At 50.2% G+C, this 144,179-nt stretch overlaps 1 long non-coding RNA gene across 2 annotated transcripts; it reads right to left on the bottom strand.

Annotated features, from left to right (window-relative positions):
• Window positions 1-40,405: 40,405 nt before the first annotated feature.
• Window positions 40,406-133,866, bottom strand: LOC136793414 (uncharacterized). 2 transcript variants are annotated; one of them, XR_010838639.1, is made up of 4 exons: window positions 133,754-133,866; window positions 45,408-45,584; window positions 44,490-44,551; window positions 40,406-41,422 (listed from the first exon to the last, which is right to left on the bottom strand). It is a non-coding gene; the product is annotated as an uncharacterized lncRNA (long non-coding RNA). The 2 variants fall into 2 exon arrangements; XR_010838640.1 differs by lacking the exon at window positions 44,490-44,551.
• Window positions 133,867-144,179: the final 10,313 nt, after the last annotated feature.

The raw sequence follows: 144,179 nt of genomic DNA, 5'->3' as shown, positions 1-144,179 counted from the left end.
TGAGTTCGGGACACTGTCAGGGCATGACTTAGGAGCAGCAGAAGGGCCTCTGTGGGATCAGCGTCAGGTTCTTCATTAAAGACATTATCAGGGCCTCTGTTAGGGAGAGCCTCAGGGCCCCATTTATGGACAGCATCAAGGCTTACTTTGGGTCAGTTTCAGGACCTTGGTAAGACCTGGGTCAGGATATTAACTCAGGATAGTATCAGGATTTTAGATATTGGCGGCAGCTGGGCTTTAGTTAGAAACAGTGTCAGGGCCTGAGTTAGGACTAGCATTATAGCCTTTGTTAGGTATAGTGTCAGGGACTGAGCTAGGAGTTGTGTCAGGGCCTGAGCTAGGATGAGCCTCCAAGCCTCGGTTTGGGACAGGTTCACAGCCTTGGGAGGAGTTTCCTGAAGTTAATTAGGGACAACATCAGGGATTTAGCATAATAAGAATTAGTTCGTTAGCATAAGAGGAGGCATTCCTACAAGCACCCTGAAAGCCAACACAGGCAAATGCAGAAGTAAACCAGGCAGGCTGGTATAAAGGAATATTCCACAGAAGTTGAGTACATTTTGTTTAAGTTCAGTAAGGGTTTAAACATTATTTTTTTCAGAAAACTCTATTCAGAAGATGAAAGAATTTCATCCTAAAGAATCTCTAGCTAAATTTAACATTAGCAAAAGAGAAGTTTACGTTCAGGTCTAGGGCTAGTGTCAGGTAATGACCTAGGTTTGGAATCAAGCCCTTAGTTACTTAGAGAATCAGGGCCTAATTTAGGATCTGTGCCAGGGCTTCGGGTAGGGACAGTGTCAGAGCCTGGTATAGGGAGCAGGTGAGGGCCTGAGTGAGGTCTAGCCTCAGGCCCCTAGATGCAGACACTGTCAGGGCATGACTTAGGAGCAGCATCAGGCCCTTTGTGGAGTCAGCATTCGGGTCATAGTGAAAGACATGAGCAGGGCTTGAGTGAGTCACAGAATCAAGGCCTCGGTTAAGGAAAGCTTCAGGGCCTGAGTTAGGCACAGCCTCACGTCTTCAGTTAAGGAGAGCGACAGGGCTCTCTTTGGGACAGTGTCAGAACCTTGGATAGAAATGTGTCAGCATATTAGCTCAGGATAGTGTCCGGATTTTAGTTATTGATTGCAGCAGGACCCATGTTAGGGACAGATTCCAGGCCTTAGTGAGAGATAGTGTCAAGACCTTAGTTACTGAGAGCATCAGGGCCTTCTTTAGAAGCAATGTTAGGGCTTCATGTAAAAATCGCATCCCGGACTGGCTTGGGGTGAGCGCCAGGGCCTGAGTGAGGCCTAGCGTCATTCCTGTAGGTGGGGACACTGTCAGGGCGTGACACAGGAGCAGCATCAGTGCCGTTGTTGGATCAGCATTATGGTCTTCGTTAAAGACATGAGCAGGCCTTCTGTTAGGGACAGCGTCACGGCTCTACTTAGCGATATTTTCAGGACCTTAGTAAGAGATGGGTTAGTAAATTAGCTGAGGATAGTGTGAGGACTTTAGATATTGATGGCATCAGGGCCTTAGTTAGGGACAGTGTCAGGCCGTGACTTAGGCCTAACATCCAGGCCTTAGTTAGGGACAGTGTCACGGCGTGGGGACTCAATTCAGGTCCTGACATCGGCACAGCATAAGGGCTTCAGTTAGCATAAGAGGCAGGACATTAGCTAGGGACAGGGTTAGGGTAAAGTCTAGGGATTGTGTCAGCAAATGACCTCGGGACAGTGTCAAGACCTTAGTTACTGAGAACCTGAGGGCTTATTTAGGACCAGCATCAGGGTCGGACTTAGGGCAAGCAAGAGGGCCTGAGTGAGGCCCAGCTTCAGGCCCCTAGCTGGAGACAGTGTCAGGGCATGACGTCGAGGCAGCATCCGGGCCTTTGTTGGGTCAGCATTTGGGTCATAGTAAAGGACATGAGCAGGGCCTGAGTGAGTCAGAGAATCGAGGCCTCCGTTAGGAAAAGCTTCAGGGCCTGAGTTAGGCACAGCCTCAGGTCTTCATTTAAGGACAGCGACAGGCCTTTCTTTGGGACTGTGTCAGGTCCGTGGATAGAAATGTGTCAGGATATTAGCTCAGGATAGTGTCCGGATTTTCATTATTGACTGCAGCACGGCCCAAGTCAGGGACAGATTCTGCGCCTTAGTGAGAGATAGGGTGAAAGTCTTAGTTAGGATCAGTTAGTGCCTTAGTTAGGGAGAGTATTAGGGTTTCAATTAGGATAAGATGCAGGACATTAGCTTGGTACAGAGTCATGTTCCGAGCCAGGGATAGTGTCAGCAAATGACCTGGGTCGGTGTCAAGACCTTCGTTACTTAGAGAATCAGGGCCTAATTTAGGACCTGTGTCAGGGCTTCGGGTAGGGACAGCGTCAGAACCTGACTTAGGGAGAACGTCTAGGCCTGAGTGAGGCCTAGCGTCAGTCCCCCAGCTGGAGACACAGTCAGGGCATGATGTAGGAACAGCATCAGGGTCTTTGTGGGGTCAGCATTCGGGTCATAGTGAAAGACATGAGCAGGGCCTGTGTTAGTCACAGAATCAAGGCCTCAGTTAGGGAAAGCTTCAGGGCCTGAGTTAGGAACAGCCTCGGGTCTTCACTTAAGGACACCGACAGGTTTGGGACAATGTCAGGATCGTGCATAGAAATGTGTCAGGAAATTATCTCAGGACAGTGTCCTTTTTTTAGTTATTGATTGCACTAGGGACCATTAGGGACAGATTCCGGGCGTTCGTGAGACATAGTGTGAAGGCCTTTGTTAGGTTTCGTCAGGGCTTAGTTTGGGAGAGTATTAGGGTTTCATTTAGGATAAGATGCAGGACATTAGCTTGGGACAGAGTCAGGTTCCGGGCCAGGGATAGCGTCAGGAAATGACCCAGGAAAAGCGTGAAGAGACCTTCGTTATTGAGAGCCTCAGGGCCTTACTTAGGACCAGCGTGAGGGCCTAAATCAGGACCACTGCCAGGGCCTCCTATACAGACAGCGTCAGAGCATAAGGAAGGTACAGCCAAAGGGCCTAAGTGAGGCTTATCTTTAGGGCCTGAGTTCGGGACACTGTCAGGGCATGACTTAGGAGCAGCAGAAGGGCCTCTGTGGGATCAGCGTCAGGTTCTTCATTAAAGACATTATCAGGGCCTCTGTTAGGGAGAGCCTCAGGGCCCCATTTATGGACAGCATCAAGGCTTACTTTGGGTCAGTTTCAGGACCTTGGTAAGACCTGGGTCAGGATATTAACTCAGGATAGTATCAGGATTTTAGATATTGGCGGCAGCTGGGCTTTAGTTAGAAACAGTGTCAGGGCCTGAGTTAGGACTAGCATTATAGCCTTTGTTAGGTATAGTGTCAGGGACTGAGCTAGGAGTTGTGTCAGGGCCTGAGCTAGGATGAGCCTCCAAGCCTCGGTTTGGGACAGGTTCACAGCCTTGGGAGGAGTTTCCTGAAGTTAATTAGGGACAACATCAGGGATTTAGCATAATAAGAATTAGTTCGTTAGCATAAGAGGAGGCATTCCTACAAGCACCCTGAAAGCCAACACAGGCAAATGCAGAAGTAAACCAGGCAGGCTGGTATAAAGGAATATTCCACAGAAGTTGAGTACATTTTGTTTAAGTTCAGTAAGGGTTTAAACATTATTTTTTTCAGAAAACTCTATTCAGAAGATGAAAGAATTTCATCCTAAAGAATCTCTAGCTAAATTTAACATTAGCAAAAGAGAAGTTTACGTTCAGGTCTAGGGCTAGTGTCAGGTAATGACCTAGGTTTGGAATCAAGCCCTTAGTTACTTAGAGAATCAGGGCCTAATTTAGGATCTGTGCCAGGGCTTCGGGTAGGGACAGTGTCAGAGCCTGGTATAGGGAGCAGGTGAGGGCCTGAGTGAGGTCTAGCCTCAGGCCCCTAGATGCAGACACTGTCAGGGCATGACTTAGGAGCAGCATCAGGCCCTTTGTGGAGTCAGCATTCGGGTCATAGTGAAAGACATGAGCAGGGCTTGAGTGAGTCACAGAATCAAGGCCTCGGTTAAGGAAAGCTTCAGGGCCTGAGTTAGGCACAGCCTCACGTCTTCAGTTAAGGAGAGCGACAGGGCTCTCTTTGGGACAGTGTCAGAACCTTGGATAGAAATGTGTCAGCATATTAGCTCAGGATAGTGTCCGGATTTTAGTTATTGATTGCAGCAGGACCCATGTTAGGGACAGATTCCAGGCCTTAGTGAGAGATAGTGTCAAGACCTTAGTTACTGAGAGCATCAGGGCCTTCTTTAGAAGCAATGTTAGGGCTTCATGTAAAAATCGCATCCCGGACTGGCTTGGGGTGAGCGCCAGGGCCTGAGTGAGGCCTAGCGTCATTCCTGTAGGTGGGGACACTGTCAGGGCGTGACACAGGAGCAGCATCAGTGCCGTTGTTGGATCAGCATTATGGTCTTCGTTAAAGACATGAGCAGGCCTTCTGTTAGGGACAGCGTCACGGCTCTACTTAGCGATATTTTCAGGACCTTAGTAAGAGATGGGTTAGTAAATTAGCTGAGGATAGTGTGAGGACTTTAGATATTGATGGCATCAGGGCCTTAGTTAGGGACAGTGTCAGGCCGTGACTTAGGCCTAACATCCAGGCCTTAGTTAGGGACAGTGTCACGGCGTGGGGACTCAATTCAGGTCCTGACATCGGCACAGCATAAGGGCTTCAGTTAGCATAAGAGGCAGGACATTAGCTAGGGACAGGGTTAGGGTAAAGTCTAGGGATTGTGTCAGCAAATGACCTCGGGACAGTGTCAAGACCTTAGTTACTGAGAACCTGAGGGCTTATTTAGGACCAGCATCAGGGTCGGACTTAGGGCAAGCAAGAGGGCCTGAGTGAGGCCCAGCTTCAGGCCCCTAGCTGGAGACAGTGTCAGGGCATGACGTCGAGGCAGCATCCGGGCCTTTGTTGGGTCAGCATTTGGGTCATAGTAAAGGACATGAGCAGGGCCTGAGTGAGTCAGAGAATCGAGGCCTCCGTTAGGAAAAGCTTCAGGGCCTGAGTTAGGCACAGCCTCAGGTCTTCATTTAAGGACAGCGACAGGCCTTTCTTTGGGACTGTGTCAGGTCCGTGGATAGAAATGTGTCAGGATATTAGCTCAGGATAGTGTCCGGATTTTCATTATTGACTGCAGCACGGCCCAAGTCAGGGACAGATTCTGCGCCTTAGTGAGAGATAGGGTGAAAGTCTTAGTTAGGATCAGTTAGTGCCTTAGTTAGGGAGAGTATTAGGGTTTCAATTAGGATAAGATGCAGGACATTAGCTTGGTACAGAGTCATGTTCCGAGCCAGGGATAGTGTCAGCAAATGACCTGGGTCGGTGTCAAGACCTTCGTTACTTAGAGAATCAGGGCCTAATTTAGGACCTGTGTCAGGGCTTCGGGTAGGGACAGCGTCAGAACCTGACTTAGGGAGAACGTCTAGGCCTGAGTGAGGCCTAGCGTCAGTCCCCCAGCTGGAGACACAGTCAGGGCATGATGTAGGAACAGCATCAGGGTCTTTGTGGGGTCAGCATTCGGGTCATAGTGAAAGACATGAGCAGGGCCTGTGTTAGTCACAGAATCAAGGCCTCAGTTAGGGAAAGCTTCAGGGCCTGAGTTAGGAACAGCCTCGGGTCTTCACTTAAGGACACCGACAGGTTTGGGACAATGTCAGGATCGTGCATAGAAATGTGTCAGGAAATTATCTCAGGACAGTGTCCTTTTTTTAGTTATTGATTGCACTAGGGACCATTAGGGACAGATTCCGGGCGTTCGTGAGACATAGTGTGAAGGCCTTTGTTAGGTTTCGTCAGGGCTTAGTTTGGGAGAGTATTAGGGTTTCATTTAGGATAAGATGCAGGACATTAGCTTGGGACAGAGTCAGGTTCCGGGCCAGGGATAGCGTCAGGAAATGACCCAGGAAAAGCGTGAAGAGACCTTCGTTATTGAGAGCCTCAGGGCCTTACTTAGGACCAGCGTGAGGGCCTAAATCAGGACCACTGCCAGGGCCTCCTATACAGACAGCGTCAGAGCATAAGGAAGGTACAGCCAAAGGGCCTAAGTGAGGCTTATCTTTAGGGCCTGAGTTCGGGACACTGTCAGGGCATGACTTAGGAGCAGCAGAAGGGCCTCTGTGGGATCAGCGTCAGGTTCTTCATTAAAGACATTATCAGGGCCTCTGTTAGGGAGAGCCTCAGGGCCCCATTTATGGACAGCATCAAGGCTTACTTTGGGTCAGTTTCAGGACCTTGGTAAGACCTGGGTCAGGATATTAACTCAGGATAGTATCAGGATTTTAGATATTGGCGGCAGCTGGGCTTTAGTTAGAAACAGTGTCAGGGCCTGAGTTAGGACTAGCATTATAGCCTTTGTTAGGTATAGTGTCAGGGACTGAGCTAGGAGTTGTGTCAGGGCCTGAGCTAGGATGAGCCTCCAAGCCTCGGTTTGGGACAGGTTCACAGCCTTGGGAGGAGTTTCCTGAAGTTAATTAGGGACAACATCAGGGATTTAGCATAATAAGAATTAGTTCGTTAGCATAAGAGGAGGCATTCCTACAAGCACCCTGAAAGCCAACACAGGCAAATGCAGAAGTAAACCAGGCAGGCTGGTATAAAGGAATATTCCACAGAAGTTGAGTACATTTTGTTTAAGTTCAGTAAGGGTTTAAACATTATTTTTTTCAGAAAACTCTATTCAGAAGATGAAAGAATTTCATCCTAAAGAATCTCTAGCTAAATTTAACATTAGCAAAAGAGAAGTTTACGTTCAGGTCTAGGGCTAGTGTCAGGTAATGACCTAGGTTTGGAATCAAGCCCTTAGTTACTTAGAGAATCAGGGCCTAATTTAGGATCTGTGCCAGGGCTTCGGGTAGGGACAGTGTCAGAGCCTGGTATAGGGAGCAGGTGAGGGCCTGAGTGAGGTCTAGCCTCAGGCCCCTAGATGCAGACACTGTCAGGGCATGACTTAGGAGCAGCATCAGGCCCTTTGTGGAGTCAGCATTCGGGTCATAGTGAAAGACATGAGCAGGGCTTGAGTGAGTCACAGAATCAAGGCCTCGGTTAAGGAAAGCTTCAGGGCCTGAGTTAGGCACAGCCTCACGTCTTCAGTTAAGGAGAGCGACAGGGCTCTCTTTGGGACAGTGTCAGAACCTTGGATAGAAATGTGTCAGCATATTAGCTCAGGATAGTGTCCGGATTTTAGTTATTGATTGCAGCAGGACCCATGTTAGGGACAGATTCCAGGCCTTAGTGAGAGATAGTGTCAAGACCTTAGTTACTGAGAGCATCAGGGCCTTCTTTAGAAGCAATGTTAGGGCTTCATGTAAAAATCGCATCCCGGACTGGCTTGGGGTGAGCGCCAGGGCCTGAGTGAGGCCTAGCGTCATTCCTGTAGGTGGGGACACTGTCAGGGCGTGACACAGGAGCAGCATCAGTGCCGTTGTTGGATCAGCATTATGGTCTTCGTTAAAGACATGAGCAGGCCTTCTGTTAGGGACAGCGTCACGGCTCTACTTAGCGATATTTTCAGGACCTTAGTAAGAGATGGGTTAGTAAATTAGCTGAGGATAGTGTGAGGACTTTAGATATTGATGGCATCAGGGCCTTAGTTAGGGACAGTGTCAGGCCGTGACTTAGGCCTAACATCCAGGCCTTAGTTAGGGACAGTGTCACGGCGTGGGGACTCAATTCAGGTCCTGACATCGGCACAGCATAAGGGCTTCAGTTAGCATAAGAGGCAGGACATTAGCTAGGGACAGGGTTAGGGTAAAGTCTAGGGATTGTGTCAGCAAATGACCTCGGGACAGTGTCAAGACCTTAGTTACTGAGAACCTGAGGGCTTATTTAGGACCAGCATCAGGGTCGGACTTAGGGCAAGCAAGAGGGCCTGAGTGAGGCCCAGCTTCAGGCCCCTAGCTGGAGACAGTGTCAGGGCATGACGTCGAGGCAGCATCCGGGCCTTTGTTGGGTCAGCATTTGGGTCATAGTAAAGGACATGAGCAGGGCCTGAGTGAGTCAGAGAATCGAGGCCTCCGTTAGGAAAAGCTTCAGGGCCTGAGTTAGGCACAGCCTCAGGTCTTCATTTAAGGACAGCGACAGGCCTTTCTTTGGGACTGTGTCAGGTCCGTGGATAGAAATGTGTCAGGATATTAGCTCAGGATAGTGTCCGGATTTTCATTATTGACTGCAGCACGGCCCAAGTCAGGGACAGATTCTGCGCCTTAGTGAGAGATAGGGTGAAAGTCTTAGTTAGGATCAGTTAGTGCCTTAGTTAGGGAGAGTATTAGGGTTTCAATTAGGATAAGATGCAGGACATTAGCTTGGTACAGAGTCATGTTCCGAGCCAGGGATAGTGTCAGCAAATGACCTGGGTCGGTGTCAAGACCTTCGTTACTTAGAGAATCAGGGCCTAATTTAGGACCTGTGTCAGGGCTTCGGGTAGGGACAGCGTCAGAACCTGACTTAGGGAGAACGTCTAGGCCTGAGTGAGGCCTAGCGTCAGTCCCCCAGCTGGAGACACAGTCAGGGCATGATGTAGGAACAGCATCAGGGTCTTTGTGGGGTCAGCATTCGGGTCATAGTGAAAGACATGAGCAGGGCCTGTGTTAGTCACAGAATCAAGGCCTCAGTTAGGGAAAGCTTCAGGGCCTGAGTTAGGAACAGCCTCGGGTCTTCACTTAAGGACACCGACAGGTTTGGGACAATGTCAGGATCGTGCATAGAAATGTGTCAGGAAATTATCTCAGGACAGTGTCCTTTTTTTAGTTATTGATTGCACTAGGGACCATTAGGGACAGATTCCGGGCGTTCGTGAGACATAGTGTGAAGGCCTTTGTTAGGTTTCGTCAGGGCTTAGTTTGGGAGAGTATTAGGGTTTCATTTAGGATAAGATGCAGGACATTAGCTTGGGACAGAGTCAGGTTCCGGGCCAGGGATAGCGTCAGGAAATGACCCAGGAAAAGCGTGAAGAGACCTTCGTTATTGAGAGCCTCAGGGCCTTACTTAGGACCAGCGTGAGGGCCTAAATCAGGACCACTGCCAGGGCCTCCTATACAGACAGCGTCAGAGCATAAGGAAGGTACAGCCAAAGGGCCTAAGTGAGGCTTATCTTTAGGGCCTGAGTTCGGGACACTGTCAGGGCATGACTTAGGAGCAGCAGAAGGGCCTCTGTGGGATCAGCGTCAGGTTCTTCATTAAAGACATTATCAGGGCCTCTGTTAGGGAGAGCCTCAGGGCCCCATTTATGGACAGCATCAAGGCTTACTTTGGGTCAGTTTCAGGACCTTGGTAAGACCTGGGTCAGGATATTAACTCAGGATAGTATCAGGATTTTAGATATTGGCGGCAGCTGGGCTTTAGTTAGAAACAGTGTCAGGGCCTGAGTTAGGACTAGCATTATAGCCTTTGTTAGGTATAGTGTCAGGGACTGAGCTAGGAGTTGTGTCAGGGCCTGAGCTAGGATGAGCCTCCAAGCCTCGGTTTGGGACAGGTTCACAGCCTTGGGAGGAGTTTCCTGAAGTTAATTAGGGACAACATCAGGGATTTAGCATAATAAGAATTAGTTCGTTAGCATAAGAGGAGGCATTCCTACAAGCACCCTGAAAGCCAACACAGGCAAATGCAGAAGTAAACCAGGCAGGCTGGTATAAAGGAATATTCCACAGAAGTTGAGTACATTTTGTTTAAGTTCAGTAAGGGTTTAAACATTATTTTTTTCAGAAAACTCTATTCAGAAGATGAAAGAATTTCATCCTAAAGAATCTCTAGCTAAATTTAACATTAGCAAAAGAGAAGTTTACGTTCAGGTCTAGGGCTAGTGTCAGGTAATGACCTAGGTTTGGAATCAAGCCCTTAGTTACTTAGAGAATCAGGGCCTAATTTAGGATCTGTGCCAGGGCTTCGGGTAGGGACAGTGTCAGAGCCTGGTATAGGGAGCAGGTGAGGGCCTGAGTGAGGTCTAGCCTCAGGCCCCTAGATGCAGACACTGTCAGGGCATGACTTAGGAGCAGCATCAGGCCCTTTGTGGAGTCAGCATTCGGGTCATAGTGAAAGACATGAGCAGGGCTTGAGTGAGTCACAGAATCAAGGCCTCGGTTAAGGAAAGCTTCAGGGCCTGAGTTAGGCACAGCCTCACGTCTTCAGTTAAGGAGAGCGACAGGGCTCTCTTTGGGACAGTGTCAGAACCTTGGATAGAAATGTGTCAGCATATTAGCTCAGGATAGTGTCCGGATTTTAGTTATTGATTGCAGCAGGACCCATGTTAGGGACAGATTCCAGGCCTTAGTGAGAGATAGTGTCAAGACCTTAGTTACTGAGAGCATCAGGGCCTTCTTTAGAAGCAATGTTAGGGCTTCATGTAAAAATCGCATCCCGGACTGGCTTGGGGTGAGCGCCAGGGCCTGAGTGAGGCCTAGCGTCATTCCTGTAGGTGGGGACACTGTCAGGGCGTGACACAGGAGCAGCATCAGTGCCGTTGTTGGATCAGCATTATGGTCTTCGTTAAAGACATGAGCAGGCCTTCTGTTAGGGACAGCGTCACGGCTCTACTTAGCGATATTTTCAGGACCTTAGTAAGAGATGGGTTAGTAAATTAGCTGAGGATAGTGTGAGGACTTTAGATATTGATGGCATCAGGGCCTTAGTTAGGGACAGTGTCAGGCCGTGACTTAGGCCTAACATCCAGGCCTTAGTTAGGGACAGTGTCACGGCGTGGGGACTCAATTCAGGTCCTGACATCGGCACAGCATAAGGGCTTCAGTTAGCATAAGAGGCAGGACATTAGCTAGGGACAGGGTTAGGGTAAAGTCTAGGGATTGTGTCAGCAAATGACCTCGGGACAGTGTCAAGACCTTAGTTACTGAGAACCTGAGGGCTTATTTAGGACCAGCATCAGGGTCGGACTTAGGGCAAGCAAGAGGGCCTGAGTGAGGCCCAGCTTCAGGCCCCTAGCTGGAGACAGTGTCAGGGCATGACGTCGAGGCAGCATCCGGGCCTTTGTTGGGTCAGCATTTGGGTCATAGTAAAGGACATGAGCAGGGCCTGAGTGAGTCAGAGAATCGAGGCCTCCGTTAGGAAAAGCTTCAGGGCCTGAGTTAGGCACAGCCTCAGGTCTTCATTTAAGGACAGCGACAGGCCTTTCTTTGGGACTGTGTCAGGTCCGTGGATAGAAATGTGTCAGGATATTAGCTCAGGATAGTGTCCGGATTTTCATTATTGACTGCAGCACGGCCCAAGTCAGGGACAGATTCTGCGCCTTAGTGAGAGATAGGGTGAAAGTCTTAGTTAGGATCAGTTAGTGCCTTAGTTAGGGAGAGTATTAGGGTTTCAATTAGGATAAGATGCAGGACATTAGCTTGGTACAGAGTCATGTTCCGAGCCAGGGATAGTGTCAGCAAATGACCTGGGTCGGTGTCAAGACCTTCGTTACTTAGAGAATCAGGGCCTAATTTAGGACCTGTGTCAGGGCTTCGGGTAGGGACAGCGTCAGAACCTGACTTAGGGAGAACGTCTAGGCCTGAGTGAGGCCTAGCGTCAGTCCCCCAGCTGGAGACACAGTCAGGGCATGATGTAGGAACAGCATCAGGGTCTTTGTGGGGTCAGCATTCGGGTCATAGTGAAAGACATGAGCAGGGCCTGTGTTAGTCACAGAATCAAGGCCTCAGTTAGGGAAAGCTTCAGGGCCTGAGTTAGGAACAGCCTCGGGTCTTCACTTAAGGACACCGACAGGTTTGGGACAATGTCAGGATCGTGCATAGAAATGTGTCAGGAAATTATCTCAGGACAGTGTCCTTTTTTTAGTTATTGATTGCACTAGGGACCATTAGGGACAGATTCCGGGCGTTCGTGAGACATAGTGTGAAGGCCTTTGTTAGGTTTCGTCAGGGCTTAGTTTGGGAGAGTATTAGGGTTTCATTTAGGATAAGATGCAGGACATTAGCTTGGGACAGAGTCAGGTTCCGGGCCAGGGATAGCGTCAGGAAATGACCCAGGAAAAGCGTGAAGAGACCTTCGTTATTGAGAGCCTCAGGGCCTTACTTAGGACCAGCGTGAGGGCCTAAATCAGGACCACTGCCAGGGCCTCCTATACAGACAGCGTCAGAGCATAAGGAAGGTACAGCCAAAGGGCCTAAGTGAGGCTTATCTTTAGGGCCTGAGTTCGGGACACTGTCAGGGCATGACTTAGGAGCAGCAGAAGGGCCTCTGTGGGATCAGCGTCAGGTTCTTCATTAAAGACATTATCAGGGCCTCTGTTAGGGAGAGCCTCAGGGCCCCATTTATGGACAGCATCAAGGCTTACTTTGGGTCAGTTTCAGGACCTTGGTAAGACCTGGGTCAGGATATTAACTCAGGATAGTATCAGGATTTTAGATATTGGCGGCAGCTGGGCTTTAGTTAGAAACAGTGTCAGGGCCTGAGTTAGGACTAGCATTATAGCCTTTGTTAGGTATAGTGTCAGGGACTGAGCTAGGAGTTGTGTCAGGGCCTGAGCTAGGATGAGCCTCCAAGCCTCGGTTTGGGACAGGTTCACAGCCTTGGGAGGAGTTTCCTGAAGTTAATTAGGGACAACATCAGGGATTTAGCATAATAAGAATTAGTTCGTTAGCATAAGAGGAGGCATTCCTACAAGCACCCTGAAAGCCAACACAGGCAAATGCAGAAGTAAACCAGGCAGGCTGGTATAAAGGAATATTCCACAGAAGTTGAGTACATTTTGTTTAAGTTCAGTAAGGGTTTAAACATTATTTTTTTCAGAAAACTCTATTCAGAAGATGAAAGAATTTCATCCTAAAGAATCTCTAGCTAAATTTAACATTAGCAAAAGAGAAGTTTACGTTCAGGTCTAGGGCTAGTGTCAGGTAATGACCTAGGTTTGGAATCAAGCCCTTAGTTACTTAGAGAATCAGGGCCTAATTTAGGATCTGTGCCAGGGCTTCGGGTAGGGACAGTGTCAGAGCCTGGTATAGGGAGCAGGTGAGGGCCTGAGTGAGGTCTAGCCTCAGGCCCCTAGATGCAGACACTGTCAGGGCATGACTTAGGAGCAGCATCAGGCCCTTTGTGGAGTCAGCATTCGGGTCATAGTGAAAGACATGAGCAGGGCTTGAGTGAGTCACAGAATCAAGGCCTCGGTTAAGGAAAGCTTCAGGGCCTGAGTTAGGCACAGCCTCACGTCTTCAGTTAAGGAGAGCGACAGGGCTCTCTTTGGGACAGTGTCAGAACCTTGGATAGAAATGTGTCAGCATATTAGCTCAGGATAGTGTCCGGATTTTAGTTATTGATTGCAGCAGGACCCATGTTAGGGACAGATTCCAGGCCTTAGTGAGAGATAGTGTCAAGACCTTAGTTACTGAGAGCATCAGGGCCTTCTTTAGAAGCAATGTTAGGGCTTCATGTAAAAATCGCATCCCGGACTGGCTTGGGGTGAGCGCCAGGGCCTGAGTGAGGCCTAGCGTCATTCCTGTAGGTGGGGACACTGTCAGGGCGTGACACAGGAGCAGCATCAGTGCCGTTGTTGGATCAGCATTATGGTCTTCGTTAAAGACATGAGCAGGCCTTCTGTTAGGGACAGCGTCACGGCTCTACTTAGCGATATTTTCAGGACCTTAGTAAGAGATGGGTTAGTAAATTAGCTGAGGATAGTGTGAGGACTTTAGATATTGATGGCATCAGGGCCTTAGTTAGGGACAGTGTCAGGCCGTGACTTAGGCCTAACATCCAGGCCTTAGTTAGGGACAGTGTCACGGCGTGGGGACTCAATTCAGGTCCTGACATCGGCACAGCATAAGGGCTTCAGTTAGCATAAGAGGCAGGACATTAGCTAGGGACAGGGTTAGGGTAAAGTCTAGGGATTGTGTCAGCAAATGACCTCGGGACAGTGTCAAGACCTTAGTTACTGAGAACCTGAGGGCTTATTTAGGACCAGCATCAGGGTCGGACTTAGGGCAAGCAAGAGGGCCTGAGTGAGGCCCAGCTTCAGGCCCCTAGCTGGAGACAGTGTCAGGGCATGACGTCGAGGCAGCATCCGGGCCTTTGTTGGGTCAGCATTTGGGTCATAGTAAAGGACATGAGCAGGGCCTGAGTGAGTCAGAGAATCGAGGCCTCCGTTAGGAAAAGCTTCAGGGCCTGAGTTAGGCACAGCCTCAGGTCTTCATTTAAGGACAGCGACAGGCCTTTCTTTGGGACTGTGTCAGGTCCGTGGATAGAAATGTGTCAGGATATTAGCTCAGGATAGTGTCCGGATTTTCATTATTGACTGCAGCACGGCCCAAGTCAGGGACAGATTCTGCGCCTTAGTGAGAGATAGGGTGAAAGTCTTAGTTAGGATCAGTTAGTGCCTTAGTTAGGGAGAGTATTAGGGTTTCAATTAGGATAAGATGCAGGACATTAGCTTGGTACAGAGTCATGTTCCGAGCCAGGGATAGTGTCAGCAAATGACCTGGGTCGGTGTCAAGACCTTCGTTACTTAGAGAATCAGGGCCTAATTTAGGACCTGTGTCAGGGCTTCGGGTAGGGACAGCGTCAGAACCTGACTTAGGGAGAACGTCTAGGCCTGAGTGAGGCCTAGCGTCAGTCCCCCAGCTGGAGACACTGTCAGGGCATGACTTAGGAGCAGCATCAGGGCCTTTCCATTTAGTTAATATGAGGAATGCTATGGTGAATTAAATTGGGTAATTTGTGAAAGAATGTTGATTATAAACATATTCTTAGGAAGAGGACTTGAACCAGTGCAGATAAAAGTTTCAATTTTACATAATTACCGGGCTCTGCCACCGTAACAAACCCTGCTCTACAGTAGGGTATGTATAAATTAATTGAATGTAGATTATGTCATCATTTAGTTTGAAGACATTGTGTAAAGTAAGCCGTATTGCTCTTGTCCTTTCATACTGGAAGAAATCTGCAATAGACAGAAACCAAGCAGGGTGGCTCCAGTCTGATCTCAGATCATGTGAGACTTTAATCATTGAACAAAGAGACAATTAATAGCAGTTATACCATTGAAATGTCGTGATCCAGCATCAAGGTCAAAAACCATATTGCCGATATGAACTCTAGAATACAATTACACTCTTATCCCTAGTAAAACTTGTTCCATTGATCAGTGTTTGAGAAGAACAGGTGATAAAGAATTTTGACTAGCTGGTCTAAATTGTAATCACTCAGAGGTGATTTTATTCTCTAAAAATAAATGGCGCACGCGCTCAAGGTGCACCAGCTTCAGTAGTTGTGGCACGCAGGCTCAGTAGTTGTGGCCCACTGGGTTAGTTGCTCCGTTGCACGTGGGATCTTCCCAGACTAGGGATCGAACCCGTGTCCCCTGAATTGGCAGGCGCAGTCTTAACCACTGCATCACCAGGGAAGTCCCAGAATCGCCGTCTCCCTTTTAATACACCTTAAGCCCAAAAATCCATGGAAGATTGTTACAGATAATAAGAGAATAAAATATTGTAAGGACTACAACAGAACCATATAGTACACCGTTCATATAGACACATCCCCAGCAGTTACAAAGTATGTTATAAAGGAGGCTGCAATTTTCAAAGAATAACATAAATTATACCCACAAACTCCCAATATTTTCTGAAACGTTGCAATCTGAAACCCTATTGTAGGAAGCAGAACATTCCAGGAGACATTCTACAAATGAAGGACTCTAAACCCTGTGGGTGGATAAGGAATTCTGGAAGGAAGGTATCCTCACTCAAGGAGAGCATGATCCTATACTTTTGTCACATCACATCCCTGTACAATTCTCATTGATCTCGGTCCAGGCATTCCCAGTCCTCTTGAGAGAAATCTATGGGCACATCCTGGGATGTCAGCAGTCCCTGAAATTAAAAGTACACATGACATGTGGCCACGGGAAGAGTTCATAATGTGACCCAAGAAGAAAAGAGCAAATTAAGAGAACTGCTTTTAATTTAGAAGAGTGTCTTCAATCATCCACTAATATATATATATATATATATATATACATACATATATATTTTTTTTCCCAAAGTAACTTTCTCTATTTCTAACTACAAAAAAGAGTATGTCATGTGATCCATAAAACCAGTATAGAGACGATAGTTATCTGGAAAAGAAATGATAAAATGATGGTTTCAACACGGACATATGCATTTTTGAGTGTTTTATTTATATCAAACTGGATAAAATGTGCGTATTTCTCAGACAGAAAACACATGTCGAGGTAGAAATGTACCTTTCAACTATTCATGGGTCCACAAGTACACTGGAGAGAGTGTAAAATTGCAGATTCTGATACAGTAGGGCCGGTGGGCCTGAGTTCTATTTTTTAACAAGCTCATTTTTAACTAGTGATGCCACAGTCTGAGTCATTAACGATAATTGTGAATAGCAGAGACATAATAAGGAAAGGTAAACATTCATAGTTAACTTTGAACTTCAAGTGTGTTATGGATTTCCCACGTTTAATAGGATAGTAAGCACAGCAGCAACCACCATTTGTGAACATTCACTGTAGACCGTGTGTATCTTTCTGACTTTTTGTGTAGGATTGCAGGAAAAAGGCCTGTGCTGCGGCCACAGTGGGCGGGGCCCTCAGGCCGGGCCGCCCCTCCAGGACCCCCGACGGGGCCCTGAGCTCCTGGCGGCTCCTCCCCCGGCGCCCCGCCCCCTCCCAGGAGGCCTCGGGGCAGAACGGCCCCACCCACTGCGCCCGGAACGGAGCCCGCGTTTCCTCAGAGCTGGAGCTCCCGGCTCGGGGTCTCTTCCCTCCGCCGTCACGGAGCTGCCCCGGAGCCCGAGGGGCGGGCGGCCTCACTGACGCTGCCGGCTGCGGAGGGGCCCCGGCGGCCGAAGCCGCGACAGTCGTGGGGACGGCGGGCCGGGTAAGTGGGTCCGGTGCCCGGGCGGCCGCACAAGAGCAGCTTCTGAGGGGAAGGGTTTCGCGGCCACCCGCCGCTGCTGTGCAGAACGAGCGGCCTCGGGGTCTGGTCCCGGGGAACTTCGGCCCCTCCTCTCGGCCCTGCCCTCGGCCTGGCTCGCGGGGCCCGGGGGGCGTGGGGAGAGGGCGGCTGAACGTCCTGAGGGGACACGGGGCGAGGGAGGCGCAGGGTCCGGCCGCAGCGTCAGCGACCCTCCTCCCGACGGCGGGGAAAGCGGCCGAAAGTTCCTCCCGAGTCTCCCTGGCCTCTTATTCAGCCGAGGCCCTGTGCGCCCCTTCCTCCCTGAGCTAAAGCACCTGGGGGAAGGGACAGGGCGGGGGGGCTGGCGCAGTTGATGGGGGACGTGAAAAGGTGATTGTCAGCTAAGGAGAACCTGCTCTCCCAGGTTCTACAGGAATGCAGGGCTTTCCTTATGCGAAGATGCCGGAGTCAGGCTCACGAATTCCTTCCTTTGATATGCACCTCAGCTCTCTGGGGCCTGCATCCTGTAATTGCATATCCTGAGTTCCTCAGGGCCTGCCCGCTCACATTGGAGAGGATGACTGTGGCATCTTTTGTTTACTGAGGTGGCAAGAAATATTCCGTTTCTCACAGGCTTGAGGGGCAGACAGTGAAGAAGCTTCGGAGAGTCTCACTTGGCATGTACTTTGGTTTACATATAGATAATAGTTATTCTTAACTGTGCTAATAGAGACTCTTGAGTACAATCAACTTGTACTACTGCCCTCTATGTATTAATTTCATCAATATCATAAGATAAATGCCTGTAGAATTGACTTAATCCAGTTAAATAGCATAATGATTTTTAAAGGAAACATAATAGAAATATAACAACAAAACCTTTACCACTACAGGCTGGGTCTGGAACAAGGTAAATAAACGTTCCATTGTTAAAATATTGAAAGAGTATTCAATAGAAATATCAAGAAAAATGACAAATAATAAGGGCAGCAGAATGTTGAAATGTTCTATCTTTATCATTAAAGTGGCAGAAAATCATTTATGAGCAGGCACTGGGGCAGAAGATGCCTGATTTTATATCTTTGTCATATTTGTGCAGTTGTTTCAACAAGTAACTTAAAGACAAAATGGAAAAACAAAGAGATTTGTGCCTGAGATCATGTTGATGTGAAACCCGGGATGGCCGCCTTGTGCCAGGTGAGTTAAGTTTACCTCGCAGGTAGAGCCCAGAGCTCCTGAGAAACAAGGGCTGGAATTTTTCTTCTGTGATGAATAGGAGCTGTTGAGTCCCGTTCATTGAGCAAGGAGTAGGTCTTGTCTATTACATATTTGGTTTTTGGAACGGTATCTGTGCTAATTTCAAACTCTTGTTTTATGAAAACCCCCCCTCACCTTTCCCCTGAAGCAGGCATAAGTGTGTTTTCTAAAAGCGTGACTCTGTTCTGTTTTAATTCAGTTCTTTGTAGCCATGTTTACATTCCCTCTATAAGTGATATGTTTTGATAAATTTCTTTTTCTGTGTGACCTTTTTCACTTTGAATTATCGTACCTAAATCCACTCATTATGCTGCTACTAGCCTTATGACATTGATTTCATGGCTGAGTGATAATCCATTGTACATAAGTTTCACAACTTCTGTATCCATTTTTCTCTTTCCTGGGATATGGAACGGGTACCGAAGTCGAGGTTCTTGTAAACAGAGCAGCGCTAAGCTTTGGGGTGCCTGTGTCTTGTTGATTTTTAGTCTTCCCAAGATATACGCCCATGAGTGGAAGTGCCCTATGCTCTGTAGCTCTGTTGTTTAGATGTTTTAGGAAACACCATACACTTTTGTAGAGTGTCTGCGGCAATTTTCATCCCGCCCGTCAGCATAACAAGGTTTCCTGTTCTCCATGGCCTGTCCTGCATTTGTGGTTTTTTACACTTTTTTCAGATGGCCGTTTTGACTGGGGGGAAGTGAGACTTCTTTGTAGTGCTGATTTGCTCTCCCAGCTTGCTTGGTTGGCCAAAACGTGTGTATGCTTTTTTACCTGAATATATTCAGGAAGGAACACATACTCCCTTTTTGGCCAACTGCATCATTGTCCAAGTTCTGCCGCTTTTCATGTGCTTTCAAGGAAACTCCAATCTACCTCTTGAAATCTGTTTCCTGCAATTCTGCCTTGCTTTCAAATCCTCCTCGTTGCCTTACCTCAATGTATTTTTGGATGGTAGTTGTCATTTATCACTGTGCAGGTTTGTGAGTTGCAGTGCCCCTGAGCTCCATGTTTCAACTGCCCTTTTTGTGAGCTGGCCCAGAAAACCACAGCATCGCCTCAGGCCCTATCCTGGTTTCGGGGCGTCAGGCTGAGCCTTTGGTGAATTCTTCTTCGTGATGGGAAATGAGAGTAACATGTGCCCGACCAAACACCTCCAGCGAGTCTCTCATTGGTTCCCCCTTTTCCCGTTCATCCTCGGCACATATTGCAAACTGTTCGAAACAGGAGGTTAAAGGTGCTGATTCTCCAAGTGGGGAGATTGTTAGTAAAGCGGCTGGAATGGTGAACCCGAGCACCAGGAGATGAAAAATGAGGTGCGCTGTCGAAACCTTTCATGATCACACGGTGTATCATCCTCTGGGCTTCCCATGCATCTTTTAGCTGTAGGAAGGTTGCGTTGCACCTGGAGAGTTGGGACCCATGGAATGGGTAGCACACAGTATTACTTTAAAGGGTCTGCATTTGCTCACTCAACCTCACCAATCCTCTCAGTCCCAAGAGTGTCCAACCTTATGTCTCATCCTGCTGTGTGTCTAGGTGTGTTCAATCCATGTTGCATCATAGCCCCTGAGCAAAAGTTATAAGGGTTTTTATGTCTGTCACTGTCTTTTTCTACTATTGTTATATTGGTTACAGCTGATTTTCAACGCTGTTTGTTGCTGTTCTACATCCACTTGATTCACGTAGAAACAGACATCAATAAATTCTTTTTCAGATTCTTAACAGTCGTATAGAATTTTTTCTGGTGACTTGAGTGTGCTGAGTGCAGTTCTTTGAGGTTCCGTGTAGGCCTCGTCTATTATCAATTTGGTATTTGGAACGGTATCTTTGCTAATTTCAACCTCCTGGATAATGCCTCACCCCTCCCCACCTTTCCCCTTTGGCAGCCTTATGTGTGTTTTCTACATATTTGACTATGTTTCTGTTTTGTAATTTGTTTCATGTGTAGCCATTGTTGATTCTACCTTTAAGTTATATCTTACGATATGTGTCTTTTTCTTTCTGACTTATGTTACCTAGAATGATCTTACGTAACTCCTCCTGAGTTGATGCAACTGGCCTTATTTCATTGATTTCCTGGCTGAGTTATATTCCACTCTACATACGTACCACATCTCTTTTATCCATTTTTTCCTTCCAGGTATATTTAGGTTTTATCCAAGTCGAGGCTCTTTTAAACAGAGAGGCGGTAAACGTTGGGGTGCCTGTATCCTGACGATTTTTGTTTTTCCCAAGATATTCGCCCATGAGTGCAAGTGCCCTATGCTCTGTAGCTCATGTGTTTAGATGTGTTAGTAAACACAGTACACTTCTTCAGTGTGCCCGTTGGCAATTTACATTTCCACTATCAGCCTCACAGGGCTCCCTTCACTCCTCGCCCTGTCCTGCATTTCTGGTGTTTACACTTTATGAGGATGGCTCTTCTGACTGATGCGAAGTGTGATACTTTTTGTAGTATTGATTTGCAATGCCCACCTGTTTGGTTGGCTAAAAAGGGTGTATGCCCTTTTCTTGAATATATTCAGGAAAAAAGCATACGCCCTTTTTGGCTAACTGCACCGTTGGCGATGTTCAGCCCCTTTTGTGTGCTTTCATGATGAGTCCTTTTTACCTCTTCAAATCCCTTTCCTGCCATTCTCCCTTGCTTACAATTCCTTTTCGGTGACTTCCCTCAGGACATTTTTTCAATGATAGATATTTTCAACTCTGCAGTTTCGTGAATTTTAGTGATCCTGAGTTCCATTTTTCAACTTGTGTTTTTGGGAACTGGCCACAAAACAGTGGGATTTCCTCAAGCCGTATTCTTTTTCCATGGGCAATCTTAGCCTTTGGTCATTTCGTCTTCCTGATTGGAAATGAGAGTGACATGTGCCTGTCCGAACACCTAGGACTTTTCTCTCATTGTTTCTCATCCTTCCGCTTCATCCTCTGGACAAATTCCAAACTGTGTGCAACAGGAGGTTGAAGGTGCTGACATCCCCAAGTGGGGAGATTGTTAGGAAAGACGCTGGAGGGGTGAACCCGACTCCCTGGAGATGAGGAGATGAGGAGATGAGATGCCTTTTCCAAACTCTTCCCGATCAAATGGTGTACCACCTTCTGGGTGTCAGAGTCATGTTTTAGCTGTAGGAAGGGTCCCGTGCATGGTAAGAGAACACCAGGGATGTTTCCAAATCAGTGTCTCCCTGAACCCTAAACTGGGGAATTTTACGCTATGGCTACACGTGTGTTCATTAAGGGCCTTGGGCAGTAGGCAGAGTCCGAACTTAAGATGATTAAAGTCTTCAGGGTCAGAAGCGCTGACCATGGGCCTCCCTTAGGGTACATTGTATCTGTCATTGATAGATGATGTCAATAAAAATATCTATTCGTTTTCAGATTATTTCCGCTTCTAGGTTATTACAAAATATTGAGTGTAGTTCCCTGTGCTGTACAGTAGTTCTGTGTTGATGATCTATTTTATACATAGCAGTGTGTACGTGTTAATCCCAAACTGTTCATTTATCCCTCCCTGCACCTTTCCCCTTTGGTAATAATAAATTATAAGATTTTATGCTTCTCAGAAATGGGGGAGCTGAAAGAGAGGTATCATTTTCAATGGAAAAGCATTCAAAACTATATTGAAGCTTCAGCCAAGATTATTCGATGTACATCCTTGGAAAGAAATCACTTCATTTCTCTAATGTTGACCTGACAAATAAGACAAACCCCTTCACTGAACTTGCCTATACTAAAGTGATGGAAATATCAAATGGAAGTGTTGGAAACATCTTATTTTACCCGAGCCTTATACACGGCTCTAGGTTAATTACAGTTTGGCTCACACATCTGTTCATTGAAGTTACAATGTTCTCAATTTCTGTCACTGATCCTGCAGAGTGGGCCCCAACAAGGGTCCCCTGCCCCGTGTCATTGGAGCCAAGAGAACGAGACTGAGTTTGGTTCAGAAGCAAAGGAAACTTTAGATTCTGATCAGAGAACGGGGAGAGGTGAGAGCGTGCGCTCCCCAGAGGGCTGTGGGCGGGGCTGCTGTGTGGGGATCCGGGCAGCTTCAGGGGGACGAAGGGGCGGAGTCTCGAGGGCCGGGTTGGCTGGAGCTCAGGCTCCATGTCGCGGAGTCTGCATGCCCCCCCCCCCCCCCCCCCCCCGAGCTGAGGTGTCGGCCCAGCCATTTTGCACCAGGAAATAGGTTCTGAAGTGCCCGGTGTGGGACCTCTGCATGTGGAAACCTAGGAGCAAGTGAAATTAGACAAAGCACAAAGGAATAAACGTTAGACTTTACTTTATTGCCCGGATTTTATTTTTATCTCCCAGGATTTTTTCATGGGCTCTGCCGGTGACAAACCCCTCCTCTGCCTTTTGTCCCATTCCTCATTGTTGGGGCGCTGAGGGTGCAGACCCCGCTTCTGTAACTGCTTCGTGCTGAGTCGGGAGGCCTCATACCCGGGGGGAGGGGCAGAACTTCTCCCCAGCAGCCTCCAGGTGAGGTTGACTGTCCCCAGGGCTCTTCCCGCACTGCTCGTCCGCCTGAGCCCCAGCATTTGAAGTGTTATAGATTCTAATGACCTTTAAGGGTGCAGGGAAGAGATGCGCAGAGACGCTGGGGGGGCCGGTTTTACCCCGCCCACATTTGTTCGGCCACCTTAGGCAGACGGTTTCTGCCAGCCTAGATGCTCTGACCAGTAGTCTGCGCTTTCTTCAATTAGGCCCCTGAATTAACGTACAAAGAGCACCAGGTGTCAGAACTCTGCCTACTCAACTCCCACACAGTCCAGGGCCGGTGGTGATCCAGACCCATGACGGCCACTGAGTCAACGGCCTTTTCAAGTAGCCAGGAGTGCAGCCGGTCTCATCGGCCGCCGCCGTCACCGCGGTGTCTGTAGGCGTTTCTATGGTGACAGCGTTATTTAGGGTTCCCCCGCCAAGCTTATGAGCTCCGCTCTGGGTGCAGTAAGTCCTGCAAGCAGTAGTCTGCTCTTTGGGGGCACGCTCTTGTTGTTTTCTGAGAGAAGATCCACGTCAAGTGATGGTCACACGGGTCATCATGGGGACCCGTTGCCCCCGGTTGTCCCTCTGGAGGTTGGAGTTGGAGGGCTTCCTCACTCGAGGTCAGTGTGCCCACGGAGCGACGCCTGCAACTTCAGGGCATGGTGGGCGGTTAGGATCACCGCGTGCGGTCCTTTCCCCTTAGGAGGGAGCTGGCCTTGCGGGCTGCGGATTCCAGGTTTTTAGATACCCCCAGTATCTTGTCCGGATGGGGCGGCGGGCCAAGCCCTTGGTGACCGTACTTTCTCCTACCTGGAGGGCATTCTTGCATTGTTCCATTTCAAGAGGTCCCAGTTTTTGCACTAATACTCCAAGGGCGATTCACTTTCTACCCGGAATGTAAAGGTCAAAGGGTTTAGCTAAATTAGGGAGGTCCAGGGCAAGGGTCTGAATTAACTGCTCTTTCCATTCTTGAAAGACCGCTTCTGGATTCTATTCGAACAGATCATCATCTTTTCCTTTCAATGTTTCCTATAGAGGCCCAGCTATTAGACTGTAGTTAGGGATCCAGATGCAGCAAACCCCGACCTCCCCAGGAACCCTTAAGCTGTCTTCTAGGTTTAGAAGGGGTAAGGCTGCAAATGACTTCTTCCCTTTCCTGGGATGGGCTTCTCCGACCTTCTGTGAGAATGAAGCCCAGGCAGGTCACCTTAGTCTGTGATATTTGAGCCTTTGTCTTGGACCCCTTCTATCCTTTATTGGCTAGGTAGTTCAGAGGCCTCCTTAGTAGGGCTGGGGATCAGAATGTCGTCTGCATATTGAAGGAGGGTTCCCTTCTCCAGAGGTAGATCTTTGAGGTTTTAGTTAAGTTTCCCCACAGGTGGTGCGGGAAGTTTTGAACCCTTGGGGGAGGACGGCCCAGCAGTACTGTCTTCCTTGTATGTTGAGTCCTGCCAGTCACAAGCCAAAATTTCTGTGACCTCTGGGACTAATGGAATACAGAAGAAAGCATCATGTACGTCTCATACAGAATACTATGTCCTGGGGGATGGTACAATGACCAGCAGGGTGTAGGAATTAGGAACTATTGGATGCATATCCTCAGTGGCTTCACTGACTGTCCCGACATCTTTACCAGTTCCCCAGTAGCCCACGGGGCTCTCGTGGTCAGGCCCCTCGCAGGATATACAGCTCACCTGGGCAGGTACCCAGCAGCCCACGGGGCTCTCGTGGTCAGGCCCCTCCCAGGGTATGGAGCTCACCTGGGCAGGTACCCAGCAGCCCACGGGGCTCTCGTGGTCAGGCCCTTCCCAGGATATGGAGCTCACCTGTGCAGCTACCCAGCAGCCCACGGGGCTCTCGTGGTCAGGCCCCTCCTTGGATACGGAACACCCTTGTGCAGGTACCACGGCAGGGCTGGGCACACAGGAACCGTGCGCATAGCCCTCATTGCAGAGCACCCCCATCTCACCTGTCCCTCAGAGCTGACACAGAGCACCTCAGAGCAGGACTTGAACTAACAAACAGCAGCTCCGACAGGTCTGTGACCCTGGGCTTCACTCTGTGTGGCCTCCCTCCGCCTGGTCTTCCAGAGACTTCCACTGCAGCCGGGGCACCAGGTCTCTGTCTCCACCCACCACCCCTCCTCTCCCTGACTCCTGGGTTCCTCTTATTAGGAGAGGGTCTTCTTGAAGTTGTCTCCCACTCATGGGCCAGATAAAATGGTTAGAAAACAAGCCAGGGCTGCAGCCCCTTGTCTATCCTGACCCTCAGGACCTACACGTGTTCCTTGGAACTGACCGGTGCAGCAAGGTCCATTTTATGCAACTGTGAGCCCCTGAGGGGCGAGGAGTGGCTGACCTGGGCAGTCTGACCCGGCCGGCCAGTCCTCCCCAGGTGTGCCTGGGCTGAGGTCAATATAAACACCGCTCCAGGCAGCAAGAGCCCCTGCAGCTGTGCCTGACGCCATATTCTCTGCCCCATCGGCAGTCTCGGGGCTGGGCTGGTGGGAGGGAGTAGGGCCCACGGCTCTGTGCGTGGCCCGGTGCGAGTGGGGCTCTGGTGGACTTTCTGCAGGAGTTGCCGCGCTGCCACCTGCTAAAGAAGAGGATGTGTCACCCATACCTGCCGCTGGAATTTCTCCCCGGGCAGAGGTGAGGACGGAGAAAAGAGGTGGGGACCGGGACAGGAGGGGTACATTGGGCAGGGAGATGGAAAGCTTCCAGAAGAGCGCCCGGGGCCAGGACCATGCTGGCTGGCCTGCAGGCCCCAAGTCGGCCTCCGTGCTGGTGTGGCTCCATGGCCCTTCCTCTATAATTTCATGTCCTTGCACACATTCAGGTGTTTTACCTGGGAAGGGTGGGAACACTTCAGCAGCAGCTGGCCTGGGGGTCAGCTCACATTTACTCAGGGACGCCTTGACACGGTCCCCCAGCTTTGCAATGAGGACGTTCCTTGCAGAGGGGCTGCTGGCTGCATGAGAGATGATTCCCCACCTCTGACCAACTTCAGAATTGTTTACCACTGGAGCAAGTGTCCTGATAGGGTTTTCCTCTGTGCAACTAGTCGGTTCCTAATTGGCAGCGTGAACGGTGATATCAGAGGTCCTGAATCAGGATGGAAATACTTATCCCCAACTTGTACAGGCAGGCATAAAAACCTGGGGAGGCCGTGTGCAGCTGGCACCCTTAGGGATTGGCTTCCGACTGACCCCTCAACGTTCTGGTGTCCAGCCACTGCTTTAGAATTTCTGGGGCCCAATGCTAACTCTAAGGGTTCTGTAACCCAGCCTCTATTGGTCTTTAATGAGACCCGCACTTCCAGGGTCCCACAGAGCAGGGTCCGTGTGACTGTTCTGTGGCTTCTGTAACCAATGACCACAAGCTGGGTGGTTTAAAACAACAGGAATTCATCCTCCCCCAGTCCTGGAGACCAGACATCTGAGATCAAGGTGTTCCAGGATGGACGTCCCTCCAGAGGCTCCAGGATAGGGCTCTTCCTGCCTTTTCCAGCTTTGGGGGGCTCCAGGCATCCCCAGGCTTGCGGCTGCAGCCCTCCTGTCTCTGCCTTCACGTGGCTTCTCCTCTATGTTTGTGTTTCTCCTCTTTTGTCTCATAAGGACTCTCTCAATTGGATTGGGGGCCACGCTAACCCCAGATGGCCTCACCTCGAGACCCTTAACTACATATACAAAGACGCTTTTCCCAGATATGGTCCGGTTCCTGTGTTCTGGGGGGAACATATTTTGGGACCAGCATTCAACCCATTACCTGTGTATAAAATAACCCTAATTTTAGGAGATTACCAAGGTCCCGTATAGATAGCAACCAGCAGCCATGTGGGTGGGGGTCTGGGGAGAATGAGGACCCTGGAATCACCTGGAAAGGATGAAGTCCTGGCTGCATTAGGTGAGCTCTTCCACCACGGGGCCCGTGGAAACAGCCACTCCACTCTGTCCGTGGAAAGGGACCCAGTGCCGAGTCGAGAAATGGTGATATTGCAAAGCTGGCTCTTCTGGGATGTCATCATCAGTAGCATCATGTAACCAGTAACTACGGGCTTGGAGGAGTCACCCTGTGGCACGTGATGACAGCACTGTCACTTTAGGCTCATCAAGCTTAGAATAGGAATGTTTGAAGGAGAAGAGTTTGGGAGATTGCGAAGCTTGGTTGTTAAGGAAACTGAGCAGGTTTGTCCAGGAAACCTCTCGCTTCCACTGAAGGCAGGGCTGGGAGAGCTGAAATCCAGGGATCTTCTAAAGGGGCTTCTCTGAAGCACCGTCACCTGCGAGGTGGTCTCGGCGTGAGCTGGGGTTTGAGAAACGTGTGATGAGATGAAGCCTGACTTTCTGTGACAGCTGGGGAGGGGTTTGTAAAGCAACTTAGCTTTTAAGGCCAAGTTTGGTGCTGGAACATAGTGTCTCCCAAAACTGGGCTGAAGCTCAAGATGTCTCTGTCCCCTTCCTGTGAGAGTCCAGGGCAGGTGGGTGTCAGTTCCCAGGCTCTGCCCCCACTTTGTTTCTCCTCCCTGCTTCCAGGTGAGTGTTTCAACCAGCGGGGTGGGGTGACCACAGGGACATCGTGCCCTCCGTCCTAGGATGCAGGCTGGCCAAGGCCCTCACCACCTCCACCCCTTCCCCTTGGTAACACGAGACACTGCGCCCCAGCTGTAAGGGGTGGGAAGGCTGGGAGGTGCAGGGTAGCTGTGCACAAGGAAAAGGGAAATGGGTTCCGATGGGCAGCTGTGCGGCTCTGCTGTGAGGGTCGCCCAGACACTAGCGCACAGATTCTGGGTTCTGTGAAGCTTCGATGCTCTGTGGTTCTGGAAATCCTATAGGAGATGGTCCACAGCAGGTGAAGCTAAAGCTCGCAGTGGAGGTGGCGTAGCCAAAGATCTGCAGTTCAGACTAAAGGTGCCGATGTACATGCAGGACAAAACCATCTCAGGTGAATGGACTTCAGGCACGTTTAACATGAATGCAGTCGTGTTAATGCCTAGCATCTTCTATCTTGTGCCTCCTCAGGGACCCCCTCCTCAGTGCCTGGGGCTCCTGTAACTCACGTACAAGGGGATGGAGAGTGGGCTCTGTCCAGTCTGAGCCCTGAGTTACCCTGTGAGTCTGCTCGGGACCACCGTAACAAATACCACAGACCGCGCAGCTTGAATAACAGGCCTATCTCCCAGTGCTGGATGCTGTCGGAGATCAAGGTGTCTGCACGCTGGCTTCTCCTGAGGCCTCTCTCCTTGGTGCTTAGACAGCCATCTTCTCCCCAGGTCCTCACATGGTCTCCCCCTGTGCCTATCTGTGTCCTTATCTCTTCTTGTAGGACATCAATCCTATTGGATTAGGAGCCACCCTAGTGACGTCATTTTTATTTTGATCATCTCTTTAAAAATCCCATCTCCAAATACAGACACATCCTGGGGTCCTGGGGGTTAGGGATTCAGCATGTGGATTTGGGGAGACATGACTGAGCCTATAGCATCCTCCTTAGGAACCAAGTGTGCCTCGGTCCTTCCTTCCCTCAAGTCATACGAGGTGAGCTAATGGCTCAAGGAGCGGCCACTTGTGCAGAGTTTGTGTCCCAGCTGGGGAACCCTTCTCTGCTCTCTTTGATAAGGCAGTGGCAGTGCCAGCCCCCTCCGGAGGTGAGCAGTTCTGGGGTTTCCTGCCGTGTCACCTGGCCCGCTGAGGTGCTCAGTGTCTGGGAATCCAGGAGCCAGCAGCCTAGTGGGGCTGCCGGGGGCTCTCAGGGCCTTGGCAGATGTCTCTCCCGGCAGATACCCTAGCGAAAGTGGGGAAACATTGGGGGATTACAGGAGGGAGAGAGTCACAGTCTCGTTTATGCTTCAGAAAGACCACGTTGGGGTGGGATGTGAGACGCACCGTGGGGCAGGGAGGTTTGTCAGGTCTGATGGAGGAACCAGGCACAAGATCGGGCTTGGGGCTGTGGGCGTAGAGGGGAATTAGTGTGGGAACTGGCCACAGACCGTTGTCAAATATCGGTTTCCCTGTGCACCGAGGCCGAACAGAAATACGGAGACAGGGGTTTTGGAGGAAGAGACAGATGGCTTTATTTTTCTGCCAGGCAGCAGGGAAGACACAGCTGGCTAGCACCTCAAGAACTGGGCACCCCTCTTTGAGAATCAGGGAAGATTTTATATGTGGGGCTTCCGCAGTCCAGGGTAGAGGATAAGGATCAAAGTAGTGAAGGTCTTGCGTTCCTCCTTTCCTTTGCATTATTTTAAAACGGTCACAGCTGGCATCAGGTTGCCCGGTAATTGGGGTCCAGCAGACTGGTAATTGCGTCCGTTTGCCTCTGGTTTATTGGCCAGTGACCTTGTTTCTGAAATGAAAAACTAGGGGGTGATTTGTTATGAGGAGCGTACAGAATCTAAGTGCGTTACATAATAAGGTTAGGGAGTGAGAAGCAGGGGCTGTAACACACACAGTGAGGGGTGATGGGTGCCGAAGGTAAATTCCATAGTGTCGGAGTGAGGTTAGCTTTGTAGAGTACAAATCTAGTTACTACAAATGAATGACAAAGTGAAACAAGGAGTGATGAGCTCTTTCAGGCCAGGTTACGTTTCTTCTCTAGTCTTTTCGCTGTCCCCTTGTTCTCAGGGCAGGGAAACTTCGTTTCTGTTTTAGCTGCAACAAGACTGTGGAGGAGGAGCTGACAGTCACTGGGGCCCAAGGCGAGTGGGAGCCTGGGAGGCCCCAGTGTTACCGAACCGAACGTGGGTCCGCTCGCCCGAGGGCAGCAGAGCCAGTCTACTGACACCGGCGGTGGCGGGGGAAGGTGCAGCCTGAATTGTCAAAGTGCCGATACAAGGAGGCCAGGTGGCCTGTGCTCTAAAACCCCGAGCTCCCTGAAGGATTTCAGCAAAGCAATTTTCAAGGCCAAGTGAAGGAGGGGGGTCGCAGGGTATGTGATCAGCTGGTGCACAATTCTCTGATTGATGGTGAGGTAACGGGCGGTTAACGTTATAAATTCTTAAGCACCAGGAGCTCCGGGGTTACCTGTTCCTGATCATCAAGTAGTTAATTTCTTCCACTTGGTGGTGGAGGAAGCATGCATCAGGCACTGTTATCCAGGTACCTCAGAGAGGAGCTACCGCAGAGGGTGTGGGGGAGGGGTCTGTCCTGGGAAGGCCCCACAGGGTCCTGCTCGGTTACACCTGGTGCCTGGGCTCAGCAACCTGGGAAGGTGGGGCTGCTCCTGGGTGTGGGGAGCTGCAGGATCCCAGTCCTCTGAAACCCTGCTAAGCCCCCAAGGTGAGATGGGTGTGCAGTGACTGGACGGAGGCGTCTGGCCTGGGAGAGGGATCCGGGCTGGAAATGTCCCTGGAATCATCGCAGGGAGGGAGAGGAAAGGCAACGTGGGGGCCGATGGTCACAGCAGACTAATGCAGGTGACTGCGGTGCTGTTGGAAGCAACTCAGAGCCAGAAAGGAGTGGCCGTCAGGGGCTCAGCTCCATTCTCTTGTTCCTTTGTAAAACCACTGTGTCAGAGTTTGAGACGCCGCCAGGAGAGGTCTGGGCCCAGTGCTGCCATGGCTTCATCAAAGGGCCCAGGGGGAACACAGAACCACTGCAGGCCCCGCCCATGTCCTCACTGGGAATGAGTCCCATCGGGGCTCCTGGGCTCACAGACTTCAGGGCACCTCTGTCCTCAGGACTGGTCTTCCTCCTTCCTCTCACCTGCTGGTCAGAGGCCCAGGAACCCCCAACCTGGCTCCACCCGCAGGGCCTGGATTCAGAGGCCCAGGAGCCCCCAACTTGGCTCCACCCCCAGAGCCTGGATTCAGTGTCCCAGGAATCCCCAAACTGTCTCCACCCAGGGCCTAGATTCTGGGACAGCTTAGGGGTAAGCAAGACCCTCACGCTCCTTTATCTGCTTAGGCGTGAGAATGTCTTAAACGCTGCAGTTGACTGATTACGGAGTGCTGAGTGTTTCCAGCAGGTGTGGATGGAAAGATGGGGTGTGAAGTTCCTATGTCTGCAGGGTCTTCCCGGTGTGAAGATCTGTGTGTTCCCCCCGGCCAGTCGGCATCCTCCCAGGAAGCCCAGATCCAGGATTACGAGGGCAGAGGCTCTCCCCTTGCGTACCTGTAACTTCGCACTCCCACAGCAAGGAGCCTGGCTCCCACCATCTGCCATTTATCTATGCACTGCTCCTTTCCACATTACATGTGCAGAGGTTTCAGAATTGTTAGCTACTACACCCTGGAAAGAACTTCATAAAACAAAGCCCACTGTATATATACGGGCCATTTTGCCTTTAGCCTACAGATTCCATTCATTTCCAAAGGTAACTTAAGTCAGCAGCTTTTACCCCATCCCCTACAGTGAGGTGTTTCCATATATTTCTAATACAGTTAGATTCTGTCACATGACGTATTCCATCGTGCAACATCCTACACCCTAAATAACTAAATTTGAGTAGATTATGATTGGCCCCTTGGGCTACACACATCTATGGGCTTAGACAAATGCATAGTGACAGGTATCCATCCTAGAGTATCACATGGACTACTTCAAACCCCCCACCCCATGATCTGCTTATCATCTATGTAGCTTTGCCTTTCCCGGGATGTCATCAATGGGGTCATACTGTGTGCAGCCTGCTCAGGCTGGATTTTTCACTTAGCAGTACACGCTGAAGGTTTATCCATGTCTTTCCATAGGTGGATGGTGCATTCCTTTCTGCTGAGTAGTATTCCACTGCACGTGTATGGGAGGAAAAACAATTTTCCCTCTACTTTTCTAGGTTCTTGGTTGAGGCCCCCCCCCCCCGCCCCTGTAATAAAAGACAGATTACCAGGAGAAAAGCAGAAGTTTAATAACATGTATACCTTCTGAATAGAGGGAGGATACCACGGAAAGCTGAGTCACTCCCTGAAGTGACCAAAACCATCCCCTTCAATACCGTCTTCAGCTAAAAACAGAAAAGATGCTGGGGAAGGGGGGAAGGCCAGTTATGGAAGGTTATCAGGCAAAGCACAGTAAACAAGTGTATGGCTGTGTGCACATTTAAGTCAGGACTTCCCCATTGAAAAGAGTTACTTAAGATTTAATTATCCTTCTATTTTTGGTGCAAAGAGGGACATACCCTTATAAGTGGAGATTTCTCTATTGTAAATGCCCTTCATAAAACGGCAATCTCAGTTTTCTGAGATTTTTTTTAAAATAAATTTATTATTTTATTTTTGGCTTCATTGGGTCTTCGTTGCTGCGTGCAGTCTTTTCTCTGGGTGTTGGCGAGCAGGGGCTTCTCATTGTGGTGGCTTTTCTTGTCACGGAGCACAGGCTCTAGGCATGCAGGCTTCAGTAGTTGTAGCACACGGGCTCAGTAGTTGTGGCTCGCGGGCTCTAGAGCACAGGCTCAGTAGTTGTGGCGCACAGGCTTAGTTGCTCTGCGGCATGTGGGATCTTCCCGGACCGGGCCTCGAACCTGTGTCCCCTGAATCGGCAGGTGGACTCTTACTCACTGAGCCACCAGGGAAGCCCTATTTTTTTTTAAAGCAGACCAATAACCCTTATGCCAGAGAGACATATTTTGAGGTGGCATATTCTACTCGCCTTGACATGGATGTACCGCAATTTGCTTATGCATTCATCTTTTGGAGGATATCCTGATTTCAAGTTTTTAGCCATTATGGAAGTGCTGCTGTGCATAATTGCATCCTTGTTTGCATTTGGACATAGATTTTCAAAGCAGTTGCCTAAATACTGGAAGTATGATTGTTGGATCCCAACGTGAGACTTGTTTAGCTTTGGAAACAACTGCCAAATTGTCTTACAAAGTGGCTGCACAGGCATCCTCCCAGCTATGAGGGAGAGTTCCTTTTGTTCCTCACCCTCTAGCAATTGGTATTGTCATATTTTTGGAGCTTAGCAGTCCCAATTGGTGTGCTATGGTGTCTCATGATTTTAATTTGTAGTTCCCTAATGGTATATGATGTTGAGCTTTTTTCTGTATGACTTTTACTATCTGTAACTTTCTTGGCAGGATGTCTGTTCAGATCACGCTGTTCATGTTCATGCTGGGAGGAGCCCTGTCTCCTCGGGACCTGCTGGGGCTTTGGCTTCAGGAACACGCGGGGCTGAGTCCACGCTGATGGCCGGGCTTCGGTACGAACCGGGGTCAAGTCCACACTAACGGAAACCGGCTCTCCTCAGGACCCGCCGAGGCTTCAGCTCTGGGACACTGGGGGGTCCAGTTCAGGCTGACATGAGCCTGATCTCCTCAGGACCTGCTAGGAGGTGATGCCGCTGAGGGAGAAGGTGAGGAAAAGTGGGGAGAAGGTTCCTGTGCAGGGCTGACCGCTGTGGGTGTCTGTCTCCAGAGGACCCAGGAGAGGAAGGGCTTGATGTGGAAAACTGGGTTTTTGGCCCATTTTGTGTGGGGTGTAGACAGTTGAATGTTGTTCTTTGGCGTGTGGTGTCTGGTTTTCCCAGCACTGTTTATTGAGGGGCCTGTCCTTTCCCTGGTGTATGTTCTTGGCTCCTTTCTTGTGACTTAACTGATCACATACCTGTAGGTTGATTCCTGGGCTCTCTGCTCTATTCCTCTGGTCTGTGTGCCTGTTTTTCTGCCAATGCCACAATTTTTGGGGACTAGCTTCATAATGAAGTGTGAAGTCAGGGAGCGAGATGCCTCCACACTTTCCCCTGCCTCAGGGTCGCTTTGGTTCTTCTGGTTCCTTTGTGGTTCCACACACAACCTAAGATGGTTCGTCCTGTTTCTATGGAAAATGTCATTGGACTTTTGGTAAGGATTGCGTTGAATGTGTACATTAACAGGATCTTAGCTGGAGAAACTGTCAGGGCATGACTTAAGAGCAGCATCAGGGCCTTTGTTGGGTCAACATTATGGTCTCAGTGAAAGATATGATCAGGACCTGAGTTACTAACAACATCAAGGCTTCATTTAGGAAAAGCTTCAGGGCCTGAGTTAGGCACAGCCTCAGGACTTCACTTAAGGACACCGACAGGGCTTTCTTTGGGACAGAGTCAGGAACGTGCATAGAAATGTGGCAGGAAATTATCTCAGGATAGTGTCCAGATTTTAGTTATTGATTTCAACAGGTCCCATGTTAGGGACAGATTCCGGGCCTTAGTGAGAGCGAGTGTGAAGGACTTAGTTAGGGTTAGTCAGGGCTTAGTTAGGGAGACTATTAGGGTTTCAGTTAGGATAAGATGCAGGATATTAGCTTGGGACAGAGTCAGGTTCCGGGCCAGAGATAGCATCAGGAAATGACCCAGGAAAAGCATGAAGCCCTTAGTTATTGAGAGCATCAGGGCCGTACTTAGGACCAGCGTCAGGGCCTAAATCATGACCACTGCCAGGGCTTCATATACAGACAGCGTCAGAGCATAACGAAGTTACAGCCAAAGGGCCTAAGTGAGGCTTATCTTTAGGGCCTGAGTTAGGGACACTGTCAGGGCATGACTTAGGAGTAGCAGAAGGGCCTCTGTGGGATCAGCGTGAGGGTCTTCATTAAAAACATTATCAGGGCCTCTGTTAGGGAGAGCCTCAGGGCCTCATTTTTGGACAGCATCAAGGCTTACTTTGGGTCAGTTTCAGGACCTTGGTAAGACCTGGGTCAAGATATTAACTCAGGATAGTATCAGGACTCTGGATATTGGCGGCAGCTGGGCTTTAGTTAGAAACAGTGTCAGGGCCTGAGTTAGGAATATTATTATGGCCTTTGTTAGGTATAGTGCCAGGGACAGAGCTAGGAGTAGTGTCAGCGTCCGAGTTACGTGTAGTGTCATGGTCTTTGTTAGGGACAGTGTCAGGGCCTGAGTTAGCACGAGTCTCCAGGCCTTAGTTTGGGACAGGTTCACAGCATCGGAAGTAATTTCAGCGCCTTATTTACGGACAGCATCAGGGATGATTCAGTTAGCATAAGAGGAGCCATTCCTGCAAGAACCCTGAAGGCCAACACACAAGAATGTAAAAGTGAACCATACACGCTGCTATGAAGGATTATTCCACAGCAGTTGAGTACACTTTATATAAGGTTAACAAGAGTTTAAAAATTATTGTTTTAAGAAACTGATATTCATATGATGAAAGAATTTCGTCGTAAAGAATCTCTTTCCCTGAACTTGACATTAGCTAAAGTCAAGATTAGATTAAAGTCTAGGGGTAGTGTCAGTTAATGACGTAGTTTTGGTGTCAAGACCTTAGTTACTTAGAGAATCAAGGCCTAATTTAGGACCTGCGTCAAGATTTTCGGTAGGGACAGCGTCAGACCTGATTTATGGAGAACGTCAGGGCCTGAGTGAGGCCTAGCGTCAGCCCCCTAGCTGCAGACACAGTCAGGGCATGACTTAGGAGCAGCATAAACACCTTGGTTGGGTCAGCGAAAGGTGATAGTGAAAGACATGAGCAGGCCTTGAGTGAGTCACAGAATCAAGGCCTCCGTTAGGGAAAGCTTCAGGGCCTGAGTTAGGCACAGCGTCAGGTCTTCACTTAAGGACACCGACAGGTTTGGGACAGTGTCAGGATCATGCATAGAAATGTGTCAGGAAATTATCTCAGGACAGTGTCCGGATTTTAGTTATTGATTGCAACAGGTCCCATGTTAGGGACAGATTCCGGGCTTTAGTGAGAGAAAGTGTCAAGGCCTTTGTTCGGATTAGTCAGGGCTTAGTTAGGGATACTGTTAGGGTTTCATTTAGGATAAGATGCAGGACATTAGCTTGGGACAGAGTCAGGTTCCGGGCCAGGGATAGCGTCAGGAAATGACCCAGGAAAAGCGTGAAGACCTTCGTTATTGAGAGCCTCAGGGCCTTACTTAGGACCAGCGTGAGGGCCTAAATCAGGACCACTGCCAGGGCTTCCTATACAGACAGCATCAGAGCATAACGAAGGTATAGCCAAAGGGCCTAAGTGAGGCTTATCTTTAGGGCCTGAGTTAGGGACACTGTCAGGGCATGACTTAGGAGCTGCAGAAGGGCCTCTGTGGGATCAGCGTCAGGTTCTTCATTAAAGACATTATCAGGGCCTCTGTTAGGGAGAGCCTCAGGGCCTCATTTATGGACAGCATCAAGGCTTACTTTGGGTCAGTTTCAGGACCTTGGTAAGACCTGGGTCAGGATATTAACTCAGGATAGTATCAGGATTTTAGATATTGGCGGCAGCTGGGCTTTAGTTAGAAACAGTATCAGGGCCTGAGTTAGGACTAGCATTATAGCCTTTGTTAGGTATAGTGTCAGGGACTGATCTAGGAGTTGTGTCAGGGCCTTTGCCAGGGACAGTGTCAGGGCCTGAGCTAGGATGAGCCTCCAGGCCTCTGTTTGGGACAGGTTCACAGCCTTGGGAGGAGTTTCCTGAAGTTATTTAGGGACAACATCAGGGATTTAGCATAATAAGAGTTAGTTAGTTAGCATAACGGGAGGCCTTCCTACAAGCACCCTGAAAGCCAACACAGGCCAATGCAGAAGTAAACCAGGCAGGCTGGTATAAAGGAATATTCCACAGAAGTTGAGTACATTTTGTTTAAGTTCAGTAAGAGTTTAAACATTATTTTTTTCAGAAAACTCTATTCAGAAGATGAAAGAATTTCATCCTAAAGAATCTCTTTAGCTAAATTTAACATTAGCAAAAGAGAAGTTTACGTTCAGGTCTAGGGCTAGTGTCAGGTAATGACCTAGGTTTGGAATCAAGCCCTTAGTTACTTAGAGAATCAGGGCCTAATTTAGGACCTGTGCCAGGGCTTCGGGTAGGGACAGTGTCAGAGCCTGATATAGGGAGAAAGTGAGGGCCTGAGTGAGGCCTAGCGTCAGGCCCCTAGATGCAGACACTGCCAGGGCATGACTTAGGAGCAGCATCAGGGCCTTTGTGGAGTCAGCATTCGGGTCATAGTGAAAGACATGAGCAGGGCTTGAGTGAGTCACAGAATCAAGGCCTCGGTTAAGGAAAGCTTGAGGGCCTGAGTTAGGCACAGCCTCACGTCTTCAGTTAAGGACAGCGACAGGGCTCTCTTTGGGACAGTGTCAGAACCTTGGATAGAAATGTGTCAGGATGTAAAAATAGCATCCTGGACTGGCATGGGGTGAGCGACAGGGCCTGAGTGAGGCCTAGCGTCATTTCTGTAGGTGGGGACACTGTCAGGGCGTGACACGGGAGCAGCATCAGTGCCGTTGTTGGATCAGCATTATGGTCTTCGTTAAAGACATGAGCAGGCCTTCTGTTAGGGACAGCGTCACGGCTTACTTAGCGATATTTTCAGGACCTTAGTAAGAGATGGGTTAGTAAATTAGCTGAGGATAGTGTGAGGACTTAAATATTGATGGCATCAGGGCCTTAGTTAGGGAGTGTCAGGCCGTGACTTAGGCCTAACATCCAGGCCTTAGTTAGGGACCGTGTCACGGCGTGGGGACTCAATTCAGGTCCTGACATCGGCACAGCATAAGGGCTTCAGCTAGCATAAGAGGCAGGACATTAGCTAGGGACAGGGTTAGGGTAAAGTCTAGGGATTGTGTCAGCAAATGACCTCGGGATAGTATCAAGACCTTAGTTACTGAGAACCTGAGGGCCTTATTTAGGACCAGCATCAGGGTCGGACTTAGGGCAAGCAACAGGGCCTGAGTGAGGCCCAGCTTCAGGCCCCTAGCTGGAGACAGTGTCAATGACGTCGAAGCAGCATCAGGGCCTTTGTTGGGTCAGCATTCGGGTCATAGTTAGGGACATGAGCAGGGCCTGGGTGAGTCAGAGAATCGAGGCCTCCGTTAGGGAAAGCTTCAGAGCCTGAGTTAGGCACAGCCTCAGGTCTTCATGTAAGGACAGCGACAGGCCTATCTTTGGGACTGTGTCAGCTCCGTGGATAGAAAAGCGTCCGCATATTAGCTCAGGATAGTGTCCGGATTTTAGTTATTGATTGCTGCAGGTCCCATGTTAGGGACAGATTCTGGGCCTTAATGAGAGATAGGGTCAATGCCTTAGTTAGGATTAGCCCGGGCCTTAGTTAGGGAGATTATTAGGGTTTCAATGAGGATAAGATGCAGGACATTAGCTTGGTGCAGAGTCATGTTCCGAGCCAGGGATAGTGTCAGCAAATGACCTGGGTCGGTGTCAAGACCTTAGTTACTTAGAGAATCAGGGCCTAATTTAGGACCTGTGTCAGGGCTTCAGGTAGGGACAGCATCAGAACCTGACTTAGGGAGAACGTCTAGGCCTGAGTGAGGCCTAGTGTCAGCCCCCCAGCTAGAGATACAGTCAGGGCATGACGTAGGAACAGCATCAGGGCCTTTGTGGGGTCAGCATGCGGGTCATAGTGAAAGACATGAGCAGGGCCTGTGTTAGTCACAGAATCAAGGCCTCAGTTAGGGAAAGCTTCAGGGCCTGAGTTAGGCACAGCGTCAGGTCTTCACTTAAGGACACCGACAGGTTTGGGACAGTGTCAGGATCGTGCATAGAAATGTGTCGGGAGATTATCTCAGGACAGTGTCCGGATTTTAGTTATTGATTGCAACAGGTCCCATGTTAGGGACAGATTCCGGGCTTTAGTGAGAGAAAGTGTCAAGGCCTTTGTTCAGATTAGTCAGGGCTTAGTTAGGGATACTGTTAGGGTTTCAATTAGGATAAGATGCAGGACATGAGCTTGGGACAGAGTCAGGTTCCGGGCCAGGGATAGCGTCACGAAATGACCCAGGAAAAGCGTGAAGACCTTCGTTATTGAGAGCCTCAGGGCCTTACTTAGGACCAGCGTGAGGGCCTAAATCAGGACCACTGCCAGGGCTTCCTATACAGACAGCGTCAGAGCATAAGGAAGGTACAGCCAAAGGGCCTAAGTGAGGCTTATCTTTAGGGCCTGAGTTAGGGACACTGTCAGGGCATGACTTAGGAGCAGCAGAAGGGCCTCTGTGGGATCAGCGTCAGGTTCTTCATTAAAGACATTATCAGGGCCTCTGTTAGGGAGAGCCTCGGGGCCTCATTTATGGACAGCTTCAAGGCTTACTTTGGGTCAGTTTCAGGACCTTGGTAAGACCTGGGTCAGGATATTAACTCAGGATAGTATCAGGACTTTAGATATTGGCGGCAGTAGGGTCTTAGTTAGAATCAGTGTCAGGGTCTGAGTTAGGAATATCATTATGGGCTTTCTTAGGTATAGTGTCAGGGACTGAGCTTGGAGTAGTGTCAGGGTCCGAGTTACGTGTAATGTCAGGGTCTTGGTTTGGGACAGTGTCAGGGCCTGGTTTAGCACGAGTCTCCAGGCCGTAGTTAGGGACAGGTTCAGAGCATCGGAAGTAATTTCAGCGCCTTATTTATGTTCAGCATCAGGGATGATTTAGTTAGCATAAGAGGAGCCATTCCTGCAAGAGCCGTGAAGGCCAACACACAAGAATGTAAAAGTGAACCATGCACGCTGCTATGAAGGAATATTCCACAGCAGTTGAGTACACTTTGTTTAAGGTTAACAAGAGTTTAAAAATTATTTTTTTAAGAAACCAATATTCATATGATGAAAGAATTTCCTCGTAAAGAATCTCTTTCCCTAAACTTGACATTAGTAAGGTCAAGGTTAGGTTAAGGTGTAGGGGTATTGTCAGTTAATGATCTAGATTTGGTGTCAAGACCTTAGTTACTTAGAGAATCAAGGCCTAACTTAGGACCTGCGTCAGGGTTTTGCATAGGGACAGCGTCAGACCTGACTTAGGGAGAACGTCAGGGCCTGAGTGATGCCTAGCATCAGCCCCCAGCTGCAGGCACTGTCAGGGCATGAGTTCGGAGCAGCATCAGTGCCTTGGTTGGGTCAGCGAAAGGTCATAGTGAAAGACATGAGCAGGCCTTGATTGAGTCACAGAATCAAGGCCTCCGTTCCGGAAAGTTTCAGGACCTGAGTTTGGGACAGCCTCAGGTCTTTACTTAAGGACTGCAACAGGGCTTTCTTTTGGAAAGTATCAGGACTGTGGATAGTAATGATCCAAGATATTAGCTCAGGACAGTGTCCGGATTTTAGTTATTGGTTGCAGCAGGGACCATTAGGGACAGATTCTGGGCCTTAGTGAGAGACAGTGTCAAGGCCTTAGTTAGGATCAGTCTGGGCTTTTGTCACGGAGAGTATTAAGGTTTCAGTTAGGAAAAGATGCTGGACATTAGCTTGGGACAGAGTTAGGTCCGTTCCAGGCATAGTGCCAGGAAATTATTGAGAGCATCGGGACCTTAGTTAGTCCCAGTGACAGGGCCCTAAATCCGGACGTCGTCCAGCGTTTCATATACAGACAGCGTCAGAGCCTATCTAAAGTACAGCCAAAGGGCCTAAGTGAGGCCTGTCTTTAGGGCCTGAGTTAGTGCCACTGTCAGGACATGTCTTAGGAGCAGCATAAGGGCCTCTGTGGGATCAATGTGAGGATCTTTGAAGACACAGGGATTCTATTAGGGATAGCCTCATGCCCCCATTTATGGACAGCATCAGGGCTTACTTTGGGTCAGTTTCAGGAGCTTGGTAAGACCTGGGTCAGGATATTAGCTCAGGATAATGTCAGGACTTTAGATATTGTTGGCAGCTGGGCCTTAGTTAGAGACAGTGTCAGGGACTGAGTTAGGGAGAATTTCAGGGCCTGAGTTATGCTAGAGACTCCAAGACCTTCCCTGAGTTCTAAAGGGCTGATTCGAACAGTTGCTAATCATGGAAAGGAGGGACTGCACAGACCAAAGAAGAACAGAATAGAATGAACAGTGCAGCCTTGGGCCAAGATTCTGGTTTTGCCTCAAGGGATACAGTTAAGAGCATCTTTGGGCTCGTTAGCAACCTAAACCCCCCCACAAAATAGAAGATTTTAGTCTTCATTCCAGAGAAGGTCCTCAAGAGACCATCTGAGGTCAGGTTATATTTAGTTAAGGCCCTGTACACACAGTAATCCTTAGGACACCTGTCTCCTTAAACCATTGCTGTAAAACTCCTCACCAGATCCTCCTGCATTGGGACACACGGTTTTTGAGGGTCGGAGTTTTCTGTGTCCCCCTTTGGCTGCCAAAGGAGTAAAGCTATTCTTCTCTACTTCCTGCAAACCTCTCTCTCTGAGATTTGATTTGGCACTGGTGCACAGAGGTTGAGTTTTTGACATCAAATTTAGTACCCAATGTGGGGCTGACTTGGGTGTCCCCCTGTGTGTCCCCTGACTTGATCGGACACTGAGATTTTCTCCACACTAGTCTCTTTCGAGAGAGTGTAAGGTTGGAGAATTCCTTTAGAGGCCAAACCACCTGGGACCCTTGCCTGGAAAGGCCAAGCCCCAGTCATCCCAGCAGTTAGAACTCTAGGGCAGGAGTAGATGGTGGAAGAGGAGCCACCCTAGCAGCTGCCGAGGCCGTCTTTGCCTTGAGGACGTTCCTCTGTTCCTCCTGCCTGGACTGCCCTGAATGTCCTACTCCAAGGGATTATTTTGGGGAACCAGAAAAATAGCATTTGGGATGTTGCGGCACCTCAGCCAGTGTGTGGTAACTCCCCTGGCAAGCAGTCTGAGGTCCTTTTAGCCCTGTACATTTGGGGGAACCTTGGTTCCCATTTGGGTGACTTTTCATTCCAGGAAATCTCATTTGGAAGCTGAACCACTTGGACAGAGGTCACAGGCTAAGTTGAGACTTGGAAGCTGATTTGAGTCTTGTGCTGTTTGGTTGTTGGTTTCTCTTTGGTTTCTGGTTCCTTTGGTGTGAGGCTTCCATTGGTGTTTAGGATTTTGTTGTGTTCTTAGTCCGTGGTGTGAGTGTTCCATGGTTCAAACGTAAGAAGTGCTTCTTCTTCAGTTCCATCTGAGAGCCAAAGGGCAAAATCCTGGCAGACTGGTCAACCTATAGTTGTAAACCTAAGAGTAAGAAAAGAATGAAATTCTATTGTAATTTTGTCTGGCCAATGTATGGATACATTCTTGAAAAATGAGGAAAGGTGGTCTTTGAATGGTAGCCTAAATGACTATACTATCCTTCAGCTAGAGTTATTTTGTCACAGGAGGAGAAAGACAAAAGAAATTCCATATGTTCAAGCATTTATGAAACTACGTAATAAAGAAGGTGAGCGGCTAGGTAACAGGCTGATGGTACAAAGAGAAAAGAAAGTCACTTTGTACTAGAGCTCGTTGTGTCTGAATGCAGAAAAAAATAAGGGACAACATAAGATGGATACAGAAGGTGGTGAACATTTGTGAAAAGGGAACATGGAGGGAAGATTTGTGCCTGACCACGATTTTCTAAGATGGATTTTGTTGGAAGTGGGTTAGGGCAAGCCTGCATTTTGTTTCTCCCTCCAAAGTTTTCTTAGAATGCTGCTTTTGATTGTGAACAGCTGGTGAGTTCCTTTGCCTGTGTCTGTGATCTGTATTTTTGTTTGAAATCTCTTTACTTTGGTTCAGTGAATAAGTGTTTTTTGGCCAATTCTAACCGTTCTTTTGATCTCCAGCTAACTTTGGGATGCTTTAGAAGGCCCTTGAGCTATCTCAGAGAGAAATGTTTGATTAGTATATTAAATTACATGGAATTCCTAAAAATCTAGTATGTCCTGGTAAAATTGGAAGTCCTTCCCCTCAACCTACTTAGGACTTGGAGCAATTGGATAAATGACACCTCTGTATTGAAGTGTGTATTTATGAAAGTTACTGTGTTGGCTTCTTTTTGCCCCGATGTTTAAGAGGAAAGGAAAATTACATAGTGAAGTTATCAGAATGTAATGACTCATGATGTATCACTGTTTGCTTTAGGTCTACTGCTAAAAGCACATGTACAATGCTTGTGTGACAATTGGGTATGAATAATAAAATGTATGGCCTATAGAAAGCGTTTTGTCATTAACATACCTCTGAGCATGTTCACGATACCTGATCAGTATTCCCCCAAAGTGGATTAACTAGGCAAATAACAAGGAGGCCTAGCACTGAGGGACATGATCTACACCAGGGCCAAACAGCTGAATCATTCTGGCACTGAGGGATTGACATTTTGATCATCAGTGCTTTCTATTGAAAGACTTGGAATCAAAAGGGAAAAAAACTTCACGTATTGAGGTGTGAGGAAATCTCTCTGGCTTATACATGGTTTAACTTAAATTATACTGACCAGAGTGGCCTGTTTTGTGGCCTTTTAGATACGAATTGTACATCTGCTTTGGCATTGAGGAAGGGAATGCATTTTACAGTCAAAAAGGAGTAGTAACTATGGTTCAGACATCCAAGATAAACCTAAGTGACCTTTGTAGATGTGATTTAGATGCATTCCTGAATTCTTTTTCTGTTTTCTTTTTAAGTTTTTTTTGGACGTGGACCATTTTTTAAGTCTATTGAATTTGTTACAATATTGTTTCTGTTTCATGTTTTGGTTTTTAGGCCACGAGGCATGTGAGATCTTAGCTCCCTGCCCAGGGCTCAAACCGGCACCCTCTGTGTTAGAAGGCGAAGTCTTAACCATTGAGCCACCAGGTAAGTCCCCGCATAACTGTATTGTTGAAATTGAATTTCTGAGCTACATCAGACTCAGGATGCCACTAGCCATTCTGAAAACAATGTCTGCTGGTAGCTGCAACCGTACGTTTTCAAGGACTCCTATCTTAACTATTAAATTTCAAACAGTGACGTTAGATCAGATACTAATAGAAAGATGAGACATATGTGTAGTGTTCAGTAGCTCCTGTTATGGATATGTCAATACTACATCACAAGTTAAAACCTACTTAGGTAGAATTAGACAACTTGCTACGAAATCTCTCTGAAGTGCCAGTTCCAGACCAGGTTTCAGGCTTATTCTGCTGAATTCCTAAGGGGATGCACACTTTGGGATGGCATCAGGACTTTAGTAAGGACAGTGCCAGGACCATGGTAAGAGATGGATCAAGATATTAGCTCAGGATAGTGTCAGCACGTTAGTTATTGGCGGCAGCAAGGCTGATGTTAGGGACAGCTTTAGGGCCTTAGTTAGGGACAGCATCAGAACCTGAGATAGACCAAATATCAAGGCCTAGGCTAAGACTAGGGTCAGGGCCTTTGTTAGGGACAATGACAAGGCCAGGGTTAGGCCTAGCATGAGGAGGTGAGTTAGGGACAACCTCAGGGCCTCACTTAGGGAAAGGGTCAGTTAGGGTTAGGGCACAGGTTAGGATTAGGGTAAAGATTAGGCTATGGCTACGGGTTAGGGTTTTAAGGGTTAGGGCACAGTTTAGGATTAGGGTAAAGATTGGGGTATGGATACGTGTTAGTGTACGAGTTAGGATTAGCGTACAGGTTAGAGTTAAGTTTAGGGTTAGGGCACGGGTTAGGATTAGGGTATGCTTTAGGGTTGGGGGTATTTATGAAACCTCTCCCACTCTCCCGATATCATTTAGCAGGTAAAGTAATATTATTTCGACTCCAGGAATGGAGAAGAATATAGACGCTAGGATAAGACAAATAACACACACATTATAAATAAATCTCATTAGGATTTTGTTTGTAACCTGTACATTAAAACACTAGTGCTTAGGAAATCTATTGGAGGCAGAAGAAGTAAAGGGTAGTTTTATGGGAATAACATCACAGATTTTCTGTAGAATACACAGATTTTGACTGGTTAGCAAGTCAAGGAGGCATGCTTTTGTTCTGAAGATATAAACCCTCTTCTAAATTGAGCTCTTATTGGAAGTTAGACATTTTCTCTTGCTGTTGTATTGTTTTGTATTTGCATGATTATTCTGCTTGCATCGCCCTTGTTAAACCGTTGATTTGGGAAAGAGTGCCATTACTGAAAGGAGGTAACAGAATTTTTCTCAAAAACAGAAGGAAATGGTTCTCACCTAACTATTAAGAAATAATCTCTATACTGGTGTACTGACAGAATTATGATTCAGGGATAATAATCCTATGTTGTAACAAGGGAAATTTAAAAAGATTAAGGGAAAAGATAATATTTTACCACTTGCCATCCTTTCCCACTCTCTGAAATGTCCAGTATAATGTGGAGAATTCTCATTTCATCTGTAAGGAATGCATGAATTAGGATATGGGGGTTAACAGATAAGTACTGATACATATGAAAGACATAATCAAAAAACACCTAAGGAATACAGAGAGAGGTCGACTCAACACTCTGTAATAACCTACACGGGAAAGGATCCAAAGATGAATAGATCGATACGTACATATAATGAACCAGATGCTGTACACCTAGAACACACACCACATTTTTATCCAATTGGCTGTGATACTAGATAACAATTAAATTTTAAAAAACACACAAGAAGTGAGGAGATATAAGCTCTTGGGGGTTTGCCCTGGCACACTGCACTCTCATTTGCAGCCTACGAACACAATTTCTAGGAAGCCTCTGTTGCAGGAAAACCCATAGTTGGAAATGGAGAAATGCTGCCGCCTTGAGGCCGTTTCACGCAAGAGCGGCTTTAAACGGATAGCTATGGGTCACTTAACATTCACAAGGACTCAGGGTTCTAAAAGAAACCTGGCCTCAAAAAATGTCCCGAGCTCGGCAGTGGCCAAAGAAACTCAAAGCAGGCAAATGTGTCAAAGAGATAGTAGGAAGAGGTAAGTTTTACTCACTCTTTATCAAAAAAAGCAAAATGGAGAAAAGCTCAACCTCAGGAATGATCAGACTCCTCTAAGCTACAAAAAGCTTTCAGCTCACCCAAGTTAACTACCGTCAGCCAAAAGACTACAAACAATAAATGCTGAAGGGGTTTTAGAGAACTCTGTTCCCTCTGTCTGCGGAGGACATGTCTAGTTGTAACAGCCAATAAGGAGAACAGAAAGGAGCTGCGTTTTCAATTAAAAATTGAGCCACCCTTCCATCCAGAACACCCACAGCTGAGCCTCTCACCTGAGAAGACAGGCTGCAAGAGCTGCACTCCACGAGTTTTCACAGTAGCCAAGACACCGAAGCAACCCAAATGTCCATCAACAGATGAATGGATAAGAAGAGCTGGTCCGTGGACACAGTGGACTATTAGCCATGGAAAACAAGGAAACACTGCTCTTTGAGGGACCAGAGATGAGCCTAGAGATCATCACAGAACATGAGTTAAGTCGGAAAGCAAAAGACATACCGTATGACATCACATATAGGCGTTATCTAACAGCTGACACAAGTGAACATATTTCCACAAAGAAAGACACTCACAGACTTAGAAAACAAACTAAGCTTATGTAAAATGAAAGGTGGGGGGAATGGATAAATTAAGATTAGTGTCACCATATGTGTACAAATACGTATTAAATATATATATCAAACAGACCGACCATATAGCAAGGGAGGTCACCAGAACACTCTGCAATAATTTACATGGGAAGAGGATCTGTACAAGAATATATATATCTATAAAACGTACAAATGAACAAGATTCTGTACATCTAGGACCAACAATATTCTAATCATTACCCCAATTTAAAAAAAATTAAAAGAGCGAACAAGAAGTAATGTGACATAAACTTCTGGGGTTTTTTCCTGGCACATTCCATTCTAATTGACAACCTGGGAACAGGACTTCCAGAAGGGCTCTGCTGCCCTAGTAACCAGATGTGGGAATGTAGCAATGCTGACGCCTTGTGGCCGTTTCCCACAGCAGCAGCTTTAAAGTCAGTGCTAATGGTCACTCAATATTCACACCCATTGCAGGCTTGTAAATGACACCTGCCCTCCAAAAGAAATCCTGGGGTCGAAAATCGACCAAAAAAGTCTAAAGAGGGCAACCTTCAAGAAGACAATTTCAAGAGGTTTATTGTACTCACGGTTTGTTTTCCTGTTTTTGTTTAACAGAATAAAAAAAGGCGTGGAAAAATGCTGAACCTTAGGAATTAAAGACACGAAAATAGACGTTACAAAAACCTATCACGTCACACCACTCAGCATGGCCATCAGCAAAACTCCTGCACACAAGAAATGCTGAAGGGGCGGTGAAGAAATGCGTACCCTCGGTTCTAAGTGGGACGTGGTAAGAGCCCCTAAGGAGAACACAGTGGAGTTGCCTGGAAAGGGTCAACATTGAGCGACCGTTCAATCAAGCATAGCCACTGCTGGGTCTATCCCCTGAGAGGATGAGAATCAAAAAGACACGGGCTGGCAATCCTGCAATCCAGCAATGTTTCCCATAGCCAACACTTGGAAGCAATGAAAATGTCCAGCAACAGAGGAATGCAGAAAGGAGAAGTGGTCCATGTACACAATGGAAGAGTACGCCAGTGAAAAGTAGAAATTCCATTTTAAAAACAGATATAAGTAAGGAGACATCAGCTTTGGGGGGTTTCTCCAGACACATCCCACCGTCATTGATAACCGAGGAACACCACTGGCAGGAAGGTCTGTTTCACTAGTTACCAGAGTGGGAAACGCAGAAATGCTGCAGCCCTCTGGCCGTTCCCTGCAACGGCAGCTTGAAAACCCGTGCTAATGGTCACTTCGTGTGCACAAGTCCTGGAGGGCTGTGAATGAAACCTGCCCTCAAAATGTCTTGAGGGAGGTAGTGGCCAAAATATTTCAAAAGGTGGCACATACTTCAAGAAAAGAATGTGATGAGGTAAGCTACACACACAGTTTGAAGAAAAAGAGGACATCCCTGAAAGCTCAATTTCAAAGCTTTATGAGACGCATGCAAATCCAACCACAGAGGTATCGGCTCACACCAGTCAGAAGAACCATCAGCAACAAGACTACCAACAATTCATGCTGAAGGGGTTGTGGAGAAGTGCATACCCTCTAGGTTAAGTGGGACTTTGCCGCCAGCCGCGGCGGGTCCTCAAAGTGTAGCAACAACCGACGAGAGGGGGTAGGGAACTGAACGCACCAAGGTATGGGATCAGAAGGGCACAAGCAACTGACGCTTGCAAGGCAAGTTTAATAACAAAGCATAGCCGTATATATACCCCTAAAGCAGGGAATTTGCTTCGTCACGCCTTATCGGCATCAGCTGGTTGGTTGGCTTCTCGGCTTAGTCACACCTTATCAGCATCAGCTGGTTGGTTGGCTGCTCGGCTTCTCCCTCAAAGGCACCAATTTCCCCTCCAGGGTTGCTTTTCCTAGCTTTAGGGAACAACCAGGGACTCCCAGTAACTGAGCAGGTCCCTGGAGCGATTTGGCCAAAGGCCATCTCCTTTTGTATGTTCATACCATAAAGTCCAGGATGCATACCAAGGAGAGTACAGTCGGGCCCTGAGGCTTAGGAGGGTCTCAGTGGCGCCTTCCTCAGAGGGCAATGCTCGCCACAGGACTTCACCTGGTAAGAGGCACTAATGGGAACAGAATGGAGGTGCCTTTACAAGGTAAATACTGAGTTACGATATGATCCAGCAAGCCCCAGCAAGCCCACTCCTGGGCCTATAACCTAAGAAAGAAGACAGAAGTGGAAAGACACAGGCAGGCAAATCTGCATTGCAGGAGTATTACAATAGCCAGGACATGGAAGCAAGCAGAAAGTCCATCAACAGATGAGTGGACAAAGAAGAACAGGGACCTGTACAGATGGAATGTTAGCCAAGGAACAAAAGGAAACAATGCCATCAACAGCACCATCGGTGAGGCTAGAGTTCATCACGCACCTTGCAGTAAGTCACAGAGCGAAAGATACATAGCCTACGATATCACTTATAGGTGTTCCCTGAAAATTGATATCACTGAAGATATTTCCACAGAGAAAGGCAATCACAGATGCAATAAAGAGATTTATGGTTCACCCATGGACAGGTGTGAGAATTGTGTACATTAGGAAATTGGGTTTAAGAGAGATATACAAACACAGGTGAAATACAAAATCACCAAAGGCCTACGGAATACCAAGAGAAGAGTACTCAACATTGTGTCATAAGCTACATGGGGAAAGGATCCAAAGAAGACTAGATACATGTTTATGTGTAAAAGAGCCACATCTTTCACACCTACAACAAGCAAAACATTGTAATCAAACTTGCTGTGAGAAAAAATAAACATTGAATTAAAAAACGAACAGGTCAGTCGTGAGACACAAACTTAAGGGGCTTTTTCCTGGCACAGTCCATTCTAATTGACAACCGAGAATACGACTTCCACGGAGGCTCTGTTGCCCGAGTAACCAGGTTTGGTAAAGGAGACCTGCTGCCGCCTTGTGGCCGTTTCTCAAAACAGCAGCTTTAAACCCAGTGCTAATGGTCACTTGATATTCAAAATCATTGCAGGCCTATAAATGACACCTGCCCTCAAAAACGATTCTTGGGTCGTCCATCGAGGAAAACAACTCAAAAGACGTGCACATTTCAAAACGACAATTTCAAGAGGCATATTTTGTGCACATTTTGTCTCCTCTTTCTTTCTCTTGTGATAAATAAAAGGGCATGGAAAAATGCTCAACATCAGGAATTAATAAAGCCATGCAAATCCAGTCGACAGAAATGTTCACCCACCGTCGTCAGAATGATCATCAGCCACAGAGTCTACAAAGAATAAATGCTCAAGGTGTTTTAGAGAACTCTGTGCCCTCTAGCGGCCGCTGGGACGTAACCTGGGAACAGCTAGTAGTGAGAACACAGTGGAGGTGCGTTGAAAGGTAAAAATTGAGCTAACATGTGATCGGGTAGGCCCACTGATGGGCCTATCTCCCGAGTAGACCAAAATCAAAAAGACACAGGCTGGCCATCCTGCACTGCAGCAACATGTACCATCGCCAAGACTTGGAAGAAACCCACATGTCCATCAACAGAACAATGCACCAAGAAGAAGGGGGCCCATGTGCACAATGGCACATGAGCCACGGAAGAGCATGCAACAGTGCCGCTGGCACCACCGTAGAAGGATCTAGAGATACCCACCCAAAAGGAAGTACGAAAGAAACCGAAATAGAAATATCCTATGACATCACTTATAGTTGTTACTTCAACATTGATACCCATGAAGTCATTTCCAAGAGAAGGCCGTGCATAGATCCAGAAAACCAACTGCTTAACCAAGTGGAAAGGTGTAAGGAATGTATGAATTTGGATATGGGGGTTTACAGACATGTACTGATACATATGAAATATATAATCACAAAATACGTAAGGAATACCAGGAGAGGTCGACTCAACACTCTAATAACCGACACGGGAAAGGATCCAAAGATGAATAGATCGATACATACATATGATGAACCAGATGCTATACACCTAGAACACACACCACATTTTTATCCAATTGGCTGTGTTACTAGATAACAATTAAATTTTAAAAAACACACAAGAAGTAAGGAGATATAAGCTCTTGGGGGTTTGCCCTGACACACTGCACTCTAATTTGCAGCCTACTGTAACCTACTACCTGTAAGCCTACTATCTGTAACTCGAACCCTAACACTACTCCTAGCTCAGTCCCTGACACTGAATCTAACTAAGGCCCTACTGCCGCCAATATCTAAAATCCTGATACTATCCTGAGTTAATATACTGAGCCAGGTCTTACCAAGGTCCTGAAACTGACCCAAAGTAAGCCTTGATGCTGTCCATAAATGAGGCCCTGAGGCTCTGTTTAACAGAGGCCCTGATAATGTCTTTAATGAAGACCCTCACGCTGATCCCACAGAGGCCCTTCTGCTGCTCCTAAGTCGTGCCCTGACACTTTCCCTAACTCAGATCCTAAAGATAGGCATCACTTAGGCACTTGGGCTGTACCTTACTTAGGCTCTGATGCTGTCCTTATATGAAGCCCTGGCAGTGGTCGTGATTTAGGGCCTGACTCTGGTCCTACGTAAGTCCCCGATGCTCTCAATAACGAAGGTTTTAACGCTTTCCCTTGGTCGTTTCCTGACACTATCCCTGGCCCGGAACCTGACGCTGTCCCAAGCTCATGTCCTGCATCTTATCCTAAATGAAACCCTAACACTCTCCGAAACTAAGACCCTGACTAATCCTGCCTAAGGCCTTGACACGACTTCTCACTACGGCCCGGAATCTGTCCCTAACATGGGACCTGCAGCAATCAATAACTAAAATCCGGACACTATCCTGAGCTAATATGCGGACGCTTTTCTATCCACGGAGCTGACACAGTCCCAAAGATAGGCCTGTCGCTGTCCTTACATGAAGACCTGAGGCTGTGCCTAACTCAGGCTCTGAAGCTTTCCCTAACGGAGGCCTCGATTCTCTGACTCACCCAGGCCCTGCTCATGTCCCTAACTATGACCCGAATGCTGACCCAACAAAGGCCCTGATGCTGCTTCGACGTCATTGACACTGTCTCCAGCTAGGGGCCTGAAGCTGGGCCTCACTCAGGCCCTGTTGCTTGCCCTAAGTCCGACCCTGATGCTGGTCCTAAATAAGGCCCTCAGGTTCTCAGTAACTAAGGTCTTGATACTATCCCGAGGTCATTTGCTGACACAATCCCTAGACTTTACCCTAACCCTGTCCCTAGCTAATGTCCTGCCTCTTATGCTAGCTGAAGCCCTTATGCTGTGCCGATGTCAGGACCTGAATTGAGTCCCCACGCCGTGACACGGTCCCTAACTAAGGCCTGGATGTTAGGCCTAAGTCACGGCCTGACACTCCCTAACTAAGGCCCTGATGCCATCAATATTTAAGTCCTCACACTATCCTCAGCTAATTTACTAACCCATCTCTTACTAAGGTCCTGAAAATATCGCTAAGTAAGCCGTGACGCTGTCCCTAACAGAAGGCCTGCTCATGTCTTTAACGAAGACCATAATGCTGATCCAACAACGGCACTGATGCTGCTCCCGTGTCACGCCCTGACAGTGTCCCCACCTACAGAAATGACGCTAGGCCTCACTCAGGCCCTGTCGCTCACCCCATGCCAGTCCAGGATGCTATTTTTACATCCTGACACATTTCTATCCAAGGTTCTGACACTGTCCCAAAGAGAGCCCTGTCGCTGTCCTTAACTGAAGACGTGAGGCTGTGCCTAACTCAGGCCCTCAAGCTTTCCTTAACCGAGGCCTTGATTCTGTGACTCACTCAAGCCCTGCTCATGTCTTTCACTATGACCCGAATGCTGACTCCACAAAGGCCCTGATGCTGCTCCTAAGTCATGCCCTGGCAGTGTCTGCATCTAGGGGCCTGACGCTAGGCCTCACTCAGGCCCTCACTTTCTCCCTATATCAGGCTCTGACACTGTCCCTACCCGAAGCCCTGGCACAGGTCCTAAATTAGGCCCTGATTCTCTAAGTAACTAAGGGCTTGATTCCAAACCTAGGTCATTACCTGACACTAGCCCTAGACCTGAACGTAAACTTCTCTTTTGCTAATGTTAAATTTAGCTAAAGAGATTCTTTAGGATGAAATTCTTTCATCTTCTGAATAGAGTTTTCTGAAAAAAATAATGTTTAAACTCTTACTGAACTTAAACAAAATGTACTCAACTTCTGTGGAATATTCCTTTATACCAGCCTGCCTGGTTTACTTCTGCATTGGCCTGTGTTGGCTTTCAGGGTGCTTGTAGGAAGGCCTCCCGTTATGCTAACTAACTAACTCTTATTATGCTAAATCCCTGATGTTGTCCCTAAATAACTTCAGGAAACTCCTCCCAAGGCTGTGAACCTGTCCCAAACAGAGGCCTGGAGGCTCATCCTAGCTCAGGCCCTGACACTGTCCCTGGCAAAGGCCCTGACACAACTCCTAGATCAGTCCCTGACACTATACCTAACAAAGGCTATAATGCTAGTCCTAACTCAGGCCCTGATACTGTTTCTAACTAAAGCCCAGCTGCCGCCAATATCTAAAATCCTGATACTATCCTGAGTTAATATCCTGACCCAGGTCTTACCAAGGTCCTGAAACTGACCCAAAGTAAGCCTTGATGCTGTCCATAAATGAGGCCCTGAGGCTCTCCCTAACAGAGGCCCTGATAATGTCTTTAATGAAGAACCTGACGCTGATCCCACAGAGGCCCTTCTGCAGCTCCTAAGTCATGCCCTGACAGTGTCCCTAACTCAGGCCCTAAAGATAAGCCTCACTTAGGCCCTTTGGCTATACCTTCGTTATGCTCTGATGCTGTCTGTATAGGAAGCCCTGGCAGTGGTCCTGATTTAGGCCCTCACGCTGGTCCTAAGTAAGGCCCTGAGGCTCTCAATAACGAAGGTCTTCACGCTTTTCCTGGGTCATTTCCTGACGCTATCCCTGGCCCGGAACCTGACTCTGTCCCAAGCTAATGTCCTGCATCTTATCCTAAATGAAACCCTAACAGTATCCCTAACTAAGCCCTGACTAATCCGAACAAAGGCCTTGACACTTTCTCTCACTAAAGCCCGGAATCTGTCCCTAACATGGGACCTGTTGCAATCAATAACTAAAATCCGGACACTGTCCTGAGATAATTTCCTGACACATTTCTATGCATGATCCTGACACTGTCCCAAACCTGTCGGTGTCCTTAAGTGAAGACCTGACGCTGTGCCTAACTCAGGCCCTGAAGCTTTCCCTAACGGAGGCCTTGATTCTGTGACTCACTCAAGGCCTGCTCATGTCTTTCACTATCACCTTTCGCTGACCCAACCAAGGTGTTTATGCTGCTCCTAAGTCATGCCCTGACTGTGTCTGCAGCTAGGGGGCTGACGCTAGGCCTCACTCAGGCCCTGACGTTCTCCATAAATCAGGTCTGACGCTGTCCCTACCGAAAATCTTGACGCAGGTCCTAAATTAGGCCTTGATTCTCTAAGTAACTAAGGTCTTGACACCAAAACTACGTCATTAACTGACACTACCCCTAGACTTTAATCTAATCTTGACTTTAGCTAATGTCAAGTTCAGGGAAAGAGATTCTTTACGACGAAATTCTTTCATCATATGAATATCAGTTTCTTAAAACAATAATTTTTAAACTCTTGTTAACCTTATATAAAGTGTACTCAACTGCTGTGGAATAATCCTTCATAGCAGCGTGTATGGTTCACTTTTACATTCTTGTGTGTTGGCCTTCAGGGTTCTTGCAGGAATGGCTCCTCTTATGCTAACTGAATCATCCCTGATGCTGTCCGTAAATAAGGCGCTGAAATTACTTCCGATGCTGTGAACCTGTCCCAAACTAAGGCCTGGAGACTCGTGCTAACTCAGGCCCTGACACTGTCCCTAACAAAGACCATGACACTACACGTAACTCGGACGCTGACACTACTCCTAGCTCTGTCCCTGGCACTATACCTAACAAAGGCCATAATAATATTCCTAACTCAGGCCCTGACACTGTTTCTAACTAAAGCCCAGCTGCCGCCAATATCCAGAGTCCTGATACTATCCTGAGTTAATATCTTGACCCAGGTCTTACCAAGGTCCTGAAACTGACCCAAAGTAAGCCTTGATGCTGTCCAAAAATGAGGCCCTGAGGCTCTCCCTAACAGAGGCCCTGATAATGTTTTTAATGAAGACCCTCACGCTGATCCCACAGAGGCCCTTCTGCTACTCCTAAGTCATGCCCTGACAGTGTCCCTAACTCAGGCCCTAAAGATAAGCCTCACTTAGGCCCTTTGGCTGTAACTTCGTTATGCTCTGACGCTGTCTGTATATGAAGCCCTGGCAGTGGTCATGATTTAGGCCCTGACGCTGGTCCTAAGTACGGCCCTGATGCTCTCAATAACTAAGGGCTTCATGCTTTTCCTGGGTCATTTCCTGATGCTATCTCTGGCCCGGAACCTGACTCTGTCCCAAGCTAATATCCTGCATCTTATCCTAACTGAAACCCTAATAGTCTCCCTAACTAAGCCCTGACTAACCCTAACTAAGTCCTTCACACTCGCTCTCACTAAGGCCCGGAATCTGTCCCTAACATGGGACCTGTTGAAATCAATAACTAAAATCTGGACACTATCCTGAGATAATTTCCTGCCACATTTCTATGCACGTTCCTGACTCTGTCCCAAAGAAAGCCCTGTCGGTGTCCTTAAGTGAAGTCCTGAGGCTGTGCCTAACTCAGGCCCTGAAGCTTTTCCTAAATGAAGCCTTGATGTTGTTAGTAACTCAGGTCCTGATCATATCTTTCACTGAGACCATAATGTTGACCCAACAAAGGCCCTGATGCTGCTCTTAAGTCATGCCCTGACAGTTTCTCCAGCTAAGATCCTGTTAATGTACACATTCAACGCAATCCTTACCAAAAGTCCAATGACATTTTCCATAGAAACAGGACGAACCATCTTAGGTTGTGTGTGGAACCACAAAGGAACCAGAAGAACCAAAGCGACCCTGAGGCAGGGGAAAGTGTGGAGGCATCTCGCTCCCTGACTTCACACTTCATTATGAAGCTAGTCCCCAAAAATTGTGGCATTGGCAGAAAAACAGGCACACAGACCAGAGGAATAGAGCAGAGAGCCCAGGAATCAACCTACAGGTATGTGATCAGTTAAGTCACAAGAAAGGAGCCAAGAACATACACCAGGGAAAGGACAGGCCCCTCAATAAACAGTGCTGGGAAAACCAGACACCACACGCCAAAGAACAACATTCAACTGTCTACACCCCACACAAAATGGGCCAAAAACCCAGTTTTCCACATCAAGCCCTTCCTCTCCTGGGTCCTCTGGAGACAGACACCCACAGCGGTCAGCCCTGCACAGGAACCTTCTCCCCACTTTTCCTCACCTTCTCCCTCAGCGGCATCACCTCCTAGCAGGTCCTGAGGAGATCAGGCTCATGTCAGCCTGAACTGGACCCCCCAGTGTCCCAGAGCTGAAGCCTCGGCGGGTCCTGAGGAGAGCCGGTTTCCGTTAGTGTGGACTTGACCCCGGTTCGTACCGAAGCCCGGCCATCAGCGTGGACTCAGCCCCGCGTGTTCCTGAAGCCAAAGCCCCAGCAGGTCCCGAGGAGACAGGGCTCCTCCCAGCATGAACATGAACAGCGTGATCTGAACAGACATCCTGCCAAGAAAGTTACAGATAGTAAAAGTCATACAGAAAAAAGCTCAACATCATATACCATTAGGGAACTACAAATTAAAATCATGAGACACCATAGCACACCAATTGGGACTGCTAAGCTCCAAAAATATGACAATACCAATTGCTAGAGGGTGAGGAACAAAAGGAACTCTCCCTCATAGCTGGGAGGATGCCTGTGCAGCCACTTTGTAAGACAATTTGGCAGTTGTTTCCAAAGCTAAACAAGTCTCACGTTGGGATCCAACAATCATACTTCCAGTATTTAGGCAACTGCTTTGAAAATCTATGTCCAAATGCAAACAAGGATGCAATTATGCACAGCAGCACTTCCATAATGGCTAAAAACTTGAAATCAGGATATCCTCCAAAAGATGAATGCATAAGCAAATTGCGGTACATCCATGTCAAGGCGAGTAGAATATGCCACCTCAAAATATGTCTCTCTGGCATAAGGGTTATTGGTCTGCTTTAAAAAAAAATAGGGCTTCCCTGGTGGCTCAGTGAGTAAGAGTCCACCTGCCGATTCAGGGGACACAGGTTCGAGGCCCGGTCCGGGAAGATCCCACATGCCGCAGAGCAACTAAGCCTGTGCGCCACAACTACTGAGCCTGTGCTCTAGAGCCCGCGAGCCACAACTACTGAGCCCGTGTGCTACAACTACTGAAGCCTGCATGCCTAGAGCCTGTGCTCCGTGACAAGAAAAGCCACCACAATGAGAAGCCCCTGCTCGCCAACACCCAGAGAAAAGACTGCACGCAGCAACGAAGACCCAATGAAGCCAAAAATAAAATAATAAATTTATTTTAAAAAAAATCTCAGAAAACTGAGATTGCCGTTTTATGAAGGGCATTTACAATAGAGAAATCTCCACTTATAAGGGTATGTCCCTCTTTGCACCAAAAATAGAAGGATAATTAAATCTTAAGTAACTCTTTTCAATGGGGAAGTCCTGACTTAAATGTGCACACAGCCATACACTTGTTTACTGTGCTTTGCCTGATAACCTTCCATAACTGGCCTTCCCCCCTTCCCCAGCATCTTTTCTGTTTTTAGCTGAAGACGGTATTGAAGGGGATGGTTTTGGTCACTTCAGGGAGTGACTCAGCTTTCCGTGGTATCCTCCCTCTATTCAGAAGGTATACATGTTATTAAACTTCTGCTTTTCTCCTGGTAATCTGTCTTTTATTACAGGGGCGGGGGGGGGGGGCCTCAACCAAGAACCTAGAAAAGTAGAGGGAAAATTGTTTTTCCTCCCATACACGTGCAGTGGAATACTACTCAGCAGAAAGGAATGCACCATCCACCTATGGAAAGACATGGATAAACCTTCAGCGTGTACTGCTAAGTGAAAAATCCAGCCTGAGCAGGCTGCACACAGTATGACCCCATTGATGACATCCCGGGAAAGGCAAAGCTACATAGATGATAAGCAGATCATGGGGTGGGGGGTTTGAAGTAGTCCATGTGATACTCTAGGATGGATACCTGTCACTATGCATTTGTCTAAGCCCATAGATGTGTGTAGCCCAAGGGGCCAATCATAATCTACTCAAATTTAGTTATTTAGGGTGTAGGATGTTGCACGATGGAATACGTCATGTGACAGAATCTAACTGTATTAGAAATATATGGAAACACCTCACTGTAGGGGATGGGGTAAAAGCTGCTGACTTAAGTTACCTTTGGAAATGAATGGAATCTGTAGGCTAAAGGCAAAATGGCCCGTATATATACAGTGGGCTTTGTTTTATGAAGTTCTTTCCAGGGTGTAGTAGCTAACAATTCTGAAACCTCTGCACATGTAATGTGGAAAGGAGCAGTGCATAGATAAATGGCAGATGGTGGGAGCCAGGCTCCTTGCTGTGGGAGTGCGAAGTTACAGGTACGCAAGGGGAGAGCCTCTGCCCTCGTAATCCTGGATCTGGGCTTCCTGGGAGGATGCCGACTGGCCGGGGGGAACACACAGATCTTCACACCGGGAAGACCCTGCAGACATAGGAACTTCACACCCCATCTTTCCATCCACACCTGCTGGAAACACTCAGCACTCCGTAATCAGTCAACTGCAGCGTTTAAGACATTCTCACGCCTAAGCAGATAAAGGAGCGTGAGGGTCTTGCTTACCCCTAAGCTGTCCCAGAATCTAGGCCCTGGGTGGAGACAGTTTGGGGATTCCTGGGACACTGAATCCAGGCTCTGGGGGTGGAGCCAAGTTGGGGGCTCCTGGGCCTCTGAATCCAGGCCCTGCGGGTGGAGCCAGGTTGGGGGTTCCTGGGCCTCTGACCAGCAGGTGAGAGGAAGGAGGAAGACCAGTCCTGAGGACAGAGGTGCCCTGAAGTCTGTGAGCCCAGGAGCCCCGATGGGACTCATTCCCAGTGAGGACATGGGCGGGGCCTGCAGTGGTTCTGTGTTCCCCCTGGGCCCTTTGATGAAGCCATGGCAGCACTGGGCCCAGACCTCTCCTGGCGGCGTCTCAAACTCTGACACAGTGGTTTTACAAAGGAACAAGAGAATGGAGCTGAGCCCCTGACGGCCACTCCTTTCTGGCTCTGAGTTGCTTCCAACAGCACCGCAGTCACCTGCATTAGTCTGCTGTGACCATCGGCCCCCACGTTGCCTTTCCTCTCCCTCCCTGCGATGATTCCAGGGACATTTCCAGCCCGGATCCCTCTCCCAGGCCAGACGCCTCCGTCCAGTCACTGCACACCCATCTCACCTTGGGGGCTTAGCAGGGTTTCAGAGGACTGGGATCCTGCAGCTCCCCACACCCAGGAGCAGCCCCACCTTCCCAGGTTGCTGAGCCCAGGCACCAGGTGTAACCGAGCAGGACCCTGTGGGGCCTTCCCAGGACAGACCCCTCCCCCACACCCTCTGCGGTAGCTCCTCTCTGAGGTACCTGGATAACAGTGCCTGATGCATGCTTCCTCCACCACCAAGTGGAAGAAATTAACTACTTGATGATCAGGAACAGGTAACCCCGGAGCTCCTGGTGCTTAAGAATTTATAACGTTAACCGCCCGTTACCTCACCATCAATCAGAGAATTGTGCACCAGCTGATCACATACCCTGCGACCCCCCTCCTTCACTTGGCCTTGAAAATTGCTTTGCTGAAATCCTTCAGGGAGCTCGGGGTTTTAGAGCACAGGCCACCTGGCCTCCTTGTATCGGCACTTTGACAATTCAGGCTGCACCTTCCCCCGCCACCGCCGGTGTCAGTAGACTGGCTCTGCTGCCCTCGGGCGAGCGGACCCACGTTCGGTTCGGTAACACTGGGGCCTCCCAGGCTCCCACTCGCCTTGGGCCCCAGTGACTGTCAGCTCCTCCTCCACAGTCTTGTTGCAGCTAAAACAGAAACGAAGTTTCCCTGCCCTGAGAACAAGGGGACAGCGAAAAGACTAGAGAAGAAACGTAACCTGGCCTGAAAGAGCTCATCACTCCTTGTTTCACTTTGTCATTCATTTGTAGTAACTAGATTTGTACTCTACAAAGCTAACCTCACTCCGACACTATGGAATTTACCTTCGGCACCCATCACCCCTCACTGTGTGTGTTACAGCCCCTGCTTCTCACTCCCTAACCTTATTATGTAACGCACTTAGATTCTGTACGCTCCTCATAACAAATCACCCCCTAGTTTTTCATTTCAGAAACAAGGTCACTGGCCAATAAACCAGAGGCAAACGGACGCAATTACCAGTCTGCTGGACCCCAATTACCGGGCAACCTGATGCCAGCTGTGACCGTTTTAAAATAATGCAAAGGAAAGGAGGAACGCAAGACCTTCACTACTTTGATCCTTATCCTCTACCCTGGACTGCGGAAGCCCCACATATAAAATCTTCCCTGATTCTCAAAGAGGGGTGCCCAGTTCTTGAGGTGCTAGCCAGCTGTGTCTTCCCTGCTGCCTGGCAGAAAAATAAAGCCATCTGTCTCTTCCTCCAAAACCCCTGTCTCCGTATTTCTGTTCGGCCTCGGTGCACAGGGAAACCGATATTTGACAACGGTCTGTGGCCAGTTCCCACACTAATTCCCCTCTACGCCCACAGCCCCAAGCCCGATCTTGTGCCTGGTTCCTCCATCAGACCTGACAAACCTCCCTGCCCCACGGTGCGTCTCACATCCCACCCCAACGTGGTCTTTCTGAAGCATAAACGAGACTGTGACTCTCTCCCTCCTGTAATCCCCCAATGTTTCCCCACTTTCGCTAGGGTATCTGCCGGGAGAGACATCTGCCAAGGCCCTGAGAGCCCCCGGCAGCCCCACTAGGCTGCTGGCTCCTGGATTCCCAGACACTGAGCACCTCAGCAGGCCAGGAGACACGGCAGGAAACCCCAGAACTGCTCACCTCCGGAGGGGGCTGGCACTGCCACTGCCTGATCAAAGAGAGCAGAGAAGCGTTCCCCAGCTGGGACACAAACTCTGCACAAGTGGCCGCTCCTTGAGCCATTAGCTCACCTCGTATGACTTGAGGGAAGGAAGGACCGAGGCACACTTGGTTCCTAAGGAGGATGCTATAGGCTCAGTCATGTCTCCCCAAATCCACATGCTGAATCCCTAACCCCCAGGACCCCAGGATGTGTCTGTATTTGGAGATGGGATTTTTAAAGAGATGATCAAAATAAAAATGACGTCACTAGGGTGGCTCCTAATCCAATAGGATTGATGTCCTACAAGAAGAGATAAGGACACAGATAGGCACAGGGGGAGACCATGTGAGGACCTGGGGAGAAGATGGCTGTCTAAGCACCAAGGAGAGAGGCCTCAGGAGAAGCCAGCGTGCAGACACCTTCATCTCCGACAGCATCCAGCACTGGGAGATAGGCCTGTTATTCAAGCTGCGCGGTCTGTGGTATTGGTTACGGCGGTCCCGAGCAGACTCACAGGGTAACTCAGGGCTCAGACTGGACAGAGCCCACTCTCCATCCCCTTGTACGTGAGTTACAGGAGCCCCAGGCACTGAGGAGGGGGTCCCTGAGGAGGCACAAGATAGAAGATGCTAGGCATTAACACGACTGCATTCATGTTAAACGTGCCTGAAGTCCATTCACCTGAGATGGTTTTGTCCTGCATGTACATCGGCACCTTTAGTCTGAACTGCAGATCTTTGGCTACGCCACCTCCACTGCGAGCTTTAGCTTCACCTGCTGTGGACCATCTCCTATAGGATTTCCAGAACCACAGAGCATCGAAGCTTCACAGAACCCAGAATCTGTGCGCTAGTGTCTGGGCGACCCTCACAGCAGAGCCGCACAGCTGCCCATCGGAACCCATTTCCCTTTTCCTTGTGCACAGCTACCCTGCACCTCCCAGCCTTCCCACCCCTTACAGCTGGGGCGCAGTGTCTCGTGTTACCAAGGGGAAGGGGTGGAGGTGGTGAGGGCCTTGGCCAGCCTGCATCCTAGGACGGAGGGCACGATGTCCCTGTGGTCACCCCACCCCGCTGGTTGAAACACTCACCTGGAAGCAGGGAGGAGAAACAAAGTGGGGGCAGAGCCTGGGAACTGACACCCACCTGCCCTGGACTCTCACAGGAAGGGGACAGAGACATCTTGAGCTTCAGCCCAGTTTTGGGAGACACTATGTTCCAGCACCAAACTTGGCCTTAAAAGCTAAGTTGCTTTACAAACCCCTCCCCAGCTGTCACAGAAAGTCAGGCTTCATCTCATCACACGTTTCTCAAACCCCAGCTCACGCCGAGACCACCTCGCAGGTGACGGTGCTTCAGAGAAGCCCCTTTAGAAGATCCCTGGATTTCAGCTCTCCCAGCCCTGCCTTCAGTGGAAGCGAGAGGTTTCCTGGACAAACCTGCTCAGTTTCCTTAACAACCAAGCTTCGCAATCTCCCAAACTCTTCTCCTTCAAACATTCCTATTCTAAGCTTGATGAGCCTAAAGTGACAGTGCTGTCATCACGTGCCACAGGGTGACTCCTCCAAGCCCGTAGTTACTGGTTACATGATGCTACTGATGATGACATCCCAGAAGAGCCAGCTTTGCAATATCACCATTTCTCGACTCGGCACTGGGTCCCTTTCCACGGACAGAGTGGAGTGGCTGTTTCCACGGGCCCCGTGGTGGAAGAGTTCACCTAATGCAGCCAGGACTTCATCCTTTCCAGGTGATTCCAGGGTCCTCATTCTCCCCAGACCCCCACCCACATGGCTGCTGGTTGCTATCTATACGGGACCTTGGTAATCTCCTAAAATTAGGGTTATTTTATACACAGGTAATGGGTTGAATGCTGGTCCCAAAATATGTTCCCCCCAGAACACAGGAACCGGACCATATCTGGGAAAAGCGTCTTTGTATATGTAGTTAAGGGTCTCGAGGTGAGGCCATCTGGGGTTAGCGTGGCCCCCAATCCAATTGAGAGAGTCCTTATGAGACAAAAGAGGAGAAACACAAACATAGAGGAGAAGCCACGTGAAGGCAGAGACAGGAGGGCTGCAGCCGCAAGCCTGGGGATGCCTGGAGCCCCCCAAAGCTGGAAAAGGCAGGAAGAGCCCTATCCTGGAGCCTCTGGAGGGACGTCCATCCTGGAACACCTTGATCTCAGATGTCTGGTCTCCAGGACTGGGGGAGGATGAATTCCTGTTGTTTTAAACCACCCAGCTTGTGGTCATTGGTTACAGAAGCCACAGAACAGTCACACGGACCCTGCTCTGTGGGACCCTGGAAGTGCGGGTCTCATTAAAGACCAATAGAGGCTGGGTTACAGAACCCTTAGAGTTAGCATTGGGCCCCAGAAATTCTAAAGCAGTGGCTGGACACCAGAACGTTGAGGGGTCAGTCGGAAGCCAATCCCTAAGGGTGCCAGCTGCACACGGCCTCCCCAGGTTTTTATGCCTGCCTGTACAAGTTGGGGATAAGTATTTCCATCCTGATTCAGGACCTCTGATATCACCGTTCACGCTGCCAATTAGGAACCGACTAGTTGCACAGAGGAAAACCCTATCAGGACACTTGCTCCAGTGGTAAACAATTCTGAAGTTGGTCAGAGGTGGGGAATCATCTCTCATGCAGCCAGCAGCCCCTCTGCAAGGAACGTCCTCATTGCAAAGCTGGGGGACCGTGTCAAGGCGTCCCTGAGTAAATGTGAGCTGACCCCCAGGCCAGCTGCTGCTGAAGTGTTCCCACCCTTCCCAGGTAAAACACCTGAATGTGTGCAAGGACATGAAATTATAGAGGAAGGGCCATGGAGCCACACCAGCACGGAGGCCGACTTGGGGCCTGCAGGCCAGCCAGCATGGTCCTGGCCCCGGGCGCTCTTCTGGAAGCTTTCCATCTCCCTGCCCAATGTACCCCTCCTGTCCCGGTCCCCACCTCTTTTCTCCGTCCTCACCTCTGCCCGGGGAGAAATTCCAGCGGCAGGTATGGGTGACACATCCTCTTCTTTAGCAGGTGGCAGCGCGGCAACTCCTGCAGAAAGTCCACCAGAGCCCCACTCGCACCGGGCCACGCACAGAGCCGTGGGCCCTACTCCCTCCCACCAGCCCAGCCCCGAGACTGCCGATGGGGCAGAGAATATGGCGTCAGGCACAGCTGCAGGGGCTCTTGCTGCCTGGAGCGGTGTTTATATTGACCTCAGCCCAGGCACACCTGGGGAGGACTGGCCGGCCGGGTCAGACTGCCCAGGTCAGCCACTCCTCGCCCCTCAGGGGCTCACAGTTGCATAAAATGGACCTTGCTGCACCGGTCAGTTCCAAGGAACACGTGTAGGTCCTGAGGGTCAGGATAGACAAGGGGCTGCAGCCCTGGCTTGTTTTCTAACCATTTTATCTGGCCCATGAGTGGGAGACAACTTCAAGAAGACCCTCTCCTAATAAGAGGAACCCAGGAGTCAGGGAGAGGAGGGGTGGTGGGTGGAGACAGAGACCTGGTGCCCCGGCTGCAGTGGAAGTCTCTGGAAGACCAGGCGGAGGGAGGCCACACAGAGTGAAGCCCAGGGTCACAGACCTGTCGGAGCTGCTGTTTGTTAGTTCAAGTCCTGCTCTGAGGTGCTCTGTGTCAGCTCTGAGGGACAGGTGAGATGGGGGTGCTCTGCAATGAGGGCTATGCGCACGGTTCCTGTGTGCCCAGCCCTGCCGTGGTACCTGCACAAGGGTGTTCCGTATCCAAGGAGGGGCCTGACCACGAGAGCCCCGTGGGCTGCTGGGTAGCTGCACAGGTGAGCTCCATATCCTGGGAAGGGCCTGACCACGAGAGCCCCGTGGGCTGCTGGGTACCTGCCCAGGTGAGCTCCATACCCTGGGAGGGGCCTGACCACGAGAGCCCCGTGGGCTGCTGGGTACCTGCCCAGGTGAGCTGTATATCCTGCGAGGGGCCTGACCACGAGAGCCCCGTGGGCTACTGGGGAACTGGTAAAGATGTCGGGACAGTCAGTGAAGCCACTGAGGATATGCATCCAATAGTTCCTAATTCCTACACCCTGCTGGTCATTGTACCATCCCCCAGGACATAGTATTCTGTATGAGACGTACATGATGCTTTCTTCTGTATTCCATTAGTCCCAGAGGTCACAGAAATTTTGGCTTGTGACTGGCAGGACTCAACATACAAGGAAGACAGTACTGCTGGGCCGTCCTCCCCCAAGGGTTCAAAACTTCCCGCACCACCTGTGGGGAAACTTAACTAAAACCTCAAAGATCTACCTCTGGAGAAGGGAACCCTCCTTCAATATGCAGACGACATTCTGATCCCCAGCCCTACTAAGGAGGCCTCTGAACTACCTAGCCAATAAAGGATAGAAGGGGTCCAAGACAAAGGCTCAAATATCACAGACTAAGGTGACCTGCCTGGGCTTCATTCTCACAGAAGGTCGGAGAAGCCCATCCCAGGAAAGGGAAGAAGTCATTTGCAGCCTTACCCCTTCTAAACCTAGAAGACAGCTTAAGGGTTCCTGGGGAGGTCGGGGTTTGCTGCATCTGGATCCCTAACTACAGTCTAATAGCTGGGCCTCTATAGGAAACATTGAAAGGAAAAGATGATGATCTGTTCGAATAGAATCCAGAAGCGGTCTTTCAAGAATGGAAAGAGCAGTTAATTCAGACCCTTGCCCTGGACCTCCCTAATTTAGCTAAACCCTTTGACCTTTACATTCCGGGTAGAAAGTGAATCGCCCTTGGAGTATTAGTGCAAAAACTGGGACCTCTTGAAATGGAACAATGCAAGAATGCCCTCCAGGTAGGAGAAAGTACGGTCACCAAGGGCTTGGCCCGCCGCCCCATCCGGACAAGATACTGGGGGTATCTAAAAACCTGGAATCCGCAGCCCGCAAGGCCAGCTCCCTCCTAAGGGGAAAGGACCGCACGCGGTGATCCTAACCGCCCACCATGCCCTGAAGTTGCAGGCGTCGCTCCGTGGGCACACTGACCTCGAGTGAGGAAGCCCTCCAACTCCAACCTCCAGAGGGACAACCGGGGGCAACGGGTCCCCATGATGACCCGTGTGACCATCACTTGACGTGGATCTTCTCTCAGAAAACAACAAGAGCGTGCCCCCAAAGAGCAGACTACTGCTTGCAGGACTTACTGCACCCAGAGCGGAGCTCATAAGCTTGGCGGGGGAACCCTAAATAACGCTGTCACCATAGAAACGCCTACAGACACCGCGGTGACGGCGGCGGCCGATGAGACCGGCTGCACTCCTGGCTACTTGAAAAGGCCGTTGACTCAGTGGCCGTCATGGGTCTGGATCACCACCGGCCCTGGACTGTGTGGGAGTTGAGCAGGCAGAGTTCTGACACCTGGTGCTCTTTGTACGTTAATTCAGGGGCCTAATTGAAGAAAGCGCAGACTACTGGTCAGAGCATCTAGGCTGGCAGAAACCGTCTGCCTAAGGTGGCCGAACAAATGTGGGCGGGGTAAAACCGGCCCCCCCAGCGTCTCTGCGCATCTCTTCCCTGCACCCTTAAAGGTCATTAGAATCTATAACACTTCAAATGCTGGGGCTCAGGCGGACGAGCAGTGCGGGAAGAGCCCTGGGGACAGTCAACCTCACCTGGAGGCTGCTGGGGAGAAGTTCTGCCCCTCCCCCCGGGTATGAGGCCTCCCGACTCAGCACGAAGCAGTTACAGAAGCGGGGTCTGCACCCTCAGCGCCCCAACAATGAGGAATGGGACAAAAGGCAGAGGAGGGGTTTGTCACCGGCAGAGCCCATGAAAAAATCCTGGGAGATAAAAATAAAATCCGGGCAATAAAGTAAAGTCTAACGTTTATTCCTTTGTGCTTTGTCTAATTTCACTTGCTCCTAGGTTTCCACATGCAGAGGTCCCACACCGGGCACTTCAGAACCTATTTCCTGGTGCAAAATGGCTGGGCCGACACCTCAGCTCGGGGGGGGGGGGGGGGGGGGGGCATGCAGACTCCGCGACATGGAGCCTGAGCTCCAGCCAACCCGGCCCTCGAGACTCCGCCCCTTCGTCCCCCTGAAGCTGCCCGGATCCCCACACAGCAGCCCCGCCCACAGCCCTCTGGGGAGCGCACGCTCTCACCTCTCCCCGTTCTCTGATCAGAATCTAAAGTTTCCTTTGCTTCTGAACCAAACTCAGTCTCGTTCTCTTGGCTCCAATGACACGGGGCAGGGGACCCTTGTTGGGGCCCACTCTGCAGGATCAGTGACAGAAATTGAGAACATTGTAACTTCAATGAACAGATGTGTGAGCCAAACTGTAATTAACCTAGAGCCGTGTATAAGGCTCGGGTAAAATAAGATGTTTCCAACACTTCCATTTGATATTTCCATCACTTTAGTATAGGCAAGTTCAGTGAAGGGGTTTGTCTTATTTGTCAGGTCAACATTAGAGAAATGAAGTGATTTCTTTCCAAGGATGTACATCGAATAATCTTGGCTGAAGCTTCAATATAGTTTTGAATGCTTTTCCATTGAAAATGATACCTCTCTTTCAGCTCCCCCATTTCTGAGAAGCATAAAATCTTATAATTTATTATTACCAAAGGGGAAAGGTGCAGGGAGGGATAAATGAACAGTTTGGGATTAACACGTACACACTGCTATGTATAAAATAGATCATCAACACAGAACTACTGTACAGCACAGGGAACTACACTCAATATTTTGTAATAACCTAGAAGCGGAAATAATCTGAAAACGAATAGATATTTTTATTGACATCATCTATCAATGACAGATACAATGTACCCTAAGGGAGGCCCATGGTCAGCGCTTCTGACCCTGAAGACTTTAATCATCTTAAGTTCGGACTCTGCCTACTGCCCAAGGCCCTTAATGAACACACGTGTAGCCATAGCGTAAAATTCCCCAGTTTAGGGTTCAGGGAGACACTGATTTGGAAACATCCCTGGTGTTCTCTTACCATGCACGGGACCCTTCCTACAGCTAAAACATGACTCTGACACCCAGAAGGTGGTACACCATTTGATCGGGAAGAGTTTGGAAAAGGCATCTCATCTCCTCATCTCCTCATCTCCAGGGAGTCGGGTTCACCCCTCCAGCGTCTTTCCTAACAATCTCCCCACTTGGGGATGTCAGCACCTTCAACCTCCTGTTGCACACAGTTTGGAATTTGTCCAGAGGATGAAGCGGAAGGATGAGAAACAATGAGAGAAAAGTCCTAGGTGTTCGGACAGGCACATGTCACTCTCATTTCCAATCAGGAAGACGAAATGACCAAAGGCTAAGATTGCCCATGGAAAAAGAATACGGCTTGAGGAAATCCCACTGTTTTGTGGCCAGTTCCCAAAAACACAAGTTGAAAAATGGAACTCAGGATCACTAAAATTCACGAAACTGCAGAGTTGAAAATATCTATCATTGAAAAAATGTCCTGAGGGAAGTCACCGAAAAGGAATTGTAAGCAAGGGAGAATGGCAGGAAAGGGATTTGAAGAGGTAAAAAGGACTCATCATGAAAGCACACAAAAGGGGCTGAACATCGCCAACGGTGCAGTTAGCCAAAAAGGGCGTATGCTTTTTTCCTGAATATATTCAAGAAAAGGGCATACACCCTTTTTAGCCAACCAAACAGGTGGGCATTGCAAATCAATACTACAAAAAGTATCACACTTCGCATCAGTCAGAAGAGCCATCCTCATAAAGTGTAAACACCAGAAATGCAGGACAGGGCGAGGAGTGAAGGGAGCCCTGTGAGGCTGATAGTGGAAATGTAAATTGCCAACGGGCACACTGAAGAAGTGTACTGTGTTTACTAACACATCTAAACACATGAGCTACAGAGCATAGGGCACTTGCACTCATGGGCGAATATCTTGGGAAAAACAAAAATCGTCAGGATACAGGCACCCCAACGTTTACCGCCTCTCTGTTTAAAAGAGCCTCGACTTGGATAAAACCTAAATATACCTGGAAGGAAAAAATGGATAAAAGAGATGTGGTACGTATGTAGAGTGGAATATAACTCAGCCAGGAAATCAATGAAATAAGGCCAGTTGCATCAACTCAGGAGGAGTTACGTAAGATCATTCTAGGTAACATAAGTCAGAAAGAAAAAGACACATATCGTAAGATATAACTTAAAGGTAGAATCAACAATGGCTACACATGAAACAAATTACAAAACAGAAACATAGTCAAATATGTAGAAAACACACATAAGGCTGCTAAAGGGGAAAGGTGGGGAGGGGTGAGGCATTATCCAGGAGGTTGAAATTAGCAAAGATACCGTTCCAAATACCAAATTGATAATAGACGAGGCCTACACGGAACCTCAAAGAACTGCACTCAGCACACTCAAGTCACCAGAAAAAATTCTATACGACTGTTAAGAATCTGAAAAAGAATTTATTGATGTCTGTTTCTACGTGAATCAAGTGGATGTAGAACAGCAACAAACAGCGTTGAAAATCAGCTGTAACCAATATAACAATAGTAGAAAAAGACAGTGACAGACATAAAAACCCTTATAACTTTTGCTCAGGGGCTATGATGCAACATGGATTGAACACACCTAGACACACAGCAGGATGAGACATAAGGTTGGACACTCTTGGGACTGAGAGGATTGGTGAGGTTGAGTGAGCAAATGCAGACCCTTTAAAGTAATACTGTGTGCTACCCATTCCATGGGTCCCAACTCTCCAGGTGCAACGCAACCTTCCTACAGCTAAAAGATGCATGGGAAGCCCAGAGGATGATACACCGTGTGATCATGAAAGGTTTCGACAGCGCACCTCATTTTTCATCTCCTGGTGCTCGGGTTCACCATTCCAGCCGCTTTACTAACAATCTCCCCACTTGGAGAATCAGCACCTTTAACCTCCTGTTTCGAACAGTTTGCAATATGTGCCGAGGATGAACGGGAAAAGGGGGAACCAATGAGAGACTCGCTGGAGGTGTTTGGTCGGGCACATGTTACTCTCATTTCCCATCACGAAGAAGAATTCACCAAAGGCTCAGCCTGACGCCCCGAAACCAGGATAGGGCCTGAGGCGATGCTGTGGTTTTCTGGGCCAGCTCACAAAAAGGGCAGTTGAAACATGGAGCTCAGGGGCACTGCAACTCACAAACCTGCACAGTGATAAATGACAACTACCATCCAAAAATACATTGAGGTAAGGCAACGAGGAGGATTTGAAAGCAAGGCAGAATTGCAGGAAACAGATTTCAAGAGGTAGATTGGAGTTTCCTTGAAAGCACATGAAAAGCGGCAGAACTTGGACAATGATGCAGTTGGCCAAAAAGGGAGTATGTGTTCCTTCCTGAATATATTCAGGTAAAAAAGCATACACACGTTTTGGCCAACCAAGCAAGCTGGGAGAGCAAATCAGCACTACAAAGAAGTCTCACTTCCCCCCAGTCAAAACGGCCATCTGAAAAAAGTGTAAAAAACCACAAATGCAGGACAGGCCATGGAGAACAGGAAACCTTGTTATGCTGACGGGCGGGATGAAAATTGCCGCAGACACTCTACAAAAGTGTATGGTGTTTCCTAAAACATCTAAACAACAGAGCTACAGAGCATAGGGCACTTCCACTCATGGGCGTATATCTTGGGAAGACTAAAAATCAACAAGACACAGGCACCCCAAAGCTTAGCGCTGCTCTGTTTACAAGAACCTCGACTTCGGTACCCGTTCCATATCCCAGGAAAGAGAAAAATGGATACAGAAGTTGTGAAACTTATGTACAATGGATTATCACTCAGCCATGAAATCAATGTCATAAGGCTAGTAGCAGCATAATGAGTGGATTTAGGTACGATAATTCAAAGTGAAAAAGGTCACACAGAAAAAGAAATTTATCAAAACATATCACTTATAGAGGGAATGTAAACATGGCTACAAAGAACTGAATTAAAACAGAACAGAGTCACGCTTTTAGAAAACACACTTATGCCTGCTTCAGGGGAAAGGTGAGGGGGGGTTTTCATAAAACAAGAGTTTGAAATTAGCACAGATACCGTTCCAAAAACCAAATATGTAATAGACAAGACCTACTCCTTGCTCAATGAACGGGACTCAACAGCTCCTATTCATCACAGAAGAAAAATTCCAGCCCTTGTTTCTCAGGAGCTCTGGGCTCTACCTGCGAGGTAAACTTAACTCACCTGGCACAAGGCGGCCATCCCGGGTTTCACATCAACATGATCTCAGGCACAAATCTCTTTGTTTTTCCATTTTGTCTTTAAGTTACTTGTTGAAACAACTGCACAAATATGACAAAGATATAAAATCAGGCATCTTCTGCCCCAGTGCCTGCTCATAAATGATTTTCTGCCACTTTAATGATAAAGATAGAACATTTCAACATTCTGCTGCCCTTATTATTTGTCATTTTTCTTGATATTTCTATTGAATACTCTTTCAATATTTTAACAATGGAACGTTTATTTACCTTGTTCCAGACCCAGCCTGTAGTGGTAAAGGTTTTGTTGTTATATTTCTATTATGTTTCCTTTAAAAATCATTATGCTATTTAACTGGATTAAGTCAATTCTACAGGCATTTATCTTATGATATTGATGAAATTAATACATAGAGGGCAGTAGTACAAGTTGATTGTACTCAAGAGTCTCTATTAGCACAGTTAAGAATAACTATTATCTATATGTAAACCAAAGTACATGCCAAGTGAGACTCTCCGAAGCTTCTTCACTGTCTGCCCCTCAAGCCTGTGAGAAACGGAATATTTCTTGCCACCTCAGTAAACAAAAGATGCCACAGTCATCCTCTCCAATGTGAGCGGGCAGGCCCTGAGGAACTCAGGATATGCAATTACAGGATGCAGGCCCCAGAGAGCTGAGGTGCATATCAAAGGAAGGAATTCGTGAGCCTGACTCCGGCATCTTCGCATAAGGAAAGCCCTGCATTCCTGTAGAACCTGGGAGAGCAGGTTCTCCTTAGCTGACAATCACCTTTTCACGTCCCCCATCAACTGCGCCAGCCCCCCCGCCCTGTCCCTTCCCCCAGGTGCTTTAGCTCAGGGAGGAAGGGGCGCACAGGGCCTCGGCTGAATAAGAGGCCAGGGAGACTCGGGAGGAACTTTCGGCCGCTTTCCCCGCCGTCGGGAGGAGGGTCGCTGACGCTGCGGCCGGACCCTGCGCCTCCCTCGCCCCGTGTCCCCTCAGGACGTTCAGCCGCCCTCTCCCCACGCCCCCCGGGCCCCGCGAGCCAGGCCGAGGGCAGGGCCGAGAGGAGGGGCCGAAGTTCCCCGGGACCAGACCCCGAGGCCGCTCGTTCTGCACAGCAGCGGCGGGTGGCCGCGAAACCCTTCCCCTCAGAAGCTGCTCTTGTGCGGCCGCCCGGGCACCGGACCCACTTACCCGGCCCGCCGTCCCCACGACTGTCGCGGCTTCGGCCGCCGGGGCCCCTCCGCAGCCGGCAGCGTCAGTGAGGCCGCCCGCCCCTCGGGCTCCGGGGCAGCTCCGTGACGGCGGAGGGAAGAGACCCCGAGCCGGGAGCTCCAGCTCTGAGGAAACGCGGGCTCCGTTCCGGGCGCAGTGGGTGGGGCCGTTCTGCCCCGAGGCCTCCTGGGAGGGGGCGGGGCGCCGGGGGAGGAGCCGCCAGGAGCTCAGGGCCCCGTCGGGGGTCCTGGAGGGGCGGCCCGGCCTGAGGGCCCCGCCCACTGTGGCCGCAGCACAGGCCTTTTTCCTGCAATCCTACACAAAAAGTCAGAAAGATACACACGGTCTACAGTGAATGTTCACAAATGGTGGTTGCTGCTGTGCTTACTATCCTATTAAACGTGGGAAATCCATAACACACTTGAAGTTCAAAGTTAACTATGAATGTTTACCTTTCCTTATTATGTCTCTGCTATTCACAATTATCGTTAATGACTCAGACTGTGGCATCACTAGTTAAAAATGAGCTTGTTAAAAAATAGAACTCAGGCCCACCGGCCCTACTGTATCAGAATCTGCAATTTTACACTCTCTCCAGTGTACTTGTGGACCCATGAATAGTTGAAAGGTACATTTCTACCTCGACATGTGTTTTCTGTCTGAGAAATACGCACATTTTATCCAGTTTGATATAAATAAAACACTCAAAAATGCATATGTCCGTGTTGAAACCATCATTTTATCATTTCTTTTCCAGATAACTATCGTCTCTATACTGGTTTTATGGATCACATGACATACTCTTTTTTGTAGTTAGAAATAGAGAAAGTTACTTTGGGAAAAAAAATATATATGTATGTATATATATATATATATATATATTAGTGGATGATTGAAGACACTCTTCTAAATTAAAAGCAGTTCTCTTAATTTGCTCTTTTCTTCTTGGGTCACATTATGAACTCTTCCCGTGGCCACATGTCATGTGTACTTTTAATTTCAGGGACTGCTGACATCCCAGGATGTGCCCATAGATTTCTCTCAAGAGGACTGGGAATGCCTGGACCGAGATCAATGAGAATTGTACAGGGATGTGATGTGACAAAAGTATAGGATCATGCTCTCCTTGAGTGAGGATACCTTCCTTCCAGAATTCCTTATCCACCCACAGGGTTTAGAGTCCTTCATTTGTAGAATGTCTCCTGGAATGTTCTGCTTCCTACAATAGGGTTTCAGATTGCAACGTTTCAGAAAATATTGGGAGTTTGTGGGTATAATTTATGTTATTCTTTGAAAATTGCAGCCTCCTTTATAACATACTTTGTAACTGCTGGGGATGTGTCTATATGAACGGTGTACTATATGGTTCTGTTGTAGTCCTTACAATATTTTATTCTCTTATTATCTGTAACAATCTTCCATGGATTTTTGGGCTTAAGGTGTATTAAAAGGGAGACGGCGATTCTGGGACTTCCCTGGTGATGCAGTGGTTAAGACTGCGCCTGCCAATTCAGGGGACACGGGTTCGATCCCTAGTCTGGGAAGATCCCACGTGCAACGGAGCAACTAACCCAGTGGGCCACAACTACTGAGCCTGCGTGCCACAACTACTGAAGCTGGTGCACCTTGAGCGCGTGCGCCATTTATTTTTAGAGAATAAAATCACCTCTGAGTGATTACAATTTAGACCAGCTAGTCAAAATTCTTTATCACCTGTTCTTCTCAAACACTGATCAATGGAACAAGTTTTACTAGGGATAAGAGTGTAATTGTATTCTAGAGTTCATATCGGCAATATGGTTTTTGACCTTGATGCTGGATCACGACATTTCAATGGTATAACTGCTATTAATTGTCTCTTTGTTCAATGATTAAAGTCTCACATGATCTGAGATCAGACTGGAGCCACCCTGCTTGGTTTCTGTCTATTGCAGATTTCTTCCAGTATGAAAGGACAAGAGCAATACGGCTTACTTTACACAATGTCTTCAAACTAAATGATGACATAATCTACATTCAATTAATTTATACATACCCTACTGTAGAGCAGGGTTTGTTACGGTGGCAGAGCCCGGTAATTATGTAAAATTGAAACTTTTATCTGCACTGGTTCAAGTCCTCTTCCTAAGAATATGTTTATAATCAACATTCTTTCACAAATTACCCAATTTAATTCACCATAGCATTCCTCATATTAACTAAATGGAAAGGCCCTGATGCTGCTCCTAAGTCATGCCCTGACAGTGTCTCCAGCTGGGGGACTGACGCTAGGCCTCACTCAGGCCTAGACGTTCTCCCTAAGTCAGGTTCTGACGCTGTCCCTACCCGAAGCCCTGACACAGGTCCTAAATTAGGCCCTGATTCTCTAAGTAACGAAGGTCTTGACACCGACCCAGGTCATTTGCTGACACTATCCCTGGCTCGGAACATGACTCTGTACCAAGCTAATGTCCTGCATCTTATCCTAATTGAAACCCTAATACTCTCCCTAACTAAGGCACTAACTGATCCTAACTAAGACTTTCACCCTATCTCTCACTAAGGCGCAGAATCTGTCCCTGACTTGGGCCGTGCTGCAGTCAATAATGAAAATCCGGACACTATCCTGAGCTAATATCCTGACACATTTCTATCCACGGACCTGACACAGTCCCAAAGAAAGGCCTGTCGCTGTCCTTAAATGAAGACCTGAGGCTGTGCCTAACTCAGGCCCTGAAGCTTTTCCTAACGGAGGCCTCGATTCTCTGACTCACTCAGGCCCTGCTCATGTCCTTTACTATGACCCAAATGCTGACCCAACAAAGGCCCGGATGCTGCCTCGACGTCATGCCCTGACACTGTCTCCAGCTAGGGGCCTGAAGCTGGGCCTCACTCAGGCCCTCTTGCTTGCCCTAAGTCCGACCCTGATGCTGGTCCTAAATAAGCCCTCAGGTTCTCAGTAACTAAGGTCTTGACACTGTCCCGAGGTCATTTGCTGACACAATCCCTAGACTTTACCCTAACCCTGTCCCTAGCTAATGTCCTGCCTCTTATGCTAACTGAAGCCCTTATGCTGTGCCGATGTCAGGACCTGAATTGAGTCCCCACGCCGTGACACTGTCCCTAACTAAGGCCTGGATGTTAGGCCTAAGTCACGGCCTGACACTGTCCCTAACTAAGGCCCTGATGCCATCAATATCTAAAGTCCTCACACTATCCTCAGCTAATTTACTAACCCATCTCTTACTAAGGTCCTGAAAATATCGCTAAGTAGAGCCGTGACGCTGTCCCTAACAGAAGGCCTGCTCATGTCTTTAACGAAGACCATAATGCTGATCCAACAACGGCACTGATGCTGCTCCTGTGTCACGCCCTGACAGTGTCCCCACCTACAGGAATGACGCTAGGCCTCACTCAGGCCCTGGCGCTCACCCCAAGCCAGTCCGGGATGCGATTTTTACATGAAGCCCTAACATTGCTTCTAAAGAAGGCCCTGATGCTCTCAGTAACTAAGGTCTTGACACTATCTCTCACTAAGGCCTGGAATCTGTCCCTAACATGGGTCCTGCTGCAATCAATAACTAAAATCCGGACACTATCCTGAGCTAATATGCTGACACATTTCTATCCAAGGTTCTGACACTGTCCCAAAGAGAGCCCTGTCGCTCTCCTTAACTGAAGACGTGAGGCTGTGCCTAACTCAGGCCCTGAAGCTTTCCTTAACCGAGGCCTTGATTCTGTGACTCACTCAAGCCCTGCTCATGTCTTTCACTATGACCCGAATGCTGACTCCACAAAGGGCCTGATGCTGCTCCTAAGTCATGCCCTGACAGTGTCTGCATCTAGGGGCCTGAGGCTAGACCTCACTCAGGCCCTCACCTGCTCCCTATACCAGGCTCTGACACTGTCCCTACCCGAAGCCCTGGCACAGATCCTAAATTAGGCCCTGATTCTCTAAGTAACTAAGGGCTTGATTCCAAACCTAGGTCATTACCTGACACTAGCCCTAGACCTGAACGTAAACTTCTCTTTTGCTAATGTTAAATTTAGCTAGAGATTCTTTAGGATGAAATTCTTTCATCTTCTGAATAGAGTTTTCTGAAAAAAATAATGTTTAAACCCTTACTGAACTTAAACAAAATGTACTCAACTTCTGTGGAATATTCCTTTATACCAGCCTGCCTGGTTTACTTCTGCATTTGCCTGTGTTGGCTTTCAGGGTGCTTGTAGGAATGCCTCCTCTTATGCTAACGAACTAATTCTTATTATGCTAAATCCCTGATGTTGTCCCTAATTAACTTCAGGAAACTCCTCCCAAGGCTGTGAACCTGTCCCAAACCGAGGCTTGGAGGCTCATCCTAGCTCAGGCCGTGACACAACTCCTAGCTCAGTCCCTGACACTATACCTAACAAAGGCTATAATGCTAGTCCTAACTCAGGCCCTGACACTGTTTCTAACTAAAGCCCAGCTGCCGCCAATATCTAAAATCCTGATACTATCCTGAGTTAATATCCTGACCCAGGTCTTACCAAGGTCCTGAAACTGACCCAAAGTAAGCCTTGATGCTGTCCATAAATGGGGCCCTGAGGCTCTCCCTAACAGAGGCCCTGATAATGTCTTTAATGAAGAACCTGACGCTGATCCCACAGAGGCCCTTCTGCTGCTCCTAAGTCATGCCCTGACAGTGTCCCGAACTCAGGCCCTAAAGATAAGCCTCACTTAGGCCCTTTGGCTGTACCTTCCTTATGCTCTGACGCTGTCTGTATAGGAGGCCCTGGCAGTGGTCCTGATTTAGGCCCTCACGCTGGTCCTAAGTAAGGCCCTGAGGCTCTCAATAACGAAGGTCTCTTCACGCTTTTCCTGGGTCATTTCCTGACGCTATCCCTGGCCCGGAACCTGACTCTGTCCCAAGCTAATGTCCTGCATCTTATCCTAAATGAAACCCTAATACTCTCCCAAACTAAGCCCTGACGAAACCTAACAAAGGCCTTCACACTATGTCTCACGAACGCCCGGAATCTGTCCCTAATGGTCCCTAGTGCAATCAATAACTAAAAAAAGGACACTGTCCTGAGATAATTTCCTGACACATTTCTATGCACGATCCTGACATTGTCCCAAACCTGTCGGTGTCCTTAAGTGAAGACCCGAGGCTGTTCCTAACTCAGGCCCTGAAGCTTTCCCTAACTGAGGCCTTGATTCTGTGACTAACACAGGCCCTGCTCATGTCTTTCACTATGACCCGAATGCTGACCCCACAAAGACCCTGATGCTGTTCCTACATCATGCCCTGACTGTGTCTCCAGCTGGGGGACTGACGCTAGGCCTCACTCAGGCCTAGACGTTCTCCCTAAGTCAGGTTCTGACGCTGTCCCTACCCGAAGCCCTGACACAGGTCCTAAATTAGGCCCTGATTCTCTAAGTAACGAAGGTCTTGACACCGACCCAGGTCATTTGCTGACACTATCCCTGGCTCGGAACATGACTCTGTACCAAGCTAATGTCCTGCATCTTATCCTAATTGAAACCCTAATACTCTCCCTAACTAAGGCACTAACTGATCCTAACTAAGACTTTCACCCTATCTCTCACTAAGGCGCAGAATCTGTCCCTGACTTGGGCCGTGCTGCAGTCAATAATGAAAATCCGGACACTATCCTGAGCTAATATCCTGACACATTTCTATCCACGGACCTGACACAGTCCCAAAGAAAGGCCTGTCGCTGTCCTTAAATGAAGACCTGAGGCTGTGCCTAACTCAGGCCCTGAAGCTTTTCCTAACGGAGGCCTCGATTCTCTGACTCACTCAGGCCCTGCTCATGTCCTTTACTATGACCCAAATGCTGACCCAACAAAGGCCCGGATGCTGCCTCGACGTCATGCCCTGACACTGTCTCCAGCTAGGGGCCTGAAGCTGGGCCTCACTCAGGCCCTCTTGCTTGCCCTAAGTCCGACCCTGATGCTGGTCCTAAATAAGCCCTCAGGTTCTCAGTAACTAAGGTCTTGACACTGTCCCGAGGTCATTTGCTGACACAATCCCTAGACTTTACCCTAACCCTGTCCCTAGCTAATGTCCTGCCTCTTATGCTAACTGAAGCCCTTATGCTGTGCCGATGTCAGGACCTGAATTGAGTCCCCACGCCGTGACACTGTCCCTAACTAAGGCCTGGATGTTAGGCCTAAGTCACGGCCTGACACTGTCCCTAACTAAGGCCCTGATGCCATCAATATCTAAAGTCCTCACACTATCCTCAGCTAATTTACTAACCCATCTCTTACTAAGGTCCTGAAAATATCGCTAAGTAGAGCCGTGACGCTGTCCCTAACAGAAGGCCTGCTCATGTCTTTAACGAAGACCATAATGCTGATCCAACAACAGCACTGATGCTGCTCCTGTGTCACGCCCTGACAGTGTCCCCACCTACAGGAATGACGCTAGGCCTCACTCAGGCCCTGGCGCTCACCCCAAGCCAGTCCGGGATGCGATTTTTACATGAAGCCCTAACATTGCTTCTAAAGAAGGCCCTGATGCTCTCAGTAACTAAGGTCTTAACACCAACCCTAGGTCATTACCTGATACTAGCCCTTGACCTTAACCTAACCTTGTCTTTTGAAAATGTCAAGTTCACCTAAAGAGATTCTTCAGGACTAAATTCTTTCATCTTTTGAATATAGTTCTCTTAAAAAAATAATTTCTAAACTCCTACTCACCTTAAACATAACGTACTCAACTGCTGTGCAATATTCCTTCATAGCAGCGTGCATGGTTCACTTATGCATTCGCGTGTGTTGGCCTGCATGGTGCTTGCAAGAATGGCTCCTCTTAATCTAACTGAATCCCTCATGTTGTTCCTAAATAAAGCCCTGATATTAGACCTGAGGCTATGAACAACTCCCTGAGTCCTGGAGGCTCATCCTAACCCAGTCCTTGACACTGTCACTAACAAAATCCCTGACCCTACACCTAACTCAGAGCCTGACTCTCTCCCTAAGGCCTGATACGACTCCTAGCTCAGTCCCTGACACTGTACCTAACAAAGGCTCTAATAGTAATTCTAAATCAGGCCATGACACTGTCTCTAACTAAGGCCCAGCTGCAGCCAATATCTAAGGTTCTGATATTATCCTGAGCTAATATCTTGACTAAGGTCCTACCAAGGTCCTGAAATTGGCCGAAAGCAAGCCTTGATGCTTCCCATAAATCAAGCCCTGAGGCTCTCCCTAACAGAGGTCTTCATACGGTCTTTAATGATGACCCTAACGCTGATCCCACAGAGACACTTATGCTGCTCCTAAGTCATGCCCTGACACTGTCCCTAACTCAGGCCCTCAAAAGAGGCCTCACTTAGGCCTTTTGGCTGTACCTTAGTTAGGCTCTGACGCTGTCCGTATACGAAGCCCTGGCATGGTCCTGATTTAGGCCCTGATGCTGGGCCTAACTAAGGCCCTGAGGCTCTCAATAACTAAGTTCTTCAGACTTTCCCTTGGTCATTTAATGACACTATCCCTGGACCAGAACCTGACTCTGTCCTAAGCTACTGTCCTGCATCTTATCCTAACTGAAACCTTACCACTCTCCCTAAAAAGGCCCTGAATAATCCTAATGAAGGACTTGACACTATCTCTCACTAAGGCCTGGAATCTGTCCCTAACATGGGCCCTGCTGCAATCAATAACTATACTCCGGACACTAACCTGAGCTAATATCCTGACACATTTCTATCCAAGGCCCTGACACTGTCCCAAAGAAAGCCCCGTCGCTGTCCGTACGTGAAGACATGAGGCTATGCCTAACTCAGGCCCTAAAGCTTTCCCTAAGGTCTCGATTCTGTCACTAACTCAAGCCCTGCTCATGTCGTTAGCTAGGACCCGAATGCTGACCCAACAAAGGCCCTGATGCTGCTCCTAAGTCATGCCCCGACAGTGTCTGCAGCTAGGGTGCTGACGCTAGGCCTCACTCCATCACTGACGTTCTCCCTAAGTCAGGATCTGATGCTATCCCTACCCGAAACCCTGACACAGGTCCTAAATTAGGCCCTGATGCTCTAAATAATTAAGGTCTTGACACCAACCCTAGGTCATTACCTGATACTGGCCCTTGACCTTAACCTAACCTTGTCTTTTGAAAATGTCAAGTTTACCTAAAGAGATTCTTCAGGACAAAATTCTTTCATCTTTTGAATCAAGTTTTCTTAAATAATAATTTCGAAACTCTTACCTTAAACATAACGTACTCAACTGCTGTGCAATATTCCTTCATAGCAGCGTGCATGGTTCACTTATGCATTCGCGTGTGTTGGCCTGCACGGTGCTTGCAGGAATGGCTCCTCTTAGGCTAACTAAATCCCTCACGCTGTTCCTAAATAAGGCCCTGATATTAGACCCGAGGCTGTGAACAACTCCCTAACTGAATCCTGGAGGCTCGTCCTAACCCAGTCCCTGACAGTGGGACTAACAAAAGCCCTGACCCTACACCTAACTGGGACCCTGACTCTCTCCCTGACTAAGGGCTTACACGACTCCTAGATCAGTCCCTGACAGTATACCTAACAAAGGCTATAAAGCTAGTTCTAACTCAGGCCATGACACTCTCTAACTAAGGCCGAGCTGCAGCCAACATCTAAAGTTCTGATATTATTCTGAGCTAATATCTTGACCCACGTCCTACCAACGTCCTGAAAACGGCTGAAAGCAAGCCCTGATGCTTCCCATAAATGAAGCCCTGAGAATCTCCCTAAAAGAGGCCTTGATAAGATCTTTAATGATGACCCTAACGCTGATCACTCAGAGATACTTATGCTGCTCCTAAGTCATGCCCTGACACTGTCCCTAACTCAGGCCCTAAAAAGAGGCCTCATTTAGGCCTTTTGATGTACCTTAGATAGGCTCTGATGCTGTCCGTATAGGAAACCCCGGCAGTGGTCCTGATTTAGGCCCTGATGCTGGGCCTACCTAAGGCCCCGAGGCTCTCAATAACTAAGTTCTTCAGACTTTCCCTTGGTCATTTAATGACACTATCCCTGGACCAGAACCTGACTCTGTCCTAAGCTACTATCCTGCATCTTATCCTATCTGAAACCCTACTACTGTCGCTAAAAAGGCCCTGACTCATCCTAATGAAGGCCTTGACACTATCTCTCACTATGGCCTGGAATCTGTCCCTAACATGGGCCCTGATGCAATCAATAACTATACTCCAGACACTATCTTGAGCTAATATCCTGACACATTTTTATCCAAGGTCATGAAACTATCACTAGGAAAACTAGAAAATCACTAGAAAAACCCCAGGATGTGTCTGTATTTGGAGATGGGATTTTTTTTTTCTTTTTTTGTTTACACAATAGAATTTTTATTTTGAAATAATTATAAATTCATGGGAAGTTGAAAAATCAGTATAGAGAGTTTCCACCCAGTTTCCCCCAATGGTAGCATTTTATATAACTGTAGTATAATATCAAAACCAGGAAACTGAGTGCACATTGGTGCAATCCACAGACTTCACCACTCAGACTCAGATGTCACCGCTTTTACATGCATTCATTTGTATGTGTGTATAAAAAATCTATGAGATTTTATCACATGTTTGTAGATTTGTATAACTACCACCATAATCAAGATACAGAACTATTCCCTCACCACAGAGATCCTGTGCATAAAAGCACAGTTCAATGAATTTTCATGAAGTAAATGGACCCATGAAATCCAATTCAAGAAACAAAATCACCATCACCTCAGAAGACCTCATTATACTCCGAGATGATCAAAGTAAAAATGAGATCACTAGGGTGGATCCTAATCCAATAGGATTGATGTCCTCCAAGAACCGATTAGGACCCAGATAGGCACAGGGGGAGACCATGTGAGGACCTGGGGAGAAGACGGCTGTCTAAGCACCAAGGAGAGAGGCCTCAGGAGAAGCCAGCGTGCAGACACCGTGATCTGCGATGGCATCCAGCACTGGGAGATAAGCGTGTTATTCAAGCTGCCCAGTCTGTGGTATTTGTTACGGCGGTCCCGAGCAGACTCACAGGGTAACTCAGGGCTCTGACTGGACAGAGCCCGCTCTCCATCCCCATGTACGTGGGTTACAGGAGCCCCAGGCACTGAGAAGGGGGTCCCCGAGGAGGCACAAGACAGAAGATGCTAGGCATTAACACGACTGCATTCACGTTAAACGTGCATGAAGTCCATTCACGTGACATGCTTTTCTCCTGTATGTACTTCAGTCTCAACTGCAGATCTTTGTCTACACCACCTCCACTGCGAGCATTAGCTTCACCTGCTGTGGACCATCTCCTATAGGATTTCCAGAACCACAGAGCATCCAAGCTTCACAGAACCCAGAATCTGTGCGCTACTGTCTGGGCGACCCTCACAGCAGAGCCGCACAGCTGCCCATCGGAACCCATTTCCCTTTTCCTTCTGCACAGCTACCCTGCACCTCCCAGCCTTCCCACCCCTTACAGCTGGGGTGCAGTGTCTTGTGTTACCAAGGGGAAGGGGTGGAGGTGGTGAGGGCCTTGGCCAGCCTGCGTCCTAGGACAGAGGGCACGATGCCCCCGTGGTCACCCCACCCTGCTGCTTGGAGCCTTCACCTGGAAGCAGGGAGGAGAAACAGGGGGGACGGAGCCTGGCACCTGACACCCACCTGCCCTGGACTCTCACAGGAAGGGGACAGACACATCTTGAGCTTCAGTGCAGTTTGGGGAGACACTCTGTTCCGGCAACAAACTTCTGCCTTAAAAGCCAAGGTGCTTTACAAACCCCTCCCCAGCTGTCACAGGAAGTCAGGCTTAATCTCATCACACTTTTCTCAAACCCCAGCTCACGCCGAGACCACCTCGCAGGTGATGGTGCTTCAGAGAAGCCCCTTTAGAAGATCCCTGGATTTCAGCTCTCCCAGCCCTGCCTTCAGTGGAAGCGAGAAGTTTCCTGGACAAACCTGCTCAGTTTCCTTAACAACCAAGCTTCGCAATCTCCCACACTCTTCTCCTTCAAACATTCCTATGCTGGGCGTGATGAGCCTAGTGACAGTGCTGTCATCACGTGCCAGAATGACTCCTGCAAGCCCGTAGTTACTGGTTACATGACGCTACGGATGATGAAATCCCAGAAGAGCCAGCTTTGCAGTATCACCATTTCTCGACTCAGCACTGGGTCCCTTTCCACGGACAGAGTGGAATGGCCGTTTCCACGGACCCCGTGGTGGAAGAGCTCACCTAATGCAGCCAGGACTTCATCCTTTCCAGGTGATTCCAGGGTCCTCATTCTCCCCAGACCCCCACCCACATGGCTGCTGGCTGCTGTCTGTGCCAGTCTATATGGGACCTCGGTAATCTCCTACAATGAGGGTTATTTTATACACAGGTAACGGGTTGAGTGCTGGCCCCAAAAGATGTGCCCCCCAGAACACAGGAACAGGACCATATCTGGGAAAACGGTCTTCGTATATGTAGTTAAGGATCTCGAGGTGAGGTCATCGCGGTGAGGGTGGCCCTCAATCCAATTGAGAGTGTCCTTCTGAGACATAAGAGGAGAGACACTGACACAGAGGAGAAGCCACCTGAAGATAGAGGCAGAGACAGGAGGGCTGCAGCCGCAAGCCCAGGGACGCCTGGAGCTCCCCAAAGCTGGAAAAGTAACAAAGAGCCCTATCCTGGAGCCTCTGGAGGGATGTCCAACCTGCAACACCTTGATGTCAGATGTCTGGTCTCCAGGACTGGGGGGGGGGATGAACTCCTGTTGTTTTAAACCACCCAGCTTGTGGTCATTTGTTACAGAAGCCACAGAACAGTCACACGGACCCTGCTCTGTAGGACCCTGGAAGTGCGGGACTCATTAAAGAAAGACAGAGGCTGGATTGCAGAACCATTAGAGTCAGGAGTGGGCCCCAGAAATTTTAAAGCACTGGCTGGACACCAGAACGTTGAGGGGTCAGTCGGAAGCCCATCCCCAAGGGTGCCGGGTGCACACGGCCTCCCCAGGTTTTTACGCCTCTACAAGTCGGGAATAAATATTTCCATCCTGATTCAGGACCTCTGATATCGCCGTTCACGCTGCTAATTAAGAACCCACCAGTTACACAGAGGAAAACCCTATCAGGACACCTGCTCCACTGGTAAACACTTCGGAAGTTGGTCACAGGTGGGGAATCGTCTCGCACGCAGCCAGCAGACCCCCCGCAAGGCGCGTCCTCATTGCAAAGCTGGCGGCCCGAGCCGAGGCGGCCCTTAGTAAATGGGAGCTGACCCCCAGGCCAGCTGCTGCTGAACTGTTCCAACCCTTCCCAGGTAAAACACCTGAATGTGTGCAAAGACTTCAACACCTAGAGGAAGGGTCGTGGAGCCACACCAGCACGGAGGCCGACTTGGGGCCTGCAGGTCAGCCAGGATGGTCCTGGCCCCCGGAGCGCTTCTGGAAGCTTTCCATTTCCCTGCCTGATGTACCCCTCCCATCCTGGCCCCCATTGATTTTTCCTTCCTCACCTCTGCCCGGGGAGAAATTCCAGCGGCAGGTATGGGTGACACATCCTCTTCTTTAGAAGGTGGCAGCCCGGCAACTCCTGCAGAATGTCCAGCAGAGCCCCACTCGCACCGGGCCCCGCACAGAGCCGTGGGCCCTACTCCCTCCCACCAGCCCAGCCCCGAGACTGCTGAACGGGGCAGAGAATATGGCGTCAGGCACAGCTGCAGGCGCTCTTGCTGCCTGGAGCGGGGTTTATTTTGACCTCAGACCAGGCACACCTGGGCAGGGCTGGCCGGCCGGGTCACGCTGCCAAGGTCAGCCAATCCTCGCCCCTCAGGGGCTCAAAGTTGCAGAAAATAGGTCTGGCTGCACCGCCCGGGTCCAAGGAACAGTTGTAGGTTCTGAGGGTCAAGACAGACAAGGGGCTGCAGCTCCGGCTTGTTTTCTAATCATTGTCTGGTCCATGAGTGGGAGACAGATTCAAGAAGACCTTCTCCTAATGAGAGGAACCCAGGAGTCAGGGAGAGGAGGGCTGGTGGGTGAAAACAGAGGCCTGGTGCCCCGGCTGCGGTGGAAACCTCTGGAAGACCCGGTGGAAGGAGGCCGCACAGAGTGAAGCCCAGGGTCACAGACCTGTCCCGGAGCTGCTTTTTGTTAGTTCAGGTCCTGTTCTGAGCTGGTTTCTGTCAGCTCTGACCAAAGGGTGAGCTGGGGTGCTCTGAAATGAGGGCTACGTGCACAGTTCCTGTGTGCCCAGCCTTGCTGGGCTACCTGCCCAGGTGACCTCCATACCCTGGGAGGGGCCTGAACTACGAGAACCCCGTGTGCTGCTGGGTCCCAGCTCTGCTGAACTCCATATCCTGGGAGGGGCCTGACCACGAGAGCTCCGGGGGCTGCTGGGTACCTGCTCAACTGATCTCCATACCCTGGGAGGAGCCTGGCCACGAGAGCCCCGGGCACTGCTGGGTACCTGCTCAGCTGAGCCCTGACGGCTACTCCTTTCTGGCTCTGAGTTCCTTCCAACAGGACCGCAGTCACCTGCATTAGTTTCCTGTGACACATCTGCCCCCACGTTGCGTTTCCTCTCCCTCCCTGGGATGACTCCAGTGACATTTCCAGCCTGGACCCCTCTCCCAGGCCAGACACCTCTGTCCAGCCACTGCATCCCCATCTCACCTTGGGGGCTGGCAGGCCCCTCAAAAGACTGGGATCCTGCAGCTCCCCATACCCACGAGCAGCCCCACCTTCCCAGGTTGCTGAGCCCAGGCAGCACGTGTAACCGAGCAGGACCCCGTGGGGCCTTCCCAGGACAGACCCCTCCTCCACATCCTCTGCTGTAGCTCCTCTATGAGGTACCTGGATAACAGTATCTGATGCATGCTTCCTCCACCACCACGTGGAAGAAATTAACTACTTGATGATCATGAACAGGTAGTCCCGGAGCTTCTGGTGCCTAAGAATTTATAACGTTAACCGCCCCTTACCTCACCATCAACTAGAGAACTGTGCACCAGCTGATCATATACCCTGCGAGCCCCCCTCCTTCACTTGGCCTTTAAAACTGCTTTGCTGAAACCCCTCCACAGTCTTCTTGCAGCAAAAACAGAAATGAAGTTCCCCTGCCCCGAGAACAAGGGAAACAAAGGAACAGCGAACAGGCTAGAGAAGAAACGTAACCTGGCTTTAAAGAGCTCATAACTGCGTGTTTTGTCACTCATCTGTATTAAGTAGACTTGTACTTCACAAAGCTAACCCCACTCCCTGACACCATGGAATTTAACTTCGGCACCCATCGCCCCTGGGTGAGTTCCAGCCCTTGCCTCTCACTCTCTAACGTTGTTACGTAACGCACTTAGATTCTACACGCCCCTCGTAACAAATCACCCCCTAGTTTTTCATTTCAGAAACAAGGTCACCGGCCGATAAACCAGAGGCAAACGGACGCAATTACCAGACTGCCGGACCCCAATTACCGGGCAACCTGATGCCAGCTGTGACCGTTTTGAAATAATGCAAAGGAAAGGAGGAACGCAAGACCCTCACTACTTTGATCCTTATCCTGTACCCCGGACTGCGGGAGACCCACATATCAAATCTTTCCTGATATTCAAAGAGGGGTGCGCAGTTCTTGAGGTTTGGCTGGCTGTGTCTTCCTTGCTGCCTCGCAGAACAATAAAGCCATCTTTCTGTTCCTCCAAAACCACTGTCTCCGTATTTCTGTTCGGCCTCGGTACACAGGGAAGCCGATACTTCGACAACAGCCCGTGGCCACTTCCCACACTAATTCCCCTCTACGCCCACAGCCCTGACCCAAGCCCGGTCTTGTGCCTGGTTCCTCCATCAGGTCTGGCAAAGCTCCCTGCCCCACGGTGCGTCTCACAACCCACCCCAACGTGGTCTTTCTGAAGCATAAAGGAGACTGTGACTCTCTCCCACCTGTAATCCCCCAACATTTCCCCACGTAGGCTGCGATATCTGCCGGGAGAGACATCGACCAAGGCCCTGAGAGTCCCCGGTATCCCCACTGGGCTGCTGGCTCCTGGGTTCCCAGACACTGAGCACCTCAGCAGGCCAGGAGACAATTCTGAAGTTGCTCAGAGGTGGGAAATCGTCTCCCACGCAGCCAGCAGCACCCCCGCAAGGAGCGTCCTCATTGCAAAGCTGGCGGCCCGAGCCGAGGCGGCCCTGAGTAAACGGGAGCTGACCCCCAGGCCAGCTGCTGCTGAACTGTTCCCACCCTTCCCAGGTAAAACACCTAAATGTGTGCAAAGACTTCAACACCTAGAGGAAAGGCCGTGGAGCCACACCAGCCACAGCACGCAGGCTGACTTGGGGCCTGCAGGTCAGCCAGGATGGTCCTGGCCCCGGGAGAGCTTCTGCAAGCTTTCCATTTCCCTGCCTGACGTACCCTTCCCGTCCCGACACTCACGGCTTTGTTCCCTCCTCACCTCTGCCTGGGGAGAAATTCCAGCGGCAGGTATGGGTGACACATCCTCTTCTTTAGCAGGTGGCAGCCCGGCAACTCCTGCACAAAGTCCAGCAGAGCCCCACTCGCACCGGGCCACGCACAGAGCCGTGGGCCCTACTCCCTCCCACCAGCCCAGCCCCGAGACTGCTGAACGGGGCAGAGAATATGGCGTCAGGCACAGCTGCAGGCGCTCTTGCTGCCTGGAGCGGGGTTTATTTTGACCTCAGCCCAGGCACACCGGGGCAGGGCTGGCCGGCCGGGTCACGCTGCCAAGGTCAGCCAATCCTCGCCCCTCAGGGGCTCAAAGTTGCAGAAAATAGGTCTGGCTGCACCGCCTGGGTCCAAGGAACAGGTGTAGGTCTTGAGGGTCAAGATAGACAAGGGGCTGCAGCTCCGGCTTCTTTTCTAATCGTTGTCTGGTCCATGAGTGGGAGACAGATTCAAGAAGACCCTCTCCTAATGAGAGGAACCCAGGAGTCAGGGAGAGGAGGGCTGGTGGGTGAAAACAGAGGCCTGGTGCCCCGGCTGCGGTGCAAGCCTCTGGAAGACCCGGTGGAAGGAGGCCACACAGAGTGAAGCCCAGGGTCACAGACCTGTCCCGGAGCTGCTGTTTGTTAGTTCAGGTCCTGCTCTGAGGTGGTTTCTGTCAGCTCTGACCAAAGGGTGAGCTGGGGTGCTCTGAAATGACGGCTACGTGCACAGTTCCTGTGTGCCCAGCCTTGCCGCTGTACGTTCCCAGTTGACCGCCATAGCCTGGGAGGGGCGCGACCACGAGAGCCCCGGAGGCTGCTGGGTACCTGCTCAGCTCAGCTCTATATTCTGGGCGGGGCCTGACCACGAGAGCCCCGGAGGCTGCTGGGTACCTGCTCAGCTCAGCTCTATATTCTGGGCGGGGCCTGACCACGAGAGCCCCATTGGCTGCTGGGTCTTTGCTCAGCTGAGTTCCATACCCTGGGAGGGGCCGGACCACGAGAGCCACGGAGGCTGCTGGGTACCTGCTCAGCTGAGCTCCATACCGTGGGAGGAGCCTGACCACGAGAGCCCCGGGGGCTGCTGGGTACCTGCTCAGCTGAGCCCTGACGGCTACTCCTTTGTGGCTCTGAGTTGCTTCCAACAGCACCGCAGTCACCTGCATTAGTTTGCTGTGACCCATCTGCCCCCACGCTGCCTTTCCTCTCCCTCCCTGCGATGATTCCACTGACATTTGCAGCCTGGACCTCTCTCCCAGGCCAGACACCTCTGTCCAGCCACTGCATCCCCATCTCACCTTGGGGGCTAGCGGGTCCCTCAAAAGACTGGGATCCTGCAGCTCCCCACACCCACGAGCAGCCCCACCTTCCCAGGTTGCTGAGCCCAGGCAGCAGGTGTAACCGAGCCGGACCCCGTGGGGCCTCCCCAGGACAGACCCCTCCCCCACCTCCTCTGCGGTAGCTCCTCTCTGAGGTACCTGGATAACAGTGTCTGACGCATGCTTCCTCCACCACCACGTGGAAGAAATTAACTACTTGATCATAATGAACACGTAGCCCCGGAGCTTCTGGTGTCTTAAGAATTTATAACGTTAACCGCCCCTTACCTCACCATCAACCAGAGAACTGTGCACCAGCTGATCACATACCCTGCAAGCCCCCTCCTTCACTTGGCCTTTAAAATGGCTTTGCTGAAATCCGTCAGGGAGCTCGGGGTTTTAGAGCACACGCCACCTGGCCTCCTTGTATCGGCACTTTGACAATTACGTCTGCACCTTCCTCCACCACACCTGGTGTCAGTAGACTGGCTCTGCTGCACTCGGGCGAGCGGACCCACGTTCACTTCGGTAACACTGGAGCCTCCCAGGCTCCCAGTCGCCTTGTGCCGCAGTGACTGTCAGCTCCTCCTCCACAGTCTTGTTGCAGCAAAAACAGAAATGAAGTTTCCCTGCCCCGAGAACAAGGGAAATAAGGGAACAGCGAACAGCCTAGAGAAGAAACGTGACCTGGCCTGAAAGAGCTCATCACTCCTTGTTTTCCTTTGTCACTCATCTGTAGTAAGTAGATTTGTACTTCACAAAGCTAACCCCACTCCCTGACACTATGGAATTTACCTTCGGCACCCATCGCCCCTAACTGTGTGAGTTCCAGCCCTTGCCTCTCACTCCCTAACCTTGTTACATAACGCACTTAGATTCTATACGCCCCTCGTAACAAATCACCCCCTAGTTTTTCATTTCAGAAACAAGGGCACCGGCCGATAAACCAGAGGCAAACGGACGCAATTACCACACTGCCGGACCCCAATTACCGGGCAACCTGATGCCAGCTGTGACCGTTTTGAAATAATGCAAAGGAAAGGAGGAACGCAAGACCTTCACTACTTTGATCCTTATCCTGTACCCCGGACTGCGGGAGCCCCACATATCAAATTCTCCCTGATATTCAAAGAGGGGTGCCCAGTTCTTAAGGTCTAGCCGGCTGTGTCTTCCCTCCTGCCTCGCAGAAAATTAAAGCCAATTCTCTCTCTCTCCAAAACCCGTCTCTGTATTTGTTCGGCCTCGGTGCACAGGGAAGCCGATACTTCGACAACAGCCTGTGGCCACTTCCCACACTAATTCCCCTTTGGGCCCACAGCCCTGACCCAAGCCCGGTCTTCTGCCTGGTTCCTCCATCAGGTCTGGCAAAGCTCCCTGCCCCACGGTGCATCTCACAACCCACCCCAACGTGGTCTTTCTGAAGCATAAACGAGACCGTGACTCTCTCCCACCTGTAATCCCCCAACTTTCCCCACTTTCGCTAGGGTATCTGCCGGGAGAGACATCGACCAAGGCCCTGAGAGTCCCCGGTATCCCCACTAGGCTGCTGGCTCCTGGCTTCCCAGACACTGAGCACCTCAGCAGGCCAGGAGACACAATTCGGAAGTTGGTCAGAGGTGGGGAATCGTCTCCCACGCAGCCAGCAGCCCCCCCGCAAGGTGCGTCCTCATTGCAAAGCTGGCGGACCGTGCCGACGCGGCCCTGAGTAAACGTGAGGTGACCCGCAGGCTAGCTGCTGCTGAACCGTTCCCACCCTTCCCAGGTAAAACACCTGAATGTGTGCAAAGACTTGAAATCCTAGAGGAAGGCCCGTGGAACCACACCAGCCACCGCACGCAGGCCGACTTGGGGCCTGCAGGTCAGCCAGGATGGTCCTGGCCCCGGGAGCGCTTCTGCAAGCTTTCCATTTCCTTGCCTGACGTACCCCTCCTGTCCCGGCCCCCACTGCTTTTTTCTTTCCTCACCTCTGCCAGGGGAGAAATTCCAGCGGCAGGTATGGGTGACACATCCTCTTCTTTAGCAGGTGGCAGCCCGGCAACTCCTGCACAAAGTCCAGCAGAGCCCCACTCGCACCGGGCCACGCACAGAGCCATGGGCCCTACTCCCTCCCGCCAGCCCAGCCCCGAGACTGCTGACGGGGCAGAGAATATGGCGTCAGGCACAGCTGCAGGCACTCTTGCTGCCTGGAGCGGGGTTTATTTTGACCTCAGCCAAGGCACACCTGGGCAGGGCTGGCCGGCCGGGTCACGCTACCCAGGTCAGCCAATCCTCGCCCCTCAGGGGCTCAAAGTTGCAGAAAATAGGTCTGGCTGCACCGCCTGGGTCCAAGGAGCAGGTGTAGGTCTTGAGGGTCAAGATAGACAAGGGGCTGCAGCTCCGGCTTGTTTTCTAATCGTTGTGTGGTCCATGAGTGGGAGACAGATTCAAGAAGACCCTCTCCTAATGAGAGGAACCCAGGAGTCAGGGAAAGGAGGGCTGGTGGGTGAAAACAGAGGCCTGGTGCCCCGGCTGCGGTGGAAGCCTCTGCAAGACCCGGTGGAAGGAGGCCGCACAGAGTGAAGCCCAGGGACACAGACCTGTCCCGGAGCTGCTGTTTGTTAGTTCAGGTCCTGCTCTGGGGTGGTTTCTGTCAGCTCTGACCAAAGGGTGAGCTGGGGTGCTCTGAAATGACAGCTACGTGCACAGTTCCTGTGTGCCCAGCCTTGCCGCTGTACGTTCCCAGTTGACCGCCATAGCCTGGGAGGGGCGCGACCACGAGAGCCCCGTTGGCTGCTGGGTCTTTGCTCAGCTCAGCTCTATATTCTGGGGGGGGCCTGACCACGAGAGCCCCGGAGGCTGCTGGGTACCTGCTCAGCTCAGCTCTATATTCTGGGCGGGGCCTGACCACGAGAGCCCCGGAGGCTGCTGGGTACCTGCTCAGCTCAGCTCTATATTCTGGGCGGGGCCTGACCACGAGAGCCCCATTGGCTGCTGGGTCTTTGCTCAGCTGAGTTCCATACCCTGGGAGGGGCCGGACCACGAGAGCCACGGAGGCTGCTGGGTACCTGCTCAGCTGAGCTCCATACCGTGGGAGGAGCCTGACCACGAGAGCCCCGGGGGCTGCTGGGTACCTGCTCAGCTGAGCCCTGACGGCTACTCCTTTGTGGCTCTGAGTTGCTTCCAACAGCACCGCAGTCACCTGCATTAGTTTGCTGTGACTCATCTGCTTCCACGCTGCCTTTCCTCTCCCTCCCTGCGATGATTCCAGTGACATTTCCAGCCTGGACCCCTCTCCCAGGCCAGACACCTCTGTCCAGCCACTGCATCCCCATCTCACCTTGGGGGCTGGCAGGCCCCTCAAAAGACTGGGATCCTGCAGCTCCCCACACCCACGAGCAGCCCCACCTTCCCAGGTTGCTGAGCCCAGGCAGCAGGTGTAACTGAGCAGGACCCTGTGGGGCCTTCCCAGGACAGACCCCTCCCCCACCTCCTCTGCTGTAGCTCCTCTCTGAGGTACCTGGATAACAGTGTCTGACGCATGCTTCCTCCACCACCTCGTGGAAGAAATTAACTACTTGATCATAATGAACACGTAGCCCCGGAGCTTCTGGTGTCTTAACAATTTATAACGTTAACCACCCCATACCTCACCATCAACCAGAGAACTGTGCACCAGCTGATCACATACCCTGCGAGCCCCCTCCTTCACTTGTCCTTTAAAATGGCTTAGCTGAAATCTGTCAGGGAGCTCGGGGTTTTAGAGCACAGGCCACCTGGCCTCCTTGTATTGGCACTTTGACAATTACGGCTGCACCTTCCTCCACCACACCTGGTGTCAGTAGACTGGCTCTGCTGCACTCGGGCGAGCGGACCCACGTTCGCTTCGGTAACACTGGGGCCTCCCAGGCTCCCACTCGCCTTGTGACCCAGTGACTGTTAGCTCCTCCTCCACAGTCTTCTTGCAGCAAAAACAGAAATGAAGTTCCCCTGCCCCGAGAACAAGGGAAATAAGGGAACAGCGAACAGCCTAGAGAAGAAACGTGACCTGGTCTGAAAGAGCTCATCACTCCTTGTTTTCCTTTGTCACTCATCTGTAGTAAGTAGATTTGTACTTCACAAAGCTAACCCCACTCCCTGACACTATGGAATTTACCTTCAGCACCCATCGCCCCTAACTGTGTGAGTTCCAGCCCTTGCCTCTCAGTCCCTAACCTTGTTACATAACGCACTTAGATTCTATACGCCCCTCGTAACAAATCACCCCCTAGTTTTTCATTTCAGAAACAAGGGCACCGGCCGATAAACCAGAGGCAAACGGACGCAATTACCACACTGCCGGACCCCAATTACCGGGCAACCTGATGCCAGCTGTGACCGTTTTGAAATAATGCAAAGGAAAGGAGGAACGCAAGACCTTCACTACTTTGATCCTTATCCTGTACCCCGGACTGCGGGAGCCCCACATATCAAATTCTCCCTGATATTCAAAGAGGGGTGCCCAGTTCTTAAGGTCTAGCCGGCTGTGTCTTCCCTCCTGCCTCGCAGAAAATTAAAGCCAATTCTCTCTCTCTCCAAAACCCGTCTCTGTATTTGTTCGGCCTCGGTGCGCAGGGAAGCCGATACTTCGACAACAGCCTGTGGCCACTTCCCACACTAATTCCCCTTTGGGCCCACAGCCCTGACCCAAGCCCGGTCTTCTGCCTGGTTCATCCATCAGGTCTGGCAAAGCTCCCTGCCCCACGGTGCGTCTCACAACCCACCCCAACGTGGTCTTTCTGAAGCATAAACGAGACCGTGACTCTCTCCCACCTGTAATCCCCCAACTTTCCCCACTTTCGCTAGGGTATCTGCCGGGAGAGACATCGACCAAGGCCCTGAGAGTCCCCGGTATCCCCACTAGGCTGCTGGCTCCTGGCTTCCCAGACACTGAGCACCTCAGCAGGCCAGGAGACACAATTCAGAAGTTGGTCAGAGGTGGGGAATCGTCTCCCACGCAGCCAGCAGCCCCCCCGCAAGGCGCGTCCTCATTGCAAAGCTGGCGGACCGTGCCGACGCGGCCCTGAGTAAACGTGAGGTGACCCGCAGGCCAGCTGCTGCTGAACCGTTCCCACCCTTCCCAGGTAAAACACCTGAATGTGTGCAAAGACTTGAAATCCTAGAGGAAGGCCCGTGGAACCACACCAGCCACCGCACGCAGGCCGACTTGGGGCCTGCAGGTCAGCCAGGATGGTCCTGGCCCCGGGAGCGCTTCTGCAAGCTTTCCATTTCCTTGCCTGACGTACCCCTCCTGTCCCGGCCCCCATTGCTTTTTTCTTTCCTCACCTCTGCCAGGGGAGAAATTCCAGCGGCAGGTATGGGTGACACATCCTCTTCTTTAGAAGGTGGCAGCCCGGCAACTCCTGCACAAAGTCCAGCAGAGCCCCACTCGCACCGGGCCACGCACAGAGCCATGGGCCCTACTCCCTCCCGCCAGCCCAGCCCCGAGACTGCTGACGGGGCAGAGAATATGGCGTCAGGCACAGCTGCAGGCACTCTTGCTGCCTGGAGCGGGGTTTATTTTGACCTCAGCCAAGGCACACCTGGGGAGGGCTGGCCGGCCGGGTCACGCTGCCCAGGTCAGCCAATCCTCGCCCCTCAGGGGCTCAAAGTTGCAGAAAATAGGTCTGGCTGCACCGCCTGGGTCCAAGGAGCAGGTGTAGGTCTTGAGGGTCAAGATAGACAAGGGGCTGCAGCTCCGGCTTCTTTTCTAATCGTTGTCTGGTCCATGAGTGGGAGACAGATTCAAGAAGACCCTCTCCTAATGAGAGGAACCCAGGAGTCAGGGAAAGGAGGGCTGGTGGGTGAAAACAGAGGCCTGGTGCCCCGGCTGCGGTGGAAGCCTCTGCAAGACCCGGTGGAAGGAGGCCGCACAGAGTGAAGCCCAGGGACACAGACCTGTCCCGGAGTTGCTGTTTGTTAGTTCAGGTCCTGCTCTGGGGTGGTTTCTGTCAGCTCTGACCAAAGGGTGAGCTGGGGTGCTCTGAAATGACGGCTACGTGCACAGTTCCTGTGTGCCCAGCCTTGCCGCTGTACCTTCCCAGTTGACCGCCATAGCCTGGGAGGGGCGCGACCACGAGAGCCCCGTTGGCTGCTGGGTCTTTGCTCAGCTCAGCTCTATATTCTGGGCGGGGCCTGACCACGAGAGCGCCGGAGGCTGCTGGGTACCTGCTCAGCTCAGCTCTATATTCTGGGCGGGGCCTGACCACGAGAGCCCCGGGGGCTGCTGGGAACCTGCTCAGCTGAGCTCCATACCCTGGGAGGGGCCTGACCTCGACAGCCCCGGGTGCTGGTAGAGGGCCGTGTGTATGAGCGGCTTCTCTGTGCAGCCGGCACACAGTTGCTTAGCAACTTCCGTGTGGGCAGTGCTGGGAGGAAATGAGGACATGGAGATGCCATGGATTCCCTGACTCCCTGTCCATCCCGAGTGATGAGGTGAGTAGGCGGGTGCTGGCCACTGGGCTGCGTGAGGGAGGCCCCACGGGTACCTCTTGTGTCTTCTACCTGACGCCACAGAGGCCTCCCAAGGACAGAGCACACAGCTTGCCTGGGGCAGCTTGGGGTGACCTCGGAGTATAAAAACCCCTCCGAGTGATTAAAGCCTAGGCCTACTAGCCAAAGCATAATATCACTTATTGATCCAAAGTATTGATCAACGGAACAAGTTACCCTAGGGATAACAGCGCAATCCTATTCTAGAGTCCATATCGACAATAGGGTTTACGACCTCGATGCTGGATCAGGACATCCTAATGGTGCAGCCGCTATGAAGGGTTCGTTTGTTCAACGATTCAAGTCCTACGTGATCTGAGTTCAGACCGGAGTAATCCAGGTCGGTTTCTATCTGTTACGCATTTCTCCTAGTACGAAAGCACAAGAGAAATAAGGCCAACTTAAACTAAGCGCCTTCAAACAATAAATGATCTAATCTTAATTTAATAAGTAGCACAAATCACATCTGCCCAAGACCAGGGCTTTGTTGGGGTGGCAGAGTCAGGCAATTGCATAAAACTTAAGCTTTTCTACCCAGAGGTTCAAATCCCCTCCCCAACAAAACGTTTATAATTAACATCCTAACACTCATCCTCCCTGTCCTTCTAGCCGTGGCATTCCTAACACTAGTAGAACGCAAAGTCCTAGGCTACATACAACTTCGAAAAGGACCCAACATCGTAGGCCCGTGTGGCCTACTACAACCCTTTGCCGACGCAATCAAACTATTCACTAAAGAAGCCCTGCGGCCAGCCACATCCTCCACCGCCATATTCATCACTGCACCCGCACTAGCTCTAACCCTTGCCCTTACAATATGAAGCCCCCTACCTACACCATACCCCCTCATTAACATAAACCTAGGAGTACTATTCATATTGGCGATATCTAGCCTAGCCGTTCACTCCATCCTATGGTCCGGCTGAGCCTGCAATTCAAAATACGCACTAATCGGAGCTCTCCGAGCAGTAGCACAGACAATCTCGTACGAAGTAACACTAGCTATCATCCTCCTATCAGTCCTACTGATAAACGGCTCCTTCACCCTATCAACGCTAACCACAACCAAGAACAACTCTGATTGCTCTTCCCCTCATGACCACTAGCCATAATGTGATTTATCTCCACTTCAGCAGAAACCAACCGAGCCCCCTTTGATCTAACAGAAGGAGAATCAGAACTCGTCTCCGGCTTCAACGTAGAATACGCAGCCGGCCCCTTTGCCCTCTTCTTTCTGGCAGAATACGCAAACATTATCATGATAAACATACTCACAACCATCCTATTCCTAGGACCATTCCACAACCCCCACATGCCAGAAACGTACACAACCAACCTCGTCCTCAACACACTACTACTCACAATATCCTTCCTCTGAATCCGAGCCTCCTACCCTCCATTCCGATATGATCAATTAATACACCTACTCTGAAAAAGCTTCCTCCCTTTAACCCTGGCTCTCTGCATGTGACATATCTCAATACCCATCATAACAGCAGGCATTCCCCCCCGAAACATAAGAAATATGTCTGACAAAAGAGTTACTTTGATAGGGTAAATAATAGGGGTTTAAACCCCCTTATTTCTAGAATAATAGGAGTCGAACCTGCCCTTAAGAATTCAAAGTTCTCCGTGCTACCACGTTGCTACACTACAATCTACAGTAAGGTCAGCTAAACAAGCTATCGGGCCCATACCCCGAAAATGTTGGTTTATACCCTTCCCATACTAATAAATCCATCCGTCTCCATTATCACACTAACAACACTCATCCTAGGCACAATAATTGTAACCACCAGCTCCCACTGACTATTCGCCTGAATCGGATTCGAGACAAACACCATAGCCATAATCCCCATTAGGATAAAAGTCTTCAACCCTCGAGCCATAGAAGCCTCCACTAAGTACTTCCTAAGCCAGGCCACTGCGCATCTATACTACTCATAATGGCGGTCGTAATCAACTTGCTATATTCCGGCCAATGAACCATTACCAAAATATTCAACCCAACAGCATCTGTACTAATAACAATAGCCCTAGCTATCAACCTAGGACTATCACCATTCCACCTCTGAGTACCCGAAGTCACACAAGGCATTCCCCTAACCACAGGCCTAATTCTCCTTACATGACCAAAAACTAGCCCCCCTGTCCATCCTCTACCAAATCTCACCATCAATCAACGTAAACCTGATGCTAGCCATATCCCTACTCTCCATCCTAATCGGAGGCTGAGGGGGACTAAACCAAACACAACTCCGAAAAATTATGGCCTACTCATCAAGTGCTCACCTAGGATGAATAACAACCATCCTACTCTATGACCCCACCATAACCTCGCTAAACCTACTAATCTGCATCACAATAACCTTCACCATATTTACACTACTTGTTCAAAACTCAACTACCACTACACTATCCCTATACCAAACGTGAAACAAGATACCAATTACCACAACCTTTACTGTACTCACTCTACTTTCCATGGCAGGACTCCCACCACTATCAGGATTCACGCCTAAATGGAGCTGACAAAAAACGAAAGACTTATTGTACCAACCTTTATAGCCATCACAGCTCTACTAAACCTATACTTCTACATACGCCTCACCTACTCAACAGCATTAACCCTATTCCCCTCCACAAACAACATAAAAATCAAACGGCAATTTCACCCTACGAAGCGAATAACCCTCCTACCAACGGCAATCGTCATATCCACAATACTCCTACCCCTCACTCCGATACTCTCCATCCTACTATAGGAGTTTAGGCTAAATCCAGACCAAGAGCCTTCAAAGCTCTAAGCAAGTACAGTTCACTTAACTCCTGATCAATAAGGACTGCAAGACTATATCTTACATCAACTGAATGCAAATCAGACACTTTAATTAAGCTAAGCCCTCACTAGATTGGAGGGATACGCTTCCCTCGAACTTTTCGTTAACAGCTAAATACCCTAATCAACTGGCTTCAATCTACTTCTCCCGCCGCGAGAAAAAAAAAGGCGGGAGAAGTCCCGGCAGGATTGAAGCTGCTCCTTTGAATTTGCAGTTCAACATGATTATTCACTACAGGACTTGGCAAAAAGAGGGCTCAACCTCTGTCTTTAGATTTACAGTCTAATACCTACTCGGCCATTTTACCTATGTTCATAAATCGCTGATTGTTTTCAACTAACCATAAAGACATCGGCACCCTATATCTACTGTTCGGTGCCTGAGCAGGGATAGTAGGCACTGGTCTAAGCCTACTAATTCGCGCTGAACTAGGCCAGCCAGGCACACTTCTCGGGGATGACCAGCTCTATAATGTGTTAGTGACAGCCCACGCCTTCGTGATAATCTTCTTTATAGTTATACCTATCGTGATTGGCGGCTTCGGAAACTGACTAGTTCCCCTAATAATCGGGGCCCCTGATATAGCATTGCCTCGTATAAACAACATAAGCTTCTGATTACTCCCTCCCTCATTTCTACTACTAATAGCGTCCTCAATAGTCGAAGCCGGTGCAGGTACAGGTTGAACAGTCTACCCTCCTCTAGCCGGAAACCTAGCACATGCAGGAGCTTCAGTCGACCTAACCATCTTTTCCCTGCATTTGGCTGCTGTCTCTTCAATTCTTGGGGCTATTAACTCTATTACAACTATCATTAATATAAAACCCCCTGCCATAACTCAATATCAAACACCTCTCTTCGTATGGTCTGTCCTGGTTACAGCGGTCTTGCTCCTTCTGTCCCTACCCGTCTTAGCAGCCGGAATCACCATACTGCTGACCGATCGAAATCTAAACACAACCTTCTTCGATCTAGCAGGAGGGGGAGAGCCTATCCTATACCAACACCTATTTTGATTCTTCGGCCACCCTGAAGTCTATATCCTAATTCTACCTGGTTTTGGAATAATCTCACACATTGTGACCTACTATTCCGGAAAAAAAGAGCCTTTCGGATATATGGGAATAGTTGGAGCTATAATCTCTATTGGATTCCTAGGCTTTATCGTATGAGCCCACCATCTATTTACAGTAGGCATGGATGTAGACACACGAGCATACTTCACATCTGCAACCATAATCATCGCTATTCCCACGGGAGTGAACGTTTTCAGCTGGCTGGCTACACTTCACGGAGGCAACATCAAATGATCCCCTGCTCTGATATGAGCCCTGGGCTTCATTTTTCTATTCACAGTAGGAGGCTTAACTGGTATTGTCCTAGCCAACTCATCCCTGGACATTGTCCTCCAGGACACCTACTATGTAGTAGCTCATTTTCACTACGTGCTTTCAATAGGGGCTGTATTTGCTATCATAGGAGGCTTCGTCCACTGATTCCCATTATTCTCAGGATACACACTTAACTCAACATGGGCAAAAATCCACTTTCTCATCATATTTGTAGGTGTAAACCTAACATTCTTCCCACAGCACCTCCTAGGCCTATCCGGCATGCCCCGACGATACTCCGACTACCCAGATGCCTACACAACGTGAAATACTATCTCATCAATAGGCTCATTTATTTCACTAACTGCGGCTATACTGATGGTCTTCATCATCTGAGAAGCGTTCGCATCCAAGCGAGAAGTGTCTACAGTAGATCTCACCTCCACAAATCTTGAATGATTAAACGGATGCCCTCCACCATACCACACATTTGAAGAACCAACATATAGCAACCCAAAATGATCAAGAAAGGAAGGAATCGAACCTCCTCTGGTTGGTTTCAAGCCAACACCATAACCACTATGACTTTCTTTATACATGAGATATTAGTAAAATCTTACATAACTTTGTCAAAGTTAAATTACAAGTGAAAGCCCTGTGTATCTCCATGGCATATCCCCTCCAATTAGGCTTCCAAGATGCAACATCACCCATCACAGAGGAACTTCTGCACTTCCATGATCACACATTAATCATTGTCTTTCTGATCAGCTCTCTAGTTCTCTACATCATTACTTTAATACTCACAACGAAACTCACTCACACGAGTACAATAGATGCCCAAGAGGTAGAAACCATTTGAACCATCCTCCCCGCCATCATTTTGACTATAATTGCTCTACCTTCCCTGCGAATCCTCTACATGATAGACGAAATCAACAGCCCCTCCCTCAACGTAAAAACTAGAGGCCACCAGTGGTATTGAAGTTACGGATACACAGACTATGAAGACTTAAACTTCGACTCCTACATAATCCCAACATCAGATTTAAAACCAGGGGAACTACGACTACTGCAAGTAGATAACCGAATAGTCTTACCCGTAGAAATGACAATTCGTGTGTTGGTCTCCTCCAAAGACGTACTGCACTCGTGGGCCGTACCCTCCCTAGGCCTGAAAACGGACGCAATTCCTGGACGCCTAAACCAAACAACCTTGAGGTCAACACGGCCAGGCTTATTTTATGGACAATGCTCAGAAATCTGTGGCTCAAACCACAGCTTTATGCCAATCGTCCTCGAACTAGTATCCCTGAAGAGCTTTGAAAAATGATCTACCTCCATGCTATAATCTCACTAAGAAGCTAATCTAGCGTTAACCTTTTAAGTTAAAGATTGAGAGCCAAGGCTCCCCTTAATGATATGCCACAACTAGACACATCAACATGATTCCTTACTATCTTATCAGTATACATAACTCTCTTCATCCTACTCCAACTGAACATTTCAAATCACCTTTACTCCCCCAACCCAAAACTAACCTCCACTAAAACACAGGAACAACAAACCCCTTGAAACACCACATGAACCAAAATCGATTTGCCTCTTTCACAGTCCCGGTAGTACTGGGGATTCCTATTATCACCCTAATCATTCTATTCCCCATCATTCTATTCCCAACACCAACCCGACTAATTAATGATCGCGTAGTCTCTATTCAACAGTGACTAACCAAACTTACATCAAAGCAACTAATGGGTACACACAACTCCAAAGGGCAAACATGATCTTTAATGATCATCTCACTTATCTTATTTATCGCCTCCACTAACCTCCTTGGAATACTACCTCACTCATTTACACCCACTACACAACTCTCAATAAACTTAGGAATAGCTATCCCCCTATGAGCCGGCACCGTCATCGTGGGTTTTCGCAACAAAACAAAAGCATCCTTGGCCCACTTCCTACCACAAGGCACACCCACTTTCCTCATCCCTATACTAGTAATTATCGAGACCATCAGCCTACTCATTCAGCCGGTAGCCCTGGCCGTACGACTAACTGCTAATATTACAGCAGGCCACTTACTAATACACCTAGTTGGCATGGCAACCCTTGCATTAACGAACACGAGCCGACTTACAGCTCTTATCACATTCGTAATTCTCACTCTCCTAACTATTCTCGAGTTTGCTGTCGCCCTAATTCAGGCCTATGTATTCACCCTCTTAGTGAGCCTATACCTACACGACAACACATAATGACCCACCAGACCCACTCATACCACATAGTAAACCCAAGCCCTTGACCCCTCACAGGAGCTCTCTCCGCACTCCTCATAGCATCAGGCCTAATTATATGATTTCACTTTAACTCGACTCTCCTGTTGACCCTGAGCTTCTTGACAAACGCCCTAACAATGTACCAATGGTGACGAGATGTCGTCCGAGAAAGCACCTTCCAAGGCCACCATACACCAACCGTCCATAAAGGACTTCGATATGGAATCGTTTTGTTCATCCTATCAGAAGTCCTATTTTTCACGGGCTTTTTCTGAGCCTTCTACCACTCAAGCCTCGCACCCACCCCCGAGCTGGGAGGGTGTTGACCACCAACGGGCATTCATCCACTAAACCCCTTTGAAGTCCCACTTCTCAACACCTCCGTATTACTAGCCTCTGGCGTATCCATTACCTGAGCCCACCACAGTCTCATGCAAGGAGACCGCAAACACATGCTTCAGGCCCTCCTTATCGCAATCTTGCTCGGCCTTTACTTTACCCTACTACAGGCATCAGAATACTACGAAGCCCCGTTTACAATCTCGGACGGAATCTACGGGTCCACTTTCTTCGTAGCCACAGGCTTCCACGGACTACACGTCATCACTGGATCTACTTTCCTCATCGTCTGCTTCCTACGCCAAATAAAATTCCACTTCACATCAAACCACCACTTCGCCTTCGAAGCAGCAGCCTGATATTGACACTTTGTGGACGTCGTATGGCTATTCCTCTACGTATCAACCTATCGATGAGGCTCATAGTCCTTTTAGTATTAACTAGTACAACTGACTTCCAATCAGTTAGCTTCGGTACACCCCGAAAAAGAACGATAAACCTCCTCCTGACATTACTAACAAACACGATACTGGCCCTGCTACTAGTACTCATCGCCTTCTGACTCCCTCAACTAAACACGTACGCAGAAAAAAACAAGCCCCTATGAATGCGGCTTCGACCCCCTAGGATCGGCTCGCCTACCCTTCTCCATAAAATTCTTCCTAGTGGCTATTACCTTCCTTCTCTTCGACCTAGAAATTGCCCTCTTGCTCCCCCTCTCCCCTGAGCAATCCAAGCAGACAACCTAAAAACAACACTTACCACCGCCCTGCTCTTAATCTCCTTACTAGCAGCTAGTTGGGCCTACGAATGAGCCCAAGGGGGCTTAGAATGAGCTGAATATGGTACTTAGTTTAAAACAAAACAAGTGATTTCGACTCACTAGACTGTGATCAAACTCACAAATACCAAGTGCCCCTAATCCACATCAACATCATAATAGCCTTCACCATATCCCTCGTGGGCCTACTAATATACCGGTCCCATCTAATATCTGCACTACTCTGCTTAGAGGGCATAATGCTATCGCTATTCAACTTGACGGCCCTCCTCGCTCTAGACTCACATTTTATCCTAGCCAGCATAGTCCCAATCATCCTCCTGGTATTCGCAGCCTGCGAAGCAGCCGTCGGACTGGCTCTACTAGTTATAATCTCCAGCACATATGGCACCGACTACGTACAAAACCTCAATCTCCTCCGATGCTAAAATTCATTGTTCCTACTATCATACTAGTACCCCTGACCTGATTGTCAAAAAATAACCTAATCTGAATCAACTCCACAGCCCACGGCTTAATGATTAGCCTTACAAGTCTACTCCTCCTCAACCAATTCAAGGACAATAGTCTTAACTACTCCTTAACGTTCTTCTCCGACTCCCTTTCCATACCACTTCTAATGCTAACAATATGACTCTTTCCATTAATACTAACAGCAAGCCAATCACACCTCCGTAAAGAACCACCCGTCCGGAAAAAACTCTACATTACAATACTAATTATACTTCAAACATCCCTCAGCATGACATTCACCGCCACAGAACTAATCCTATTCTACATCATGTTTGAAACGACACTGGTCCCAACCCTCATCATTATCACCCGTTGAGGTAATCAAACAGAACGACTTAACGCACGTCTCTACTTCCTATTCTATACACTAGTAGGATCCCTCCCAGGACTAGTGGCACTGACATACCTACAAAACACAGCAGGAACTCTAAACTTCCTCCTGCTACAGTACTGAGCCGAACCTCTATCTGCCTCCTGATCCAATACCCTCATATGACTAGCCTGCATAATAGCCTTCGTGGTAAAAATACCCCTTTACGGGCTACATCTTTGACTACCCAAAGCACACGTAGAAGCCCCCATCGCAGGCCCCATGGTCCTTGCAGCCGTACTACTAAAACTCGGCGGCTACGGCGTGCTGCGAATCACACTCCTGCTCAACCCACTGACGGAACACATAGCCTACCCTTTTCTAATGCTCTCCCTATGAGGAATAATTATAACTAGCTCAATCTGCTTACGTCAAACAGACCTAAAATCACTCATCGCATACTCCTCAGTTAGCCACATAGCACTCGTCATCACAGCTATCCTCATCCAGACCCCCTGAAGCTACATAGGGGCCACTGCCTTAATGATCGCCCATGGCCTCACATCCTCTAGGCTATTCTGTCTAGCAAACTCAAACTACGAGCGGATCCACAGCCGAACTATAATCCCGGCCCGGGGCCTACAAATCTTTCTCCCACTAATAGCAACTTGATGATTGCTAGCAAGTCTAACAAACCTCGCCCTACCCCCCACCATTAACTTGATTGGAGAACCATTCCTAGTTATATCTACATTCTCGTGATCAAACCCCACCATCATCCTAATGGGTACGAACATCCTAATCACTGCCCTATACTCTTTAGACATACTGATTACCACACAACGCGGCAAACACACTCACCACATCAATAATCTCACCCCATCCTTCACACGAGAACACGCCTTGATAGCCCTACACATCATCCCCCTCCTACTCCTGTCACTCAACCCTAAAATCATTCTAGGCCCTCTCTATTGTAAGCATAGTTTAAAAAAAAACACTAGCTTGTGGAGCCAGCAACAGAAGATAAAAACTTCTTACTTACCGAGAAAGTGCCGCAAGAGCTGCTAACTCATGCCCCCATGCCTAATAGCATGGCTTTCTCAAACTTTTAAAGGATAGTAGTTATCCATTGGCCTTAGGAGCCAAAAAATTGGTGCAACTCCAAATAAAAGTAATCAACTTGTTCGCCTCCTTTGCCCTACTCACACTACTAATCCTAACTGCCCCTATCATACTATCCAACACAAACTTCTACAAAAATAACAAATACCAACTTTATGTAAAAAAATATCGTCCTCTGCGCCTTCACCATCAGTCTAATCCCAATAACAATATACCTCCACACTAATCAAGAAGCACTTATCTCAAACTGACACTGAATTACCATCCAAACCTTCAAACTAACACTCCGCTTTAAAATAGACCACTTCTCACTCGTATTCATGCCTGTAGCACTATTCATCACTTGATCCATCATAGAGTTCTCAATATGATATACGCACTCCGACCCCAACATCAACCAATTCTTCAAGTACCTACTTCTCTTCCTCATCACCATACTAATTCTTGTCACAGCCAACAATCTCTTGCAACTCTTCATCGGATGAGAGGGAGTAGGAATTCTATCCTTCCTACTCATTGGGTGGTGGTTTGGACGAACAGATGCAAACACAGCCGCCCTCCGAGCAATCCTATACAACCGCATCGGGGACATTGGATTTCTCGCATCAATAGCATGGTTCCTTTCCAACATAAACGCGTGAGATTTACAGCAAATCTTCGCACTTAGCCAAAACACTCCAAACCTCCCCCTTATAGGACTAGTACTGGCCGCAGCTGGAAAATCAGCTCAATTGGGACTTCACCCCTGACTTCCCTCAGCAATAGAAGGCCCCACTCCAGTTTCAGCCCTACTCCACTCAAGCACAATAGTCGTAGCAGGTGTTTTCCTACTTGGCCGCTTCTACCCCCTAATAGAAAACAACAAACCCGCCCAAACATTAGCCCTCTCCTTGGGCGCCCTCACCACCTTATTTACAGCTATGTGCGCCCTTACCCAAAATGACATCAAAAAAATTATTGCTTTCTCCACCTCTAGCCAGCTCGGCTTAATAATAGTAACAATTGGCCTTAATCAACCCTACCTAGCATTCCTACACATTTGCACGCATGCTTTTTTCAAGGCCATGTTATTCCTATGTGCCGGCTCCGTCATCCACAACCTAAACAACGAACAAGACATTCGAAAGATAGGAGGACTATTCAAGGCCTTCCCCTTCACCACAACTGCCCTCACTGTTGCCTTCTCGCACTAACAGGAACACCATTTCTCACCGGATTTTACTCCAAAGACCCTGTCATCGAAGCTGCCACTTCCTCTTATACCAACGCCTGAGCCCTACTATTAACACTAATTGCCACTTCCCTCACAGCTGTCTACAGCACCCGCATCATCTCCTTCGCACTCCTAGGACAACCCCACTTCCCCCCTCACGCTTCCATCAATGAAAACAACCCCCTAGTAATCAACCCTATCAAATGCTTATTGCTTGGAAGCCTTTTCACCGGCTTCATTCTATCCAACAGTATCCCGCCCATAACCACCCCCCTAACAACCACGCCCCTACACCTAAAACTAACCAACCTTGCAGTAACAATCCTAGGCTTCATTATCGCACTCGCAATCAACCTCAACGTGCAAAACTTAAAACGCACTCACCCCTCAAACTACACCAAATTCTCCACCCTACTGGGATACTTCCCCACAACCCTACATCGCCCGCTCCCCGCCCTAAACCTAACAATAGCCCCAAAACTAGCAACCTCTTCACTAGATATGACTTGACTAGAAACAATCCTACCTAAAACCACAGCCCTTATCCAACGAAAAGCCTCCACACTAACTTCAAACCAACAAGGCCTCATTAAAACATATTTCTTATCCTTCCTTGCCACTATCACTCTTTCCACACTCCTACTTAACTACCCCGAGTAATCTCCATAACAACAACAACACCAACAAACAACGACCAACCCGTAACCACCACTAACCAAACCCCATAACTAGACAACGCAGCAACCCCCGTGGCCTCCCCACTAAAAACCCCAGAACCTCCCGTATCATAACCTACCCAATCCATCAAGCCCAAATACGATCTCCACCTCTTCACCCTCCAATACATAAAGTATCACTAAAAATTCTACCACTAGTCCTAAAAGAAACGCCCCTGATACAACCTTATTAGAAACTCAAACCTCGGGATACTGATCGGCAGCTATAGCTGTAGGATAACCAAATACAACCCACATTCCCCCCAAATAAATCAGAAACACCATCAAACCTAAAAATGAACCACCAAAACTCAAAATAATCCCACACCCCACACCACCCCCCACAATTAACCCCAAACCCCCATAAATAGGTGAAGGCTTTGAAGAAACCCCCACAAAACTCACCACAAGTATAACACCCAAGACAAAAACAATGTATGCTATCATCATTCTCACATGGACTCAAACCATGACCAATGACATGAAAAATCATCGTTGTTATTCAACTACAAGAACACTAATGACCAACATCCGAAAAACACACCCACTAATAAAAATCATCAACAACGCATCCGTCGACCTCCCCACTCCATCAAACATCTCCTCATGATGAAACTTCGGCTCCCTGCTCGGCCTGTGCCTCATCACACAAATCCTAACAGGCCTATTTCTAGCAATACACTTACACACCAGACACAACAACCGCCTTCTCATCAATCACACACATCTGCCGAGACATCGGATTACCCAGCCGTAATTGACGTCTACACGCAAATGGACCCTCCATGTTCTTCATCTGCCTCTACGCCCACGTAGGACGTGGCCTAGACTATGGTTCCTACATCTTCCAAGAAACATGAAACATCGGAGTAATCCTACTATTACTACAGGAATAGCCACCGCGTTTGTAGGCTACGTCCTGCCCTGGGGCCAAATATCATTCTCAGGGGCAACTGTCATCACCAACCTTATGTCCGCAATTCCTTATATCGGCACCACTCTAGTAGAGTGAGTCCGAGGCGGCTTCTCCGTAGACAAAGCCACGCTAACACGCTTCTTTGCCTTTCACTTTATCCTCCCCTTCATCATTCTGGCACTGGCAAGAGTCCACCTCCTATTTCTTCACGAAACAGGATCCAACCACCCCGTAGGAATCCCATCTGACATAGACAAAATCCCATTCCACCCTTACTACACAATCAAGGATACCCTAGGCGCCCTACTACTAATCTCAACACTACTCACACTAACCCTATTCGCACCAGACCTACTAGGAGACCCCGACAACTATACCCCGGCAAACCCACTAAGCGCCCCAGCACACATTAAACCACAGTGATACTTCCTATTCGCATACGCCATCCTACGATCCATCCCCAACAAACTAGGAGGCGTTTTGGCCCTACTCCTCTCCATCCTAATCCTAATACTCATCCCAATACTCCACACCTCTAAACAACGAAGCATGATATTCCGACCCTTCAGCCAATTCTTATTCTGAACCCTAGTTGCAGACCTACTGACCTTAACATGAATTGGAGGCCAACCCGTAGAACACCCATACGTAACCCTAGGCCAACTAGCGTCCATCCTATACTTTCTCCTAATTCTAGTCCTAATGCCACTAACTAGCCTCAATGAGAATAAACTCTTAAAATGAAGAGTCTTTGTAGTATAATAAATACCCCGGCCTTGTAAGCCGGAAAAGGAGAAAATCACACCTCCCCAAGACTCAAGGAAAGAGGCATTCACACCCCACCATCAACACCCAAAGCTGAAATTCTACATAAACTATTCCTTGAAAAAGCCTTTAGTGTAAGTAACCACGAGCCCCCAGTGCTATGTCAGTATTAAAATTAACCTGCTCAACTACATTCTTATATTGAAAACCATACGAACATATGCCCCATCTTAATAAAATAGCGTTCTCCTCGGAGGTGCACGTATATACGTGCTATGTATAATAGTGCATTCAATTATTTTCCACACGAGAAGTTAAAGCTCGTATTGAATGTTATTCATTTTACATATTACATAAATATTATTGGTCGTACATAAAACATACCTTTAAATCAGTTTCAGTCCGTTAACACTACGGCCGCTCCATTAGATCACGAGCTTAATCACCATGCCGCGTGAAACCAGCAACCCGCTCGGCTGGGATCCCCCTCCTCGCACCGGGCCCAGCAATTGTGGGGGTAGCTATTTAATGCCTTTGACGATACATCTGGTTCTTACTTCAGGGCCATTTCTACTTAAAATCGCCCACTCGTTCCCCTTAAATAAGACATCTCGATCGATTAGTTACATTGTGCTCTCTTAATCTGGTCACGGGTGGTCTTTCATACCTCTGGTATCTTTTTTTTGGGGGGGGGGATTTGCACCGACTCCCCTATGGCCGACGGGGCGGCCCCGCCGCAGTCAGGGTTGGTCGTAGCTGGACTTGTGTGTATTTTTGATCGGGCAACTCTCCTAGTCCCTACTTAAATTAATGATCGTAAGACATAATTAATTAATGGTCTCAGGACATAGTACTCCACTATAACCCCCCTGAGTGAGAGAACTGTATCCCATGAGAGTCCTTTTTTCCCCCTACCCAATACTAATCACCTTCATAGATAGTCACCACCTCCTTAGACAGGTTGCCCCCTAGATTTACAAGGCATTTTTTTAAGAAATTAATACTAAATCCGACACAAGCCCCATGACACAATCATACGAACGCCCCTCCTGCATCAACAAGCTCCTGACTCTGCAGGGGACATGGGAGGCACAGACCAGGCAGGAGGGGGAGGGAGCCCAGGCAGGAGGGGGAGGGAGCCCAGGCAGAGCCTTGGAGCCGAGGGGCCATTTCTGGGTCTGAGCTGGGAGTGGACGTGCAGGTGGTGAGTGTGATCCAGGAAAGCTGCCCTGGTGACGTGAGGCTGAACGTGCTTCAGTGACAAGCCTTCCGGGTGCTCCCAGGACAGGACAGTGAGACGGATCGTGTTAGAAGAAGGTGAGTGAGTGCCCCCAGGAGGAGGCTGTGTCAGCTGGCCCCGGGAGGGGGTGAAGGGAACAGGCGTGGAACCTGTGGGTAGTGGGCAGTCCCCCTGGGCGGACGGCGGGTGCAGACCCCACTCCGTGGTCCCACGGCTGTGCTTCCGGCTGGATTACTTGGCTTCTCGGAGCCTCAGCTTCCTGGTCTGCTCGTGGGGTGATGGTAGCACGGACTGACTAGTAATTGGCTCAGAACAGGGTAGGAAGGGGTCTAGTGGAAATTGCAAGGAACACCGTCAGCATGGGAATCGCAGGCCCTGCTTCCCACAGGTCTGTCTTCAGGAGAAATGGGAGCCCTCTATGCTGATGGTGGGAATGTAAATCGCCAACGGCCACTCTAGAGAAGTGGACTGTGTTTCCTGAACAATCTATAAAGCAGATGCATAGAGCATACGGAACTTCCGCTCATCCGCATACGTCTTCGGAAAAACAAAAAGCCGCCGGAAACAAGCACCACCATGGTTAGGGCCGCTCTCTTTACAATAGCCTCGAGTTGGTACAACCTACATGTCCTTGGAGGGGAAACATGGATAAAGCAGATGTTGTACTTGTGTACAATGAAATATTACTCAGCCACGAAATCAATGAAATAAGGCCAGTTGAAGCAACTCGGGTGGACTGAGGTACGATCATTCTAAGTGAAATAAGTCAGACAGAAAAAGAGACTTAGCGTATCACTTACAGGTGGAATCGACAAAGGGTTACACATGAACTAAATTACAAAACAGAAACAGAGTCACACATTGAGGGCTTCCCTCTTGACACAGTTGTTAAGAAACCGCCAACCAATGCAGGGGACTCCTGTTCGAGCCCTGATCTGGGAAGATCCCACATGCCGTGGAGTAACTAAGCCAGTGCACAACAAATACTGAGCCACCGCCGTACAGCTCGCGAGCCACAAATCCTGAGCCCGCGTGCCACAACTGTAGAAGCCGGCACGCCTAAAGCCCGTGCTCCGCAACCAGAAAAGCTACTGCAATAAGAAGCGCGTGCACCGAACCGAAGACCCAACGCAGCCAAAAAATTAATCAATCAATTAATTAATTTTTAAAAAGACAAGTTGCCAGCTGCCTTACTGTCTGGTGAGGGACCTATTTCTTGTTCATAATGTGAGTTCTCTGGCTCTGCAATGAAATGATGTAGTGGACGTAAGATCTTCTGTTGTTACATTTATTAGATCCCTAATCCCGTGTTTGAGGTCTCTAGCCTCATAACCTCATCACCTCCCCAAAGCCCCATCTCTTAATACCGTCAACATGGGAGCTGGGCTTCCAAATTTGAAAATTAGAGGAAAAATATGTTTACACCATAACAGGGACCACAGAGTTAGATGATTTTTCCTGTCATGTTAAAGGTTTTGCACATATATATTTATTATATAATCCTCAAACCCTTGTTATTTTAAAGATTCTTTTCCCATATAGGCCAGTACAGAGCACTGAGTAGAGTTCCCTGTGCTCTACAGCAGGTCCATATCATTAGTGATCTTATATATACTACTGTGTATATGTCAGTCCCATTCTCCCAATGTATCCCTCCCCCACTAATCCCCTGGTAACCACAAGTTTCTTTTCTATATCCAGGACGCATTTCTGTTCTGTAAATAAGTTCTTTTGTACCATTATTTGTAGATTCTGCATATAAGCAATATCACATGATATCTGTCTTTCTGCGTCTGACTTGCTTCACTCGGTATAACAATCTCTAGTTCCATCCATGTTGCTGAAAAACCCTTAATGGTTAAGGATAAGTCTCAATTTCTTTCACTATCATCAGCAATTCTTTCTGGCAGACACGTGATAACACTTTTTAAACAGGGATATTGAGACCAAGGCTCCTGACCTGCCAACAAACAAAACATCATTCATACAGTGAACACTTTGCACATTAGAGGATGACAGCACTTGGTCCCTATCTTTCTGCACCCACTGCTGACAGAGGGCACAGGAGTTTGACTCACTAACCTTCCTTAAGTGCACTTCTTTTTTTTTGTGTGTGTGTGTGTGTGTGTGTGTGTGTGGTACACGGGCTTCTCACTGTTGTGGCCTCTCCCGTGGCGGAGCACAGGCTCCGGACGCACAGCTCAGCGGCCATGGCTCACGGGCCCAGCCGCTCCGCGGCATGTGGGATCTCCCCGGACCGGGGCGCGAACCGGCGTCCCCTGAATCGGCAGGCGGACTCCCAACCCCTGCGCCACCAGGGAAGCCCAAGAGCACTTCTTCTGAATGGGGTATTCCACCTAAAACTTCTAAGAAGCGGGACTGCCCCATGGAACACACCAATTTCTACTACAGATTCTGAAGCAGCAACAACAACCCCAAACAAACAAAAAACATGATGAATCCATCCAAAGGGTCCTGTCTACATTGTTACATTGGTTTCCCTCCCACTGTGAACCCATTTCAAACCCTGTCACATGAACGTGTTTTCATTTTTTTCAACAGAAATAATGTGAATCTGCCGTAACACGCGGCAGGAATATTACACGATTCATTGTGGAAGTACGTAGGGATTCGAGGAGCTATGGGAGGCTATCATGAGACGTTGCCTACAGTAATTAGGATATTGAATTTTGAGAAGAATTCTGTAAACTCACTTCCAGTAATGGCACTCTTCCCCGAATCAAAGGTTGAGCAAGCGAGACGCAAGCAGAATAATCATGAAAACACAAAGCAATACAACAGCAAGAGAGAATGTCTAACTTCCCAGAACAGCTCAATGTAGAAGACGGTTTATATCTTCAGAACAAAAGCATTCCTCCTTGACTTTCTAACCAGTCAAAAGCTGTGTATTCTACAGAAACTCTGTGCTGTTCTTCCCATAAAATTACCCTTTAGTGCTTCTGCCTCCATTAGATTTCCTAAGCACTAGTGTTTTAATGTACAGGTTAAACACAAAATCCTAATGTGATTTACTTATAACGTGTGTGTTGTCTTATCCTAGTGTCTGAAATCTCCATGGTTGCACTCCAAGTAATATTCTTTGATGTGCTAAGTGATCTCTGGAGAGTGGGAGAGGTATAGTAAATATCCTAACCCTAAACATACACTAACACGTACCTTAACCCCAACCCCTACCCTGGGTATAACCCATAACCTAACCCATACCCTTTCCCGTACTCTAACCCTAAGCCATACCCCAACCCGAAACCCTAACCTGTACCCTAACCCATCCCCTAAAATTAACCTTAACCCGTCCTCAAACCATACCCTAATCCTTACCCAAACCCTAACACTAAACCGTACCCTAACCCTAAGCCTAACCCATACCATACTCCTAACTCGTACGCTAACACTGACACTTTCCCTAACCCGTACAATAACGCTAACCCGTACGCATACCATAAACTATACCATATACTTAACCCGTGCCCAAACCCTAACCTCTACCCTGACGCATACCCTTACCCGTACCCTGACCTTAACCAGTACACTAACACTAAGCAATACACTAACACGTATCCTAAGCCTAACACATAGCTGGACCCTAGCCGGTACCCTGAACAGTACCAGTACACTAACTCGAATGCTAACCCTATACCGTACATTAACCCCGTACCCTAATCCTAACCCGTACCCTAAGCCTCACTGGTAGCTAACACGTAACCTAACCCATACCCTAATCCTAGCCCGTACCCTAATCCTAACCCGTAGCCATAACCTAAAGTGTACCCTAACCCGTACCCACACCCAAACCCATACACTGACCTGTACCCTAACGCTAACCTGTAATCTAATGCTAACCTGTAACCTAACCCTAACCCGTACCCTATACCCTAATCCTTAACCTTAACTTAATTTACTTTTTTTTGTATTTAAAAAAATATTTTTCTGGGGTTAAGACAATTTAGCAGAACAACAAAATAAAACAGAAAGTAACCTGAGTGTCCCCCCAAAAGCTGGCTAAGTCTGAAATATTTGGTGATTCTGTTCTGTGGACTGTTATGTAGCCTATAAAAAGTGTGACCGCTAAATCACTTTTTCTACAGTGAGAAGCATGGTGTGTCAGATATAAGGCACACCTGGATAACATGAGAAAGCTACACGTTATGCTGGTCTTTTGAGGGAATGGGAAAGGATGGCAAGTGGTAAAATAGTATCTTTTCCTTTTATCTTGTAAAATTTGACTTCTTACAAAGAACTTGAATTATCATTGTACTTTTAAAAAGAAACAAGCGAAATTTAAAAGAAACTATATATATATATATATATATATATAGTGTGCTTAATTACATTTCATACAATTATTATCCCTGAATCATAATTCTGTTAGTACACCAGTAGAGAGATTATTTCTTAATATTTAGGTGAGAACCTTTTCCTTCTGTTTTTGAGAAGAATTCTGTAAACTCATTCCCAGTAATGGCACTCTTCCCCAAATCAAAGGTTTAACAAGGGAGATGCAAGCAAAATAATCATGAAAACACAAAGCAATACAACAGCAAAAAAACATTTCTAACTTCCAGAAACACCTCAATTTAGAAGAGGGTTTATATGTTCAGAACAAAAGCATTCCTCCTTGATGTTCTAACCAGTCAAATTCCCTGTATTCTATAGAAAATCTGTGATGCTATTCCCATAAAATTAACCTTTAGAACTTCTGCCTCCATTAGGTTTCCTAAGTACTAGTGTTTTACTGTACAGGTTGAAAACACATTTCTATCCAGGGTCCTGACAGTGTCCCAAAGAAAGGTATGGCGCTGTCCTTAACTGAAGACAGGAGGCTGTGCCTAACTCAGGCCCTGATGCTTTCCCTAACTTCTCGATTCTGTCACTAACTCAAGCCCTGCTCATGTCGTTAGCTAGGACCCGAATGCTGACCCAACAAAGACCCTGATGCTGCTCCTAAGTCATGTCCCGACAGTGTCTGCAGCTAGGGTGCTGACGCTAGGCCTCACTCCGTCACTGACGTTCTCCCTAAGTCAGGATCTGATGCTATCCCTACCCGAAGCCCTGACACAGGTCCTAAATTAGGCCCTGATTCTCTAAGTAACTAAGGTCTTGACACCAACCCTAGGTCATTACCTGATACTGGCCCTTGACCTTAACCTAACCTTGTCTTTTGAAAATGTCAAGATTAGCTAAAGAGATTCTTCAGGAAAAAATTCTTCCATCTGTTGAATAATGTTTTCTTAAAAAAATAATTTCGAAACTCTAACCTTAAACATAACGTACTCAACTGCTGTGCAATATTCCTTCAGAGCAGCGTGCAAGGTTCACTTAGGCATTCGCGTGTGTTGGCCTGCACGGTGCTTGCAGGAATCGCTCCTCTTATGCTAACTAAATCCCTCACGCTGTTCCTAAATAAGGCCCTGATATTAGACCCGAGGCTATGATCAACTCCCTAACTGAGTCCTGGAGGCTAGTCCTAACCCAGTCCCTGACACTGTCACTCACAAAAGCCCTCAGCCTACACCTAACTCAGAACCTGACACTCCCTGACTAAGGCCTGATACGACTCCTAGCTCAGTCCCTGACACTGTACCTAACAAAGGCTATAATGCTAGTTCTAAATCAGGGCATGACACTGTCTCGAACTAAGGCCCAGCTGCAGCCAATATCTAAAGTTCTCATATTATCCTGAGCTAATATCTTGACTAAGGTCCTACCAAGGTCCTGAAATTGGCTGAAAGCAAGCCTTGATGCTTCCCGTAAATCAAGCCCTGAGGCTCTCCCTAACAGAGGCCTTGATAAGGTGTTTAAAGATGACCCTAACGCTGATCCCACACAGAGACACTTATGCTGCTCCTAAGTCATGCCCGGACACTGTCCATAATTCAGGCCCTAAACAGTGGCCTCATTTAGGCCTTTTGGCTGTACCTTAGTTAGGCCCTGACGCTATCCGTATAGGCAGCCCTGGCAGTTCTCCTGATTTAAGCCCTGATGCTGGTCCTAACTAAGGCCCTGAGGCTCTCAATAACTAAGGTCTTCATACTTTCCCTTGGTCATTTGCTGACCCTATCCCTGGCCTGGAAGTTGACTCTATCCTAAGCTAATGTCCTGCATCTTATCCTAACTAAAACCCTAATACTCTCCCTAACTAACGCCCTAACTCATCCTAACTAAGGCCTTGACACTATCTATCACTATGGCCTGGAATCTGTCCCTAACATGGGCCCTGATGCAATCAATAACTATACTCCAGAAACTATTCTGAGCTAATATCCTGACATATTTTTATCCAAGGTCATGACACTGTCACAAGGAAAACCCGGTCCTGGATAACAGTGTCTGATACATGCTTCCTCCACAACCAGATGGAAGAAATTAACTACTTGATCATAATGAACAGGTAGGCCCGGAGCTCCTGGTGCCTAAGAATTTATAACGTTAACCACCCCATACCTCACCATCAACCAGAGAACTGTGCACCAGCTGATCACATACCCTGCGAGCCCCCTCCTTCACTTGGCCTTTAAAATGGCTTTGCTGAAATCCGTCAAAGACTTCGGGGTTTTAGACCACAGGCCACCTGGCCTCCTTGTATCGGCACTTTGACAATTACGGCTGCACCTTCCTCCACCACACCCGGTGTCAGTAGACTGGCTCTGCTGCACTCGGGCGAGCGGACCCACGTTCGCTTCGGTAACACTGGGGCCTCCCAGGCTCCCACTCGCCTTGTGCCCCAGTGACTGTGAGCTCCTCCTCCACAGTCTTCTTGCAGCAAAAACAGAAATGAAGTTCCCCTGCCCCGAGAACAAGGGAAATAAGGGAACAGCGAACAGGCTAGAGAAGAAACGTGACCTGGCCTGAAAGAGCTCATCACTCCGTGTTTTCCTTTGTCACTCATCTGTAGTAAGTAGATTTGTACTTCACAAAGCTAACCCCACTCCCTGACACTATGGAATTTACCTTCGGCACCCATCGCCCCTAACTGTGTGAGTCCCAGCCCTTGCCTCTCACTCCCGAACCTTGTTACATCACGCTCTTAGATTCTATACGCCCCTCATAAGAAATCATCCCCTAGTTTTTCATTTCAGAAACAAGGGCACCGGCCGATAAACAAGGGGCAAACGGATGCAATTACCAGACTGCCGGACCCCAATTACCGGGCAACCTGATGCCAGCTCTGACCGTTTTGAAATAATGCAAAGGAAAGGAGGAACGCAAGACCTTCACTACTTTGATCCTTATCCTGTACCCCGGACTGCGGGAGACCCACATATAAAATCTCCCCTGATATTCAAAGAGGGGTGCCCAGTTCTTGAGATCTAGCCGGCTGTGTCTTCCCTCCTGCCTCGCAGAAAATTAAAGCCATCTGTCTCTTCCTCCAAAACCCCTGTCTCCGTATTTCTGTTCGGCCTCGGTGCACAGGGAAGCCGATACTTCGACAACAGCCCGTGGCCACTTCCCACACTAATTCCCCTCTACGCCCACAGCCCTGACCCAAGCCCGGTCTTGTGCCTGGTTCCTCCATCAGGTCTGGCAAAGCTCCCTGCCCCACGGTGCCTCTCACAACCCACCCCAACGTGGTTTTTCTGAAGCATAAACGAGACTGTGACTCTCTCCCACCTGTAATCCCCCATCATTTCCCCACTTTCGCTGAGATATCTGCCGGGAGAGACATCGACCAAGGCCCTGAGAGTCCCCGGTATCCCCACTAGGCTGCTGGCTCCTGGGTTCCCAGACACTGAGCACCTCAGCAGGCCAGGAGACACAATTCTGAAGTTGCTCAGAGGTGGGAAATCGTCTCCCACGCAGCCAGCAGCACCCCCGCAAGGAGCGTCCTCATTGCAAAGCTGGCGGCCCGAGCCGATGCGGCCCTGAGTAAACGTGAGCTGACCCCCAGGCCAGCTGCTGCTGATCTGTTCCCACTCTTCCCAGGTAAAACACCTGAACGTGTGCAAGGACTTGAAAGCCTAGAGGAAGGGCCGTGGTGCAACACCAGCACGCAGGCCGACTTGGGGCCTGCAGGTCAGCCAGGATGGTCCTGGCCCCGGGAGCGCTTCTGCAAGCTTTGCATTTCCCTGCCTGACGTACCCTTCCCGTCGCGACCCTCACGGCTTTTTTCCTTCCTCACCTCTGCACGGGGAGAAATTCCAGCAGCAGGTATGGGTGACACATCCTCTTCTTTAGCAGGTGGCAGCCCGGCAACTCCTGCACAAAGTCCAGCAGAGCCCCACTCGCACCGGGCCACGCACAGAGCCGTGGGCCCTACTCCCTCCCGCCAGCCCAGCCTCGAGACTGCTGACGGGGCAGAGAATATGGCGTCAGGCACAGCTGCACGCGCTCTTGCTGCCTGGAGCGGGGTTTATTTTGACCTCAGCCCAGGCAGACCTGGGCAGGGCTGGCCAGCCGGGTCACGCTGCCCAGGTCAGGCAATCCTCGCCCCTCAGGGGCTCAAAGTTGCAGAAAATAGGTCTGGCTGCACCGCCCGGGTCCAAGGAACAGGTGTAGGTCCTGAGGGTCAAGATAGACAAGGGGCTGCAGCTCCGGCTTCTTTTCTAATTGTTGTGTGGTCCATGAGTGGGAGACAGATTCAAGAAGACCCTCTCCTAATGAGAGGAACCCAGGAGTCAGGGAGAGGAGGGGTGGTGGGTGAAAACAGAGGCCTGGTGCCCGGCTGTGGTGGAAGCCTCTGGAAGACCCGGTGGAAGGAGGCCGCACAGAGTGAAGCCCAGGGTCACAGACCTGTCCAGGAGCTGCTGTTTGTTAGTTCAAGTCCTGCTCTGAGGTGGTTTCTGTCAGCTCTGACCAAAGGGTGAGCTGGGGTGCTCTGAAATGAGGGCTACGTGCACAGTTCCTGTGTGCCCAGCCTTGCCGGGGTACCTTCCCAGTTGACCGCCATAGCCTGGGAGGGGCGCGACCACGAGAGCCCCGTTGGCTGCTGGGTCTTTGCTCAGCTCAGCTCTATATTCTGGGCGGGGCCTGACCACGAGAGCCCCGGAGGCTGCTAGGTACCTGCTCAGCTGAGCTCTATATTCTGGGCGGGGCCTGACCACGAGAGCCCCATTGGCTGCTGGGTCTTTGCTCTGCTGAGTTCCATACCGTGGGAGGAGCCTGACCACGAGAGCCCCGGGGGCTGCTGGGTTCCTGCTCAGCTGAGTTCTGACGGCTACTCCTTTGTGGCTCTGAGTTGCTTCCAACAGCACCGCAGTCACCTGCATTAGTTTGCTGTGACCCATCTGCCCTCACGCTGCCTTTCCTCTCCCTCCCTGCGATGATTCCAGTGACATTTGCAGCCTGGACCCCTCTCCCAGGCCAGACACCTCTGTCCAGCCACTGCATCCCCATCTCACCTTGGGGGCTAGCGGGCCCCTCAAAAGACTGGGATCCTGCAGCTCCCCACACCCACGAGCAGCCCCACCTTCCAAGGTTGCTGAGCCCAGGCAGCAGGTGTAACCGTGCAGGACCCTGTGGGGCCTTCCGAGGACAGACCCCTCCCCCACCTCCTCTGCGGTAGCTCCTCTCTGAGGTACCTGGATAACAGTGTCTGACGCATGCTTCCTCCACCACCACGTGGAAGAAATTAACTACTTGATCATAATGAACACGTAGCCCCGGAGCTTCTGGTGTCTTAAGAATTTATAACGTTAACCACCCCATACCTCACCATCAACCAGAGAACTGTGCACCAGCTGATCACATACCCTGCGAGCCCCCTCCTTCACTTGGCCTTTAAAATGGCTTTGCTGAAATCCGTCAGGGAGCTCGGGGTTTTAGAGCACAGGCCACCTGGCCTCCTTGTATTGGCACTTTGACAATTACGGCTGCACCTTCCTCCACCACACCCGGTGTCAGTAGACTGGCTCTGCTGCACTCGGGCGAGCGGACCCACGTTCGGTTCGCTAACACTGGGGCCTCCCAGGCTCCCACTCGCCTTGTGCCCCAGTGACTGTCAGCTCCTCCTCCACAGTCTTCTTGCAGCAAAAACAGAAATGAAATTCCCCTGCCCCGAGAACAAGGAAAATAAGGGAACAGCGAACAGCCTAGAGAAGAAACGTGACCTGGCCTGAAAGAGCTCATCACTCCTTGTTTTCCTTTGTCACTCATCTGTAGTAAGTAGATTTGTACTTCACAAAGCTAACCCCACTCCCTGACACTATGGAATTTACCTTAGGCACCCATCGCCCCTAACTGTGTGAGTTCCAGCCCTTGCCTCTCACTCCCTAACCTTGTTACGTAACGCTCTTAGATTCTACACGCCCCTCGTAACAAATCACCCCCTAGTTTTTCATTTCAGAAACAAGGGCACCGGCCGATAAACCAGAGGCAAACGGACGCAATTACCACACTGCCGGACCCCAATTACCGGGCAACCTGATGCCAGCTGTGACCGTTTTGAAATAATGCAAAGGAAAGGAGGAACGCAAGACCTTCACTACTTTGATCCTTATCCTGTACCCCGGACTGCGGGAGCCCCACATATCAAATTTTCCCTGATATTCAAAGAGGGGTGCCCAGTTCTTAAGGTCTAGCCGGCTGTGTCTTCCCTCCTGCCTCGCAGAAAATTAAAGCCAATTCTCTCTCTCTCCAAAACCCGTCTCTGTATTTGTTCGGCCTCGGTGCACAGGGAAGCCGATACTTCGACAACAGCCTGTGGCCACTTCCCACACTAATTCCCCTTTGGGCCCACAGCCCTGACCCAAGCCCGGTCTTGTGCCTGGTTCCTCCATCAGGTCTGGCAAAGCTCCCTGCCCCACGGTGCGTCTCACAACCCACCCCAACGTGGTCTTTCTGAAGCATAAACGAGACCGTGACTCTCTCCCACCTGTAATCCCCCAACTTTCCCCACTTTCGCTAGGGTATCTGCCGGGAGAGACATCGACCAAGGCCCTGAGAGTCCTCGGCATCCCCACTAGGCTGCTGGCTCCTGGCTTCCCAGACACTGAGCACCTCAGCAGGCCAGGAGACACAATTCGGAAGTTGGTCAGAGGTGGGGAATCGTCTCCCACGCAGCCAGCAGCCCCCCCGCAAGGCGCGTCCTCATTGCAAAGCTGGCGGACCGTGCCGACGCGGCCCTGAGTAAACGTGAGGTGACCCGCAGGCCAGCTGCTGCTGAACCGTTCCCACCCTTCCCAGGTAAAACACCTGAATGTGTGCAAAGACTTGAAATCCTAGAGGAAGGCCCGTGGAACCACACCAGCCACCGCACGCAGGCCGACTTGGGGCCTGCAGGTCAGCCAGGATGGTCCTGGCCCCGGGAGCGCTTCTGCAAGCTTTCCATTTCCTTGCCTGACGTACCCCTCCCGTCCCGGCCCCCATTGCTTTTTTCTTTCCTCACCTCTGCCCGGGGAGAAATTCCAGTGGCAGGTATGGGTGACACATCCTCTTCTTTAGCAGGTGGCAGCACGGCAACTCCTGCAGAAAGTCCAGCAGAGCCCCACTCGCACCGGGCCACGCACAGAGCCGTGGGCCCTACTCCCTCCCGCCAGCCCAGCCCCGAGACTGCTGACGGGGCAGAGAATATGGCGTCAGGCACAGCTGCAGGCGCTCTTGCTGCCTGGAGCGGGGTTTATTTTGACCTCAGACCAGGCACACCTGGGCAGGGCTGGCCGGCCGGGTCACGCTGCCAAGGTCAGCCAATCCTCGCCCCTCAGGGGCTCAAAGTTGCAGAAAATAGGTCTGGCTGCACCGCCCGGGTCCAAGGAACAGGTGTAGGTCCTGAGGGTCAAGATAGACAAGGGGCTGTAGCTCCGGCTTCTTTTCTAATCGTTGTCTGGTCCATGAGTGGGAGACAGATTCAAGAAGACCCTCTCCTAATGAGAGGAACCCAGGAGTCAGGGAGAGGAGGGCTGGTGGGTGAAAACAGAGGCCTGGTGCCCCGGCTGCGGTGGAAGCCTCTGGAAGACCCGGTGGAAGGAGGCCACACAGAGTGAAGCCCAGGGTCACAGACCTGTCCCGGAGCTGCTGTTTGTTAGTTCAGGTCCTGCTCTGAGGTGGTTTCTGTCAGCTCTGACCAAAGGGTGAGCTGGGGTGCTCTGAAATGAGGGCTACGTGCACAGTTCCTGTGTGCCCAGCCTTGCCGGGGTACCTTCCCAGTTGACCGCCATAGCCTGGGAGGGGCGCGACCACGAGAGCCCCGTTGGCTGCTGGGTCTTTGCTCAGCTCAGCTCTATATTCTGGGCGGGGCCTGACCACGAGAGCCCCGGAGGCTGCTGGGTACCTGCTCAGCTGAGCTCTATATTCTGGGCGGGGCCTGACCACGAGAGCCCTGGAGGCTGCTGGGTACCTGCTCAGCTGAGCTCTATATTCTGGGCGGGGCCTGACCACGAGAGTCCCATTGGCTGCTGGCTCTTTGCTCTGCTGAGTTCCATACCCTGGGAGGGGCCGGACCACGAGAGCCCCGGAGGCTGCTGGGTACCTGCTCAGCTTAGCTCCATACCGTGGGAGGAGCCTGACCACGAGAGCCCCGGGGGCTGCTGGGTACCTGCTCAGCTGAGCCCTGACGGCTACTCCTTTGTGGCTCTGAGTTGCTTCCAACAGCACTGCAGTCACCTGCATTAGTTTGCTGTGACTCATCTGACCCCACGCTGCCTTTCCTCTCCCTCCCTGCGATGATTCCAGTGACATTTGCAGCCTGGACCCCTCTCCCAGGCCAGACACCTCTGTCCAGCCACTGCATCCCCATCTCACCTTGGGGGCTAGCGGGCCCCTCAAAAGACTGGGATCCTGCAGCTCCCCACACCCACGAGCAGCCCCACCTTCCCAGGTTGCTGAGCCCAGGCAGCAGGTGTAACCGAGCAGGACCCTGTGGGGCCTTCCCAGGACAGACCCCTCCCCCACCTCCTCTGCGGTAGCTCCTCTCTGAGGTACCTGGATAACAGTGTCTGACGCATGCTTCCTCCACCACCACGTGGAAGAAATTAACTACTTGATCATAATGAACACGTAGCCCCGGAGCTTCTGGTGTCTTAAGAATTTATAACGTTAACCACCCCATACGTCACCATCAACCAGAGAACTGTGCACCAGCTGATCACATACCCTGCGAGCCCCCTCCTTCACTTGGCCTTTAAAATGGCTTTGCTGAAATCCGTCAGGGAGCTCGGGGTTTTAGAGCACAGGCCACCTGGCCTCCTTGTATTGGCACTTTGACAATTACGGCTGCACCTTCCTCCACCACACCCGGTGTCAGTAGACTGGCTCTGCTGCACTCGGGCGAGCGCACCCACGTTCGCTTCGGTAACACTGGGGCCTCCCAGGCTCCCACTCGCCTTGAGCCGCAGTGACTGTCAGCTCCTCCTCCACAGTCTTGTTGCAGCAAAAACAGAAATGAAGTTTCCCTGCCCCGAGAACAAGGGAAATAAGGGAACAGCGAACAGCCTAGAGAAGAAACGTGACCTGGCCTGAAAGAGCTCATCACTCCTTGTTTTCCTTTGTCACTCATCTGTAGTAAGTAGATTTGTACTTCACAAAGCTAACCCCACTCCCTGACACTATGGAATTTACCTTCGGCACCCATCGCCCCTAACTGTGTGAGTTCCAGCCCTTGCCTCTCACTCCCTAACCTTGTTACGTCACGCTCTTAGATTCTATATGCCCCTCATAAGAAATCATCCCCTAGTTTTTCATTTCAGAAACAAGGTCACCGGCGGATAAACAAGGGGGAAACGGATGCAATTACCAGACGGCCGGACCGCAATTACCGGGCAACCTGATGCCAGCTGTGACCGTTTTGTAATAAAGCAAAGGAAAGGAGGAACGCAAGACCTTCACTACTTTGATCCTTATCCTGTACCCCCGACTGCGGGAGACCCACATATCAAATTTTCCCTGATATTCAAAGAGGGGTGCCCAGTTCTTGAGGTCTATCCAGCTGTGTCTTCCCTGCTGCCTCGCAGAAAAATAAAGCCATCTGTCTCTTCCTCCAAAACCCCTGTCTCCGTATTTCTGTTCGGCCTCGGTGCACAGGGAAGCCGATACTTCGACAACAGCCCGTGGCCACTTCCCACACTAATTCCCCTCTACGCCCACAGCCCTGACTCAAGCCCGGTCTTCTGCCTGGTTCCTCCATCAGGCCTGGAAAAGCTCCCTGCCCCACGGTGCGTCTCACATCCCACCCCAACGTGGTCTTTCTGAAGCATAAACGAGACTGTGACTCTCTCCCACCTGTAATCCCCCAACCTTTCCCCACATTCGCTAGGGTATCTGCCGGGAGAGACATCGACCAGACACTGAGCACCTCAGCAGGCCAGGAGACACGGCAGGAAACGCCAGAACTGCTCACCTCCGGAGGGGGCTGGCACTGCCACTGCCTGATCAAAGAGAGCAGAGAAGCGTTCCCCAGCTGGGACACAAACTCTGCACGAGTGGCCTCTCTTTGAGCCATTACATCACCTCGTATGCACTCAGGGAAGAAAGGACCGAGGCACACTTGGTTCCTAAGGAGGATGCTATAGGCTCAGTCATGTCCCCCCAAATCCACAGGCTGAATCCCTAACCCCCAGGACCCCAGGATGTGTCTGTATTTGGAGATGGGATATTTAAAGTGATGATCAAAGTAAAAATGAGATCACTAGGGTGGATCCTAATCCAATAGGATTGATGTCCTCCAAGAACCGATTAGGACCCAGATAGGCACAGGGGGAGACCATGTGAGGACCTGGGGAGAAGACGGCTGTCTAAGCACCAAGGAGAGAGGCCTCAGGAGAAGCCAGCGTGCAGACACCTTGATCTCCGACGGCATCCAGCACTGGGAGATAAGCGTGTTATTCAAGCTGCCCAGTGTGTGCTATTGGTTACGGCGGTCCCGAGCAGACTCACAGGGTAACTCAGGGCTCAGACTGGACAGAGCCCGCTCTCCATCCCCATGTACGTGAGTTACAGGAGCCCCAGGCACTGAGGAGGGGGTCCCCGAGGAGGCACAAGACACAAGATGCTAGGCATTAACACGACTGCACTCACGTTAAACGTGCATGAAGTCCATTCACGTGACATGCTTTTCTCCTGTATGTACTTCAGTCTCAACTGCAGATCTTTGGCTACACCACCTCCACTGCGAGCATTAGCTTCACCTGCTGTGGACCATCTCCTATAGGATTTCCAGAACCACAGAGCATCCAAGCTTCACAGGACACAGAATCTGTGCACTAGTGTCTGGGCGACCCTCACAGCAGAGCCGCACAGCTGCCCATCGGAACCCATTTCCCTTTTTCTTCTGCACAGCTACCCTGCACCTCCCAGCCTTCCCACCCCTTACAGCTGGGGTGCAGTGTCTTGTGTTACCAAGGGGAAGGGGTGGAGGTGGTGAGGGCCTTGGCCAGCCTGCGTCCTAGCACAGAGGGCACGATGCCCCCGTGGTCACCCCACCCTGCTGCTTGGAGCCTTCACCTGGAAGCAGGGAGGAGAAACAGGGGGGACGGAACCTGGCACCTGACACCCACCTGCCCTGGACTCCCACAGGAAGGGGACAGAGACACCTTGAGCTTCAGCGCAGTTTGGGGAGACACTCTGTTCCGGCAACAAACTTCTGCCTTAAAAGCCAAGGTGCTTTACAAACCCCTCCCCAGCTGTCACAGGAAGTCAGGCTTAATCTCATCACACTTTTCTCAAACCCCAGCTCACGCCGAGACCACCTCGCAGGTGACGGTGCTTCAGAGAAGCCCCTTTAGAAGATCCCTGGATTTCAGCTCTCCCAGCCCTGCCTTCAGTGGAAGCGAGAAGTTTCCTGGACAAACCTGCTCAGTTTCCTTAACAACCAAGCTTCGCAATCTCCCAAACTCTTCTCCTTCAATCATTCCTATGCTGGGCGTGATGAGCCTAAAGTGACAGTGCTGTCATCACGTGCCAGAGTGACTCCTGCAAGCCCATAGTTACTGGTTACATGACGCTACGGATGATGAAATCCCAGAAGAGCCAGCTTTGCAATATCACCATTTCTCGACTCGGCACTGGGTCCCTTTCCACGGACCCCGTGGTGGAAGAGCTCACCTACTGCAGCCAGGACTTCATCCTTTCCAGGTGATTCCAGGGTCCTCATTCTCCCCAGACCCCCACCCACATGGCTGCTGGCTGCTGTCTGTGCCAGTCTATATGGGACCTCGGTAATCTCCTACAATGAGGGTTATTTTATACACAGGTAATGGGTTGAATGCTGGCCCCAAAAGATGTGCCCCCCAGAACACAGGAACAGGACCATATCTGGGAAAACGGTCTTCGTATATGTAGTTAAGGATCTCGAGGTGAGGTCATCGTGGTGAGGGTGGCCCTCAATCCAATTGAGAGTGTCCTTCTGAGACAAAAGAGGAGAGACACTGACACAGAGGAGAAGCCACCTGAAGATAGAGGCAGAGACGGGAGGGCTGCAGCCGCAAGCCCAGGGACGCCTGGAGCTCCCCAAAGCTGGAAAAGGAAGGAAGAGCCCTATCCTGGAGCCTCTGGAGGGACGTCCAACCTGCAACACCTTGATGTCAGATGTCTGGTCTCCAGGACTGGGGGGGGGGGATGAATTCCTGTTGTTTTAAACCACCCAGCTTGTGGTCATTTGTTACAGAAGCCACAGAAGAGTCACACGGACCCTGCTCTGTAGGACCCTGGAAGTGCGGGACTCGTTAAAGACCGACAGAGGCTGGATTGCAGAACCATTAGAGTCAGGAGTGGGCCCCAGAAATTTTAAAGCACTGGCTGGACACCAGAACGTTGAGGGGTCAGTCGGAAGCCCATCCCCAAGGGTGCCGGGTGCACACGGCCTCCCCAGGTTTTTACGCCTGTACAAGTCGGGAATAAATATTTCCATCCCGATTCAGGACCTCTGATATCGCCGTTCACGCTGCTAATTAAGAACCCACTAGTTACACAGAGGAAAACCCTATCAGGACACCTGCTCCACTGGTAAACAATTCGGAAGTTGGTCAGAGGTGGGGAATCGTCTCCCACGCAGCCAGCAGCCCCCCCGCAAGGCGCGTCCTCATTGCAAAGCTGGCGGCCCGAGCCGAGGCGGCCCTGAGTAAACGGGAGCTGACCCCCAGGCCAGCTGCTGCTGAACTGTTCCCACCCTTCCCAGGTAAAACACCTAAATGTGTGCAAAGACTTCAACACCTAGAGGAAAGGCCGTGGAGCCACACCAGCCACAGCACGCAGGCCGACTTGGGGCCTGCAGGTCAGCCAGGAAGGTCCTGGCCCCCGGAGCGCTTCTGGAAGCTTTCCATTTCCCTGCCTGACGTACCCCTCCCGTCCCGGCCCCCATTGCTTTTTTCCTTCCTCACCTCTGCCCGGGGAGAAATTCCAGCGGCAGGTATGGGTGACACATCCTCTTCTTTAGCAGGTGGCAGCCCGGCAACTCCTGCAGAATGTCCAGCAGAGCCCCACTCGCACCGGGCCACGCACAGAGCCGTGGGCCCTACTCCCTCCCGCCAACCCAGCCCCGAGACTGCTGACGGGGCAGAGAATATGGCGTCAGGCACAGCTGCAGGCGCTCTTGCTGCCTGGAGCGGGGTTTATTTTGACCTCAGCCCAGGCACACCTGGGCAGGGCTGGCCGGCCGGGTCACGCTGCCCAGGCCAGGCAATCCTCGCCCCTCAGGGGCTCAAAGTTGCAGAAAATAGGTCTGGCTGCACCGCCCGGGTCCAAGGAACAGGTGTAGGTCTTGAGGGTCAAGATAGACAAGGGGCTGCAGCTCCGGCTTCTTTTCTAATCGTTGTGTGGTCCATGAGTGGGAGACAGATTCAAGAAGACCCTCTCCTAATGAGAGGAACCCAGGAGTCAGGGAGAGGAGGGCTGGTGGGTGAAAACAGAGGCCTGGTGCCCCGGCTGCGGTGGAAGCCTCTGCAAGACCCGGTGGAAGGAGGCCGCACAGAGTGAAGCCCAGGGTCACAGACCTGTCCCGGAGCTGCTGTTAGTTCAGGTCCTGCTCTGAGGTGGTTTCTGTCAGCTCTGACCAAAGGGTGAGCTGGGGTGCTCTGAAATGAGGGCTACGTGCACAGTTCCTGTGTGCCCAGCCTTGCCGGTGTACCTGTCCAGTTGACCTCCATAGCCTGGGCGGGGCCTGACCATGAGAGCCCCGTTGGCTGCTGGGTCTTTGCTCAGCTGAGCTCTATATTGTGGGCGGGGCCTGACCACGACAGCCCCGGGGGCTGCTGGGAACCTGCTCAGTTGAGCTCCATACCCTGGGAGGGGCCTGACCACGAGAGCCCCGGGTGCGGGGTGAGGGCCGTGTGTATGAGTGTCTTCTCTGTGTAGCCGGCACAGACTTGCTTAGAAACTTCCCTGTGGGCAGTACTAGGATGAAATGGAGACCAGGAGATGCCATGGATTCCCTGACTCCCTGTGCATCCCGAGTGATGAGGTGAGTAGGCGGGTGCTGGCCACTGGGCTGTGTAAGGGAGGCCCCATGGGTACCTCTTGTGTCTTCCACCTGACACCACGGAGGCCTCCCCAGGACAGAGCAGACAGCCTGCATGGGGCAGGTGGGAGCTCCTGGTGACCCTGCACGGGACATGGGAGGGACAGAGCAGGCAGGAGGGGGAGGGAGCCCAGGCAGAGCCTTGGAGCCGAGGGGCCATTTCTGGGTCTGAGCTGGGAGTGGACGTGCAGGTGGTGAGTGTGATCCGGGAAAGCTGCCCTGGTGACGTGAGGCTGAACGTGCTTCAGTGACAAGCCTTCCGGGTGCTCCCAGAACAGGACAGTGAGACGGATCGTGTTAGAAGAAGGTGAGTGAGTCCCCCCAGGAGGAGGCGGTGTCAGCTGGCCCCGGGAGGGGGTGAAGGGAACAGGCGTGGAACCTGCGGGGAGTGGGCAGTCCCCCTGGGCGGGCGGCGGGTGCAGACCCCACTCCGTGGTCCCACGGCTGTGCTTCCGGCTGGATTACTTGGCTTCTCGGAGCCTCAGCTTCCTGGTCTGCTCGTGGGGTGATGGTAGCACGGACTGACTAGTAATTGGCTCAGAACAGGGTAGGAAGGGGTCTAGTGGAAATTCCACAGAACACCGTCAGCATGGGACTCGCAGGCCCTGCTTCCCACAGGTCTGTCTTCAGGAGGAATGGGAGCCCTCTACGCTGATGGTGGGAAAGTAAGTTGCCAACTGCCACTCTAGAGAAGTGGACTGTGTTTCCTGAACAATCTATAAAGCAGATGCATAGAGCATACGGAACTTCCGCTCATCCGCATACGTCTTCGGAAAAACAAAAAGCCGCCGGAAACAAGCACCACCATGGTTAGGGCCGCTCTCTTTACAATAGCCTCGAGTTGGTACAACCTAAATGTCCTTGGAGGGGAAACATGGATAAAGCAGATGTTGTACTTGTATACAATGAAATATTACTCAGCCATGAAATCAATGAAATAAGGCCAGTTGAAGCAACTCGGGTGGACTGAGGTACGATCATTCTAAGTGAAATAAGTCAGACAGAAAAAGAGACTTAGCGTCTCACTTATAGGTGGAATCGACAAAGGGTTACACATGAACTAAATTACAAAACAGAAACAGAGTCACACATTGAGGGCTTCCCTCTTGGCACAGTTGCTAAGAAACCGCCAGCCAATTCAGGGGACTCCTGTTCGAGCCCTGATCTGGGAAGATCCCACATGCCGTGGAGTAACTAAGCCAGTGCACAACAAATACTGAGCCTGCGCCGAACAGCTCGCGAGCCACAAATCCTGAGCCCGCGTGCCACAACTGTGGAAGCCGGCACGCCTAAAGCCCGTGCTCCGCAACCAGAAAAGCTACTGCAATAAGAAGCGCGTGCACCGAACCGAAGACCCAATGCAGCCAAAAAATTAATCAATCAATTAATTAATTTTTAAAAAGACAAGTTGCCAGCTGCCTTACTGTCTGGTCAGGGACCTATTTCTTGTTCTTGTGAGTTTTCTGGCTCTGCAATGAAATGATGTAGTGGACGTAAGATCTTCTGTTGTTACATTTATTAGATCACTAATCCCATGTTTGAGGTCTCTAGCCTCATGACCTCATCACCTCCCCAAAGCCCCATCTCTTAGTACCATCCACATGGGACCTGGGCTTCCAAATTTGAAAATTAGAGGAAAAATATGTTTACACCATAACAGGGACCACAGAGTTAGATGATTTTTCCTGTCATGTTAAAGGTTTTGCACATATATATTTATTATACAATCCTCAAACCCTTGTTATTTTTAAGATTCTTTTCCCATATAGGCCAGTACAGAGCACTGAGTAGAGTTCCCTGTGCTATACAGTAGGTCCATATCATTAGTGATCTGTTTTATATATACTACTGTGTAAATGTCACTCCCATTCTCCCAACGTATCCCTCCCCCACTAATCCCCTGGTAACCACAAGTTTCTTTTCTTTGATGTGCTAAGTGATATCTGGAGAGTGGGAGGGGTTTAATAAATACGTGTACCCTAAAGCGTACCCTAACTCTAATCCTTACCCTAACACGAAACCTAACCCATACCCGTACCCTCACCCATACCTTAATCCATACCCTAACGCTATCCATAGCCATACCCTAACCTTTACCCTACACCATACCCTAACCCTAACCCATACCCTAACGTGTACCCTAACCAGTACCCTAACCCTATCCCTAACCCTAACCCGTAAACTAACGCTAACCCTAACACGTAGCCATAATCTAAACTGTACCATAACCCTAACCCATGACCTAACCCTAACCCTAACCCGTATCCTAATCCTAACCCGTACCCTGACCCTAACCCATAGCCATAACCTAACGTTTACCCTAACCCTAACCTGTACTCGTACCCGGACCTTAACCCTAACCCGTACCAGAGCCCTAACCCGTACCCTAACCCTAAGCCATAGCCATACCCAAACCTGTACCCTAATCCTAACCTGTAGCCTAACCCTAATCCGTACCCTATCCTATAACCTAAACCCTAATACTTAACCCTCACATAATTTACTTTTTTTTGTATTTTAAAATATATTTTTCTACGGTTACAACAAATTTGCAGAACAACAAAATAAAACAGAAAGTAACTTGAGTGTCCCTAAAAAAGCTAGCTAAGTCTGAAATATTTTGTGCTTCTGTTCTATGGACTGTTATGTAGCCTATAAAAAGTGTGACAGCTAAATACGTTTTTCTAGAGTGAAAAGCATGATGTTCCAGATATAAAGAACACCTGGATAAAATGAGAAATCTTAACATTATGCTGGTCTTTTCAGGGCGTGGGAAAGGATGGCAAGTGGTAAAATATTATCTTTTCCTTTGATCGTTTTCAATTTCACTTGTCACAAAGAACTTGAATTATAATTGTACTTTAAGAGTAACAATGGAAATTTAAAAGATAAAAATGTATATTGTGTATTTAATTACATTTTATAGAAATATTAATCCTGAATCATAATTCTGTTAGTATACCAGTATAGAGATTATTGCTTAATATTTAGGTGAGAACCATTTCCTTCTGTTTTTGAGAAGAATTCTGTAAACTCATATCCAGTAATGGCACTCTTCCCCAAATCAAAGGTTTAACAAGGGAGATGCAAGCAGCAGAATCATGGAAACACAAAGCAATACAACAGCAACAAAAAATTTCTAACTTCAATAACAGTTCAATTTAGAAGAGTGCTTAGATCTTCAAAACAGAAGCATTCCTCCTTGACTTTCTAACCAGTCAAAATCTGTGTATTCTACAGAAAATCTGTGATGCTATTCCCATAAAATTAACCTTTAGAACTTCTGCCTCCATTAGGCTTCCTAAGCACTAGTGTTTTACTGTACAGGTTAAAAACAAAAACCTAACGTGATTTATTTATAATGCGTATGTTCCTTGTCTTATCCTAGTGTCTAACGTCTTCGCCATGGCTGGATCCCAAATAATATTCCTTTACATGCTAAGTGATATGTGGAGAGTGGAAGAGGTTTAACAAATACCCTAAACCTAAAGTGTACCCTAACCCTAACCTGTACCCTAACCCGAACCCTAACCCATACCTGTACCCTAACCCGTAACCTAAACCTAACCCTTACCCTAACCCGTACCCTAGCCCATAGCCATACCCTAAACTGTACCCTAAACCTAACCGAACCCTAACTCTAAACCCTAACCCTAATCCTAACCGCTAACCTCTAGCCCTATACCTGACCCTGACCCCAAACCCTAACCCCTAGCTCTATCCCTGACCCTGAACCCTAAACCCTAGCCCTATCCCTGACCCTGACCCTAACCCGTGACCCCTAACCCCTAGTCCTATCCCTGACCCTGACCCTAACCCTAATTCCTAACCCCTATCTCTGACCCTGACCCTAACCCTAACCCCTAGCACTGACCCTGACCCTAATCCTAATTCCTAACCCCTAGCCCTGACCCTGATCCTAACCCTAACCCCTAGCCCTGACCCTGACCCTAATCCTAACCCCTAGCCCTATCCGTGACCCTGACCCTAACCCTAATCTGTAACCCCTAACCCCTAGCTCTATCCCTGGCCCTGATGCTAACACCTAACCCCTAGCTCTATCCCTGACCCTGACGCTAACACCTAAACCCTAGCCGTATTCCTGACCCTGACCCTAACCCTAATCTGTAACCCCTAAGCCCTAGCTCTATCCCTGGCCCTGACATTAACCCTAATTCCTAACACCCATCCCTGACCCTGACCCTGACCCTAACCCTAACCCCTAACCTCTAGCCCTGACCCTGACCGTAACCCTAACCCCTAACCCCCAGCCCTATCCCTGACCGTGACCCTGACCCTAACCTAGCCCTGTGCCTGATGATCCCCACACAGGGGGGGCCGCTCACCTTGTCATTCGTGCTCGCATATCGACCTGTTTTCATCTGCTCTGACCTGGGCTCATGTCCAGAGGACATGTTCCTGAGGAGGGCAGCCTAATCCATGCACAAGCACAGTCTGTGTCTCCGGACACGAACAGGCAGGACAGCTCTCACAGCAGAGGGACGGGGGAGTCAGGAGGCAGCGTTCTCCCCGCCCCGGCGCAGCGCGGGGGAAGCACGTGCACAGGCACACACACAGCTCTACACGGGATGCCACCCTCTCAGAACCCTCCCCTGCCTCCGACCGGGGAGGCACAGGCTGTCGTAGAGCAAGTGGGGTTCTCCGCCCCGCCACAGCGCCAGCACACACCTCACGGGAAGGCGGCGGGCTCTGCCCCCAGGACGTGGCAGTCGCACCAGTGGCTGCTGCAGACTTTGGAAGGGCAGCAGCCGGGGGCTCCAGCGCTCCGAGGCTCCCTCTCAGGTCCCTGGAGACCTGCTCAGCAGGGGCACATTGTCCCTCAGCCTCATCTCCCGTCAGGCCAGCAGAAGCGCTTCGAGACATGGCAGGACTGGGCTGCACCTGGGGCGTTTGTGGCACGGGGAAGCAAACGCCCCACCTGAGCAGGTGCGGTGGGGACTGGAAAAGGTCTGCGCTGCCTCACGCTCACCTGTCTGCCACAGGAGGGGGCTCCCCTGAAGTCTGACTGAGGCCCTCTCGGTGCTGCCCAGCCAGCCACTATTGCACACAAGTCCTGGCAAAAAGAGGTATCCGTGGCATTCCCCTGGCAACCTCAGTCCCTCCAGCACAGTAGGGAGGACCACAAGGAGGTACTTGCCCCCAGAGTGGGACAGGCGCGCCCCCTGACCACCCAGGTGCCCAAGAACGCTGCTCACGGGACACACCACCACAGCGGTGACACAAGGGCTTTGCTGGGAAAAGGGGACAGCACTGCTTAGTTTTCAGCTCCCGAGGGACAAGCTGTACAACTCCAGAGGCGCCACAGAGAGTACGTGACACATGCTCGCTCACCAAGGAGGCACGCAGCAGGGCGGTGGGACGGCTCTCCCCAGGGCACGGAGGGCCACTTGCGAGACACGCCAGGAAGGTGACAAAAGTGTCTGTTGCATCAGAGGACCACAGCCACACTGATGCCCTGAAGCAAAGGACAAGAGACTAAGGTCGGGATAGAGTCGCCGCTCCTGAGTTCCACACACCACCAACAGGCGGGGCGGGGGGAGAGGCAAGGGCCCCACGGGCAAGACAAGAGCGGCCCCATTTGCTTTCAATTTCCAGCCCTCATCTTGTTCAACTCAGCCCCAGCCCTGGAGAGCACGACATAACCACCAATCCATGGGCACGGAATCCCCAAAGGGGAGACCCAGGGAGACCGTCACCAGCAGAGCCTGCTTCAGCCTCACCAGCCGCCTCTTCTCACGTGACAGGGCTCAACAATGCTGGGAATATTACATCTCACGCTGACATGACACCTGTGAGATGAGGTTATCACAGCCACCACAGAGGACAGGACCCACACTGCATGGCCTCACTGCCCTCGGGTTGCCTGGGGCCAGAGGTGGAGTATGATGTAGGATTGGGTCAGCTGGACACACACCTACGAGCCGATGCACACGGCCAGACAGGCAGCTCAGGAAGCAAGGGGAGAGCAAGGTGCAAAGTCGTGGTCAAAGCCAGAGCACTATGCACGTCCAGAAAGACCAATGCCCCTGGCAACACGCACTGAAGAAAACCACACCTCTCGAGCAGCACAAAAACGCCCACATACGGTGAAAACCTTACCACACCCAGCGATGGGGGCTGGCTACTCACCAATTGCAGGGGGCCCCCGGCACCTCAGTCCAGCCACTGGTCCCCAGCACTACCCCGTCACTGCCAGCCCCAGAGCTCTCACGGCCATCTCAAAGTAGCGTGGCAGCAAAGGGGGCTGGGGGGGGGGCGGCAGGAATGAGGGAGAGAGCGGGCGGGGTACGCCCTCTCCAGTTCGCACAAGTTGGCAGGTACCCGTTCGTCCACGTCTCTGCATGGGGACTTGGGGAAATTCTGCTCACGCATCTCTGACGACGGGGCCCCAAGAGTGACAACACCCAGCCCCGCGCCACCCTACCCAGGTATCTCTCATGGCCCGGGGCCGTCGCCCCCTCCTGAGTGCGACTCCGAAAAAACTACCAGAAGGAACCCAGCCACCGGGACTCAAGCGTGCCCGCCGCTGAGTCCATGCCACACCGCAGGGGCCTCGGCACATACCGGCCAGTCTTCTGCTCAGGAGCGGGACGGGTAGAGGGAGTGCGGAAGTTAATAGGGCTGACGAAGGACACCCGCGCCACAGGCGTCTGGGCGCGGGACACGCTCCCTGTCCTCCCCACAGCGCCCGGCCACCGTAAGCCGGCTGCGCGCAGCGAAACGGGCGCCGGTGACTACTGGGACGTCGCGCAGGCGGCTACGCATGCGGGCGGAAGCGCGGCGCGGACCACGTCCCTGCACGCGCCGCACGCGCCCGCACGCCCAGCCTGAGGCGAGAGCGGGACACGCCCACACGCCCCCGCGTGACCAGGACCGTCGCCGCCAGCTGCGCGGACTCCCGGAGCTCCGGGAGCTTCACGCTCCGCCGAGGCCGCGCCCATCCGTCGCGAAGGCCGCCAGAGCCCCAGAGGCAAGAGACGATATAAAAGAGGCCGCCAGGTGGCGCCAGACGACGGGCGCGAACGGAAGCGGGGCGGATCCCGAGCGCCGGGAGCGAGGACGCAGCGCTGCCGCCCCAAAGCAGGAGCTTGTCCCGGGGCGCGGGGAGGCCGTCCGCGCCGGCCCCGAGGCACCCTCGCGGCACTGAGCTCCCGGCTTCGCACGGCACAGCACTGCTCGACCGAGCCCCGCAGCGGACAGGGGGCGCGGAGAGGAGCCTGGGAACATATTGGCCGGCGTCTGCCGCCACGGAGACACACTAGCCACGCGATTTCCAGGTGGTGAACATTCCACGGAGACGCCGGCGGGGCCTGGCGGCCAGCAAGGGCTGCCCCGAGGGCAAGAGCCAGGAATGGAGCTGAGCCCCTGACGGCCACTCCTTTGTGGCTCTGAGTTGCTTCCAACAGCACCGCAGTCACCTGCATTATTCTGCTGTGACCATCGGCCCCCACGTTGCCTTTCCTCTCCCTCCCTGCGATGATTCCACTGACATTTCCAGCCCGGACCCATCTCCCAGGCCAGACAGCTCCGTGCAGTCACTGCACACCCATCTCACCTTGGGGGCTAGCGGGCCCCTCAAAAGACTGGGATCCTGCAGCTCCCCACACCCACGAGCAGCCCCACCTTCCCAGGTTGCTGAGCCCAGGCAGCAGGTGTAACCGAGCAGGGCCCCGTGGGGCCTTCCCAGGACAGACCCCTCCCCCACCTCCTCTGCTGTAGCTCCTCTCTGAAGTACCTGGATAACAGTGCCTGACGCATGCTTCCGCCACCACCAAGTGGAAGAGATTAACTACTTCACGATCATGAACAGGTAGCCCCGGAGCTTCTGGTGCCTAAGAATTTATAACGGTAACCGCCCCATACCTCACCATCAACTAGAGAACCCTGCACCAGCTGATCACATACACTGCGACCCCCCTCCTTCACTTGGCCTTTAAAATGGCTTTGCTGAAATCCGTCAAGGACTTCGGGGTATTAGACCACAGGCCACCTGGCCTCCTTGTGTTGGCACTTTGACAATTAAGGCTGCACCTTCCTCCACCACACCCGGTGTCAGTAGACTGGCTCTGCTACACTTGGGCGAGCAGACCCATGTTCGGTTCCGTAACACTGGGGCCCCCCAGGACCCCAGGATGTGTCTGTATTTGGTGATGGGATTTTTAAAGAGATGATCAAGGTAAAAATGACGTCACTAGGGTGGATCCTAATCCAATAGGATTGATGTCCTACAAGAAGCGATTAGGACCCAGATAGGCTCAGGCGGAGACCATGTGAGGACCTGGGGAGAAGATGGCTGTCTAAGCACCAAGGAGAGAGGCCTCAGGAGAAGCCAGCGTGCAGACACCTTGATCTCCGACGGCATCCAGCACTGGGAGATAAGCGTGTTATTCAAGCTGCCCAGTGTGTGGTATTGGTTACGGCGGTCCCGAGCAGACTCACAGGGTAACTCAGGGCTCAGACTGGACAGAGCCCGCTCTCCATCCCCCTGCACGTGAGCTACAGGAGCCCCAGGCACTGAGGAAGGATCCCTGAGGAAGCACAAGAGAGAAAATGATGGTACTTCAGAGCAGCCCCTTTAGAAGATGCCTGGATTTCAGCTCTCCCAGCCCTGCCTTCAGTGGAAGCGAGAAGTTTCCTGGACAAACCTGCTCAGTTTCCTTAACAACCAAGCTTCGCAATCTCCCAAACGCTTCAAATATTCCTATTCTAGGCTTGATGAGCCTAAAATGACAGCGCTGTCATCACGTGCCAGAGTGACTCCTCCAAGCCCCTAGTTACTGGTTACATGACGCTACTGATGATGAAATCCCAGAAGAGCCAGCTTTGCAATATCACCATTTCTGCACTCGGCACTGGGTCCCTTTCCACGGACAGAGTGGAGTGGCTGTTTCCATGGGCCCCGTGGTGGAAGAGCTCACCTAATGCAGCCAGGACTTCATCCTTTCCAGGGGATTCCACGGTCCTCATTCTCCCCAGACCCCCACCCACATGGCTGCTGGCTGCTGTCTGTGCCAGTCTATACGGGACCTCGGTAACCTCCTACAATGAGGGTTATTTTATACACAGGTAATGGGTTGAATGCTGGCCCCAAAATATGTGGCCCCCAGGACACAGGATCAGGACCATATCTGGGAAAAGTGTCTTTGTATATGTACTTAAGGATCTCGAGCTGAGGTCATCTTGCTTAGAATGGCCCTCAATCCAATTGAGAGTGTCCTTGTGAGACAAAAGAGGAGAGACACAGACGCAGAGGAGAAGCCACGTGAAGACAAACGCAGAAACGGGAGGGCGGCAGCCGCAAGCCCAGGGACGCCTGGAGTCCCCCAAAGCTGGAAAAGGCAGGAAGAGCCCTATCCTGGAGCCTCCTGAGGGACTTCCATCCTGCAATACGTTGATCTCAGATGTCTGGTCTCCTGGACTGGGGGAGCACGAATTCCTTTTGTTTTAAACCACCCAGCTTCTGTTCATTTGTTACAGAAATCACAGAACAGTCACACGGACCCTGCTCTGTAGGACCCTGGAAGTGCGGGACTCATTAAAGGCCAACAGAGGCTGGGTTCCAGAACCCTTAGAGTCAGCATTGGGCCTCAGAAATTCTAAAGCAGTGGCTGGACACCAGAACGTTGGGGGGTCAGTCGGAAGCCCATCCCCAAGGGTGCCGACTGCACACGGCCTCCCCAGGTTTTTACGCTTATGCAAGTTGGGAATAAGTACTTCCAACCTGATTGAGGAACGCTGATATCGCCGTTCACGCTGCTAATTAAGAACCCACTAGTTACACAGAAGAAAACCCTATCAGGACACTTGCTACACTGGTAAACAATTCTGAAATTGGTCAGAGGTGGGGAATCATATCCCACGCAGCCAGCAGCCCTCCCAAAAGGCGCGTCCTCATTGCAAAGCTGGCGGACCGTGCCGAGGCGTCCCTGAGTAAATGGGGGCTGACCCCCAGGCCAGCTGCTGCTGAACCGTTCCCACCCTTCCCAGGTAAAACACCTGAATGTGTGCAAGGACATGAAATTCTAGAGGAAGGGCCGTGGAGCCACACCAGCCACACCACGCAGGCCGACTTGGGGCATGCAATCCAGCTAGGATGGCCCTGGCCCCGGGAGCTCTCCAGCAAGCTTTCCATCTCCCTGCCTGACGTACGCCTCCTGTCCCGGCCCCCATTGCTTTTATCCTTGCTCACCTCTGCCCGGGGAGAAATTCCAGCGGCAGGTATGGGTGACACATCCTCTTCTTTAGCAGGTGGCAGCCCGGCAACTCCTGCACAAAGTCCAGCAGAGCCCCACTCGCACCGGGCCAAGCACAGAGCCGTGGGCCCTACTCCCTCCCACCAGCCCAGCCCCGAGACTGCTGACGGGGCAGAGAATATGGAGTCAGGCACAGCTGCAGGGGCTCTTGCTGCCTGGAGCGGGGTTTATATTGACCTAAGCCCAGGCACACCTGGGGAGGGCTGGCCGGCAGGGTCACGCTGCCCAGGTCAGCCAATCCTCGCCCCTCAGGGGCTCAAAGTTGCAGAAAATAGGTCTGGCTGCACCGCCCGGGTCCAAGGAACAGGTGTAGGTCCTGAGGGTCAAGATAGACAAGGGGCTGCAGCTCCGGCTTGTTTTCTAATCATTTTGTCTGGTCCATGAGTGGGAGACAGATTCAAGAAGAACCTCTCCTAATGAGAGGAACCCAGGAGTCAGGGAGAGGAGGGCTGGTGGGTGAAAACAGAGGCCTGGTGCCCCGGCTGCAGTGGAAGCCTCTGGAAGACCCAGGGGAAGGAGGCCGCACAGAGTGAAGCCCAGGGTCACAGACCTGTCCCGGAGCTGCTGTTTGTTAGTTCAGGTCCTGCTCTGAGGTAGTTTCTGTCAGCTCTGACCAAAGGGTGAGCTGGGGTGCTCTGAAATGACGGCTACGTGCACAGTTCCTGTGTGCCCAGCCTTGCCGGTGTACCTGCCCAGTTGACCTCCAGAGCCTGGGCGGGGCCTGACCATGAGAGCCCCGTTAGCTGCTGGATCTTTGCTCAGCTCAGCTCTATATTCTGGGCGGGGCCTGACCACGAGAGCCCCGGAGGCTGCTGGGTACCTGCTCAGCTGAGCTCTATATTCTGGGCGGGAACTGACCACGACAGCCCCGGGGGCTGCTGGGAACCTGCTCAGCTGAGCTCCATACCCTGGGAGGGGCCTGACCACGAGACCCCCGGGTGCGGGGAGAGGGCCGTGTGTATGAGCTTCTTCTCTGTGTAGCCGGCACAGACTTGCTTAGCAACTTCCATGTGGGCAGTGCTGGGATGAAATGAGGACCAGGAGATGCCATGGATTCCCTGACTCCCTATCCCTCCCGAGTGATGAGGTGAGTAGGCGGGTGCTGGCCACTGGGCTGCGTAAGGGAGGCCCCACGGGTACCTCTTGTGTCTTCCACCTGACACCACGGAGGCCTCCCCAGGACAGAGCAGACAGCCTGCCTGGGGCAGGTGGGAGCTCCTGGTGACCCTGCAGGGGACATGAGAGTGACGGACCAGGCAGGAGGGGGAGGGAGCCCAGGCAGAGCCTTCGGGCCGAGGGGCCATTTCTGGGTCTGAGCTGGGAGTGGACGTCCAGGTGGTGAGTGTGATCCGGGAAAGCTGCCCTGGTGACGTGAGGCTGAACGTGCTTCAGTGACAAGCCTTCCAGGTGATCCCAGAACAGGACAGTGAGACGGATCGTGTTAGAAGAAGGTGAGTGAGTCCCCCCAGGAGGAGGCGGTGTCAGCTGGCCCCGGGAGGGGGTGAAGGGAACAGGCGTGGAACCTGCGGGGAGTGGGCAGTCCCCCTGGGCGGGCGGCGGGTGCAGACCCCACTCCGTGGTCCCACGGCTGTGCTTCCGGCTGGATTACTTGGCTTCTCGGAGCCTCAGCTTCCTGCTCTGCTCGTGGGGTGATGGTAGCACGGACTGACTAGTAATTGGCTCAGAACAGGGTAGGAAGGGGTCTAGTGGAAATTGCAAGGAACACCGTCAGCATGGGAATCGCAGGCCCTGCTTCCCACAGGTCTGTCTTCAGGAGAAATGGGAGCCCTCTACGCTGATGGTGGGAATGTAAATTGCCAACGGCCACTCTAGAGAAGTGGACTGTGTTTCCTGAACAATGTATAAAGCAGATGTATAGAGCATACGGAACTTCCGCTCATCCGCATACGTCTTCGGAAAAACAAAAATCCGCCGGAAACAAGCACCACCATGGTTAGGGCCGCTCTCTTTACAATAGCCTCGAATTGGTACAACCTAAATGTCCTTGGAGGGGAAACATGGATAAAGCAGATGTTGTACTTGTGTACAATGAAATATTACTCAGCCACGAAATCAATGAAATAAGGCCAGTTGAAGCAACTCGGGTGGACTGAGGTACGATCATTCTAAGTGAAATAAGTCAGACAGAAAAAGAGACTTAGCGTATCACTTACAGGTGGAATCGACAAAGGGTTACACATGAACTAAATTACAAAACAGAAACAGAGTCACACATTGAGGGCTTCCCTCTTGGCACAGTTGCTAAGAAACCGCCAGCCAATGCAGGGGACTCCTGTTCGAGCCCTGATCTGGGAAGATCCCACATGCCGTGGAGTAACTAAGCCAGTGCACAACAAATACTGAGCCTGCGCCGTACAGCTCGCGAGCCACAAATCCTGAGCCCGCGTGCCACAACTGTGGAAGCCGGCACGCCTAAAGCCCGTGCTCCGCAACCAGAAAAGCTACTGCAATAAGAAGCGCGTGCACTGAACCGAAGACCCAACGCAGCCAAAAGATTAATCAATCAATCAATTAATTAATTTTTAAAAAGACAAGTCGCCAGCTGCCTTACTGTCTGGTGAGGGACCTATTTCTTGTTCATAATGTGACTTTTCTGGCTCTGCAATGAAATGATGTAGTGGACGTAAGATCTTCTGTTGTTACATTTATTAGATCCCTAATCCCGTGTTTGAGGTCTCTAGCCTCATGACCTCATCACCTCCCCAAAGCCCCATCTCTTAATACCATCCACATGGGAGCTGGGCTTCCAAATTTGAAAATTAGAGGAAAAATATGTTTACACCATAACAGGGACCACAGACTTAGATGATTTTTCCTGTCATGTTAAAGGTTTTGCACATATATATTTATTATATAATCCTCAAACCCTTGTTACTTTTAAGATTCTTTTCCCATATAGGCCAGTACAGAGCACTGAGTAGAGTTCCCTGTGCTCTACAGCAGGTCCATATCATTAGTGATCTATTTTATGTATACTACTGTGTATATGTCAGTCCCATTCTCCCAATGTATCCCTCCCCCACTAAGCCCCTGGTAACCATAAGTTTCTTTTCTATATCCAGGACGCGTTTCTGTTCTGTAAATAAGTTCTTTTGTACCATTATTTGTAGATTCCGCATATAAGCAATATCACATGATATCTGTCTTTCTGCGTCTGACTTGCTTCACTCGGTATAACAATCTCTAGTTTCATCCATGTTGCTGAAAAACCCTTAATGGTTAAGGATAACTCTCAATTTTTTTCACTATCATCAGCAATTCTTTCTGACAGACACGTGATAACACTTTTTACACAGGGATATTCAGACCAAGTCTCCTGACCTGCCAACAAACAAAACATCATTCATACAGTGAACACTTTGCATATTAAAGGATGACAGCACTTGGTCCCTATCTTTCTGCACCCACTGCTGACAGAGGGCACAGGAGTTTGACTCACTAACCTTCCTTAAGTGCACTTCTCTCTTTTTTTTTTTTTTTTGTGGTACACGGGCTTCTGACGGTTGTGGCCTCTCCCGTGGCGGAGCACAGGCTCCGGACGCACAGGCTCAGCGGCCATGGCTCACGGGCCCAGCCGCTCCGCGGCATGTGGGATCTCCCTGGACCGGGGCGCGAACCGGCGTCCCCTGAATCGGCAGGCGGACTCCCAACCACTGCGCCACCAGGGAAGCCCAAGAGCACTTCTTCCGAATGGGGTATTCCACCTAAAACTTCTAAGAAGCGGGACTGCCCCATGGAACACACCAATCTCTACTAAAGATTCTGAAGCAGCAAAAAAAACCCCAAACAAACGAAAAACATGATGAATCCATCCAAAGGGTCCTGTCTACATTGTTACATTTGTTTCCCTCCCACTGTGAACCCATTTCAAACCCTGTCACATGAACGTGTTTTCAGTTTTTTCAACAAAAATAATGTGAATCTGCTGTAACACGCAGCAGGAATATTACACGATTCATTGTGGAAGTACGTAGGGATTCGAGGAGCTATGGGAGGCTATCATGAGACGTTGCCTACAGTAATTAGGATATTGAATTTTGAGAAGAATTCTGTAAACTCATTTCCATAATGGTACCCTTCCCCGAATCACAGGTTTAACAAGGGAGATGCAAGCAAAATAATCATAAAAACACACAGCAATACAACAAGAGAACATTTCTAACTTCCACGAACAGCTCAATGTAGAAGACGGTTTACATCTTCAGAACAAAAGCATTTCTCCTTGACTTTTTAACCAGTCCAATTCTGTGTATTCTACAGAAACTTTGTGCTGTTCTTCCCATAAAACTACCCTTTAGTGCTTCTGCCTCCATTAGATTTCCTAAGCACTAGTGTTTTAATGTACAGGTTAAACACAAAATCCTAATGTGATGTATTTATAACGTGTGTGTTGTCTTATCCTAGTGTCCGAAATCTTTTCCATGGCTGCACCCCAAGTAATATTCCTTGATGTGCTAAGTGATATCTGGAGAGGGGGAGAGGTTTAATAAATATCCTAACCCTAAAGCATACCCTAACCCGTACCCTAGCCCGCAGCCATACCCTAAACTGTACCCTAAACCTAACCGAACCCTAACTCTAAACCCTAAGCTTAACCCTAACCCCTAACCTCTAGCCCTATGCCTCACCCTGACCCTAACCCATAACCCCTAGCTCTATCCCTGACCCTGACGCTAACACCTAAACCCTAGCCGTATCCCTGACCCTGACCCTAACCCTAATCTGTAACCCCTAAGCCCTAGCTCTATCCCTGGCCCTGACATTAACCCTAATTCCTAACACCCATCCCTGACCCTGACCCTGACCCTAACCCCTAAGCCCTAGCTCTATCCCTGGCCCTGACATTAACCGTAATTCCTAACACCCATCCCTGACCCTGACCCTAACCCTAACCCCTAACCTCTAACCCATAGCCCAATTCTGACCCTAACCCTAATCCCTAACCTCTAGCCCTGACCCTGACCGTAACCCTAACCCCTAAACCCTAGCCCTATCCCTGACCGTGACCCTGACCCTAACCTAGCCCTGTGCCTGATGATCCCCACACAGGGGGGACCGCTCACCTTGTCATTCGTGCTCGCATATCGACCTGTTTTCATCTGCTCTGACCTTGGCTCATGTCCAGAGGACATGTTCCTGAGGAGGGCAGCCTAATCCATGCACAAGCACAGTCTGTGTCTCCGGACACGAACAGGCAGGACAGCTCTCACAGCAGAGGGACGGGGGAGTCAGGAGGCAGCGTTCTCCCCGCCCCGGCGCAGCGCGGGGGAAGCACGTGCACAGGCACACACACAGCTCTACACGGGATGCCACCCTCTCAGAACCCTCCCCTGCCTCCGACCGGGGAGGCACAGGCTGTCGTAGAGCAAGTGGGGTTCTCCGCCCCACCACAGCGCCAGCACACACCTCACAGGAAGGCGGCGGGCTCTGCCCCCAGGCCGTGGCAGTCGCACCAGTGGCTGCTGCAGACTTTGGAAGGGCAGCAGCCGGGGGCTCCAGCGCTCCGAGGCTCCCTCTCAGGTCCCTGGAGACCTGCTCAGCAGGGGCACATTGTCCCTCAGCCTCATCTCCCGTCAGGCCAGCAGAAGCGCTTCGAGACATGGCAGGACTGGGCTGCACCTGGGGCGTTTGTGGCACGGGGAAGCAAACGCCCCACCTGAGCAGGTGCGGTGGGGACTGGAAAAGGTCTGCGCTGCCTCAGGCTCACCTGTCTGCCACAGGAGGGGGCTCCCCTGAAGTCTGACTGAGGCCCTCTCGGTGCTGCCCAGCCAGCCACTATTGCACACAAGTCCTGGAAAAAGAGGTATCCGTGGCATTCCCCTGGCAACCTCAGTCCCTCCAGCACAGTAGGGAGGACCACAAGGAGGTACTTGCCCCCAGAGTGGGACAGGCGCGCCCCCTGACCACCCAGGCGCCCAAGAACGCTGCTCACGGGACACACCACCACAGCGGTGACACAAGGGCTTTGCTGGGAAAAGGGGACAGCACTGCTTGGGTTTCAGCTCCCGAGGGACAAGCTGTACAACTCCAGAGGCACCACAGAGAGTACGTGACACATGCTCGCTCACCAAGGAGGCACGCAGTAGGGCGGTGGGACGGCTCTCCCCAGGGCACGGAGGGCCACTTGCGAGACACGCCAGGAAGGTGACAAAAGTGTCTGTTGCATCAGAGGACCACAGCCACACTGATGCCCTGAAGCAAAGGACAAGAGACTAAGGTCGGGATAGAGTCGCCGCTCCTGAGTTCCACACACCACCAACAGGCGGGGGGTGGGGGAGAGGCAAGGACCCACGGGCAAGACAAGAGCGGCCCCATTTGCTTTCAATTTCCAGCCCTCATCTTGTTCAACTCAGCCCCAGCCCTGGAGAGCACGACATAACCACCAATCCATGGGCACGGAATCCCCAAAGGGGAGACCCAGGGAGACCGTCACCAGCAGAGCCTGCTTCAGCCTCACCAGCCGCCTCTTCTCACGTGACAGGGCCCAACAATGCTGGGAATATTACATCTCACGCTGACATGACACCTGTGAGATGAGGTTATCACAGCCACCACAGAGGACAGGACCCACACTGCATGGCCTCACTGCCCTCGGGTTGCCTGGGGCCAGAGGTGGAGTATGATGTAGGATTGGGTCAGCTGGACACACACCTACGAGCCGATGCGCACGGCCAGACAGGCAGCTCAGGAAGCAAGGGGAGAGCAAGGTGCAAAGT

The sequence above is a fragment of the Kogia breviceps genome, chromosome X, assembly GCF_026419965.1.
Source record: "Kogia breviceps isolate mKogBre1 chromosome X, mKogBre1 haplotype 1, whole genome shotgun sequence".
Classification (NCBI taxonomy): Eukaryota; Metazoa; Chordata; class Mammalia; order Artiodactyla; family Physeteridae; genus Kogia; species Kogia breviceps.
The sequence above is the reverse complement of the archived record's forward strand: the minus strand, read 5'-3'. Positions and strand labels throughout refer to the sequence as shown.